Genomic DNA, 135891 nt, shown 5'->3' on the forward strand with positions numbered 1-135891 from the left:
GTAGAGTACAGCAGTAACCGATAGACTCACGGACAGGAAAGATTTTTCCCTACTATTTCAAACTCTTGGACCATGTCAGTAAAAGTGAATACCCCTTTTACCTCCGAGAGGCAGAGAAAGATGTATCAAAAACACTGAAAATTGAAACAAAAAGCTTAAACTACCCAGAATCCCTGTCACTTAACTATAAGCACACAGTACATTTTGCCTTTTTTCCTTTCGAATGTTTTCATGTGTACGTGCGTGCTTACACACGTACTTCCCAAAATGAGACGGAAGGCTGCTGACAGGTCTCAGCCCGTGATGCACTTGACGTCCAGCCCAATGACCCAAGTTGGCTCTCTGGAATGTACGTGGTAGAAAAACGACTCCCAACAACTGCCCTCTCATGTCCACATCTGTACGGTGACAAAGCTGTGTGCCCGTGTACATAAACACAAAAAATGAATAAAATGTAAACAAATTTCAAAAATTAGTACAAGGCATTTTTGTGACATATAATGTATGTGAGGTGTGTGTGTGCGTGTGGTATGTGGTGTATGTGTGGTATGTGATGTGTGCATGCATGAAGTATGCATATGTATTGCTTGTGGTTTGTGTGTGTTTGTAGTACTTGGTGTTGGTATCAGGAATTGTCTTTAGCAGTGACACCGTTTGGTCGCTGTTGCCATGGCAATGGCCATACATTCCCAGAAGACCTTTTGGCTCAGTTCGCACCTCCACCTGGGAACCTTTACATCACATTCCAAATAAAAGGCAGACTCCTTCCGCCCTGGCTCTCTTTTCTCTTCTTTCTCTCGCCCCTTCCCCTTGACTGGTTCCCCCATTAAAATCTCACCATGAGGAACCGTGTTGGTGTTGGTTTGGTGTGCTCTTTTTCCACTGGTGTGGCCGATATCTGATATTATTAACAACTGATATCTGATATTAATAATGACACTGGGGACCAAATCCAGAGCCTCAAACATACTACTGAGCTACAAAGTAGCTCTTCTTCAGATATAACTTACTTGAACAATTCTCCATTCATGGTTTTGTTTGTTTTCTTGTTTGTTTCAATTTCTGATTATAAGAAAGTCTTCTGGGCTGGAGAGATGGCTCAGGGGTTAAGAGCACTGACTGGTCTTCCAGACCAGAGGTCCTGAGTTCAGTTCCCAGCAACCACATGATGGCTCGCAACCATCTGTAATGGGATCTGCTGCCCCCTACTGGTGACAACAGTGTACTCACATACATGAAATAAATAAATCTTAAAAAAAAAAAAAAGTTTTCTGGCCAAGTGGTGGCGACACAGGCATTTAATCCCAGCACTGGGAGGCAGAGGCAGGCAGAACTCTGAATTCGAGGTCAGCCTGGTCTACTGGGTGAGTTCCAGGACAGCCAGAGCTACACAAAGGAACCCTGTCACAAACAAACAAACAAACAAACAAACAACTAACCAACCAACCAGCCAACCAAACAAAACAAAATGAAAAAGCAAAAAAGAGAAAGTTGGGCTGGAGAGATGGCTCAGGGGTTAAGAGCACTGGCTGCTTTTCCAGAGGTCCTGAGTTCAATTCTCAGCACCCACATGGTGGCTCACAACCATCTGTAATGGAATTCGATGACCTCTTCTGGTGTGTCTGAAGACTTGATTCTGTATAGAAGAATAACATGTAATGAACGACATGGTTGCCAAAAGATTTATGGGTTTGGTGGCATTGTCTGTGTTCTATTTTCCTTTGCTTAGTTTCTCTTGCTATTTTAAGCCTAAGATTATAATCTATTCCGCCATTACGTAGTAGATAACGGGGTATGCAGATGTAGCCCATTTGGGAGAGAACCCTTCCTTTGCTCGAGGCCCTGGTTTGATCCTCCATGCTCACATGATGCAGCAGCAAGGCTAACTCATAGGTTCCCACATTTGAAAGCTGAGAATTTACCCACACATCGGTGTGAATCATAATTAACCTAAAATGTCACACCCATTAAAGGTAAGGGACTATCCCCAACTGTCATTTCCTGTTAAGTAAGGAAATTCCAGTCAAGGAAACAAAACCTTCGGTGGACTCTTTAGGGGAAGTGTACCATTTTACGGTGCCCAAGAAGAGAGCTGTTTCCTGGAATGGCAGCACTTATTTAAAACCGAATCAACAGTCAGGTGTGGTGGCACTTGCTTGGAATCCCAGTTTTTGGAGGTTGAGGTTCGAGGATCATGAGTTTCAGGTTAGCCAGGGCTACACAATGAGAGGCTATCTTAAAACAAAACAAAACCCACCAGAAAAACAACAAAAACAAGAACTATCACCCTCTTGTGGCCTTTTGCCACATTACTTCAAAGCTTCTGTAAATTGAAGCCTGAAGCCAGCCTCCTCCCAGTGACGCCTGTGAGAGAGGAAATATACGGGCCAGCCAAGCAGGCACACCAGTTCCCACCCTCTGCTGAGACGGCATCTCCGTGTTTGCGCAGGATTCTAAAATAACCAGTTAAATAAGGAAATACACCAGACAGATTTAATCTGGGTAGTGCCACTATAAGGAGAATGCTTCAGTTTTGTCTTTGGGCCAAGTCTATTTTATTTATTTATTTATTTAACTTATTTTTCTCGAGACAGGGTTTCCGTGTGTAGCCCTGGCTGTTCTGGAGCTCTGTAGACCAGGCTGGCGTTTTAACTCCCAGATCTGCCTGCCTTACCTAGCCTGAGTGAGAGAACTGTCCCAGGAGCCGGACAGGAGCTGGACAGGAGCATGCTTTGGCTACATGAAACTGCCTTTTAAAAAAAATCATGCTCGCCAGGTCGTGGTGGTACATGCCTGTAATTCCAGCATTCGGTGATATGTTTTGTAATGCGGCTGCATGACGGGGCGTTGCATTAGCAGGCTGAGGCTAAGGCATATCCCCTGAGTTAGCAGTCATATGACAGGTCTAGTATAAAATGAAGTTTATTCGGCACAAGGAAAGGGGCTGTGAGGAAGGGAGTAGAGGCAGAGTAAGAAGGGACAAAGAAGGACAGAAAGAGAGAGGAAAGATAGAAGGGAAGAGGCTGGCCAAGAACACTTGGGGAGAGGAGAGGGGGAGGGGGAAGGGGGAGGAGGAGGTGGGGACAGGGGAGAAGGAAGGGGAGAGGCCAAACAGTCCTTTATAGCAAGCCCAAGCTCTTACCTGGCTGTTGCTAGGTAACTGTTGGGCGGAGCCTAGAGGAAATGCTAATTAACATTCCAGACGGATAGATCTCTCTCTGAGTTTAAGGCAAGCCTGGTCTACAGAGCGAGTTCCAAGACACAGAACTCTGTCTCCCTTCAATCCCCGAGAAGCACATACATTTCCCTGATTTTGACTTTCTCCTTTATGTTTAAGAAGTTGAGAAGTGTTCTCCCATTTTTGTCTCTATACCATTTTAGGGGCGGGAGTGAGATAGGGTTTCTCTGTGTAGCTCCGACTTTCCTGGAGCTTGTTCTGTAGACCAGGCTAGCCTTGAACTCAGAGATTTGCCTGCCTCTGCCTCCTGAGTGCTGAGATTAAAGGCGTACTCCACCAGAGTTTAAGACCAGCCCACAGTCAGCGGGGTGTACACACACACACACACACACACACACACACACACACACACACAGCGCTACCTTCTCTTAACCACTGAGCTATCTCTTTAGTCCCCTCGTCCTCCCCTTGCCCTAACAAGATTTCAATAGGCACTTTAAAGCTGTTCTTTCATCTCCTTTCACCATCTCTATTGTCCTCTGGTCTCTGCTTCTGGGTACTGGGTTTCCTTGGTTTCCTTACAGCTGTCACTCTCCTCCCGCCCGGCCCCGCCTCCTCCGCGGGTTCCTCTCTTCTAAGTCCCCTCCCCTTGCTAGTGCCGCAGCTGACCTCATCCTGCCTGCTGGCTGAGGTCTTTCCAGGACATAGCTCCCTGGTAACCCTCAACAGGCAGGAAGTAACTAAACCCAGCCTCCTCCCAAGCCCCTTTGCGGTGGAGGGGAAAGCTCCCAACCAACAAAAGGTCCACCTTAATTTCTCTCCTAAGAAATGCTTTCTGATTTAGTAACGTTCTTCTGTTTGATGTGGTTTGGTTTTTTTTCTTCTCTTTTCTCCACATAAATACACGTTTTCATAGGAAGTGTACCCAAACACTTTCCACATTCATCTTTCCTTGTCCAAACTCTCTCATTTATATTGGGAATTTACCAGGGCTTTGAAGTTGACAATCGAATCTCCTAAAAGCCCATGGCAATGGGAAGAAATGAAGCTTAAGAACAGAATAGTTGTCAGAATTTTGGGAAGAAAGCTTAAACTTAATTTTAGGAAGTGTATTTTCTGTCTGTTTCTAAATACCCAGAAAATTCTTTCATATGGAAACTAGCTTCACGTCCAAATAAGTTTTATAGTGCCAAGTATGTACAGACACACACACACACACACACACACACACAGAGGGCGGGGGCAACTAGTGTGATTTTCAGTTTATACTACATTATGCATTGCCGCTACAATTATAAAAACAATTGTCAGAATCCTCCACGCCAAATGTCAGTTTACTTTTTATTGTTGTGACAAAACATTGACTAGAAGCAATTTGGGAAGGAACGAGCTTATTTCACCTTACAGTGTACATTCCATCTTGAAGGGAAATCTGGGCAGAAACTCAAGGCAAGGGCTGAAGCAGAGCCGTGGAGGCAGGCGTGCTGCTCCCAGGCTTGGTATATGACCCAGAACCACCTGCCCAGCAGTGGCGCCACCCATAATGCACTGGGCCCTCCCACAGCAATCATTAACGGAGAAAATTCCCTACAGCTTACCTAAGGGCCAGTCTGATGGATGCATGTTCCTGCTTGAGGGCGTCTCTTTCCAGATGACTCTAGCTTATGTCAAGTTGACAAACGAAACCCTAACCAGCACGCCAAATAGTAGGAAAGCCACAACACAGTCTGTACTACTAGATAAAAAGAAAATATGTCCTTACTCATTCTAATATAATCCCATTGTACAAAAATCTAAAAAAGAGAACAAAAAAAAAAAAATCTTTGCACCCAGAGCTAATTAAGCACCATTGGCATTTGGTAACGTTTTAGAATTTCTAAATTTGACTTTAATTTTAGAGGATACTTTATACAAAACCCAGGGGGTATTTTTTTTAAAAAGGCAGTAGTGGAGCAGGAGAAATGGCCCAGCAGTTATGAGCTGGTACTACACTGAAGATTTGAGGTTGGGTCCTAGCATCCATTTTAAGTGGTTCATAACTCCAGTTCCAGAGGATCTGATGCCCTCTCCTGGTTTCTGCGGGTGGTACATGTAGAGACACAAGGCACGGGTAGAGGGGGTGTGTGTGTGTGTGTGTGTGTGTGTGTGTGTGTGTGTGTGTGTACAGATAAAAATAATTAATCTTTTTAAAAAGTTAATGATGGCATTTCTCCCCTGCCTACTGTACCATTCTTGGGTTTCTTTCTCAGGAGGCAACCACCATTTCCAGCTTCTACTGATCGGCTTTTCTGCAGACAATTGGTCAATTTCGTGCTATACACAGAGGTTTGGATTCTGTTTCCTTTTTTGCTCTTTTGAGACAGGGTCTCAAATATGCCATCCTGGCTGTCTTGGAACTTGATCTGTAGACCAGCCTGTCCTTGAACTCACAGAGATCCACCTGCCTCTGCTTGCACAAGTGCCACTGTGGCCAGTTCACAGAATTTTAATGGTAGTTTTGCATGTATGTACGGTATTTAAATTTTTCTTCCTTAACCATATGTCTTAGACGAATTTCTTTTAATTTGTAATTTTTTGTTTTGTTTTTCGAAACTGTCTCTCTGTGTAGCCCCAGCTGTCCTGAAACTCACTCCCTAGACCAAGATGGCCTTGAACTCAGAGATCAGCCTGCTCTGCCTCCCAAGTGCTTGGATTAAAGGTACCCACCTGACTTATTTCTTACCATCCACTCTTGAGAAGCCCAGCATACCTCACGCACAACTGTTCTCTCTGTCCCTCACTCCTTCCCTTTCCCTTCTTTCTCCTTTCCTCTTGCTTTATTTAATTTACATTAAAGATTCCCTTGGGATATTTAGTTACTAATTATGGATATGTATTTGTTATAAGAGTCAAATACCAAACCAGGCCAGGTGACTCTAATCCAGTTTTTACACTTAAAGAGGTAGGAGGATCTCAGAGGTTCTGCAGGCCAGCTTCAGCCACAAAGAGAGTTGAAGCCAGTTTGGGCTACATGACATCCTGTCTATAAAATAAAATAAAATAAAATAAAATGGTTAAATGTTAAATGCTTACAGTCCAAGCACTCAGAGGAGCCTGGGCCTGAGACCAGCCTTGTTTGTGACAACAGGACAAGCCCTACACCCAACTCAAAGACTGCTGACGAATTTTATGTGATTATTTACATTATGGCCGAGCAGATCATATTGGCTATGTCATCAAGAGCCACTTAACCTCTCTATCTCCTCCCGCTTTTCACACATCAAAACAGTAATACAGTAGAATATATCTTCTTGCAATGGTTCTCATGGTTCTCCACCTCCCTAATGCTCCCGCCCTTTAATACAGTTCCTCATGTGTGTGGCCACCTCCCAACGCCAACATAAAATTATTCTTTTTTTAAAGATTTATTTATTTATTTTATGTACAGCATTCTGCCTGCATATAGTGACCGCAGGCCAGAAGAGGGCACCAGATCTCATTACAGATGGTTGTGAGCCACCATGTGGTTGCTGGGAATTGAACTCAGGACCTCTGGAAGAGCAGTCAGTGCTCTTAACCACTGAGCCATCTCTCCAGCCCATAAAATTATTCTTGTTGCTACTTCACAACTGTTTTTGTTTGTTTTTGCTACTATAGTGAATCACGATAGAAATATTTCTGGAGAGAAAGATTTGTCAAGGAAGTCACAACCCACACGTTGAGAACCATGCCCATTTCTCTTATAGATCTACAATCTCTTACCTAAAATTCTAAAGCAAACAAACAAAAATGGTTGGAAGCAAAGGTTTGGAGAGATGGCTCTGTGGTTATGAACACTGGCTGGGTTGCACTGGTTGTTCTTCCAGAGAACCCAGGTTTGATTCATAGCACTCACCTGGCAGCTCACAGCCATCTTCAACCCCAGGCCCAGGGGATGTGATTGATGCCACTTTCTGATGTCTTCGGGTACCAGGTGTGCACGTGGTGCACATATGCATCTATCTATCTATCTATCTATCTATCTATCTATCTATCTATCTGCAAAGTAAAACACCCAAGCACATTTTAAAAAATAAAAATAAATGTATTTTAATAGTGATTTAAAGAAGAGATCAGAAGTTGGCAAATACTGTCAGACACTAACCTAAAAGTACTTAACGCTTCATCCTTTTTTTTTTTAAATTTCTTTATTATGTATATGAACACACTGTAGCTATATCTTTAGACACCAGAAGAGGGCAGTGGATCCCATTACAGATGGTTGTGAGCCACCATGTGGTTGCTGGGATTTGAACTCAGGACCTCTGGAAGAGCAGTCAGTGCTCTTAACCGCTGAGCCATCTCTCCAGTTCTTCATCTTTCTTCTTAATCCACCTCTTTTCGTATCCCGAACTGGCCTCAAATTCTGTTGTCTTCCTGCCTCAGCCTCCCGTGTTGGGATTATTAGTCCTAAATCTTTTATTTTTCCAGTGCAGATTGAATTTGAACCTCACTACTAATAGGCAAGCTCTGTACTGAGCTACTGCCCATGTGCCTAGAGGCCAAAGGCCCATTTCCAGTGTATTCCTGGACTGCTCTTCACCCCGCCCACCCCACCATGCAGAACCTTTTTTTTTTTTTTTTTTTTTTTTTTTGAGAGACAAGTCTCTATGTATAGCCCTGGCTGTCCTGGAACTCGCTCTGTAGACCAGGCTGGTCTCGCCACCACCATCCAGCATCTGTATTTTAAGAGAGGGTCCTTTATTAAACCTGATAGCTGGGATTACGGATGTTGGAAGCCATGTCTGGGTTTAAGTAGGTGCTGGGTTTTCTGAAACCAGGTCTTTAGTCTTGAAGGGCAGGTCATTTACCGAACTATCTCATGAGGTCTTTTTTTTTTAAAGGGTGTGGTTCTCAAGGATTCCAACGCTGTTATGCAGTCGAGGATGAATTTCTGACCCTTTGCCTCTAGAGTGCTGGATTACAGGCGTGCTTCAGGCTAGAGCTCTCAATGACTTAAGTTTTATTCTTTTGTCACAGGGTCTACGTGTGTAGTCATAGCTGTCTGTCTGTCCGGAGCTTGCTATGTAAACGAAGCTGGCCTGGTACTCAAAGAGATCTGCCTATCCAGTGCAGAGCGACCACACCCGCCCTCAACTATTTTTAAGAAACCTGGCCGCAGCTGACAAGTCGTAAACAAGTCTGCTGGACATCCCATGCTTCATAATGCAGGCGAGCAGGCTAACGGGCTAGGTGGTGAGCACAGACACTCTAGGGGCGGAGCCCGCCAACTGCAGTCCAAAACTAGGTCACAGAGGCAAAGTAGGTCTTTGTGCGGCTCTTTACGACACGTCGTGCGTGGACTGCTCCGGCCGTAAAGCAGGCTCGAGTCGACCAGGCCAAGGCCGCGGACCCAGCTGCCATGGCGGACATGGAGGACCTCTTCGGGAGCGAAGCTGAGAGCGAGGCCGAGCGCAAAGGTGCGGAGGGCGGGGAGCTCCGCGGATGGGTGCATGGGGCGGCGGGTTGCTTTCCGGCCGGAGGCGCGGTTCCGGGCAACGTGATTGCCCCCACGCTCTTGCCCAGCGCCCCCTGCATGCCCGGCGGTGCCAGCCTCTCCCGAGACACTGGCGCGGAGTCTGTGCCTGGACGGTTAGGGACCGGCCTGGGCTCGTAGGGGGGCAGAATGAGAACGAGTGGCCTGTGCACCTCCGTGCACACCTGGCCGATTGATGGGGTGGCTGTTCAACTACCCATCGGGCGTGATAACGCCCCTTGTGAAAGAGCGACTCAACGGGGAGACTGCAGATGCTCCTGGAAGGTCTGGGAGGGATCAGGTTGGAGCTATACCGAAGGTCTACGCACACTGGAAATGGGGTGCCCTTGGAGAGCCTATGCAGAAAGCTGGTTTCCTTGTCTGTGATGTAAGAATGGGGAAGCTTCTGGGGGTGTTTGGAGAGGAGAGGATTTGGTGATGAATGAATGAATTCTGGTTCATGGGGGCACTTCTGGCACAGGTCTACGAATATCTGAATTTGAGATATGAATAGAAGAAGAATGAGGGAAGATCCGAGATGAACTTCAGAATTCTTGCAGCCCTCCGGGCCCAAATCAACCTGTACACATGTCATTTCCTTGCCCCCTCCCCCCCATTTGTCGCCAACTCCAGTTAGTATGTAATTACTCCAGTGTGACGGGAGCACTAGGTAAAAGTACAGAGAACTGAACTCCCCTGTGATGGTTCTACTCAGGTTAAGCCTGGAATATGACCGTATGCTAATTCCTGCCCTGCTAGTGTTTTTGTTAGTGTGTTTTTCTCTTAGTTTAGTCACCGTGTCTTCGAGGCACAGTTCTGTGTAAACCTTCCCATGTTTCCCATGAAGCTTTTCATTCATTGAGTAAACAAGGACTCCTATTACTTCCTAGCTACCTCTCTAGGTGTTGGGACGCGATCAGGAGAAGACAAGTTCCCCTCTCCCAGCTTACATTAATGCTTAGCGCTTTTCCGATACACAGTTGAAAAGCATTGTTTAGTGAGGTGTATCTGCGGTGCTTTCTCATAGCAACCCGTAGCCTAGGGAAGTGGAGTTTACAGATTGCAATTCGAAGATCACCCCCCACCCCCATCTTTTCTTCCTTTTTAAAACTTCTTTTAAGGTCATGGCAGTTTCCTTCCATTTTACCATTGAGTTAGTGGGCGCTCTAAGATTTACTTCCAGGTCTGGTGTGCTGTCCTTGACAATTGCTCTTGGTCTTGAAGTTGCTATGGATGTAACAGAGTAGAACTTGGTAGGCCTGCCTGCTTGTCTGCCTGCCTGCCTGCCTCCCTCCTTCCTTCCCTTCCTTTTCCTCTCTTTCTTCTACAGATCTGCTGTATGTTGCCTTTGTCGACTTTATACTCCTGATCCCCCTACCTCGGTGAGTGCTGGTATTATGCATGTGTACCTCCGCTTTCAGTTAGTAGTTACTTCATATTTTTTATTTCTGCTATACGTTGATCTTGTGACTTGGTGCTATCCTGATGCTCATATATTCACTGTAATAGTTTTTGTGGCTCCCATGGGGTTTTCTACATGTGAAACCATGCCAGGGTGATTAGAGATAGTTGTCCCGTTTCTTTCTCTTACCTGTTTATTTACCTTCCTCCTGCTAGTGCTCTCTTTATGAGGTTTGAATGGGGCTTGCAAAAGTAGATATTGTTCTTGACCTCAGAAGAAATGTGTCTAGGTTTCTATTGTTACTTAAGGTTTATAATCTTTGTCTCTGTGAGATCAATAATGGCGTGCCCACTTGCATTCCTGACTTTAGTAATTCGAGTCTTGCTTTTTTTTTTTTTTTTTTCTTGGACAGTCTGCCTGAAGGTTTAATTTTGTTAGTTTTAAAGGAATGAGCTGTTAGCCAGGCATGATGTGCATCTCTATGATCCTAACACTCAAAGACAAGAGGCAGGAGGATTGGCACAAGTCACAGGCAATCCAATGAGACTATAAGAACTTATTTGCTGAAGAAAAAAAAAACTACTGTTTTTATTGATTATCTACTGTTTTTTCATTTTCTGTTCCTTTGCTGCTTTCCCCCTCCAGGCCCTCCCCCTCCCAGACAGGGTTTCTTTATGTAGCCCCGGCTGTCCCAGAACTTGCTTTGTAGAACAGGCTGGCCTCGAACTTAGAGATCTGCCTGCCTCTGCCTCCTCAGTCCTGGGGTCAAAGGTGTGTGCCACCACTGCCTGGCTTGGGCTTTCTTTTTCTGATCTCTTAAGATGTTAAGGTAGGTGTTTGACTGAGATGTTTCCTTTTGAGTGACACTGCTTTCCTTTTGTCCCCTAAGAATTGGTGTAATGTCTTCACTTTCATTCATTCATTCTAAAATGTTTTCTATGACTCCTAAAGCCCTTTAAATTATTAAAATTCTTTGAAGCATAGTTGCAAGATATAAAACTCTGAGGCTGAATCATGGCTTAGGGTTCATGCTCTTGACTAACACTGCCAGGTCCTGTTGTCAGCACTTCAAAAAAGAAAAGAAGTAAGCGTCCTTGTTGGACAGTCTCTCCCTCTCCACATTAGGATGCCTGGTTTGCTTTTGTGGTTTCTGTCATCCCTGTAAGGGTCCCTTGTATGAGATAATTCTCTTTTTTTGTTTGCTTGTTTTCAAGATTCATATCAAACAACTTGATATGTTTAAGTGTGGATTCCTTAAGTTTTTTCAATGTGGCATTTATTAATTGAACTTCTTGGATGTGTAGATTGATTAAATTTGCGTCATTATTTCTTTAGCTATTGCTTTCTTCTGTTGGCATATTTGTTTTATTATTTGATTGGGTTCTTATACCTCTAACTCCCTTCCAACCCTTTTCTCACTCTGATCCTTTCCAATCCCCCCCGCCCCCAACACTAGGTAGGAGAGAAAGAAGGTTAGAGGGGAAAGGGGGTACAAACCTATATAGGCTACTTCCTGCTGATTGGGGTCATCGTGTTTCTTGGGGCTGGGGCTGGTCCAATCTCTGTCCTCAGGATATCTGCAACTTCTTTTTGTCTCTTTGCTCCCTTTGCTCATGATTACTTGACAAGACACAACAGCAACCAGGAGCAGCAGTGTTGGGGCTGCTGTCTTGAGGCTCTGTGTTTATACTTTCTCCAGAGTCCCCAGAATTAAATTATCTGCAGCTGGCAAAAATCACACCCCTCCTAGAGCAGTAGACAATTGTAGTTAATGGCTGCAGGCAAACTGAAGCAGCCCCATAGCACACACCTGGGATTTAAACAAAAGCACACTCATATAACTGGGTTTGTAAACAAACTAAAGCTCACTACATTCTTCTCGAACTCCACAATGCATGTTCCGATGGGACCTTGTACAGTTTTTTTTTTCTATACTTACGCTTCTAGGCTCTGTTTGTTTTCTCTTCCTGCCGCATTTCTGGTACAGGAACCACTACCTGCTGGTCAAGAAAGTGATCAAAATGAAAGGCCATTCAGGACAGAACTGTTGGAGATGACAGTGAGGAGGAGGGGCCCCTCATCACAGGGGCAGCGATGTCACTCTAAACCAAGTAGTGTTCTCCGTACCAGAACGTAGGGCTGCTTACTGGTTTATTTCATGTGTGAGAACTAGGCAGGGGAGGCGGGGACTGGGTGAGATAAAACATGAAGAGTTCCACATTTATTTATTTATTTATTTAGGCTTTTTGAAACAGGGTCTCACACTGGGATGGCCTGGGACTTAACTGTGTAGCACCGGGTGGCCTCAAATTTGAGTTGATCTTTTTACTTCAGCCTCCTGGGTTGCTGAGATTCTAGGTGTGGGCTACTGTGCCTGCTTACTGTGAATCTGCTAACCAAACCCTCTCCTGGTTCTTGAAACTTCTTTATTTCTGGAACAGTGAGAAAGTTGGCTTCAACAGTTTTGCTAGTTCCTGTTTGTCTTTTACCAAATTGAGATGGACTTCTACAGTTCCTTACTCTGCTGATGTTTCCTTGTGTTTACACGATCCTACAGATTCCGATTCTGGGTCTGACTCAGACTCTGACCAGGACAACGGTGCTTCTGGTAGCAATGCCTCTGGCAGCGAAAGTGATCAAGATGAAAGGGGCGATTCCGGGCAGCCCAGTAACAAGGAACTGTTTGGAGATGACAGTGAGGAGGAGGGGGCCCCTCATCACAGTGGCAGCGACAATCACTCTGAACAGTCAGACAATAGGTCAGAGGCTTCCGAGGAGCGATCTGACCACGAGGATAATGAGCCCTCTGACGTGGACCAGCACAGTGGCTCTGAAGCCCACAACGATGATGATGACGATGATGACGACGAGGACGATGATGATGAGGGCCACAGGTCAGATGAAGGGAGCCATCACTCAGAGGCAGAAGGTTCTGAAAAAGCACAGTCAGATGATGAGAAATGGGACGGAGAGGATAAAAGTGACCAATCAGACGATGACGAAAAGCTGCAGAACTCTGATGATGAGGAGCGGGAACAGGGGTCCGACGATGAAAAGCTGCAGAACTCTGCCGATGAAGAGGAGAAAATGCAGAACACAGATGACGAGGACCGGGCCCAGCTTTCTGATGATGACAGACAACAGCTGTCTGAGGAGGAAAAGGGGAACTCTGATGATGAGCGTCCAGCAGCTTCTGATAACGATGAGGAGAAGCAGAATTCAGACGATGAGGACCGGCCACAGGTGTCTGATGAGGAGAAAATGCAAAACTCGGACGATGAAAGGCCACAGGTCTCAGATGAAGATCGAAGGCACTCAGACGATGAGGAGGAGCAGGACCAGAAGTCGGGTAAGACACTCACGGGAGCCACTGTGGCTCAGTACAGGTGTCTGGGTGCAGCCATGGTTCCTTCTTGTTTCTTTTTAAAGACTTTTTTCATCTTGCTTTATGCAGATGGGTGTTTTCCCTGTATGCATGTCTGTGCACCATGTGCATGGAGGCCAGAAGGGGGTGTTAGGTCCCCTGAAACAGGAGTTGCAACCAGTTGTGAGCCACATTCTCATTGCTGGGAATTGAACCTGGGTCCTCTGGAAGAGCAGCCAGTGCGTTTAACCACTGAGCCACCTCTCTAGTCCCTTTTATTCCCATCTTTATTGTCCTGTTTTTCATTTTTGTTTTCTATTCCTTCATATTCACCTCTACCTTTGTTTGGGTGCAGTTTAATTTGTGTTGGCATGTTTATAGATTTCTGCAGCTACCACTATACAGGTCAGGTGGTATGAGACCTATTTTACAGCCACGCCCCTGGCTCAACCTCATCCCATACTGATCTGTTCCGTCACTATTGCTCTTGCCTCCTTGTACCTCTGCCTCATTAGGTCTAGGGTGACAGGCTGTGACTTTGCCAGGTTAGATTTTCTTCTTTGACTTAGCATAATGTGTGGTACACTGATCCAAACTGTTACATTTATCGTTGTTCCTTTCTACTCACTGCTGCACTAAACCAGGTAGCATAAATGGTGCGGTTTCCTCATAAAGCTTGCATGTGACTATGTACACCTCCTGACTCTGTTCTTTAGAATCTGCAAGAGGCAGTGACAGTGAGGATGAAGTTTTACGAATGAAGCGCAAGAACGCGATTCCATCTGACTCGGAAGTGGACAGCGACACCGAGGTGCCCAAAGGTAGCCTTTGACTTTGTATGCCGGCCTGCTTCCTAGCTCTCCGCGCTTTTAACTGTAGTGCCCTGCCGGACCTGAGACTGCATGACTCACAGAAGACTGTGTGTACTGTCAGTGTGCAGCTTGAGCTGTTAGGAACCTGCTTCTTTGTTGCAGTTTGAGGGAATTTATCGACGGGGCTGAGCCTCTGCACGGTTTGAAAGTGTTCTTCAGCCTGAATAAGGATAACCCTGGACTGACTGCCTTTGTTCTCCACAGTGTGATAGACACTGTTAGATAGATGAGTGCTCTTTGACTGCGGAGTACCTGAAGAAGTCATTCATACAAGCATGGCATTCTGTAAAGGTGGAGGTGCACAGGTCATCTCTGAGATGTATTTGCAAACAGCGGGTGGCCCTGCAGGGAAGATGTTAGTATGAAGGTTACAGCAGATGAGATCACGATAGATATTTGGCCATGTGCGGCAGTTACTCTAAAGCGTAGATAAATTATCTTAAGGAATGCTATAGCTAAGGCAGGTGTTTAGAGGGTTAACTTTTAATGTATGTGAGTACACTGTCACTCTCTTCAGACACACCAGAAGAGGGCATCAGATCCCATTACAGATGGTTGTGAGCCACCATGTGGTGGCTGGGAATTGAATTCAGGACCTCTGGAAGATCAGTCAGTGCTCTTGACCACTGAGCCATCTCTCCAGCCCCAGATTTCTTACTAAACTCATTTTCTGAGGTGCAAAATGGGGTGATACTGACTGTCTTAGACAGTGGTGAGAATTAGTAGGTTGTGTCCATTGATGTTTCCCGAGGCTCTGCTGTACACCGCTCTCGTTCTAAGCCATCTTGTAGGACTTGCCGTCTGGTGGCGAGGGCATGCAGACTATGAGACAAGTAAAGCACGTGGACATACAATTGCAGGATGGTGACATGAGCTAAGAGCTAAGAGGGGACTATGAGGAGGGCATTGGCAGGAAATCATATAATGAACCTCCAGTACTCTGGTCACCTCTGCCTTGCTGTCCAGCGGCTGTGTCCTTTGCCACATCTCTGACTCAGTCTCATAGTTTTATCCTGGACCACGTGATTACTGGTAATTCTGGCTTGTGTTACCTCAGTTTTAGACAGATGGCTCTCTAACCACTTTCTGTCTCCCTGTTTCCTTGCTGCGGGGCCTCACCTGGCTTCGGGGCTTGCATACGTTATTGTTTTGATGGGTGCCTCAGTGATGCTCTGCCTGTGAGAATGGGACCTGGCTAGCTAGATCGGTAGCTAATTCTGATGTAGCATGTGTTAGCTCAAGTTTGAGGATCTAGCCTGGGAGAAACAACTGGCTTTGGACAATAGGGAAAATGGAAGAAGGACGCAGAGATGGAGGGGAAAGAAGAGCTTTGCGGGCAGTGTGCCAGCTCTTCACACACGTGCCACAGTGGCCGCCTTTCATACATGTGCCACACTGACGTTCTCTCGCCACATACATGAACAGTTCCTGTCTTTTTTTTTTTTGGAGCTGGGGACCGAACCCAGGGCCTTGCGGTTGCTAGGCAAGCGCTCTACCACTGAGCTAAATCCCCAACCCGAACAGTTCCTGTCTTAACACAGAAGGGCCACAGTGCCTTTCTCTCTGCATACACATGCCACAGTACCTGACTGTTCACACATGTGCCAGGGTCCATCTGTCCACACATGTGCCAGTGTCCATCTGTCCACACATGTGCCACAGTACCCTTTTCTCCTCTAATATGCTTGAAACTTGGGTTTATGACATTTCCTGGAGCTGGCCCAGAAATCTCAGGGATGTTAAAATGAAGACCCGATGTTAACACTCTCTATTTTTCCCTCTGCACTGAAGATAATAATGGAACCATGGACCTGTTCGGAGGTGCAGATGACATATCTTCAGGGAGTGACGGAGAGGACAAGCCCCCTACTCCAGGACAGCCTGTGGTAAGTGAAAGTAGCATGAGCTGGCCCATATTCAAGTGAGACAGTTTTGGAGGGGAAGGATCTCTGTCTTAGAAAAGGAAGCTGTTAGTTAAATTATAATATGAAGCCATAAGGAATAGATGACTTTCTTGATTCTGTAGGAAGCGTTTGGTTCCAAGGAGAAGTGAGTGCTGCTACCATGAAGTGTGGTACCTGCCTCACAGGGTGAGACCATGAGCACCCAGGATTTGAGAACCCTTCACCTAATCTTTTTCTTATTCATGCAAGTAAATGTGTGCTGTGTTAATAATTTTTCCTTCATTCCTTTTTATTTTTTTATATTCATTTTATTTTTACTGTCTACTGTCTTCAGACACACCAGAAGAGGGCATCGGATCCCATTATAGATGGTTGTGATCCACCATGTGATTTCTGAGAACTGAACTCAGGATCTCTGGAAGAGCAGACAGTGCTCTTACCGCTGAGCCATCTCTCCAGCCCCTTTTTATTTTTTAAGTTTAGTTTTGGAAGCAGGGCTGGCCTCAGACTCACCATGTAGATAACCTTCTCTGATGCCATTAGAGTGGCTGCATAAGTGCTGGCTGATTGAACACTTATCAGGGACTCTGGGAGATAACTGATCACACAGCTCTGTACAGAGGTGGCTAGGCTCTGCTCGCTTCTCTTGAGATAGATGAGTAGTGCTGAGCCCTGGGATAGTATCTAAATATGGTTCTTGCTGGACTTGTAATCCCAGTACTGGGAAAGCGGAAGCAGGAGGGTTTCTGTGAATTTGAGGCCAGCATGGGCTAGGTTGAATTCTAGATCACTCTGGACAACGGTGTGTGATCCTGTTTCAAATGAAACAAACAAACAAAAAACAAACAAAAAACAAAAACAAAGACAAAAAACCAAACAATGTTTCTTGCTCCCTTGAGTAGTAAAACATGGAGCTTGAACTGGACCGTCACCCAGTCCCCACGGCTCTAACCTTCCGTTTTCTTGGGCTAGGATGAAAATGGCTTGCCTCAAGATCAGCAGGAGGAGGAGCCGATACCCGAGACCAGAATAGAAGTGGAGATTCCCAAAGTGAACACAGACTTGGGCAATGACTTATATTTTGTTAAACTGCCCAACTTCCTCAGCGTAGAGCCCAGGTAAGGACATTAAGATGTCTTCTGGGTGTTGCTAGAAATATGTGGGTATTAGCTGGGCATGATGGTGCACGCCTTTGATCCCAGTACTTGGGAGACAGAGAGGCATGCAGATCTGAGTTTGAGGCCAGCCTGGTCTACATAGTGAGTTCCAGGACAGCCAAGGCTGCAACACAGAGAAACCCTAGCTCAAAAACCAAACCAAAACACAAAGTAAAGAAAAAAAAAGAAATATAGGTGTACATGAATATGTTTTGCTTATATTCATTGAGTCGACTAACAGAGAAATGGAAACTTCATTCATATGTCTGAAAAAGTAAACCAAGCATCCCACAACAGAGCAAGCATCAGGGAGCCCTCCTGACTGGGGCTGTTGTTAGGAGTTTGATATTCTCTTAGGAATGAGACACTACATCTCCAAGACACTGAGTGGCTCCTACAGCCCAGCAGCGCTGCAGTGGGAAGCTGTGAAACCTGCTGGCCGGCCACTGTCGTAGCTGTTGCCACACTGTAGTTAAGCCCTGTTGATGGAGGTCCTAAGGTAGCACTCAAACACCTGGGTCATCGACACACTTCCCCCACAGGAAAACGATGTGGGAAGCTCCAGCATTTATGCTCTTTCTTTGGAAGACTTATATAATATGAAAAATTGAGAACTTTTTTTCTTTTAGACATTGTCTCATTATATAAACCCACTGGACTGGAACTCAGTGTGTGGACCAGACTGACCTGAAACTCACAGGTCTGCCTGCCCCTCCCTTCCGGGTACTGGCATCACAAGGATGTGCCACCGTACCCAGCTGCTCGGAACGGTTAGCCTTGTCTGTACTTTATTTCAAGTCATATATAGTAGCATCAGAATTGTAAATTTTAGTATATATTAAGAATACTTCTTTCAAGTTGAACTTAAAAATATACTTAATATATAACTTATAGTAACTATTGTGGCAGTAGCCTTTATGAAATATTAATTAATAGCTTATTTTAAAAATACTTTGTAGGCCTTTTGATCCTCAGTATTATGAAGATGAATTTGAAGATGAGGAGATGCTGGATGAAGAAGGGAGAACCAGGCTAAAACTGAAGGTGCTGTGTAGACTGTGCTTTTCTTTTTATAGAGTCAATCTGGTAGACACCAAGTCTCCAAGACTTGAGCTTTGAGGATGTGTTTCTTGTTTCATCAACCACGTGAGCCATCCGTCCTCTCAGAATCCTTTTGCTGCTGGGGCCTGAACTCCGAGCCTCTGCATGTGCCCTTCATGAAGGTGCATCTTTGGTCCCTCACATGCCGGCTGGGGATTGAACCCACGTCCCTGCCTTGCAGTCTACACTTCCGGTTTGTTTTTTTTGAACTTAAGGCAGAGACTTACTATGATCTTAAACACATGATCTTCCCTCCTGCACCTTCTGAATGCTGGGATTAGCAGGCATGAGCTCCATGCCTGACTAAGGGTTGAGCTTCTTCAATTTCCGTAGTACTGTGTTCTCCACATCCGACAGCTTCATAAGTGCCCAGGAACGTTGGTAAGATGGTTCCTGTCTAAGAGCACAGGTGTCTAGAGCTGTTCTGTGACTACTGTGGGAATGCGGAGCACGTGAGAAGGGGGCAAAAAGTGCCAGTAATTTGTTCAAGAGCCTCCAGCGTGTAGATTGAGATGCTGGATGTTTGTGCTGTCTGCATAGCTGGCCCATCCATCAATATCATTTGCTTATATGTGTGTATTGGTTTAGAGTTAGCACTATTAATTTTTCATAGCAATTTAGATGCCTCTGACATATTTTCTGCTTTTCATTCTTTCCATCATTTATATAAATTAATGTGATAGTTCTTTGCTCCTCTTAATGTACCCATTTTGGCATTTTCTGTTTTCTGCGATGGCGCAGCAGTGAATAGCAGTATAGCCAGCGTATGGTCCAGTGTAGAATCACAGTTCAGGCATCGCTGCTTTGCTCCAAAGCCTCAAGTGCTTCCAAGTACAAAGTGTCAGGGTTTAATAGAGCTCTCATGCTGACTCTCGGGCTACAGTTGAAGGTATCCCTAGATGCTTTGTTTTTTTGAGTGATGGTTGAGACAAGGTGAACAGTCTTAGAGTTAATTGGTGACATTGTTAGTTCGTTGATGAACCAGTCAGGCTGTGTGACTCGGTGAGGTTTTCTGTTTTTAGAATTATTTCCATGTGCTTCATTTCTGTAGAATGACACAGTGTGTTCTCAATAGCATCTTTCAAAATGTCTTAGTTGATAATACCTGTACTAGTTTGAATGAGAATGGTTGTCAAAGGCTCATCCAGCTAAATATTTGGTCCTTAGTTGGTGGAACTGTTTGGAAAGGATTAGGAGGTGTGGTCTTGTGGGAGGAGCTCTGTCGCCGGGAGTGGACTTTGAGGTTTCAAAAACCCATACCACTCCCAATAAGCTTTCTGTGCCTTGTGCTTGTTGTTCAGAATGTGAGCGCTCAGCTATTGCTCCAGTGCCATTACTGCCTGCCTGTTGCCAGGTTCCCTGCCATGATGGGCATGGACACTTAACTCTGACTCTGTGAGCCCCAAGTAAATCCTTTCATACTTTGTGTTGGTCATGGTGTTTTATCACAGTGATATAGAAGTAACTAAGACAGTACCTATATATGTGTTTGTACATTTATATGTGGCTAACTGCCTTAGGGTTTCTATGCTATAATAAAACACCGTGCCCAAAAGCAAGTTGAGGAGGAGGAGGTTTATTTCATATTACAGCTCATCACTGAGAGGGAATCAGAGCAGGAACCGGGAAGTGGGAGCTGAAGCAGGAGGCAGAGAGGAGCACTGCTTACAGGCTTTCTCCTCCTGGCTGGTTCAGCAGCTGCTTACACAGCCGAGGACCACCTGCCCCAGGGATGGTACGGGGCCCTTCCACATCGATCATTAATCAAGATAATATACCACAGACGTTACCACAGACCAGTCTTAGGAGGCATTTTCTCAATTAAGATTCCCTCTTCCCAGACTTGTCTCTGAGTCAAGTCAACAAAACCAACCATCACTCTAACGTATTGTACATAAGAGGGGAAACAGAACTAGTGACACATTTTTTCACTTTAATTCCTTTTTATTTATTTATTTAATTAATATTTTTGTCACAAGGTGTGCTTTATCTTCATCAGTCGTACAAGTAATTTTCTATAATATCCCAGGGCAAACCAGTGAAATTTGGCAGTTTGATTAGTGAGGGAGCCCCTCCTCAGAGACCCTAGGGCCTGTGGCTTCAGTGAAGAGTGCCAAGGTTCGCGGTACAACTTGTAGCTGGGGTCCATCTTGCAGGTGTTTCCTCTTCCACATCAGCAGGAGTCTCAGAGATGATGGGGTGGGGAAATCCTCCAGTCTAGGCTTTTAGGAAATTTCACTCCTTTTTTCCAGTTCAGTGGTCTCTTTGGTTGGCAGCCTGTTCTCCTGTGTCAGTTTTTGTTGTTTGTTTGTTTGTTTTTTAGCTTATTGGACTTATTGAAGCTGGCAGTTTCCCCCATGTCTGGTTAGTCTGACGTTTTCTTACAACCCTGATGGGTGAACCAAGGTGATAGTGGGTGGTCTTGGGGCTTAGGAGTGATCCCATACTCTCCACAGTGGCCTCTCAATGTGGCATTCCAGGTCCAGGGTGTTCCCACAGACCCAATTCCTTAAAATTTTTAAAAATTATGTATATTTATGTGTTCATGTGGTGTGTGTTCACAATGCACTCTATGGATGGGGAGGTCAGAGGACAACTTTTAGGAGTTGGTGCCTTCCGGTGAGGCTTTGAGATTGAACTTGGTTGGTTAGGCTTAGTGGCGTGGCGGGCACCTTTACCTGGTAAGCCATCTCACTAGCTCCATTTTAATTCTTATTAAAATTCCAAGCCCACATGAACACAGGAGGGATGCTACAATGAATTCTTGTATGCCTGTCAGCTTGGCTGTCCTTGTTTCCGTATTCCTCAGCCGACCTTCCATAGACAGTTATGGCATTATCTTAGAAGTGCTATCCCCCTGATGTTATCCAGTCTTAGCTGACTCAGCAGTCACTTCAGTGAGCAATCGGTCCATGGGAAAACTGGACGTGAACCACTGAGCGTCGAGAGCGGCTGTACCAAAAGCCTGTGGAGCTGAGGCAGGTGGTAGAGGAGGAGGGAATGCATGGACCAGAGTGTTTGCTTCTCTTCCTTGCCATCTTCATCTTCATTCCAGCCCTGCCCTTTTAGCCCAGGCTAGACTCCAACCCACAGTCCTCCTTCCTCAGTGTCCCATGCACTGGAAGCACAGGCCTGCACCACCACACCTGGGGTGCTCTCATTCTTTTAATCCTTGTAGTGATCGACTTTACATTCCCCTTTCTTATTTTAGTGTTTCCAGGATGTAGTGTGAGAAAAACCATGCATTTAATGTGCTGTGTTCTCCTGGAAGGCCCATCAAGATGGTATTTTCCCATCCTGCAGGTGATGAGTTCCTGCAAGTGCAGGCAGAGGGTATTAGTCTCACTTTCAATGGTCTTTAGGTCTATGAGACCGCTTACTCTCCATATGTCTGCAAATGCCTCCTCAGAGCTCCGGCTTTGCCTCTTGTGCCTCAGAGCTTTTCTCGTGTTTGTGATTTCCCAGGTATGTGCAGGCTTTGTGTGTGTTCTAATGCTCTGGCTGTGAGCTACGGTCATAATTCTCACAGCATTTCAACACTGTCTCCTCCTGTCGTTAATTACCCCAAGAGGCTCTCAGTGTTGTCCGTTCCCGTCACCACGTGCACTTATTCTCCGGCTGCGTCTCTCCAGGGGAAGCCCACGGGCCTGCTTTCTAAGGCTCTGTGTTTTAAAACAGGTAGAAAATACTATAAGATGGAGGATACGCAGAGATGAGGAAGGAAACGAAATTAAAGAAAGCAATGCCCGCATCGTCAAGTGGTCGGATGGAAGGTGAGTGCGGAGTGACCTGACGGGGACGGCAGGAGGTTCCGGGCTCTGGCCTTCCTCAGGGGCCGGCTCACTGGAGAATCCCCATCAGTTACTCCCTGTGACTGCACAGAAAACCTGAGCGAAATGGTCCGTGGAGGTTGCTGGTGTCGGGGTCCAGGAGTCACTCCACAGGCCCCAGGAACAGCAGTCTCAGTCAGATTATGAAAGCTAAAACTGCAAAAACACAGTGCGCTCACACACAGGTGCTGGAAGGGCTGCCTGGTGGTCGGCCCTGACTCAGCCATTTTAGACATAGCAGTTCACATTGACCTTTAAGTTGACGAGTCCTACATGAAGCTCATAGTTGGAGACTTTCCTAAGATTAACAAACTTCATAACACACAGAACATAACAGGGTGTGTGGTCAGCAGGACCCTGCTCTGTGTCAGGTCATTTTTCTGCATCAGTGACTGGCAGGCGTGTTATAGCAACAGTATGAGATAGCTGGTGGGCATGGAGCAAAATGGCTACAGCTATGGGGGGCAGGTGGGAGACAATAAACTAACAACATGTAAGTTTAGAATCTGAAACCCTCCTCTCAGCCCCATGAACACTACTTGAGATATGAGGAAAAGTATCCTTCACTGGGCACATAGTGGGGCTGGGCCTGAGTCACAGCAAGTATGACTTCTGTCAGGCCATTTTCCCCCAGCATGGTGATTTTCTTCATTCTGTATAAAGAGGGAAACGGATTGATTCATGTTTTCAGTAATTAAAGCTACACAGTGAGAGCCTTCGACTTAATATGTGAGGTCTTCTTTCTCTTCAGCATGTCCCTGCACTTAGGGAATGAGGTGTTTGACGTCTACAAAGCCCCACTGCAGGGCGACCACAACCACCTTTTCATCAGACAAGGTACTGGGCTGCAGGGGCAGGCCGTCTTTAAAACGAAGCTCACCTTCAGGTAAGCGCTCTTAGGAATGTCCCTTGGTTTTTGAAGCCCCGCCCCCACCCCACCCCCCCAGTGGAGCTCTGTAGCTCAGCCCAGAGGTTAGTTCTCAGTCCTGGAGGCTCAGAGGCTTTACTCAAGGACAGCTGAGGCTGCTTTCTCGGAGGCCGTGACGTAAAACAGAAAGTTGGTATTTTAGTTCCCTGCCAGGAATCCTAAAGTGCTTGTCTGTGCTGGTCTAATGTATCCTTTTGTTTTCAGTAAAGTTGACTTGGAGACAAACTGTTAATTAGTGCCTGTGTGCGCTAGCGTCAGAGGAAAGGCGTTGAGTAGGGGGTTGTGAATACTGGGGCCATCCCATCGCCCAGTGCTGTTGCAGCAGGCCTCTGTGGGACCGTGTCCCCCAGGTGACTGGAGCACCCTGGCACGAGTAGTCGTCCTTTCCTGGGGATAAGCAGACCCCTTCCTGCTCTGTAGAGAGCACAGACGTACAGAGCTGCAGTGCTTAGACTGTTTCTGCTCATGACCTTGGACAACTTTCATTTTGTGAGACTGTCTCAGTGGGTAGCCGTGACAGGAGAGGGGCAGGGTGAGGTGCAGGGCACACGGTGTGCGCGGACACTGCTTGAGCCTGGCTGTTTGCTGCCTTGGGGTTTGTCTGTATCACAGTCTTCATCCCACCCCCACCTTTCTCTTTTCACAGTTTCTCTGTGTAGCCTTGGCTGTCCTGGAACTCACTTCGTAGACCAGGCTGGCTTTGAACTCAGACATTTGCGAGGCTCTGCCTCCCAGGTGCTGGGATCGATGGGGTGTGCCACCCCTGCCCGGCTGCCCCAGCTTTTTCTTTTTTACTTTTCCTAGCATTGAGCTGGAGCAGTGCTTTTCAACCTTCCCAGTTCTTCATGGTATGGTGACCCCAACCATAAAATTATTCATAACTAATTTTGCTACTGTAATGTAAATGTCTGCTATGCAGGATATCTGATGTGTGACCCTGTACAAGGGTCATGCAACTTCTGTGAAAGTGTCATTGGACCCCTAAAGAGGCCACAACTCACAGGTTGAGAGCCACTGAGTTAGAGGAAGGAAAGTCTCATCCTCCAAGTAGAATATTCAGTTCAGAGGTCTAGCCTCTAAACTATTCTTTGGTGAGGAAGCGGCTGCTGGCTTTGTGTTTTGTGATGGGTATGACTGGTTCACAAGTATCCATGAGAAACAATGGAAAGTTTCTGTTCATTTCCCACAGGCCACACTCTACAGACAGTGCCACACACAGGAAGATGACTCTGTCACTTGCAGATAGATGTTCAAAGACACAGAAGATTAGAATCTTACCAATGGCAGGTCGTGACCCTGAGTGCCAGCGCACAGAGATGATTAAGGTACGTTGCCTAGGCTTTATCCTGGAACAGTTTTGTGTATTAAGAACAGACTGCCCAGACTGCCTGCTTGTCTGTTCGTCAACTCTTGTTGGCCTTCCCTTCCCTCCTCCAATGGCGTGAGCCAGGTTAATGTCCTAAGCTCTTACCAGGTAGAAAGATGTGTGCATGCTGGGTTGTCCCCCAGCAGGGCTTGAAACTTCCACAAAACTGGGCCCTGAGATAGCTGAGTTTTCACATATCAATACCACTAAATCACCTACACTAGCTTATCACGTCAGAACTCAGTGGGCAGGCTAAGGAGAGGACACAGCAGGCCTAGAGCAGAGTCCCACAGAATCCCTGTGTGAGTTTTGTTTTGAGATGCTGAGATTAAACCTCTGTCCTCGGTCATTCTTGGATTGTGAGTTCTAGGCCAGCCTGGTGTCTGCTTAGACCTTGTCAAAAAAGCAAGGTATGAAGTGTATTCCATGTAAGCCTAACAACCCAAGTTTAATCTCCAGCATCTGCATGGTGGAAGGATAAAGCCAGTGCCCATAACTGTTCTATCAAAATAAATAATTAATCTAAAAAAAGGTCTCATGACTAAGAACGTCCAAGAGCAAGGGAGCAGCAGCTGATGAAGGGCCTTCTTCCTGTATTCCATCATGGGGTTGAAACCATCCATGGCAGTGCAGAATGAAAGACAGCAGGCTCACTTCCGTAATGGTCAATCTACCACAGCCTATCAGTCCATTAATTTACCGGTTAACCCATGAATTAGCTAACCTGGGATTCAGCTTCCAAGACATGAAATTGGGGTCACTTTCAAGCCATGGCAGATGGCTTATTTGCTTTCTTACAGAAAGAAGAAGAACGCCTGAGGGCCTCCATCAGGAGGGAGTCGCAGCAGCGCCGGATGAGAGAGAAGCAGCACCAGCGGGGGCTGAGCGCCAGCTACCTGGAGCCTGATCGCTACGATGAGGAGGAGGAAGGCGAGGAGTCTGTCAGCCTGGCTGCCATTAAAAACCGCTACAAAGGAGGCATCCGCGGTGAGTGGGGTGTAAAGCCTTGTCATGTGTGTTCACCTGAGCATGCACTGACCCTGGACATTGCATTAAAGAGTCGGTGTTACTGAGCGTCTCCTGCTAAGTCTCAGTGAGGACATCATTGTGTGGCTGTCTGAGGCCATCCTAGAAGGGCAGGACTCCCCCTTCTGTGACTCCCTCCGCTGTTTTGTCTTCGGAGTCCTTCATTGCATGGCCCGTTGTACCCTGGCGTTGTAGGCATGGGCATGTATCAGGCCCCATACAAATTTACCCCTGGACCTTCTGGTTTCCAGTTTGAAAGGTTAACAGTTTTTGTTTTGAGGAAGGGTCTCATTCTAGTCCAGCTGCCCTCAAACTTTCAGCAATCCTCCTGCCTCAGCTCCTCAGGTGCTGTTGAAGTTTATGCCTAGAATACAACAACTAAGTTGACTTTACTCAGCTAAGTTGATGGTTCTAAAGAAACCAGCTACTGAGAACACATGGTGCCTCCTTCTGCCCGCCAGTTTTGCAGGGTTGTCCTTGTAGGGTTTATTTCACAGTGCTTGGCATTTATCAATGCCTGAACTTCTCTGCCTCAGCTTCCTGAATGTGACAGGCATGCATCACTGTGCCCAGCTAGTTCTGCCACCTTACTTTTGTTGTTGTTAAAGATTTATTTATTTATTTATTTTGTATGACAGTACACTGTCACTGTCCACACACACATGTGGTTGCTGGGAATTGAACTCAGGACCTCTGGAAGAGCAGTCAGTGCTCTTAACTGCTGAGCCATCTCTCCACCCCATTCTGCCACATTTTGGTTTTTTTTTTGTTTTTTTTTCCGGAGCTGGGGACCGAACCCAGGGCCTTGCGCTTGCCAGGCAAGCGCTCTACCACTGAGCTAAATCCCCAACCCATTCTGCCACATTTTAACAGTGACTTAGGAAAGGCTCCATACGGAAAGGCTCTGTGAACTTCTTGTATGTGATCTGGACTAAGTCAGCTGACTAATGGTGCCTGGAACACGGGGTGGAGTGTGAAGGAGTGCGCTCAGTGCACGATGCCGGTGCATGGTACGTGAACGTTCCTAAGCTGTTTTTCTCCCCTCGTCAGCTTTAAGCAAGTGACTTCTCATTTCCGAATGTCGTTTGCCTTGTCTGTGATGTGAGAAGTGAGGTCTGCTGACGCTTTGTGTCATGTATGGCACTAGATATGAACTCGGGGCCTAATGTTTGGTCCCAGCTGAGGGATAAACTTTACCAATACCCAGGTTTCCCTTTACCTGACTATTTTCTTGCAGGGCTATATTTGTCCTGCTGACCCAGTATACCTTATCTACCTATTTTGAGAACCTGGTACCGTGGCCTTCTTTATGTTGCCAGTGCTAATTTATCACAATCTTAACTGTAACAACTCACATGCAAAAGTATTAGAGACACATTCAAGGATTAGGGCATTTAACATCCAGTTCATCAGAGACTTAAACCCAGTAGACAAGGTCAGTGGTTCCCAGCACAGTACAGTACTCACCTAGCTGGGAAGGCATTTTCTTTGGAAAGAACAGGCCTGGCTCATTTAAACATATTTAAAACAAAAAAAGTTAAACTGAACTGAGGAGGCTCAGTACTTGCCACGCAAGCACGGACTGGGGCTCAGACCCCCGAAGCTGTGTAAATGCTGGGCGTGTGATCTGGGTATCCCTGCAATTGAGCTTCGGAAGGCAGAGAGGAAATCTCCAGAGCGCGCTGGCTGGCAAGAGTAGCTGTACTGATAAGCTCTGAGGCTGACAGGAAGACCCTGCCTTGCTGAATAAGGCGGAAGAGCGGCTGAGGCCGATTCCTGTCATCAACCCCACCCTCCACATGCCTGTGCACACACATGCATAGCATGTACACAGCACAGAATGGGACAAATAAAAATTATTTTGTTCATCTATGGAAAACGTACAGAGAGAAGTGATGGTATTTATTGGAGGGAGAATCCAAGAATGAATAGATTCTTTAAAAATGACTCTGTGTAATCTTTTTGTTTTCAGAGGAACGGGCCAGAATCTACTCCTCAGACAGCGATGAGGGCTCGGAAGAAGACAAAGCTCAAAGGTTACTCAAAGCAAAGAAGCTCAACAGTGACGAGGTAAGCCACACATTCGAGACGTCCCCTGTACTCAGAGCTTGGTTCCTGTGGTGATGAGGAGATCAGGACAGACACAAATGACTTCCTCAGAAAAGTCCTAGTCCAAGCTGCATGGGGCGAGACCAGGCTCGGAGCCTACAGTTGTCTAAGTGCCCACTCCATTCATGAGGTTCTGCCTTTGTCCTGATTACTGTTGTGTGACAGAACTTTCCCTGGGGAGACACAACTCTACTCACCCCAGATAGGGAACTCATGACAGACCAATGTCCGAACACCACCAAAGCCCAATTTGGTGAACCAGTGAGTTCTAGTGGGCTTACTTACAGGATGAGATATGACTCAAAGACAGCTGCATCACCAAGACCCACCCCAGCATGAGTGACAGCCCACAAATGCTGGGAACTGGGGGAGCACACTGCTCAGACTGTAGGCAGCTCAACAGGTTGGAGTGTCCCTTCCAGGGTCCTCCATTGGTCTAAACTTCCAACAGCTCAGCGGGTTTTTGCTTCTTCCAGGCAGCTGGTGTGGTCTTAAGAGGCTTCTCAGCTTGTCACAGTCTTCTTGGCAGCTCTGCTCATCTCAGAGTCTTTGTAGCTCAGCTTCATGTCATCTGAGAGGGACCCAGCTTTTATTGTTTACTTTTCAGGAACGGGGATAGTGAGTCTGGCAGTTTCAGGGACTTCCTGAAGTTGAGTTGTTTACCTTCCTGCTTAAGAAGCTTCCTATAGGATAGAATATTTCAATCCTAGGAAGAGACGGTTAATACAACACTCACCTTCCAAATCCCTAATCACAGAGGCTGGTAGTTCAACCTGTGAGTCTTGAGACCCAGACAAACCAGGGCATTTTTCTGGCTGTATCTGTTTCTTCAGTTTTTCTATTTTCTGATCTAGTGATTGATTTGGATTGGTTTACTGAGTTGATAGTCATGAGAACGTCTTTTAGACTTATTTTTATTTATGTCTGTGTGTGTGAGTCTCTCTCTTGGTATGTGGGGGCGCACAGGGGCTAGAAGAGTACATCTGACCCCTGGAGCTGGAGTTACACATGACATGGGTGTTAGGGACCGAATTTAGGTCCTTTGCTACAACAGCAAGTGCTGTACCCTCCAAGGCTTCTCTCCAGCCCCTCCACAGGAGTTGTTGATGCCTAGATTGATTTCTCTGAAGATGATTTTCTTGATTTGGTTTTGTTTGGGGTTTGGTTTTTGGACTCGAGTAGTTCAGGCAGACCTTGGATTTGCTCTGATCCTCCTTCTGACGCTGAGACTTGGGACACAGGCTTCCACAGCCAGGCCTGGCTTATTGGTATGTCTCTGTGAGGTGCCCTGGGCCTCAGCTGTCTGGGACCTCCTGAAGCTGCGTTCCCAGAATGAGGCCTTTCTAGATAACTGGGGCAATGAAAGTGCTTGATTTGCTGCAAAGCCTGACCACCCAGTTTGATCTGTGTATGCCACATAGTGGAAGGAGAGGGCTGACCAGAACTTGTTCTCTGACCTGCACGTGCACACTGTAGTACAGTGTACCCTTCCCCAATATGCTACACAAATAATCTTTTTACATTTGTAGACCACTGACTCAGAGAACCAATGCTAGGCTTGTACCCCATCTGTTTTTACATGAAAGGCTTTGGGTCCTCCTTGTCTGCTGTCCTGCCCACCTGGAGTGATCACCGTTCAGTGTCTGTGAGGAGGACCCTGCTTCATGCCCTGCTCTGCTCTGCTCTGCTCTGCTCTTGTGCTCTCGCTTATTTTGTGGCCTCTGGTGTGCTTTTGCTTTGTTTTACCCATCATCGTTTGCTGTTTTCAGCAAGGCTTTTCTGAGTACTGGTCTGCCATATTGTAGGGAGTAGATGTTTTCCTGTTTTGCTTTCGAGCTAATTTACTCATTTGGGGATTTTATGAACTCTTTCCTCATGTGAAGCAAAAGTATGTTCTTGGGCTTTTGTTGAGTACCATATGTAATCTCTATGATGTTCTTGGGAGTAGCTTGCCACAGACAGAATTTCTTACCGTTATTCTGCAACATATTTGTTGTGAGTTAAATGAAGTAACATCTCAATAGTGTGTTTACAGTGTGATGAACAGTTGGCAAACGGGGGCTCTCCTCTAAGCAGATGCTTAATCCTTGGCAAGCAGAACTGTGAGAATTGAGCAGTGCCGTGGAACTGTTTATGCCTAGGAAGAGACGTGCCTGACAGCTTCCCCAGTGGCTGGCCGGGCTGGGAAAGTGCAGACCTGTGACTTAAACGCACCTCTGTGTGACCTTCGAGCTCTCTTACTGCAGCCCCTCCCCCCAACACACACACACTTAGAATCTCTGTGCTCGTCTACCTTTCCTGGCAAGTGCTTTACCTCTGCCTCCAAGCCTCTGCCTCTTCCTATCGAGGCAGCTCGTGGAGGGTAACCAGTGCAGTGAATACAGAGGAATCTTCCTGCTCTGTTTTGCATAACAAATCCCCCTCCAAGGGGCATGTTCTGGTGTCAGGATGCCCACATCAGGAACTACCATGGTTCACAGCTCCCAAGAGGCTACACATACTGAGTTCCAGGGCAGCTGTACTATGAGTGAGAGCCTGTCTCAAAAGACAAACTTGGGGAAAAAGAGCTATCATCAGCTACATCATTGAATTTGAGGGCTGCCCATGTTCCAGTTCCCATTTGCCTGCTATGGCTCAAGGCAGCTGTCTTCCCTGAGTTGCCCTTTTCCTGGGAGAGGTACTGTACTGTAGCCAGTACTGTAGGATGTGGGGACATGGTGATGTCTAGACTGACAAGGAACGCTGCCTTTCTTTCCCCAGCCTAAATGGAGAGCAGTGTAAAAGAGCGTGTGATATCCATTGCCTTCCCTTTGGCTTGTAAAACCTGTAGAAGGCCTCTCTCTTCCTTCAGAGACAGTGAAATGGGGAGAGCGGGACTGCCTTGTTCACTGCTCCTGGGAAAAGGGAACACTGAGTTGACCGAATCAGATGGAGACTGGAAAGCAGAGGTGGGAAGGGTTAGCCAGAGGGCCTGGCTCCCCTCTCCCCTCTCCTGCCTCTCCTTTCTGGAACCACTTAGCTGCTCTGCCTTAGGTCACAGCTGCCTGTGTCGGTAGGAACCGGTGTGCATGACTGCATTATCAAGCTTTAGCTGAGTCTTGTTTTTATTGTTTCAGTGTGTACAGCCCAGGGGCATGTTTCAGCCGTGTTCAGTAAGGCAGCATTCCGCCTGCTTGGGGTCCTCAGAAGAGCTCCATTGTAGCTCTGGGCTCCTGTGCTGTGAGTGCTTGTAGCTTCTAGGGAATCAGTTGCTCTTGGCTGACTTTCCACAGCTGCTCAGCCCCGACAGTGAGCTGGACCTGTTTAGACTTCCTTGGGAGAGCCCTGACCATAGGGCTGATGCTGTACCTTGTCTAAGAGCTTTTGGAACAACAACGTTGTACAGTTTTAGACATGCCATGTCACTTCTGTCAGCCATGAAAGTCTAATGTCTACCATTAAAGAATTTTAGCTGGACACCGAACACACTGTTTATGTGTAGCCATGTAATGTGTTTGCAAGATTCTTCAGTGGGAAGAAACGTCAGTGTTGCCCTTCTTGATGGGGGCCCTAGAGAAGGATTTAGGTCTGCTCTAGGCTGGGGAGTGGGAAAGGAGGTGACATGAGCCATCATGTCGGTATTGTTACTGGGTTTGCTTTACTGCCCCCACCTGGCGGTCTGTGTCCTTGTGAGGCCTCATCACATTGTTGAGCCCTCTGTGGCACTCCAGGTTATAGGAATACCTGTGGGATAGACAGGCAAGAAGCAAGTGCAGGGTGTTGCCTGCCCTCAGAGGTTCAGCCGGGGAGATCAGGAAGAGTGTGCATGCTGCATTGCATCTCGAAGCCTTCTCTGACTGTGTCCACGGAAGTTGTTCTTGTGGTGCTAGGGACCCAGTCCAGGGTCTTGCTCATCCTGCAAGCAGCCGGCCTCTGGTCTATGCAGTCCAGCTTCTTATTTAGCTCAGGCGGGGGTGTAGTTTGTGACAATTCTGAAGTGTCAGCCAATGTCAGAGTTGTTGAAGGGGCGTTGATGTCAATGTGAAGCTGATTCCTTAGAAAACCTGCATGATGTTGCTACTAGAGGACCGTGCAAATGAACTTAATAGACTTTAATAAGTTTAAGAGGATTTAATAGATTCTCTGCATGTGTTTCTAGGCCTTTGATGTCTTTAAATGTTTTCTCAAAAACCTTTATGATGTTTTTAATGTATCCAAACAAAAATTATTTTAAAAATTGATACTTACTACAAGAAAGAATTTTAGATAGGGGAAAAGAAGTTGAATGCTGAGAGAAGGAAGATACTGTTGATTAAATACCTGATCATGGGGGAAATGTTCCATCAGGACAAGTGAATCTTCATTTAAGAAACTGTGTGTGTGTGCACGCATGAGTGTGTGTGTGTGTGCAAGTGTGTGCGTGCGCGCTCACTCGCACATGCACAAATCATACCCTATACTACCATGCCCTGTACCTCCATGCCCTCCACCTCCATGCCCTGCTTCTTTTTGTTGTTTTTATAGAAATATGGAAACTTCACAACTTGCTTGTTATCCGCGCACAGGGGCCATGCTAATCTCTGTAGCATTTTAATTTTTAGTCCATGTGCTGCCGCTGCTGCTGCTGCTGCTGAAGCAAGCGACTGCAAGATTTTTTTCTTTTCTTTTTTTTTTTTTATTATTATTATTAACTTGAATATTTCTTATATACATTTCGAGTGTTATTCCCTTTCCCGGTTTCCGGGCAAACATCCCCCTCCCGACTGCAAGATTTTTAAAGTCACCTTAGTGATGAGTAAAGCTGTTTTGTTAAACTTCCCTAGTTCTGACTTCCAGACTGTAAGTGTTTTTATCTGTTCAGGAAGGTGAATCTTCTGGGAAGAGGAAAGCAGAAGACGATGACAAGGCCAATAAAAAGCATAAGAAGTATGTGATCAGCGATGAAGAGGAGGAGGAGGATGATTGAAGCACAGACTGTGAATGCATTTATGTATTTATTGTACAGCTTGTCTATAAATATGATGTAAACATGAGTTATTTTGATTGAGATTAATTGATCTGTGTTTGTGAAATTTTAATTGTAATAAAACATTTAAGGCAAGTCCCTATGCCTAAGAAAACTGCTTTCCCCAGAAAAAACATTTAAAAAGCAAGCTAACTTTGTAAGCATTTTAGAGAGCCCAGGTTTGGTGATTTCCTGCTCTTTGCCATCTGTTCTCTCCTTCCACACAAAGATTCGTTTCCTAGGTCTGTCCTGAGGGTCGCAAGGTGGTTGGCTTCAAACAGTAAAACCTGGGCTGGAGGGATGGCTCAGCAGCTGAGCGTTGACAAACACGGTAGAGAAGACTCTCCTCAGACTTTCGGGTTGTCCGTAGGACTGAAGTGGGGGTGTACTGGTTAGTTTTGTGTGTCAACTTGACACAAGCTGAAGTTATCTCAGAAAAGGATCCTCAGTTGTAGAAATGCCTTCGTGAGACCCAGCTGTAGGGCATTTTCTCAACTGATGATCAAGGCGGGAGGACCCAGCCCATTGTGGGTGGGTACCTGGGCTGGTGGTCTTGGGTTCTACTAGAGAGCAAGCTGAGTAAGCCAGGGGAAGCAAGCCAGTAACATCCCTCCATGGCCTCTGCATCAGCTCCTGCTTCCTGCCCCACTTGAATTTCAGACCTGACTTCCTTTGGTGATGAAAGCAACGTGGAAGTGTAAGCTGAATAAGCCCTTTCCTCCCCAACTTGCTTCTTGGTCATGATGTTTGTGCAGGGATAGAAACCCTCCCTAAGACAGGGTGAATGCAGGACCATACTCCTTCCCACCCTTTGCACTCTGTTGGCAAGAACAAGAATCACTACCCACAGGACCAAGTTAAATCCAGCACAACCTCATTTTAACTGATTATTTTTGCAGAAATCTATCCCAAGTAAGGTCACACACTCAGATTCTGTGTGGGCACGAATTCATGTGTGGGGTTACAATTCAGCCTGCTCGAGTAATTACAGTAATCCATATATACTTACTTAAAAAAGGTTCTGTTTTTAAAGATTTATTTATGTATATGAGTGTTCCAGCTTCATGTACACCTGTGTGCCAGAAGAGGGCATCGGGTCCCATTACAGATGGTTGTGAGCCACCATGTGGTTGCTGGGAATTGAGCTTAGGACCTCTGGAGGAGCCATGACTGGCTCTTAACAACTGAGCCATCTCTCCAGCCCATATATATATACATGTAAAATGAACAAAACATAAAAGTTATACATTTTTTACTTGTGTGTGTTTGTGTATATGTGCCATGTGTGGGGCAACTGAGGAGGCCAGTAGAGGGCATCAGATCCCCTAGAGCAGGAGTTGCAGGTGATTGCGAGCTGCCTGGTGTGGGTGCTGGGAACTGAAACGTGGGTCCTTTGCAGGAACAGCATGCAGGCTTAACCACAGGGGCATCTCTTCAGCCCTTACTTTTGATCTTTAAAAAATAACACTTTATAAGAGCTGAGGTCTAGCTTCAAGGTTAGAGTACATTGTAACTTTTTTTTTTTAAAAGAAAAATCCTGAATCGCCATCCCACCCCTTTTCTAACTTAGGATTTGAGTCCCTGTGTGTTTTGTGGCTGAGTAGGCACTCCTATACCTGACTTCTGAGCCCTTCCATCCTTCCCAAGGCAGTGTGTGTTTATTCCCTGACTAGTAGACACGTGTGTGTCAGCTGTCAGCCTGTCTCTAAGCCCATGGACTTTTGTGATGCTGTGGTCATCTTTGCCAGCCAGCCTGTTGGGGGCGCTATAGGGAGACTGAAAGGCTGGATAGCAGAGAGGGGTTAACTCCTTCCTGTTTGCCCCTGGGCCCTTCAGGGGGCTTCCTCTTAGAGTTCCTGTGAGGGGTCCACCGGCAGTTCAGGTCAGGAGAGGCAGGCAGTTCCTTCTGACAGCAGCTGAGTCCAGTTGGAAGCCTGACAGCCAGAGCCCAGCCCAGTGTACCCCGGAGTCACCAGGCCAGTGGACAGCTGCCTTCCTCAGGTATGAGGGGCCTTTGGAGTTCCTTTTTGAGACAGTGTCACTCTGTAGTCCTCACAGACTGAAGTTACCCAGAGGTTCTCCTGCTTCAGCCTCCTGAGCTGTGGGATTACAGACATGGGCTACCATCCGGCTCCTCAGGGCCACTTTCTCAATGTATTTTACATTTATTTTGTTGGGGTGAGGAAGGTATTTTGTCTTATTTATTTAATTTTTTATTTGTTTGTTTTTCGAGACAGGGTTTCTTTGTGTAGCCTTGGCTGTCCTAGAACTTACTGTGTAGACCAGACCAGCTTTAAATTCACAGAGAGCCTGCTTCCAGGCTGTTAGTTTTATTTTTTGAGACAGGGTCTTACTCTGTAGCCTAGGATGGCTTCTAACTCACAGTAATCCTCCTGTCTCTGTCTCCCAAATGCTGGGATTACAGGTGTGAGCCACCATACCTGGCTAAATATTTAAGTTCTAACAATTCTACCTTTTCCCTGCATTTTCTCAGATCTGGATTTGAAAGTTATTCTCTGTATTTAACTGTCTTTCTAATTAAAATTCTATTTTTTTTAAATTTTCTTTTCTTCCCAAATTTAAAATTCTATTTTTTATAGTAACCTAGTAAACAACTTTAAGCCTAATTGTAATTTTAAATGTATTAAATTTTATTTGCTTTTAAATTTTATTTATTTATTTAGGCAGTGTTTTGCTATATAGTCCAGGCTGTTCTTGAACTAAAGGTGTTTTTTTGTTTTGTTTTTTGTATTAGTCTCCTAATTGCTAGGATTACTGCTACCACCCATGCTCTTTCTTTCTTTTTTCCTTTCTTTTCAATTTTTAAATTTTTTTTAAAAAAAGATTTATTTATTTTATGAACGTAAGTACACTGTCACTCTCTTCAGACACCAGAAGAGGGCATCAGATTCTATTACAGATTTTTGTGAGCCACCTTGTGGTTGCTGGGAATTGAACTCAGGACCTCTGGAAGAGCCGTCAGTGCTCTTAACCACTGGTAGAGCAGTCAGTGCTCTTAACCGCTGAACCTTCTCTCCTCTCCTCTCCTCCTCTCCTCTCCTCTCCTCCTCTCCTCTCCTCTCCTCTCCCCTCCCTCCCCTCCCTCCCTCCTCCCTCCCTCCCCTCCGTCCCTCCCTCCCTCCCCTCCCCTCCCTCTACAGTCCTCAGTATGTAGCCTACATTTAGGTATGCTACCATGTCTGGCTTGCTGAAACATTTTAAGAAAGAAAATAATTTAGAAACAGTTTATAATGTTTTTACATTTTTTTTCTGTAAGAATTAAATTTTAGAAAATTACTTTAAAACGTTTATCATGATTCTGTCATGTTAAATGGTTAGGACTTATATTAAGTATACCCAGCTATCAAAACCCAATGGAGCTTCCAGATCTCAGGGGTTTCATTTGTTCTTTTCTTGTTTTTTAAGATAGTTTCTGACTGTAGCCCTGACAGTTTTGGAACACCCTCATAGACCACACTGGTGTCAAGTTCAGAGATCTGCCCACCTCTGCCTTCCAGTTCTGGGATTAAGGCGTGAGTTACCATGCCCAGTTTCTGGGTTTTTCTTTTGTTTTTGTTTTTTGTTTTGTTTTGTTTTTTGTTGTTGTTGTTTTTTAAGGCTTTTTAACTACCAATTTGGTTTCCTTAATAGAGATAGGACTGTTTTGATTATTTCTTCTTTAGTAAATTTTGGTGTAACTGGATTATTTGCCTGAGATGTTGAATTTGTCCTGTCCCCCTGTTATTGTGGTATATAGCTCTCTTTTACTCAAGGTATTTGTCATTTGTGTCTTCTTGGTCTTTCAGTAGGGCCACTAAGATGGCTCAGTGGCTGAGGACGCTTGGCGCCATTGTCTGATGACCTCAGTGTGATTCCGGAAACCACACAGTAGGAGAGAAGTGACTCCTGCAAGTTGTCCCCTGGCCGCCACCATATATACACACAGATAAATGCTAAAGAACTCGTATTTAAGATCTAGGCTATGTTCCCAGGCTAGAATTTGGTTTTGCTTTATTGGCAAGCTGTTAGACTGTTTACTGTTTCAGGCTGCTGGTTGTCATGCGACAGGTAATTAGTGTAAGTATAAAGTAGTTTTGTTCAGTCGTGGGCCACAGCATTGCTTTCCAGAGTTGTTGAGGGCCTATAGAAGAACTGCTGGAACGGCAGGACCTTCGAGAACATCATTATCTGGTCTGTGATTATAATGGCAACTCCAGCATCTCCCTCACTAGACAAGTTAATAAGCTGGGCATTGTGGTACATCCTGAGTGTGGAGAACTCCAGTGTCCATGCTAAGTATCCTGAGGCTGTACGAGGCCACTGGGGATCCTGGAGAATAAAGGGAATGGGGAAGGACACGGGGAACGACGGAAGGAGGTGCTTCTTGGGTGACTGTTCAGTGTCTGCTACATGACCAAATATCCCAGTGCACAACAGCTTACAACAACATAGGAATTTTTCACTCAGATCTTTGGGGTCAGGACTTGGAAATGGCTTAGCTATGAGCCTCTGGTTCAGGTACTCACAGGGCTGTGCTCTCGAAGGCCTGTCTGCAGCTGAAGGATCAGTTTCTTTTTTTTTTTTTTTTTTTTCGGAGCTGGGGGCCGAACCCAGGGCCTTGCCCTTCCTTGGTAAGCGCTCTACCACTGAGCTAAATCCCTAGCCCCGAAGGATCAGTTTCTAAGCTAACGTACACAAGTACACAACCGTCTTTCACCACATGGGTGGGAGTCCCGGCAGGCAGAGTGTGTGTTTTCACATCAAAGCAGTTGCTTCCCTCCCAGTGAAAACTAGCAAGGCAGCATTAGTCATAGTGAGGTGATGGTTTGCTGATCCCACAGACGAGCTATGACCTGACAGACAGGACACGAGAGAGCATCACAGCCAGTGGACTTGCTAGAACCATATTTTTGTTTTGTTTTGTTTTTGAGGCAGGGTCTCATGTAGCCCAGGCTAGCCCTAACTCCCTTTCTACTTCCAAATGTTGGGATCACCATCATGTATGGTGTGCACCACCATGCCCAGCTCTCTGGGAACCCTCCTCAAAATGGTTATCCTAGTGATGTCGCTTCCTTCCTTCTCTGAAGACACTCTAGTGAACTTGCTTAAGGCCAGGCTTGAGGGGCCAGCTTGAGATGGCTTTGGTACAGATTTGGTTTGTGAATATTGGGAATGTGTTGGGGAACTACATAAAGAATGTCGGCTAGGGGACAGGATGGGGGACACTTGGTCTTGCAGAAGACTCAAGCTCGGTTCCCAGCCCCCGTGAGAGGCAGCTCACAACCGCCTGTACGTGAGTCCACCTCCAGGGTATCTTACTCATCCCATCTGACCTCTGCCTTAGTGGGCGCCTACACACGGTACACCTATCACCGTCCCCCAGGTACCTCCTTAAAAATTAAAGATAACTTTAGTTAGACCAATTAATAATGTCTATTCCTTCAACACTGAATATGATAGTGGGAACATGGATCTGTTTGGAGAGATAGATGACGTTTCCTCAGAGAGCGACGAGGACCAGCGAGCACCTGCTCCAAGACGGCCTGTCGTGAGTACAGCCACCAATCACGACAGACCGCAGGATTGAAAGCTAAGACAAAAGATTCTGAGGGGATGTGTTCAGAGAGGGTAATGCAGTGACATTCGTAGCTGAACTAGGCATTTGGGGAAATAATTGGAAGGCACAGAAGGAGCCATTAGGACAAGACCAGTGCCAACCCTCAGGGCTAGGACTATGGGACTGTTAACCATGAACACTTTCGATTTACAAGGTATTTCCTAGCCACACTTGTGCTGTGCCCTGTCACTGTTCTTTCCTGATTTTAGTAGTTACTTAGTAACGATGGGCTGAATTCTTTACACTCCTTAATGTCTTACGTAAAATAGAAAAATAGATACGCCAACAAAATATATTCAGGTTAATACATCTTATTCCCCCATGGGATTTATTGTGGCTCTTTTTTCTTTATGGGTGTGGTTGGAGTGATGTCTTAAGGAGAGACTTGGAGAAAGGAGTGGCTGTCCCTAAAGTGTGTGTGACAAAACTTCCTTTCAGACAGGTGTCTGCCCAACGCAGAGCACAGCTGGAACCATTGTCCTGTCTCTTCACGCTCTCCCATTCTGATCCCTCCCAAACGCAGGGCACAGCTGGAACCTGTGGAGTGCCTCAGACCCAGCAGGTGGAACGCCGCGTCTCTGAAACCAGAGTGAGAATAGCAGTTCCCAGCATCAAGTCCGACTTGGGAAATGAGTTGTATTTTGTTAAACTACCCAGATTTCTCAGGATAGAACCAAAGTAAGAGAACTGAACACCAGGTTCAAGAGATTGAACAAAAGAGCTGTGTGAAGTGTGATGTATGTGTCACGAGTTGGCCAATCAGGAGATGACTGAGAGCAAGAGACGCTAAGTTACTGCAGAGAATTACAAGGCTAGTCGTCTCCTTAGCCTTGGGGGCTCTGCTGTAAAGGAACAGGTGTCACGTGGCAATGTCACCTGTGTAAAGCTGAAAATATGGAACAAGAGAGATGCCCGAGAAGTCACAGGTATTCAGTAAAAATGACAGGGACTCTCGATGGGATGACTTCGAAAACAAAATAGTGTTGGCTTTTCCTGCTCCCTAAGCCTCACAAGGCGGAAATTTTAATTCCTGAATTAAACAGAGGTCTCGGGTTTTAATTTGTTGTTAATTTTTATTTATTTATTCTCTAAAAATATAAAAATGTCATGTCTAGATATTGCTTAATTAAGCTACTTTTTTGGTGGGTGGGGGTGAGGGGACAGTGTCTCTCACTGTGTAGCCCTGGATGGCCTGGAACTCCACAGACTGAGCTGGCCTTGAGCTCACCGAGCTCTGCCTGCTCCTCAAAGGCAGGCACCACTGTGCCCGGCCTAAGGGACACTTTTAAAGCCTTTCATTGGGCTCACAGCCCTTCAAACAGCACTGTAGGAGTCAGAGTCTTGGTTTTTCAGGACATGAATAGAGTAGGTTATCACCTATGTTTTATAGGATATATTTATAATTATAAGATGTGCTTCTTCAACAAGTTTGAATTACAAATCATGTTTGGATCTCATTTCCAGAAGTTTTTTGTTTTTTTTTTTCTTAACATTTATTTTATGTTTGTGGGTGCATTGCTTACGTGTGCGTGCCTGGTACCCACAGAGGCCAGAGAGAGCATGAGACAGTTATGAGCTGTCATATGAGTGCTAGGAATGGAACCCAGGTCCTCCGGAAGAGCAGCCATGCTCTTAGCTGCTGAGCCATCTCTCCAGCCTCCCCAGAAGTTTGTTTTAAAAAGAAATGTCAAGGAAGTAGTCATCGGCATACTTCCTGAAGGGTTACTCACGAAGTTACTTTTCAGCTGTGATATAATGTTACAGTGTTCTAGAGACGTTCGGTTTATAGTCAATCACTAATTACAAGTAATATGGCAAACATTTTTAGACCATTTGATCCTCAGCATTATGAAGATGAGTTTGACGATGAGAAAGAGCTCTACGAGGAAGACAAAACGAGGTTAAAACTAAAGGTACTGTGTCGCCTTCTGTTTGCCTTTCTTCTGTCCCCTCCTCTCAGCCTCCAAGGAGCTGTGGCCACAGGCACCGCACTACCATGCTGGCTGAGTTCTTCCTCACACTGGTTCTTAGACATGTTTGATTCATGAGTGGGAGTGCATTGACCGCATGTATGTATGTGTGCCACGTTCATGCCTGGTACCTGCAGAGTTTGGAAGAGGGCATCAGGTCCCCTGGAGCTGGAATTTGTGGATGGGTGTGAGTCACCCTGTGGATGCTGGGAACCAAACCTGGGTCCTCTGAAAGAGCAGCCAGTGCTCTTAACCATGAGTCATCCCTCCATCCCCCTGACTCTTCCTTTAGACAGTAAACACAGGGATGATAATGAGCCCAGCGCTTAAGAACACTCCTAACGTTTCTTGCATACTCAACAGATTCCGCTAGAACATGGCGGTAAACGGCCTTTCCCGGTATTTTCCAGGGAGTAAGCACACACCTTTTCTCCCTCCTTTAGAAGCGACACTTTTCTAATGTTTTCCAGTTTTTATTTTTTGTTTGAGTTTCTCTCTGTTCTGTAGACCAGGCTGTCCTTGAACTGAGAGATCTGCCTGCCTCTGCCTCCGAGTTGCTGGGATTAAAGTGTGCACCACCAGCCCGGTCTCAGTTTTAAGTTTTAACTTAAACCTATATTATAATCTAGGTATCAGAAATAAAAGTGAAAACTGTTGGCACCTACTAGCATCCCTCAGGATAGATAGTGGGAGGTGTGGCCCTGCCTCCATACTTCCTCCCAGGTATGTCCCAGCCACCTCCCACCACAGGACTGTCTCTCCACGGAGACTGCACAGCAGCAGACCTTGCCATTAGGGCATCTCTTGAGAAAGTTGGGATGACGAGGACGACCATTGTTCACGCAGGGATGGTAACACTTGGCAAGGGCCATTTTTAGTGGTCTTTTGTGACTTGCGGTTCTCTACTTCATGCGATAAATTTGGACTCAAACAGAACCAAGTGTAGGTCTCAGATTTTAATTTGCTGGTAATTGTTTTATTGTTCTTCAAGATGATGATGATGATTGTGTGTTTGTGTGTCAGACCGTGTGTGTGTGTGTGTGCAAAGTTAAGAAGAAGGTATCAGCTTCCTGAGCTGTCTAACATGGGTGTTGGGAACTGAACCTGGGACTTCTGAAAAAGCATTTGTTGCTCTTAACTACTAAGCCATCTCTCTAGCTCCTAGTTATTTAGTCTTTGAAAAAAACAAACAAACCTTAAACTGACATGTCTAGGGCTCTTCCCATTAGACTAAGAAACCCTTTTTTCTTTAAAACATTACATTTATTTGCGTGTGCAAGAACGTGCACGTGTATGTGCACATGGATCAGAAGACAATGCAAAAGACCTCTCCTCCCCTCACATGGATCCTGGGTATTCAGGGTAGTCAGGCTTGGCAGCAGGAGCCATTATCCAGTGGGTCACCTCGCTGGCCCTGAGACACCCCTCCCCACCTTTGTTTTGGAAAAAGGAGGAATTTCATTTATTGATATTTATTCTCTTCTACATTATGACATCCACACTACAGTTTCCCTTCCTTCCACTCTTCCTAATCCTCTCCCCAAGATCCACTCTTCCCTCCAGGGATACCAACTGAGCATGGCGTAACAGATTACAATAAGACCGGACACAACCGCTCACATCAAGGCCAGACAAGGCAACCCAGTAGGAGGAAAAGGATCCCAGGCACGGAGGAGTCAGCAACACCGCTACTCCCACTGTTAGGAGTCCCACAAGAGAACCAAGCTATACAGCCATAATGTACGTGCGGAGGACCTAGCTCAGACCCACACAGGGTTCCTGATTGTCAGTTCAGTTTCTGTGAGCTCCTATGAGTACCTCTTAGTTCATTCTATGGGCACACACACACACACACACACACACACACACACACACACACACACACATGCTGGGAATAGAACTGGGAACCTCATATACACTAGGCAAGTGCTCGACCACTTTGCTATATCCTCAATTGGTGTTGATTTTGGCTACTTATCTCGTGTGGACCAACCTCTGCTTTCCTGTGGAGCTCCTAGCTGTGGTTACAGGCAGCATCCTGCCTAGCCTCCTCCATTGCTCAGGCCTCAGGAAGTGTGCAGAGTGCCTGGTTAGCTCGACCAGCACGTCCAGACGCCTGTAGTAAACTGGTGGCAAAGCTGCCGGGTCAGCCACTTTCTTATCACCCACCAATTCTTGGCATATGATTATGCATTATTTGGGAAACAAAGAACATACAACTAGGTAAACTGGTTGTCTAATACTTTTCTGTTTTGAACCAGGTGGAAAATACTATACGCTGGAGGATGTGCCGGGATCAAGAAGGTTCTAAAACTAAAGAAAGCAATACTCGGATAGTCAAGTGGTCAGATGGAAGGCGAGTGTTAGAACGCCTGAGGGAGGCCCAGAAGCATTGAAGTTTTCTGTGCAGGACTTGAGAATTGGGAAAATCTGGGCTGCTGCCTTTGCCTAGGAAACCTGAGTGAGATAAGCCGTTAGGGCCATACAGCAGGCTAGTGGGAGAGCTTGGATCTGGCTCGATTCCATCAGCTAAAGGCTAGCCTTTGATCAATCAAGGCAACGTGAAATAACCTGGTTTTGGCAGTGCTGGGGATCAAACCCAGAGCTTCATGCTTGCGAGGCCAGCGTTCTACAGACTGAGCTATAGCCCGAGCCCCTAAACTGAGATGTTTGAGAATCCATTTCAGCTTACTAATTCAAAGATAGAGATGGGGAGATATTTATAAGATGATTCTGTTGTAAACTGAAAAGTAGATTTTACCACTTTTTACTCTGAAGGACATATTAGGTTACTTTTCTATTGCTCTGATAAGAATACCATGTCTGCAACTTATAGAAGGGGTCTATTTGGACTTAAAGTTCCAGAGGGATGTGGAGTCCATCACAGAAATTGTGGCAACAGGCAGTGGGCATAGTGGCCCTCACCTCTCTCCAGCCACGCGGGAAGCAGAGTGTACACTAACTGGCAGTGGCTTCGAAACCTCAGAACCCACACCAATGACGTTACTTCCTGTAGCAAGGCCACACCTCCTAAGCCTTCCCAAACAGCAACAGTTGGGGTCCAAGTACTCGAACCTCTGAGCATTTATGGCAACATTCTCATTTAAACCACCACAGAGAGAACAGATTTCAGTTTTGATTTGTTTTTGAGGCAGGGTCTCGGGGCTGGGGATTTAGCTCAGCGGTAGAGCGCTTACCTAGGAAGCGCAAGGCCCTGGGTTCGGTCCCCAGCTCCGAAAAAAAAAAAAAAAAAGAAGGCAGGGTCTCGTGTGGTAGAGCACACCTTTGGTCCTAGCACTGGGGAGGAAGAGGCAGGCTGGCTTACACACTGATTTCCAGGCTACCCAAGGCTACATAGACAAACAAAAGACAGGGGTGCATAGCCCGTCCTGGCCGGGAACTCACTTTACAGCTGACTCTGAGTCCTTGCTCCACCTCCCAGGTGCTAGGATTGCAGGCAAACATTCCCATGCCCAGTTTGGAAGTAGGCTTTGACAGCGCCTGTGTTTGTCCTCCTACGACGTCTACGAGGACAGGATCCCGTGCTACTCACTGAGCATCCTAACACCTGAATTGTTACCTCTTTCCAGCATGTCCCTGCATTTAGGCAAGGAAGTGTTCGATATCTACAAAGCCCCCCTGCAGGACAATCTAAACCAACTGTTTATACGGGAAGATACTGGGCTCCGAGGACAGGCCATCTTTAAATCCAAACTTACCTTTAGGTAACTTTGTTGTTGTTTTTCTAGACAGTTGTGTAGCCCTGGCTGTCCTGCAACTCTGTAGACCAGGCTGCCTCGAACTCAGAGATTCGCCTGCCTCTGCTTCCCGGTGCTCGCTGGCTGATGCGAGCACATCGCCACCCGGCCCTCAGCCATCAGCAGGCACGTCTGGGTCCAGGATGATGGGCTTTTAAAGTTAACTGCAGGTTTCTCAGGGAAATAGCTCACGCTATGGAAACTTACAAGGAACTGGTGCATGGCCTGTCGCTGGCCAGTGCTCCTGGGAAAGGCTTGTCATTGGAGCTTGCTGTCTGCTGGGTCCTTACTCTGTAGTGAAACTGACCCAAGAAAGCTAAACTATCAACAGTGTAGTGCTGGGGTGGCAACAGGTGTGCCCGCTCGAGGCATGGGCCCAGCTCTGCTGGCTGCAGTGGGCGGTGCTTTGGTCCCTTCTGCACACACCTTCCCCTTTAGGACACAGCCGTCACTAAGATCCAGTTTTCCAGGGCTGGAGAGATGGCTCAGCTGTTAAAGGCTAGGCTCACAACCAAAAATATAAGATCCAGTTTTCCTTAAGAGGCTCAGCACTTTCCATGATGGTGGGCACGTGCTTCCTTTGAAGATGCTTTAGTATTTCAAAGTCAGATTGTGGGCACAATCAAACAACTTTGTAAATAAAAATCTACTATATACATTATGTAGTCCTGGGGACCTCAATCTCACTAATTTGCAGTTCCGCTAGATATATAATGCACGTGTCACAGGGGTGAAGCCCAGCCTTCCCATTTACGGATGTTTCTAGAAGCATCCTGAAACATGTCCGGTTCTGATTTTGCTTTTTACCACTGGGGTAGTGTTTCTTTCTTCAGGTCCTTTCTTCACTTTGGAACCCGGTTAAGAGCTGTCCTCCCATACTCAAGAGGTGCTTACTGTTTGTAAGAGGCTTGCCTTGTAACCCAGGCTGGCTTTGAACCTAGCACCCATCTTCTCCTCAAGCTCACAGTCCTCCTGCCTTTGCCCGAGCTGTTTCCCTGCTGAGACGGACTCACGACTTGGCCTGAGCTGTTGAGGCCCCTCCTGCCACCATGGTTCGAGTTGGTTTTGAAACAGAGTCATGCACCCGGCTGCCTACATTTTAAAACCATCCTCCTACTCCTGTTGAGTGGAGGGAACACTCAGTTCCCGCTCGAGCCTGCTCCACCCTGTGGAACGGAGGTTTCATGCCCCTTGTCTGTGACTGTAGTTGGGGGTATTCTTTGTAAAAGCACTCCATCTGGCCACCCGCCTCTCTGCCTTCAGCCTGGGTCAGTCCACCCCACTTTCCCTGAGCAGTGAACAGACGGACCAGAGCTGTAATCCTGCCTGTTTCCTCTGCCTAGCGTGCGGTCATCATTACCCACTATCCATGGGCGTGTTTGGGGTTTCTCATCAACGTGAGACAGATATTTCTGTTCATTTCCCGCAGACCTCACTGTACAGACGGTGCCACGTATAAAAAGATGACCCTTTCATTTGGGACCAGAAGTTCAAAGACACAGATTAGAATCCTCCCGATGGCTGGTCGAGATCCTGAATGGCCATGCCCAGATTTGATCAAGGTATAGTGCCTCAGCCTTAAGTTGGAACAATTTGTACATTTAGGGCTGATTTCCTGAAGTGTAAAAGACTATTACTCCCTCCTCCGTGTGTGTGTGTGTGTGTGTGTGTGTGTGTGTGTGTGTGAGAGAGAGAGAGAGAGAGAGAGAGAGAGAGAGAGAGAGAGAGAGATGTGTAGACGTGTGTATCCATAATGAGTGCAGAGGACAATTTTCGGGAGTTTGTTATTTCCTTCATTGTGGGCTCTGGGGGTTGAATTCAGGTGGTCAGACTAATGCAGCAAGTTTTGACCCATGGAGACGTCTTGATGGCCCATTATTATGTCTGTTATCATTATTGTTATTATTGTTGCTATTTTAATTGTTGCAATTACTGGGGAGCCAGCTCGCTCTACTGCCTATAGTTTCACTCACCACTAGCAATGACTGCAGTGGGATTACAGATAACTTCACTCTCATCTCCAGGTGACTCCACAGAAAACCTCCCAACGTTAGAAAACTGCCTTAGAAAAAAGTAGAGCCAAGTTCAGTAGCAGAATGCTTTCCCTCGAATGCAGACAGCCTTGGATTTGATTCCTGGTGCTACAAGAAGTAAAAGGAAATAAAATAGGAAGGAAACAAAGAGAGGACTATAGAACCCTCGGCCCTGTTACGCTGGCTCGGCTCTTTTAGCTCCTGAGTGTGGCAGGCTGGGCAGGTCTAAGAAGATGGCCACCTCCTCAGCCTGCTGTGGACGCTGGGATGTAGTATTTGCATTGAAGGCTACACCAGGAATGTCTGGGAGGCCTGGGAGCTTGGTCCAGCCTCAGCAGTCAGGCGTCTGCTACTTAGGGATGAAGCACAGGCAGCTTTTACTGCCCCAGACGGTCACATCAGAAGGGGTTTCTCAGGCTGCCACTTCTGAGCTGTGTGACATCATCAGATGTACACAGCTCCCAGGTGTACACACACACACACACACACACACACACACACACACACACACACTTATCAGGGTGGTTCCAGCCTTCTTCCCCGATCCCACTTGTATGTGTCGCCTTTACCCCACCAAACCATCCGCTGTGTGGGCTTATAGCAACTCTGGTAGAAGACATGCTGTCAAATAAAAAAATAAGAAAATAAAGAATAAAGGGGGTTGAATGGGCACAGAGTGGCTGGCTCCATTTTCCTTTCCTCTCCTTCCCCTCTTCTGTTAGAAAGACTTTCACCACATTGCATGCACCGTTCTTGGTCTTGGACTCCTGGTTAAAGTCATCCTCCTGCCTCAGTCTGCACTACAGGTGCATGCTACCACATCCTGCTGAAAGTAGTTCTTTTTTTTTTTTTTTAAGTTGAAAATGTGCCTTTTAAAAAAATTATTTATTTATGTATATGAGTACACTGTAGACACACCAGAAGAGGGTGTTACAGATGGTTGTGAGCCACCATGTGGAATTGAACTCTGGAAGAACAGCTGCTGAGCCATCTCTCCAACCTTTTTTTTTTTTTTTTAGATACAGAAGAAAGAACTGAGGGTATCTACTCCCCGAAAAGTCCGTCCGCAGAGGAAGAACCAGAGGCAGAAGAACCAGCAGCGTACAGATCCAGTTTCCACCATCCAGAAGCCTAAGCATGATGTCGAGGAGGAGGAGGTGGTGGGAGAGGGAGAAGACGGGCGAAGCCAGGCCTCCAGCCTGGTTGCCACTAAGAGCCGTCAGCAGGGTGCAGCCTGCAGTAAGTCAGCACAGCTGCCTCACCTCATTGTAGGCAGGGCCTAGTTTCTCTCCGGAGCGGTCTTCATCTTGCTAGTATTATTTCCTTACCGCAGTAGAACGCACACCCTCTTTTCCGTTTTTGCTTTGGCCGTTTTTGCTTTGGCTAGGGCCACTCACCATAGAAAAGGTTGAGAACAAGACCTCTCTAGAAAACATAAAACCTGTTCAACATGTGGTATGTACTGCGGAGGGAAATGTATGTATTAGCACAATTAAGAACTCAGTATTTAAACCTTATCATTTTTAAAGCTGTTATGAACAACCGGACATGGTGACACTGTAGAGGCTGAGGCAGGAGGATTTTGAGTTTGAGGCCAGCCTGGGCTGCTACTTAACAAGTTCTAGGCAAGCCAGGGTGAACTGTCTCAAAAACAAAATAAAGCAGAATCATAAAACCAAATAAAAACCCACAAATGAAACCCACACAGCAATGTGTGTCTCAGGCTCCTGGACACTTAATAGCTCAGCCGGAGAATGTCTCGAGCTGTCTTCAGTTCACCTGAAAGACTTAAATAAAAAAGGAGAGGATTGGAGAGATGGCTCAGCGGTTAAGAGCACTGGCTGCTCTCCCAGAGGTCCTGAGTTCAATTCCCAACAACCACATGGTGGCTCACACCCATCTGTAATGAGATCTGATGCCCTCTTCTGGTGCGTCTGAAGACAGTGTACTTATATACATAAAATAAGTGAATAAATGTTAAAAAAAAAAAAAAAAAAAGAGAGACCCCTTCCCCCAAACAGAATGCTAATCCCTTACTTCTTAAGGAAAAGCACAGTGGGGAGTGACAGTATTCAGCAAAAGTAAGAAGCAGGGATAAGTCTTCATCTGTGAAGGCTGTTCCGGAAAAGCCAGCACGGAGAGTCTGGTGGAACATGCTGGGAGGAGTGAGGCAGGTTGACGAGGACTGCAGGAGGCGGCAGTGCACTGGGCTCACACCAGCAGAGACTTGGTCAAGGGAGGCAGCAAGAGTCCTTGCAACCTGGGTGAGATGGCAGGAGCTCAGGGGAGGAGACACCAACTGTAGGGAGCCAATCCTGATGGCGTTATCACATCCAGACTGACGGCACCACAACCATTCTAATGGTTGCTTGCGGTCCTCTGTAGTGTGCTGGGAAATCGTAGGGAAGGCAGACAAGGGTTACTCAGGGGCAATCACGGGAGTTGCAACTCAAGGCGGCTGCAGCGGGTAAAGGTGGGTCCCTTCAAAGGTCAACCCCATTCCTGAACTCCCTTTGTTTTCAGAGAAACAAGCCCTGTCTTCTTCAGATTGCAATCATGAGGGACTGGAAGAACATGAAGCCAGAGGGTTACTCAAAGCAAAGAGACTCGGGAGTGACCGAGGTAGGTGAGCCATGTTTAGTCAGTTCTAGGGTGACCTTGTGTCTTGAGCCAGCTCACAGATCAGGAGCACAGTTCATGGACACAGTGTCAGCCTGGCAGGGGTGGCTCCTGGGAGGCCACACAGACCCTGAAGAATGAACAGAAGCTTTTCGAAGGTGGTCAGGGTGAGGTTTTCCAGCTACACAGGGAGTACAGGCAGGACCCAGGGCCCAAGCCATCAAGGTCTGTCTGGAGAATGGCAGGCACGCAGTGTGGGTAGCCAGGTGCCTGACGCTGGGACAGAACAGCAAGCGAAGGCCGCTTCAGTCGGTGCTGTTTCCCACTCATTCCTGGCTTCTCTTTCTCTTGTAAGATCACAGAGCAAAGACATCTTAAGTCATAATTATGCGAGCATTCCTATGTTACCGCTCCTGAGAAGTCATTGTTTCCCAGCATTTAACATGCCTTATGCTCCAGAGTAGGGATAAGCCTTGCAGTTGCATTCGTGTCTAAATAGTGTTCACTTGTCAATTCATTTTATGTGTATACATATGTAAAAAAATTTAAAATGTACATAAGTATTCTGAAAATTCAGTCTCTTAGGATTTTTTTTTTAAATATTTGAGCGGTTTCCTTGCATGTATACCACATGCACGAAGTGCCTGGGGAGTCCAGAAGACAATGATGGAGCCCTCTACCCCCAGTGAGTGACAAGTGGTTTTGAGCTACCATGGGAACCAAACCTGAGTTCTCTCCAGTAACAGCCATCTCTCTAGCCTCTAAAAATCAGATCCTGAACACTGAAGTTTAGAAGCGTGGAAAGAAAATACCATGTGCTTCAAGTAATGGGTAGAAATGCCACTGAATGAAGTGTCCCTCCTACCGAGACAGCCACCCAGGGCAGCCGGGTCCCAGGGGTCTGTCTTCCCGGAGGAATTGTGAACTGAATCCAGGTCTCTGTGGCAGATTTCTCCTGTCAGTTCAGAACTAGTTTGGATAAAGCTGAGAGAAATGCCTTAGACTGAATTCTATAATGCACCCTTCGTATTTCTTCAGGAGACAAGCCCTTCAGGAGAGAACAAGGAAGAAAGAGGAAGACTGAGGAGTAACTGCGCACTGGTGTCTAGCATAGCCAAGCCGTTAGATTTCCCTCTGTGCTGGGACGGACTCTAGGGCTTTGTGTGTGCTGAGCATGCGTCCTACGACTTAGGTACATCCCTCGCCCGCCAGATCTACCAAAGACAGAACAGTTGTTCTGACCTAAATGAACCAATGAGACGGGCCATGCAGAAACCCCTAAATTCCATTCTCCTTTCATGCATATATATTATGTATTTTTTGTTTTGTTTTGAAATGAGCTGTCACCAGGTAGCCCTGACTGGCCTGGAATTCACAAGATGTACCTGCCTCTGCCTCCACAAGACTGGGATTAACTGTGTGTGGCACCACACCTCCCCCCTTTAAACTTTTATAGCACTATTCTGTAGCTGTCCAATAAAACTAGTTAATATTAGCTCCAGAAAGCATTCAGGCTCATCTAGAATACCCAGAAGTCCTTAGCTTCGGTTTCAGTCAGGGCTCCTATATATGGTGCTGATCTGAAGCCTCTGATAGACCCATTACTCTCTAGGCATGAACTCTACAGATCATGCAAGAAAGCTTAACATTTGAAGGGCAAAACCGTTTGGCAATCTTGCACAGACTTCATCCCTGGGCTCAGCAGTTTCAACTGCCTTAGGGAACACATGGTCCTCAGGGGCCAACACATGGTGGCACTGTTCAGGCCCAGTGCATAGCACTCTAGGCCTCTCATACTTGGGAGAGCTGCAGCTTGCGCTGCATGAACGTCCATGACTCACCATCCTCAGGAGAATAAACACAGCCATTTTTATTCATGAAACAGTGATGTCAGCCAAGCATGGCTGACTTACAGCTCACACCCGATTGCAGCATTTGAAAGACTGAAGCATTTTGAGTCTGAGCCCAGCCTGGGACCTTCAGTAATGTACTTCAAGTAGATTACTGCTATACTTGAACCAAAAATAATTTCATATGGTTTAATTTATACTCATTCTTGTCTGTCCATAAAACTAAACTGACATATACAAAGGGCACATTTTGCAGTAAGGCAAAGGTCATTGGGCATCAGTCACCCCCACCCTACCCTCGGAGTCAGTGAAACATATCACAGACAGGCACAACTGTGCACTGATACAAAGATGGCTGACTACAGACCATTCTGCATGGTTCCACATGGTGGCGCAGGCTACAGATTGGGTGGCTCCAACAGACTTAATGCCTTACATTCCTAGCACCAAGGCTTAGTCCTAGTGAGGGCTTGTAGACAGCCTGCTACCTTCTTGCTGGTCCTAAAGAGCCCTTGGGACCTTGCATACCCCTACTTGCCTTCCAAGGGCCCATCTCCAAATCCCACCACTACTCCAAGTTAGGGCTTCAGCAGAGGAGTTTGGGGAGGATAAAAATAGAGTCCATAAGGCGGGAAAGAGTAGCTCAGGAGAATGAAAAAGCTTTATCTTTTACTAATAAATCAGCTTAGCAAACAAAGCAGGGTTTCCCAGTGGCATGTTCATACACAGGGTATACTCTGTTCCCATTCCTTCTCCTCCCCATAGTTGTTCCTGACGGAGGCTGTAAGGAGTGAGTGTCAGATTCTAAAACTAAAGGGATTTTTTAAAGTCTGAATATAGGATATTTGATAAACTTTAATACATTTACTTGTTTCTGTATGGAATGTTTAAATGCCTCTAGTCTTCAAAAGAAACTTTATTGGGTTATAAACTGGGTGGATTATACTTGTTATTTAAATGTCAGAAAATTAATTGCTTTTCTACTTATAAAACAATTAGTGTTCTGATATGTATTAGGAGAACTTTAATGCCTGACTTCAAAGGATGGAGAACTATACACTGCCGTAAAGGTCTCTTCAGGTGTCAAACCAAGACAAATGTAATTCAGCCACAGGACTGAGACAAATAAAGCAGGCATGTGGAATCACAAGGGCTTTGTGTGTGTGCACATTGTCTCGTTCTGCCTTCCAAAGGCTCATCTTTAAATCCCACCACTCCTGCATACCCGGCCTTCAGCATGAGGATCTGGGGAGGACACAAAGGTTGAGTCCTAACAGATAGGAAAGAGCTCAGAGGAGTCAATAAGCTTGCTCTTCTAAAAGAGACCTACGGTTTTAGGTTAGCACACAAGGCAATGGGGGTCTTGGACTGGGACGCTACTGCCTCAGGCTGCATGCTGGGATTCCACCCCAGCCAGGGCACTGCTTTGTAATTAGCAATTCCTAAGCACACGTAGAAACTGCTAAACAAAAGGTGTATTGCTCAGCTGGGCCCCATCTGCTCAGGATGCAGAACTTCCTGAGCTCCCGAGCTGGAGCCCAGCCTAAGCAACATAGTGAGAACCTGTCCTAAAAACTAACCTCACCTTGTTTCTGAGGCAGAGATGAAATAAACTCCTAAAAATTGCTACATATACCAACTGAGAAACACACAGAGGGAGCTTGCTTGTAACCGTACTTTTGGGGCTAACTTACTGGGTTATTATCTACTGCCCTTCTCCACCTCAATCCCTTCCAGCCCCATAACACTAGGTAGGAGGAAAAGGTTAGAGGGGAAAGGGGATGTAGATTCTTTAGACTATTTCCTGCTGACTAAAGGTGTCAAGTATCTTTGGGTATGTTCAACCTTGTCTTCAGAATATCTCCAACCAGCAAAACCCACAATCCAGGAGGAGCAAAAGTGGGGAGGGTGAAAGGGTGACAGCCAGAGGAAGGAAGGAAGGAATGAAGGGAGGAAGGAAGGAAGGAAGGAAGAGGAGGAGGAGGAGGAGGAGCAGCAGCAGCAGCAGCAGCAGCGGAACTCCCCAGAATACCAAGCGTTAAAGTATCGTCAACTGGCAGAATCATGCTTCTGCCAGAGCACAAGACAAATCACAGTCACCTGCTGTGGACAATCTGAAGCCGCCCCATATATCCCACACCTGCGTTAAAAACAAAAACATTCACATAATTGGGCTTTTTAAAAAATGAATATTCCCACTACATTTCTCTTTTTCCCAGCCTGGATTTCTTTTGAAGACTTATTTATTTATTATATATGAGTACACTGTCGCTGTCTTCAGATACACCAGAGAGGGCATCAGATCCTATAACAGATGGTTGTAAGTCACCATGTGGTTGCTGAAATTTGAACTCAGGACCTCTGGAAGAGCAGTCCGTGCTCTTAACACTAAGCCATCTCTCCAGCCCTCAGTGAGAAATTATAAATAGACATTACCAATGAACCAAATGCTTTTTGGATTAGTTTTTTTTTTTCCCCTATAACCTGGTGATTCTCGGCTGTTCTAGTCTGAAAAGGCTTGTGTGGGGCCTTGAGGTAGCAGGTGCCGCATTTTGTTTCGCAGCAGCAAGTATTTACCTCGTATGTCCCTTGGACCTGTGCTCACTGGTCCAATGGTACTTCTTTCTATGACACCTGCATACCCTGGGAAGCTCAGGTGTTCTTTCAGATAATACATTGCTGCTGGAAAGGGCTTGTTTGGTTCTCTGGTGGAAAATACTATTAACACACTGGGCATTTAGTGATCTGAAGCTTTTAGTGGCTTGGTCACAATTTCTTTTTTAATGACTAAATTTACTGAAACTGAAGCACTGGGCATTTTGATATCAAAGACCTTGTGCAACTACAGGGGAAGCTAATGGTGGTAATCTCATAACCCCAGGCTACCCTTCTGGAGGCACAGGTGGTTCCAGGTAGACCCTTTCCCTGAAAACCAGCTGTTTTAGCTTTTCCTCCTTCTCCTTGAGGCTGCATACCCAGCTCCCTTCCTGGTCCAGGGGCTGTGGCACTCAGTGCCAGGCTGAGATCTGCCTCCCAGCCCCATTTGCCTCCCTCTTTCATCCTGTGGGAAGCTCCGACTATCAGCCACCACTGGGTCTGAGTCCTTTTGGTCCCCCTTTCCCAGCACTACTTGCTTTCTAAGCCCTTCCACCTCTACCCATAACCTCCCCAGTTACACAGCCAGTTCTGCAACCTTCCAAAAAGAGAATGATGACCCTTCTAGTTTCCCCATTTCATCCATTTTTTGTTTTCCCTGATTTCTTCAGTTCCACTTGCAATTTTTCAAACTGTTCAGTCATTCTCCTAATCTTTTTTTGAGATAGAATATAGGAAGAAGAAGAAATAGAGAATCCCTTCTGGGAGCAAAGTGGGAGAGAATCCTCAAGCAGGGGAGAACCCTGTGGCAGCAGCTGCGATAAACTTGTTAACAGCCTGAAATAGAATGTCTATTCCTTCACACCCTGCTGTCTCCTCTACTGCATTAGAAACAAAGTTTCTTGTTCTGCTTAACTCATCTGGGTGCCACTTCTATTTTTTTTTTAAAAGATTTATTTATTTAATGTATTTGAGTACACTGTAGCTGTCTTCAGACACAACAGAAGAGGGCATCAGATTCCATTACAGATGGTTGTGAGCCACCATGTGGTTGCTGGGAATTGAACTCAGGACCTCTGGAAGAGTAAGTAGTTAATGTTCTTAACCACTGAGCCATCTCTCCAGCCCCTGGGTACCACTTGTAGGCATATTTTTTGGCTACTTTACTTTTTTTTTTACCTATAACCCTCCACTCCAATCCTTTCCAACCCCCCAACACTAGGTAGGCAAGAAAGGTTAGAGAGGAAATGGGGTGTAGATCTCTTTAGACCACTTCCTGCTACTTAGGGGCATCTAGTTCCTAGGGGCAATGTTTATTTTTGTCAGGACATCCAATTTCTTCCCATTTTTTGCTAATGACCACCTGACAAACTGCAGCAGCAGCTTCCTCTCGTTGGGCTCTGGTATTTTTATACCCTCTCAAGAGTTCCCAGAATTCTAAATGTAAATATCTTCAGCTGGCCGAATCATGCTCGCTAGAGCACAGAGACAGCTCACAGTCAGCTACTGTGGACAATCTGAAGCAGCCGTATATCCCACACCTGGGATTAAAAGAAAACTATATTCACATAACATAACTGGGTTTTTAAAGGAACCCAAAACTCTCACTACACTTGCTGCTGCTTGCTCTGCCGCATGGCACACCCACAGCAAGGGCTCCATTTGCAAACCAGATCCCAATCTGCTGGTACCCAGGTCTTAGCTCTCCAGCCTTTAGAACCTGAAATTTCACATTACATCAAGAACAGTATTTACTGGGCACAAGAGAAGGAAAACGATGAGATCTCACAGTTGTGCTCACAGAAACCTGTCTAGTTTTCAGACTGCCTCCAAGGCACGACCTTGAATGCTACATCCTCAGGAGTACAGGGCTGCAGTGTCCTCAGGTGACAAAAGGTGAAGGACAAAATGTGAACCTGTCAGGCCTGTGCTGGTTTGGATATATGCTTGGCCCAGGGATTGGCACTATTAGTTAGTGTGGCCTTGGAGGAAGTGTGTCACTGTGGGGTGGGCTGCTTTGAGACCCTCCTCCTAGCTGCTCAGTCAGTCTTTGGAACAAAATGTAGAATTCTCAGCTCCTCTAGCACCGTGCCTGCCTGAATGCTGCCGTGCTCCTACCTTGATGATACTAGACTGAACCTCTGAACCTGTAAGCCAGCCCAAATTAAATGTTGTCCTTATAAGAGTTGCCTTGGTCACGGTGTCTGTTCACAGCAATGAAACCCTAAGACGGGCCCTTTTGTTGCTGGATGACTGGGGAGGAAACAAGGGTGTCAACAGCAATACATGAGAGGTCCTATGGTGCCACGCCTGAAGCAAGACATCAAAAAATACACAGTAACACACGGTCCTGTTCTCAGTCACTTCTAACACTGGAGAAGAGACTGTTTTGAGAGCTTCTGAGTACAGTTTTTCCCTTACAAATCCAATCTAGAGAAACAAGGCTCTTGGCACATGGAGGAGCAGCTCTGCCTCATCAGGATCACATGGACCAGTTGCAGAGGCTGTTGGGTTTTATTGGAAAGCTTCTGTTGACCAATGCTGAGGGAGCAAGAGGTCAAAGTGTAATGAGGACGGGAGGTAAGACTCACACAATGGGCTTGGTTTTACTTTGGTGTAGGGGAGTTGTGTTCTCTGAGGTGGACACAGCTGTTGGATGATGTGGTTTGAATAGGAATGACCCGCCTAAACTCACAGATTTGAATGCTTGGCCACCAGGGAGTGGAACTACTAGGTGTGGCCTTGAGGGGGGAAGTGTGGCACTGGAAGTGGGCTCAGAAGCTCCAGCCAGACCCAGTGTCACTCTCTGCCTGCTGCATGCCGATTCAGACGAGGAACTCGCAGCTCCTGCAATACGGGTATGCTGGGTGCCACCATGCTTCCCGCAATGTCGGTAATGGGCTGAACCCCCAAATCTGTAAGCCAGCCAGAGTTAAATGTTTTCCTTGATGAGAGTTGCTGTGGTGATGGTGTCTCTTCACAGCAACAGAAACCCTCACTAATACTGCAGGAAGTTAAACCCAAACATGGATCTCACTTGTAGAGCATAAAAAAAGATACAGCGAGTGTCCTGAGCAGACCCAGAAAGAGAACAAAATGCACACCACCGTCTGCATCGCCTGGAGGGCAAGGGTCTTAGTGACACAGATGGAAAGACTAAGAGCGGACACTAGAGCATTCAGGCTGGAAACCTCCACAGGAAGCCAGACTGACTGACTAGTGTTGGCACTCGGGCATTCTGAGATGTGCAGGGTGGTCTGGTCTGCACAACCAGCTGCCTTGACCCTGCATGGACTCAACTGTTTTCCTAATAACCAAAGTTGAGACATCGGAGTCATTAGGAGTTATCGTCATTTTGTTTATTCAGTTGAGAACATATTCTAGCTAGCTACTGGAATAAAACAAGATAGCAAGAAAACTCCTTGCCCCTGTGAAAATGGTACTGGGCTCTCTGGATTATGGGTTGTAAATACACAAACTGAGGTTTAAAAAGATGCATGCACACCATGTGCGTGCACATACACATACAAATAATACTTTAAAAAAGTACTGATAATTTGTTTTAGAACTTGTCTGAATATATAAACTGTAATAGCAGGAAGATTTTTATAGGATTTGCTCTTTGTCAAAACACCGACAATGTAGAAAAAGGACTAGTCTTTCTGGGTGAGGGGTCACCCCGAGGGTGCAAACTTGTATCTGGGTGAGGGGTCACCCTGAGGGTGTGAACTTGTATCTGGGTGAGAGGTCACCCCGAGGGTGTGAACTCGTATCGGTTACGATCTACTTTCACCTGGCCTTCAAAGTGGGGTCCCAGGTCCAGTTCTATTAAGGAAATGTTATAAATGTTCATTATAAAATCTACAGTGTTCAGTTTTTGTTATTTGTCTCTGTGTGTGTGTATGTGTGTGTGTGTGTGTGTGTGTGTGTGTGTGTACCTGCTTCTCTGCTGTGCACCATGTGTGCAGGTGTCCACAGAGGCCAGAAGAGGGCATTATATCTGGAACTGGAGTTACCAGAGGAAGGGAGCTGCCTGCTGTGGGTGCTGGGAACCGAACCTGGGACCTGTGCAAGAGCAGCCGGTGCTCTGCTGTTTGTTTTTTTCAAGACAGGGTTTCTCTGTGTAGCTCTGGCTGTTCTAGAACTTGCTCCATAGACCAGTCTAGCCTCGAACTCAAGAGACCTGCCTGCTCCTGCCTCCTGAGTGCTGGGTGCAGCCAGTTCTCTTAATGATGGAGACATTTCCCAGCCCCATGCTTGATTTTTATAGGGAGGCACTCACGGAACCAATGATAATGCAGTAATGACACAACTGAAGTGACCTGTGGAGCTGATGGAGAAGACAGCTCTGCTCACATTCAGGTCCCAGATGCTGCACCCATACCTGGCAGCAACAGCAGTTGTCTCTCAGATGCCCACAGGTTCCTTTCTCTTGGGTACCACATCTTCAGGTGATGCTGTTCTAAGCGAAGCTGTCCGGAAGGAGGACAGCCAGACACTGTGAGGCTCTAGGCTGGCAGTGGCTGTACCTCCAGGTGAGCCAGCACTCATCTGCTGGGAGGTGACAGTGGCTCCTGACTTTATACAGAAAAAGTAAGCTAGCCCTGGGAACCATGAGGCTTTATGAAGCTTAATATAACTTTCTATTTTAGTGGCAATAAAGGTTAAAGATAATGTGGCATACAACTAATATTTTATTAAGACATTTTTCTTTTATAATTTTATTATATCTCCTTTATAAAGAAAACACACTAAGGGATTATCAGTTGTAAAACAATTGTTAAAGTTCTATTTACATGTAACTGTTCAGGAGGGTAACCCTTGGAAAGGACACAGCCAATTTCATTGGTGAAAACATGCAACTTAAGGATATGAAAACCCTTTTTGAAATGATCAACTGCTAATATGTTTAACATTAAATGTTTATTTGGTCTTTGAAATGACAGGCACCCTAAGAAAATGCATTTTACGCATTCTTTAAACTTATAGTAGATTTTAGTATAAGTGTATAGCACCAAAATCTATTTTTAAGGCATTAATATTAGCTGCTAATGGTGAATTGAATGTATACAATTTCATGTAGACCCACTAAAAAGTGTAATTTGAGACAAATATGTATATACAGTCTTATAAAATGGGCAGTTTAAGGCTTTTTAAGCGGGCAATTTAAAAATGTGAAGACTATTCTCTTAGATAATCATTTAACTTGACATAATAAAACTGAGGGTTTAGAAAATCTCTGGTTTAAATTGAAAACTGTTGCAAAGTCCTAATTTATTACCATGTCATAAAAATCTCCGTGGAATTTAAAAATACTGTTGCTAAAAAGAGGTGCCAGACTTAAAGACCAAGGTGAACACTGCTCTCCCTTATGGCTCTTGAAAGACCTCTACTCAGTCAGATGAGTACACCTAAGCTGCGCATGAAGTATTTTCTTCAGTTGTATAATGTATCAGGCCAGCACGCTGGTATAAGCAAACGCCGCTCATGCTTCACCGGCCTTCTTCCTCTCTGCTGTCTGTGGCTGTGCCTCTGCTACTTCTGTAGGAGCTGCGTGGGCAGAGCATAGATACAAACCCAAATCCTCTAGCAGGGCCTCAGTGGCAGCCTCACCCACCCCACTCTCGTCACTGTAGCACTCGGGTGATAAAGATAACCTATGCTGTAGAAATTATTTTTTATTATATGGACTTTAAAAGTATAAGATGAAAGGAAACATCTACTAAGCTGGGTGTCTGAAGAATAGCCGCCTGTGATTGGCTGAACACTGTGGAGCGGGGATCAAGGCAATGCTGTACTGCAGCTGTGCTTCTTACAGTAGCGCTTCTCACCAGACAAGTGTGCTCTTCTCTTTTCCTGACACAGGTCCTCAGTAGCCCAGGCTAACCCGGAGGTTCCTATGTAGTTCAGGCGGGCTTTGAACATTTGGCACTATTCCTTTCGTAGCTTCCCGAGTGCTAAGATTCTAGGGGCCAGCCACCATAGCTAGCTCCCGACCGACACTGCTCCTCAGTGTAACGGCCATTTTGCGAGCTTCTCAGGCTTGAACTCTCCTACATCTAACAGCACCTTTCTTTCTTTTTTCTCTCTCTTTTACTCTAAATAACTGAGTGTTGGCCAAGAGCCTTTTTATGGGGAAAATAACCTCTATTCTGATGCCTTTTTAACCATTAGCATTTACAAAAATGTAATGCCCACAGCAAGGAGAAATACTTATAACTATATTTTTGACAAGGTATGTGGTGGGGGAGAACTAAGGACTATTGGAAAAAAACAAACACACACAACCAGCCCCGTGTAGCTGAGACCCGCCACACAGATGGCTGTTCTGTCTTCTGGAGGCCTGCTTTGGCTTATGCAGGTAGATACAGTGGATTCTGAGCCATCTTTTAACATTCCGACATTTTATTTCCCTAATAAGGAATAAGCAAACGTTTGCCTAATTCATGGATTTTAAAAAGGAAACCACTATGTGCCTGACCATAAATGTGTAAGGAACAACATTAGTCTTGAGTTAGCAACATCCCTTTTGATTTAAAAGATTGGTCCCCAAGATGTTCATTCAAATTATTCTTACATACACGACTTCTGAAACTTTCTACAACTGCATTTTTACCTAAAAATCATTACAAACCGTTCAATTAAACTGGTTTCAGTAGAAATGATACAAATACAAAACACTACCTATTACTGATTTTACAAATCAAATATAATACTGTAAGCTAGGAAAATAATGCATATAGTTAAAAAAGATTTCCAGTCTTTTCCCTTCCACCCAGGACATGTTTACATCTGCTGCCACCGCATGAGCCTCTGTGATCCGCAGTCTTCTAGCGGTTACCCCTCGCTGGGCACGCTACTGCTGGTCTCCCTCAATCCGCCTCTTGCGCACTGTGGGGGAAAAGTCTGTTACTAATCCATGGTTTATTATAAGATGTTAACATGCTTGGAACAAGTTTCTGTATAAAACAGTTAAAATCTCAATGAACTGAGTGCTTCTCACTCATACGATCGCTAATAGAACGCTTGGTCACCTGCCATTGTCATTTACTTGAGAGTCAAGAGGCTTCAAACGAGAGCTATATATACACCTTACAATCCTGTGCTTACACAACAGCCGGCTAGAACCAGAGTGTTCAGCACTCAGCTTTCAAGTCATTTGCTTATAGGAAAAAACCACACACCTAAGTTTACAGAAGTAATCAATTAGTTCAATAATATTTGCAATGACACCAGCAAGCTGTGCTTAAGAAGTTATATTAGGGGCTGAAGAGATGGCTCGATGTTCTCTCAGAGGACGTGGGTTCGATTCCCAACACCCACATGGCAGTTCACAACTGTCTGTAACTCTAGTTCCAGAGGATCTGACATGTTTCTGGGCTATGCAGGCACTAGGCACACACATGGTGCAAAAACATAAACACAGGCAAAACAACAAATCACGAAATAAAATTTAAAGCTTTTTTTTTTTCTTTTTTTTTTTTTTTTAAATTTAAAGCTTTATTAAAACTATTTGCATGTTCCCTGGTTAGATATATTTCCTTACATTGAAGGAATCTATAAAAATACTTCCAACATTTTTAAATGTAATAACTGACTTGCAATTGCTTTCCAAATTTCCCTTCTCTTTATAAAGTTTCCTTCTGGGCACTAAATGCTGGCTGCTCAAAGTGGCTAGCCAGCTGTGCTCACGTCTGGTGACGCTCAGCCCCTTCACGGACTGGTGACATTAAGCCACTGCTGAGCTCACTAGTGGCAGGAAAGGTCCTGAGCTGCAGGAACATGCTATCTGTGACTGTCAGTCACCAAGGGCAATTACCAAGCACTCCATTTCAGTGCTCCACTACACCTGAGCACTATTCAAGAGGCCGGAACGCCAAGTGGCAGGGTCAGCGGGCACACAACCACAGCTCTGTCACTCTGTGTGTGTGCAGTGGTAATCAGCCTCTCTGGGTCTTTCTCAACTTTCCTCTGTAGCAGGAGAACAATGGTATCTAAAGCTCACGGCCACAGTTACAGGTATAACCTGCTTCACGGAGCAGTGCTGAGAACAAAAGTGCTTAGTACCGAGAGCTCACCTTCAGCCACCACCTCGGATGACACGCTGGCTCTCAGGCACCGGTGAGCCATCTTTTTAGTGAGAAAAGCCAATTTGGCTACCACAGAGGATGTGCACTCTTGTGCTATTGGTTTTGGAACTTTGTACTCAGATTTTCTGATTCAAGAGGATTGACTATTGATTCCCCACTTCTCTTTCGGATATAAGTCACAAGTCACTGCCTCCTTCTTTAGCTAAAACTGGCTGTGGGAGGAGCTGGTCACGACAGCAAGTTCCTGAAGCTGAGGAGCCTGCCTGCCACTAGTGAGCTCCTGAGTGGTTTGATGTCACCAGTCTGTGAAAGGGCTGAGAGTCATCAGGGATCTTGTTTGCTCTGTACCCAGCTAGAGTAATGGCGGCTCCCATGCTATTCCGACTACTGACTGCTGGGACCAGACATTCGCTGCTGTGCACAAGAACTGTCCAGTCACCGGCTGGGTGGAGTCAGAGACTGAAGGCCAAGGACACGTCTCCGTGAGCCGTACTCACCTCCTCAAGCCTCTCTGACTAACCTGTGGGAAAAGCTAACGTTTCCAGAGTCTACTGAAAAGTTAAGGGAGAAAACAGCCAAGGAGGCCTGAAACAAAAACACAAATACACCCCAAAAAGGAAACACCAGGCAATTCTTAGGGGAGGGCAGACCATTTCAGATGTTAAAATGCATGCTATAAAAAATGTTAGAAGGTGTTACAGACAGGATCTACAAGAAAAAACAGCAAACAAAAACCCTCAGGAAGCTATTATGCAGTTCGCTAGCCCACAGGTAACAAGCTTGAGTCAAAGTTGAAGTGCATATTGAATGTGTCCCATACAACCTCTTCTGTTAGAGCTGTGACACGTCTTAGCTGGAGAGATGGCGAGTAGGCAGAAGTTTTTCAATGGATAGCTAAGAGCAAGAAAACAACGAGAAGATATTATAACAGTGAGAACAGAGACCTGATGTAGTCCCATTTGAGAGCTGAAGAAGTTACTTGCCCAGGAGACTGTCAGTTTTGAGTCTTGTCAGGCTGCTGGGATCTATGTGTTAGAAAGCATGGTCCCCAGGCTCTGTATCTATAGACAGAGTCCACAGTGCACTAAAGACAACGAATATGGAGCAGATCTGAGGCAGCTGTTATATGCACAGGGCACAGGGCACAGGGCAAAGGGCAAAGGGCAAAGGGCAGAGAGCAGAGGGCAGAGCACCACTTTTGATTATTCTTTGTTACTTGGTATCCTTCTTATCTACCTTGTCCAATTTATTACCATAAATAAATTTTGTTTTAAAAAAATTCTTTTTTTTTTCTTCTTCCGGAGCTGAGGACCGAATCCAGGGCCTTGCGCTTGCCAGGCAGGCGCTCTACCACTGAGCTAAATCCCCAACCCATAAATAAAATTTTTTATCTTTCATGGTAGCCAATTGTTAGTAAGTCTTAACTAACCTCACTTTCAGTCTCCAACAAAAGTTATGTTTTCTTTTAAAGAGTTGTGTTAATCATAGCTTACATTAGCTCTCAAATGCCTCCAACATAAAACATTGAAAAAACAAGTTCTTTGTCATGGGTTTTTAACTCCAGCTCAGGTTCCCCACCCACCTACTTCATGTTGACCTACTTCATGTTCACACATGTACACAATGCATTCTGATTATCCTCACCCCGCCCTTCTTGTCTCTCTCCTCCAAACTCGCGCATGGCGAGTGTATTACAGACCTGCTGCTTTCACATTCAAGCCACTGCACATGCACCCTTAGGAATGTCCTTATTTTCACCTTACATGTGGGGCTCGTGTCTGTAATTCTAGCTTGCATCAGAATGGAATGCCAGTGGACTCTAGAGAATTCCCAGCAGAAAGTGTGGGCTTCTCAATTCTGCTTTGTGACGGATACACCTTCTTCCACATGGCCTTCCTGTCCTCACAGTGCCCTGCTATGGACAGCCACCTCTGCTTAATGTTCCAGAGGCAGCCCAGGAAGTCATCTATTTCTGTTCTCATCCAGAAGATCTCGAAGGCTCTAACAGATGTGCCTAGAAAAGGACTGGGTGACAACTGTGGCATCTGCCGCAGTTGGTTGGCATATATAACCTGGTGTCCTTATCTACCAGGTTCAGTTTCTTTCCATGAATAAAATTCTTGATCCTTCACAGTAGTCAGTTGTTAGTAAGTCTTACTCACTAACAGCTGAGACCTTGCAAAGAGTGACTTCCCTGCTACGATGTTTATGGGTTGCAATTATGTTCCTGTGGGTGTCATCTACCTGTGATAGAGATAACTAGGGGTGATATATATTGGTTGTGTTTGGGGATTTAAGGTAGTTTTAGAGGAGAGGTAAATGGAAGATCCATTTATTATTTTCAGATGATATAGTTAACAGAAAACTGTAACTGAATAAAAATAAAATTCTCCTGCCTTATTCACATCCTCCCTCCCTCCCTTTCTTCTCCCCCACCCCCTTCTTCTTTTCGATTTTTGCTAGAGGTTAAATCTAAAACCTTGAACATGCTAGGCAAGCGCTCTATCCCTGAGGTATATCCATTTTTACTAAATACCTCCTATGAGCTAGATATGATTTTGAACATGGCTCTTGACAGCAACATGGTCCCTATGCCCCGAATGAACTGGTTTAGCTAGCATGCTGGCCCATGCTGGCCCATGCTGGCCCATGCTGGCCCATGCTGGTGATATCCACACTCTGCAGGTGGAGGCAGGGCGAGCACCAGGAGTCTGAGGCAAGCCTGAGCTATAATAGCACGACACCGCTCAAAACCAAAATTTATCTGGAGACAGACACTTTAAATGAACTACAACTAACTTATAAAATAAAAGGCAATTTTAAAAGCATGACAAATGTGGTAAGTAGAAATATATATGGCACACGTGTTTAAGATATGGATTAATGTCAGAACACAGAAACCCAAATACCTCCTAATACCCAGAGAAATAAGCTATTTCAGTGAGGAACTGCCCACAACAGAATTAGAATCCCTGTTGAGGGTCAATATGTCCAAGTCCCACCCTTTTCTAAATCTGAATCTCTAAGGGAAGGAAAGTCTCAGCTATTTACAAAGTTCAGCCCAGATGTAAGAAACACTGCTCTGAACAGCAAAGTCAACTTTGCAGGAGTGAACCAACACCGAGACAGGCTGGATGACTGAAAGCTACATCTAGAATCAACAGCACAGCAAAGGGATGTTTTCTCTTTTGAAAACAAGTGGCTACACTGTCTATGGGCAACTGTCACAGAGAGGAAATTAAACAATACTGCTCACTGCTCATGGAATGTGGACGAAAGGAACAAGCTACAGCAATGTCAGTGCAAACACAGCTGAAGCTTAGAGGAACCACACTGCTTGGAAACACTGCCCTGTTGGGGGCTTATTCTTCCTCCTGGAATGAGTCCTATAAACATTTTAGTGGTAAATAGCATAACTTCAAAGGAGAGTCACTTTCTGGAAACGCAGAGAAACAAAATCATGAACACCTTATTTATACCTCATCCCGGGCTGCAGGATTCATTTCAGTCAGTGAGCACAAGACTCGGTGGTAAAAGGGATTGAGCAGGCGGGTGCAGCAGGAAGGCCCAGCCCCACATCAGGGAGGCGGGGAGTCAAACTGTACTTGCTCTGTACTTCATAATCTAAAGCTAAATTTCTCTTGGGTCTGCTTGACAACGGGCCACGTGCTTTCTGGTGGGGATGAACTTTGTTTCAAAGCACAAGGACTGAGAGCCAAGGATGGAAAGCCCCACTTGAGCTATCACATGTTTGTCACAGAAGTTGGTTAACACATGAAGACCACTACAACCTGGCTTGGCTCTGACTCCCGGTATAAAGGACCCAGCAGTATTGGACACTGAAGACAGGCACCCTTTCTATGTTAAAATGTATGTCTAAAAACAGCTTGGTGTTGTATTTGGAACTATGACTCAGTACTGCACACATCTTACCTAAGTCATTGTTTTTTGTTATAGCATTGGCTGCCCTGGTTCGGGGTCCCTGCTGCGTGAACTGGTATCCAAGTTTAAGGATATTTGTGTTTTCCTCGAGCATCTTGGCCATTTCTAATTCTACAGAGGTGCCCAACTGCTGTCTCTGGAAGAATAAAAAATAAAGAATAATATTAATAAACCAGATCAAAACATGTTTTAGGTAATTAAGATTCTCAGTCCCATACTGATTGTTAATCTCGAGTTTTCCCAACTTCCACAACATATACAAAACCCACATTTTAAAAGTTCAGTAGACACCAAAAACGCATATAGAAATGAAAACGTATGGCTCCCATGAGAGCACCTCACATCCTCAAGGATGGGTAGACTGAAGAAGATAGAAAGGGCTGAGGAAACAGCCCAGCAGGCAGTGCTGCTGAATACCTACGAAGCTCTGGCTTCAATCCTAGCACCTCATAGACCAGGTGTGGTGGTGCACACCTGTGAGCCCAGCACTGGGGGCCGACAGCAGAAATTTAAGGTCATCCTCTCATACAGAGAAGGTGGAGGCTACCCTGGGCTACATAAGACTCTGTCTCAACCTTGGTGCCAACGAACTAACCAAAGGAGAAGAGGGATAAGCATCAGGCATGATAGTGTGCACTTAGAGTTCCAGGTCCTGGGTAGGCTGAGGTGGGAGGAATGCTTGATCCTAGATCAAGAACAGTCTGGGCAATACAACCTGGCCCTTCATTTGTTTTGTTTGTTTAAGTAGTTACCAAGTATGTAGAAAAGTGGACCCTTGGTAATTGCTTGAAATACAGAATTATACTCTCCAGCAATTCTACTTGTAGGTATAAGGTCTAAGAAATAAACATGTATGTTCATAAAAAATTTATATGTGAAGATTCATGAGAACATTATTTTTCTTAGTTTTTTTGATTTTTAAAAAATTTCATGCATATGAGTTTATATGTCTTACTGATACGTATGTATGTATGTGTATGTATGTATGTGCACCATGTTTATGTCTGATGTCCATGAAGGTCAGAAAAAAAAATTAGAGCTACCATTTAGCTACTAGAGCAACAGGGCTCTTAACTGCTGAGCCATCTCTCCAGCTCCATGGCATTATTTTAATGGTCCCCAAATAGAAACTACATGTATATACTGGAGTTTTGACATGTACTACAACATGGATAAGCATCTAGGACTTTATCACAAACATACTGAGTTACCTCTCAGGTTTAGATATAACCACCAAATCTTTTCTCTCGGAATCATTTGCCAAATATCGTTTCAAACAACTGAAGTTACCATATATGTATGTATGTATGTATGTATGTATGTATGTATGTATGTATGTATGTATGTATGTGTGCATGGGCACGTGGTTGCAGGTGCATCGCCAGTATGCATGTGTGGTGGCCAGGGGCTGACACTGACGACTGTTCTCTGCCATTCCCCACCTTATTTCTCACTGAAGTTGAAGTTCGTTGTTTTGGCTGGGCTGGCAGGCCAGTGAGCCTGTGGGATCCACCTGTCTCTGCTTCTCCAGAGATGGGGTTAAACATACACCGTGTGGCATCCTGCTTTTCTGTGGGTGCTGGATCCAAACTCAGGCCCACATGATTATGCATCAAGAACGTCACCACTGAGCCATCTCCCTGTCCCAAAGCTATTTTTCAAATAAAAAATTAAAAGTTGCTCTATATTGAAATATTCCTAGCATGTATATTTCCCCCTTTTAAAAAGTCTGCCTGGGAGACTGGTGAGAGGGCTCAGCAGCTAAGAACACTTGCTGCTCTCCCCGAGGACCCAGGTCCAGGTCCAGCCCCCACATCAGGTGGCTCAGAACCATGTTTTACTCCAGCTCCAGGAACCCAGCGCTTCTAGTCTCCAGATGCAGTGGGGCTACAGTTTCCCCCGAACTGCTACAGTAGAACACAAACCTGATTGTCAATCTTGAGCTCTGACAGGGTCTCATTATCTTTCAAAGCATCAATCAGTGCTAAAACCCCAGTGCCTGTGATGAAGTTGGACTCCATATTTAAGCTCTTCAAAGTTTTGTTCACTTTCAGCATATCTGCAAAAGCCTAGAAATTAAAATATTTGGAGATTAAAATTTGATAGCACCATTTTTTCACTGCATGTTCCATACGTAAATCATGAATTTAACCTTCTCAAGTTTCTCTTTACACTGGTCCAGTTTTATACATCACTGCTCAGGTCTCTCGTGTATTTTCTTATCCCATGTACAGTACCGCCCACAATCCTTACATTATTGGGTCACATGTAACTTCCTGGTGCTGACATTCTAAGAGGTGGCTCAGTGAGAGGCAACTGCAATAGCCCAGGAAAGAGAAGTCTGCTTGGACCAGGCCAGGAGTAATGAAAATGTGAGGACTGGTTGAGACCGAAAGTATCCTCCTCTTTCTGCCTTTCCCCCCTTTGTGGTCATGGCTGGCCTGGCACTAGGAGATCAGTCTGCCTCTGCTTCCCACGTGCTGGGATTAAAGGCATGCACCAGCACCGTGGTTAAAGACAGGGTGTCACATATCCTAAGCTAGCCCTGTGAGTCCCAGGCTGGGATGGCCTTGAACTTCTGGTCCTTTTTGGCTCTACTTCCTGAATTCTAGGTATTATAAGTATATGTTGGGATCATAGGTATGCGCCACAACGTTCAGTTTGTGTGGTGCTGGGGATAAGTCCAGGGCTTCATCTACTAACTGAGCTACATCTCTAGCCTTCTCTATGCCCTTTTAAGAAAGGTTTTGCAGTGCTGCCCCCAGCTGGCCTGGAACAGAGACAGCTTGCTTCTACTTCCAGACTGCTGAAATTAAAGGTATACACCAATGCACCCAGATGCAGGCAATTAAACAATACACAATGATTGTATCTATGTGTGTGTTTGCGATGTGTGTGGATGCACGTGTATTATGGTGCACACGTGGAGGTCAGGGGAAAACGCTGGAGTTGGTTCTCTTTCTCCCTTTATGTGAGTTCTGAGGACTGAACTAAAGTTGTCAGGCCAGCGGATTCATCTCACCATCCTCTGTGTGTGTGTGTGTGTGTGTGTGTGTGTGTGTGTGTGTGTGTGCGTGTGTGTCTGTCTGTCTGTCTGTCTGTCTGTGTTTATTTTTTTTTTTTTTTTTTGGCTAAGATCTCACCATGTGGCCCAGACTGGCCTGGCACTTGCTATATAGAGCAGGCTGGAGATAAACTTATGGCAGTCCTCTTACTTCTGTCTCCTTGAAAGCAAGGATTACCTGTGTGAGCCAGCATGCCTATCCTAGACTCTAAAAATCTTTGGAGACAGGACTGAATAAATGCTCTGAGGTTGTAAGAAAGGGAAGTTTAGGGTGACTGTTTGCCTGTCTACCAAGGAAAGTAGACTGACACTGCCATGTAGGAGAAGGTGAGGAAAGGAAGTGTGGGGCAGGTCTGGAGGTCAGTCGTGTCTGTTAGACATCCTGGCACAGCTACTTAGTAGGCAGAGTTAAGAGTTAAGAACAGGGATAAGGGGCTGGAGAGATGGCTCAGTGGTTAAGAGTGCCGACTGCTCTTCCAGAGGTCCTGAGTTCAATTCCCAGCAACCAGGTGGCTCACAACCATTTGTAATGAGATCTAATGCCCTCTTCTGGTGTGTCTGAAGACAGCTACAGTGTACATATAATAAATGAATAAATCTTTAAAAAAATAGTTTACAAAAAACAAAACAAACAAACAAACAAAAAAACAGGGATAAAAGGGGACAAGAGTGCCAGAGTCGTCAGCAGGCACTGAAATCAGCTTGCCCGGCAGTAGCGAAGGTGAAAAGCAGAACGCCCTGGATCACTCCAACACTCAGTGCCTGGGGAGATGAGGAAGGATCTGGGTGGGAACTTGGGAACTAGTGAAGTTGGAGGACTGATAAATTGATATATATAATATATACATATTATATTACTATTATATAATATATAGTTATATGTGTATGTTATATGTATATAGTTATAATATATAAATATATAAATTAGGGCCAATAATATGGCTCAGTGGGTGGGGCACTGGTTGTGAACCCTGACAACCCAAATTCCATCTCTGGGACCCACATGGTGGAAGGAGAGAACTAACTTTTACAAGTTGTCCTCTGGTCTCCCCATACACACCATAATACATCTACACACACGCGCACGCACACGCGCGTGCACACCCCCCAAATAAGTAATTGGATAGATGACTGTGACAGGAAGTCACGGTTTAAGTGGGTGCAGTGGTTTAGAGCTATAATCACAATACTCAGAAGTAGAGGCAGGAGAAGGAGGGAGTTCAAGACCATCTCCCATCACACAGAGTCTCGGACTCTGAGAGATGCTGTCTCACAAAACAGATTGGTTTACTCTCACTGTAGCACACAGGCTGTAGGCATCAATGACTGACATCAATCACGGCATACTCACAGCAGCCACGGGGTCATTGCTCCTGGTGGCTGCAAGACTGAAATGCTTCACATGTGTGTTGGTTTCCAAAGTCTTCGCAAAATCTTTTAGAGTTGGAATTGGGATATTCTTGAAAGACAAGAAATGTGAAACACCATCACATTTTGGTTTATGAGAAGTTGAATCCATCAGTCAAATACATTTATACTTACTGTTTGCTTTAAAATATATTCAGGAAGCATACAAACAAATAGTCTGGTCTACACAGAGTTCTAGGCTAGTCAGGACTACATAAAGAGACCCTGCCTCAAAACAAACAAACCAGCAGTAATAATAATTTGGAAGAAAAAAAAAAACCCCAAAAAACCAGTAAGAAAGCCAACGTCTAAGCATTTATCAAGAGAAAGAAAAACATATTTTTCAAAGACGTCACACGTGCAGCTACTTTACACATAACCATTCTAAACGGGAAGCAATCCATGTTGACTAAGTAACTCATGAGTAAAAGCTATGCAAGAATGACTCCGCAGTGGAAAAGGACCAGCTAGTGAAACCTACCCAAAGTGGGCGAGTCTCAAATGCACTCTGCCAAAGGCCAAACTCAAAAGGCAGCAAACCTGATCCCATTTAGCAGGCTGGAGGCAGCAGAGCGAGTTAGCTGTCAGGGTGGAGAGAGGAACAGAGGGGGCTGAAGAGTGTCTAATGGGACAGTGGCCTTTACATTCGTTGTACAACTCAGGATACCTTCAGAAATTTGATTAAAACAAAAATCGAAAGACTAAAGTTCTTAGAAGTAGGCAGTATTTTGCTGGGCAGTGGTGGCTCATGCTTTCAAATCCCAGCACTCAGGAGACAGAGGCAGGTGGATCTCTGAGCTGAGGACAGCCTGGTCTACAGAGTGAGTTCTAGGACAGCCAGGGCTACACAGAAGGACCCTGTCTTAAACAAACAAACGAACCCACAAAAAAGTGGGTAGTATTTTAAAAATTAATTTACTATGTGTAGGACTTACATTTTTATGATAAATTCTTTTAATACTTTCTGTAACACTGAATTTCTAAACTTTGAGGGAATCTATGTTCAAATACCATTAGTATGGTTTACCTTAAAGCAAGGAGTTAACACTATATACCAGAACCACAATGTCATTGCCCTGGGTTCCACTGACTCATGGCAAACACTGTGTTGATGCTGATACATATGTATAGTGCATGTTTTAACATACTTACTTTTATATTATTCAAATTAACTTCAATAAGACGGGCATCGTTTTCCCTAATTCTCTTTAAACTCTCTTCAACGTTGGTTGGATTTGGTGGCTCATCAAACACTGGAAGAATCTTTTCCCCTTTAACCACATCTGCAGGAACAGACGGAAAGAGCAAGGGCTGACTGAGACAGCTGAGACAGAGGAGAAACATCAGCTCGGTCGGTCGTCTCTCCCCACACCGCAGAACTGCTGAAAGACCCTTGATATGTTGTAGTTACTTATGTCACTAAATGAATGTTATTGAGTACAGAAAAGCTGCGGGGAGGGAGGCTGCCAAGGTTAGCAGTGTTAATGAAACAGCTGAAGGCAGGTAGTAATACCTGATGTTTTCTTCTTTCTCACAAACGGATATTTCTGAAAATAAAAAGCTAAAAACCAAGGGAAAGTACAGAACACTATAAAAGGGATAAGCATACAAATGTTTGAATGAAATAAGCCTGCAAACCCTCACTGCGACTTCATGTGACACCAAGGCTCACTGTCACTCTAAAACTGCAGCTCCTTCAGAGGACATTAACAAGAACAATACCTCTTTCATTGGAGTGTTACGGGAGAATAATTGACACCTGACAGACTGTATAGGGAAGTCCATAGTAAATTAAAAACAAAAAAGAAAGAAACCAACCCTAGGAATGGTGTTATTATTAAAAAATTAAGTTGAATGCTGGGGAGATGGGTCAGCAGTTAAAAGCACTAGCTCTTCTTGCAGAAGACCTGGGTTTGATTCCCAGCACCCACGCAGTGGCTCACAACCATCTCCAGCCCTAGGGAATCCAACATTCTCTTCTGGCCACCATGGGTGCACTGACATACATACAGACAGAACAGCCATAAAAACCCATAAAATGTAAACAATATTAATTAAAGTTCTTAGAAATTAAATTGTAATAAATACTTAAATTTTACTAAAAAGACAATTGATGTATAATGCGTATACATTTGTATGTAAATTTTAAATGGGCCAGAATTATGAAACAAGATAACTGGTTAACAGCTGAGGGGGGTGGTAGGCTACATAAGGCTTGTGAATAAAGACATTTACTTCTTTTTTAAAAAATTATTTGTGAGTGCATAAATGTGCACATGTGTGCCTGTGTAGATTGCATGCATGCAGGAGCCTATTGGGGCCAGAAAAGGGCACCAGATCCCTTGAAACTTGAGTTACAGGTGGTTGTGAATACCATGTAGGTGCTGGGAACTAAATGCTGGTCCTCTTAACTGCTGAGCCATCTCTCCAGCTCTGAGACATGTACTCTGCAGTGTGTATACTTATGACATACTTAAATATGCTACAATATATTTACCTTGAGAATTTAAAAACGTCCTACATTTAAAAAAAGAAACCCTGTTAGAATTTCCATGGGTTCCTTAAAAACTAGCAAAGCAAAAATGAAATGTCAACAAATCTAGGTCTGGCTGCTCTGGGGCTGCTCAGTGGAGGAAAGGTCACGTCGTATGCTCAAGGTCCTCGGTTAGATCCTCACTGCAAAACAACTGTAAAAACCAAGGCAAATTAAACACCCTACTCTTGTCTAGTGTTTCTACTGTTTGCCATTAGCATTTATGTGGCAAAGGTAGTTCCCATTACATCTGACAGGACTCAGGACCCAGAGCTGAGGTTCAAGATCAGCTAAGCCTACACAGTGAGACCTTGTTTCAAAAAAATAAAAAATATTTATCTTATTTATATGAGTACACTGAAGCTGTCTTCAGACACACCAGAAGAAACATCAACTCCCATTACAGATGGTTGTGAGCCACCATGTGGTTGCTGGGAACTGAACTCAGGTCCTGTGGGAGAGCAGTCAGTGCTCTTAACCACTGAGCCATCTCTCCAGCCCTTAAATTTGATTTTAAAACCATCTATTTCACTTTATGTGTGTGTGTGTGCCACAGGTGTGGGGCCCTTGGAGGCCTGGAATGGGCACTGGATCCTGGGAACTGGAGTTGCAGGTGACTGAGCTACAAAAGCAGAAACTGAACTTCCGCCTTCCAGAAGAATAGGAAGCCAGCTAGCTAGCTTTCTCTCTCCTTCCTTCCTTCCTTCTTTTCTTTCTTTTTTTTTCAGACAGGGTTTGTTTGTGTAGCACCGCCCTGGAGTTCACTCTGTAGGCCAGGCTGGTCTCAGACTCAGAGATCCAGCCGCCTCTGCCTCCTGAGTGTCAGGATTGAAGTCGTGCATCGCTACCACCACCTGGCTCAGGAAGCACTCGTAATTTTGGGATTACAAACATGACTCACACATGTAAACACATTTTATATTTTTAATGGCTTTCTGTGATAGCAATATCAAACTTAAATTTTAAGCTTAACACGCATATATAATATTTGAATATTATACAGGAGGAAGTAAAATATTTGACGGAGGATTAGAATTCACAGGCATTTTAGTTACTCACTCGGAAAATGTTCTTGGTCGTCACCGTTACTACTTCCCAGCACGTCACAGAACTGTGTGTCTGCAATCAGGCTGTGCATCCCAAGAATTGCTGCAGAGACAGAAGACAGTGAGCTTTCCACTTCTACGTGCTCTAAGCCTTTTCATCTTTACTTTTTTTTTTTAATGTCTCAGGCAGGCCTCTACCTCCTAGGCTGAAGCCTTCCATGTAGCTGTGACTATAGGTGTGAGCCTAGCACCCAGTTTGCAAACAAAAATTTTGAATATTTTAACATTCTCCAGACATTTTCCTACTAAACTAAAAATGGACTTGACATCCCCAAACAGGAGGGAGAGGTGGGGTATGTTTCAAGTCACCAACACCTCTCATTTATTTCCACCAATCCCCTTCTTATTTCCTCGTGTCTTTGAAGTTAGAGTACAGCATGAGGCAGGCTGACCTTAAAGGAAAACCTGTGCTTGGCTCCATCTGGTGGCCAGGAGAGGAAAGTGAAAAGATGCACTTGCCGTCTGCTGTCTGGGTTTGTAGGACACAGCACCTTACAGACAGTTGAAGGCTGGGCATGGTAGCCCATGGACTACAGTAAGTGTTAAGTTCTTTCACTAAGGATCAAGCAGCAGCATTCTCAGAAGCATTCAAATTCTTTGATGTGCTCTCTGAGGAAGCTTCCATTTACAAAGCCCCCGGTGCTCTGCTCCACACAGAATACACCACCTGCTGGAGTTGTGACAACACATGCCTTTGCCACGTTCCACGGTCCTTCCTAAGAGCCTTCACTCTACTTTCCAACACGCCAGTTCTTAGTTACCAGGTGTGACGGTCTTCCCACATGCCATGTTTTCTACCCAGGAAAGTGTGTATTTGTACAGTAAATGGGAAGAGTGTTTTAGATAGGAAACTGGCCATGGGGACACAGGAGTCTGCCATGTTCCTTATCATTCAGTGAAGCTGGGGAAGTGCCTACAGCTCCTGATATTACTCTCCATAAAGTGGGGCAGAAGGTAACCCTGAAGGCTGTTCCCAGTGCTCAGACTGGGCAGGCACACAGCTGACGGAACAGCTTCAGTTGTTGTTAGGAAGACTAAACTACAGCAACATAGGAATATCATCAAATAAATCTTATCGCTATAAAATGTCACCATAGAGAGTATGTAGAGGACCCCAACCATCAGATTTATTGTACAAAGCAGGCATTTGTCAGACAGGCCCTGCACTGCTTGCCCTATGCCACGGTCATTCGAAGCCCCCCACCGCCATCTCGGGAGGTACCTGCAAGGTCACACAGTTCTGTGTCTGAAGCACTTGTCAAGGCCTCTTCTAACTCTGGATCAAGGGATATCGTTTCTTCTGTAAAGGTCTGCACTGGCTTCTGCTTGGGGATAAAAATTTTCCCTGAAAAACAGAAGCATTTGTTATTCATCACTACAGCCACTGACTCACTGCCACCTTTGTCCCCTGACACACACCAGCTGAGGCACCAGCAGCTGAAAAAGACGAGCAGGCTAGCAGGTCAGCAGCACCTGTGGCAATACACCGGGCTTCACACACTAAAAAAGCAAAATAACCGAAGATCTTCCCATCTGTGAAACAAAAATGCCTACTTTTGTTTCTGTTCTGAGAGAGAATTTCACTGTGGCTCAGGCTGGCCTTCAACTTTTATGTGACCTGGACTGGTCTTGAACTCACAATCCTTTCACTTCAGCCTCTTGAGTGCACAATGCCCGGTTGTTTTGTGGAGCAATCATGAGCTTTTTTACAAATTTTGACTCAATATTTAAATGAAGCTGGCTGAGTAACCATGGAAGCACTTGAGAAACCAAGGGAGGAGGACTGGGTACTTGAAGCAGAATGGCAGTGAGTTCTAAACCAAAGACACACGTACACACACATGTACACACATACACAAACACACACACACACACACACACACACACACACACACACACCCTAGAAAATTTATAAAAATTAAAAAGGCATCCAATTTCTTATTGTTAAGCTACAAATTGTTACGGTCACTTGAGGGCCAGCAGATATAATCCCAGAAACTTAAGTTCTAATTGCAGGGAGATTTCTCTATGTCCCAAGTGGTGTCCTAAAACTTGACAACTGTTCCTCTGAAGCAAGGACATTAGCTAGCTGTGAAGTAGGTAGATGCAGGTAGATTAGAAGTTCAAGGGTTGGGGATTTAGCTCAGTGGTAGAGCGCTTGCCTAGCAAGTGCAAGCCCCTGGGTTCGGTTCCCAGCTCCAAAAAAAAAAAAAAGAAGTTCAAGGTTATCCTGAGCTTATGAGAGCCTGTCTCAAAGAAAAAAATGGAAACTAAGTTATTTCACGTCTCTGCTAAAAGCTCCCCATCTCTTTATATATGCTGCTGTGTACTTTCCATTAGATTCTTTGGTTATTTTTAATAATTAAAGATTTATTATTATTTTTGATTCTTTTCTTTGTTTGAGACAAAGTCTCTCTTTGTACCCCTGGCTATTGTGGAATTCACCATGTAGACTAGGCTGGCCTTTAACGCACAGAGATCCACTTGCCTCTGCCTCTTGAGTGCTGAACCATTTTGAGAACATATCAGGAGCTTCCTTCCTGTCAAGGTCTGAGAGTTGGACCCTGGGATTTGGAGGATCTGCTTACTTTCCTGTGACCTCCGCCCCTGACATACAGCCCTGACTAAAACTCTCTAGGTTACAGGGTAGCTGTTTCCCACCTCCCACACCCTGCACTTTGTACCCTGGAGGATAATGTGACCCTTGCTTAACTCATCTGCTTTCCGTTCAATGGCAGGAGGATGGCCTGGGAAAAGTCATAGCTCTGCTGCCTTCCCCAGTCTCCCAGCTGACAGGCAAGCCTGGGGACTTTTCCTCTCCACTTCCTCTGTACTAGGAGTACCATTCCCAGCACTAAAGACAGACTGTCAGTCTCTACTGCTGCACTGTATCCAATACTACAGCTGTGGTTATCTGATTAAAAGTTCAGCTATATTTCTAGTGCTCAGCAGAAACATCTAGTTTGATGTCTGTGCTAACCAGACTGACAATACGAGTCAGTTATGATTCATTCTGTTGTTTTGGTTGTCATGGCTCTGCTTACCTCAAAGTTCCTGGGCAGCAGTCCTGTCTCCCAGTTGGTAATCCAGTCACTATTAGTAACTGGATCATGAGGGCTGTGACCTAATCCCAAGGGGGATCCATGATGGCCATGATGGCCCTGGGATGTGGGTTGGGGGTGAGTAAGGAAACTAGTTACAAGCAAGTTACTAGAGAGGTCTGGGGAGACACCCCATTTCTGGCCCCTTCTTGGCTGCCGTGTGGCAAGCATCTCTGCTCCACAGATGCTCTCACCATGGAGTTCTACTTCACTGTAGGCCCCAAGGTAAAGGAGCTGCTGACTATGTACTGACACTTCCAGGGCAGCGAGCAAATATAAACATTTTAAGGACAGTCTCACTGTGTAGCCCTGGGTGGCTTTGATCTCAGATCCTCCTATGTCCCAAGTACAGGAGACTAAAGGCATGTGCTACCATACCAGCCCTCAATTTTCCCTTTAAAAGGATCAAAGTTGTTTTTCTCAGGTCTTTTGTTAAAATGGCAGAAAAATTAACACAGTGAGAATAACAGTTTTTGTAACTGCCTAAATTTGAATTCAAAACCAGGGGTTTTCTGATTCTGACACTGGGTCAATCCAAATTGACTTTGTATTAATGAGGGCATGTTAACCACAGAGCGCCAGTTGAAATTATTGCTTTAAGTCTTAGCTCTAGCTGTGACATACATACCACAGAGCGTCTAGTGGGGACAGAGCTTGAAGTCTTACCTATAGTAATTAGTCAAGGATTCCTTATTACCGACCATATAATTGTCTTACAAGATCTTATGCAATCCACCACTCCCCTTGGTCTTTCCAAGAAAGGGTTTCTTTGTGTAGCCCTGGTTGTCTTGGAACTTGATTAATAAACCTCTCCCTGCATCTACTTTGGGAGGGCTGGGATTAAAGGTGTACACCACCATCTTACTTATTAGAAAACTCTTAGCTCTAACAATATAGTTGCAGGATACAAAAATCAATATAAAAAACCAGTAGAACACGTGTACACACACACACACACACACACACACACACACACACACACACACACACACACACACCCCGAACAATGAACTCTCAAGAGAAAGAAAGTAGAAAAAAATATCCCATTTATATTGCACTCCTTCCTCTGCTAAAAAGAACTCTACAAAGAAAACTTAAAACACTGGAAAAGAAAATCAATGAAGATATTGGATTGGCAGAATTAATTGTTAAAATGACTTTAGTAGCAAAATGAATCACAGATTTAATACAATGCCCATCAAAATCTGGGTGCTATTTCACAGATCGAGGGCACCAAGAACTCATGGAGTTGCAGGTGGCCACATCGATCCTAAGGAGCAAGAACAAAACTGGAGGAGTCACAGACCTCAAGCCGTCCATGCTACAGGAGCTACAGGGACAGAGGCAGCCTGGTAATGAAAAGGAGAAATGGGACAGAACAGAGGAGTGGAATACATCGACAAAGCTGTGGGCGTCTCATCTCTGACGAGGGTGGCCGAAAGCATGCAGTAGAAGGATAGTCCAGTCAACAAAGTGCTGCAAAACTGGGTGTCACCTGCGGCAGAACACAGCTAGATCCGTTATCTTTCATGCCACGTAAAAACCAATTAGAAATGGAATACCTTAATTTAAAACCTCAAACGGCTAGAGAAAAAAGAAGAAATACTCTTCAAAACACTGGGGGTATGAAAGAGTGTTCTGAACAGACCCTCGATAGCACAGGAGCCAATCTCAAATATCAACAGAGAGGGGGAGTTGCATGAAACCTAAAGCTTTCTACATAGCATTTAAAACTGCCAATCAACAAACGGGCTAGTGAAATGAACAAGCACTTCTCAGAAGAAAAAATATAAATGGAGGGTTTAACAACCTTAGTCATCAGGGAAGTGCACATTAAGACTCCTCTGTGTGCCTCCTTCCTTTGAGATTTTCAAGGGCAGAATCTATGATCTGGTCATCTCTGGATTCTCACCATCCAACTTGCTGAATAACAACTTGGTGAGCAACCTTTTAGTCCAAATGGCCTCCCTTTATACAGCATAATTCAAACATGCTGGTCCAAAGATGAGCTAACTAACTAGAAAGAACTCTATGTATATATGGGTGTTTGCCGGGCCATAGGTCTATGTGCCATGTATGCATGCCTGGTGCCCAGAGGCCAGAAAAGGCCATCAGATCCTCTGAAACTGCTGCTCGTAACTACTGAATCATTGTTCCAGCCTCGAAATAAGTTTCCAGACTCTTTAAGCTAGTGCTTCTTCCAATTGGTGGCTTAAAAACTTAACTTTTCCTAGTAGAAGACCTTCCTCCTACAACAACAAAAGCCAGCCTTTATACCGTAGTATGAAAACTGATCTCAAAATTTGAGGGTTCTGGTGATTACATTTTGTTTTTTAGTATTTATTAGTTAAAAAGTATATTTTTTACTAATAGAATACATGTATCTTTTACTATTTATCTTTATGTGTGTGCATGTTAGTGTTATTTACAAGTGTATGCTTGGGGCCCACAGATGCCAGAAGAAGGTGTTGGATGCCTGGGACTGGATGTACAGTTGTGAGCCATTGTGTGTGTTCTGGGAATGAAACCTGTGTCCCAGTAGCAACAGCTCCCTGAGCCACGTCTCAAGCCCTTTAGGTAATTTTTCACTATTAGGTAAATTTTCACTATTGGTTGATAGCTAAAGAGAAATCCAAGTAATTGTGTTCTAAATCCTCACCGGGGCTGCTATTACAAAGGAAATGGTACACAGGAGGACTGGGATGCACAGGCTCTGGTCGGTCAGAGTATGTGTGGTACAGCAGGCAGGGCTCCAGTGTCACCACGCTTGCCTGCTGGGCCCAAGCTTGCCTGCGTGCCCTGCTGTTCAGAACTGGTCCTAAGTAGTGAATGCAGAGTAGACTTGGCAACAAGTTTTGAGAAATTCTAATATTTGAGTTGTATCCCGGAGACTCTGGTTTAGTAGCTGGTCTGATGTGTATCTGCATTCCAACGGACAGCAGGCAAGGTTGAGAACCACTGGATTATGGCATTCACTGACTAAACAAAACCATATGAGCTAATTGCCACACAAAACAAAACCATGTACCAAATGCCTTGATTTTGCCATTCTATACTGTGCATATATATAAAAAAGTTTGCTGCATATTGTAAATATAGTTTTTTATTTTTGTCAATTAAAAATAAAAATAAAGAGAGAAAGAGAGAAAGAGAAAGAGAAAGAAAGAAAAAGAAAGAAAGAAAGAAAGGAAGAAAGGAAGAAAGGAAGAAAGGAAGAAAGAAAGAAAGAAAGAAAGAAAGAAAGAAAGAAAGAAAGAAAGAAAGGTAGAAAGAAAGAAAGAAAGAAAGAAAAGCTGATGTGGCCTTATGTGGGAGGCAGTGGCAAAAGTTCCAGGTCATCCTCAGGTCTAACATGTACTAAGTCTGAGGCCAGCCTGGGCTTAAAGAATGAAACTAGAAAAGAAAAGAAAAAATAAAACCAACCAAATACCAACAGTTGTCCATGTCTTAGAGGGGTTGAAGGAATCTAAAGCATTGTAAAAATCTAAGGTGTTTATTTTTATAATCCTCACCCACATTTCTTGAGGTACTATTCATATCTGATTTCCCCCACCCACAAACTTCTACTAATGCTTAAAAGTACAAAATAAACCTTAATAGAAAAAAAAAAGCCAAAAAATTTTCTGAAGACCTATGGAAATTCTAACACAAATTTTTATCTTTAATTTTTTGGAATCAAACTCATTTTATTAATTCTTTGATAAATAGAAAGATGTAGTTACACATTTTTAAAGACACTAAATATAACAACAATCTTTGGAGGGATAATGATTTTTGATGAATTCACATTTCCTTTCAAGTTTTAAATATAACTTAATGTCTTATTCCTAAATAAATTCAGCTTAAAAATGAGCTGTTGTAAACTTATTAAAAATATATCAAACGTTATTTTTAAATAGCTCGACATGGACTTGGTATCTGTCTTGGCATTCTCTTTATGATAATCTCTCCACATGTAGAAATGTGTTAATAATAAAAAGTAACTAATCCTGTTCTGATGAGAGACGGAAAGGGAGTGGATCCAGATGGGAGGGGAGGTGGAAGGAACTGGGAGGCGTGGAAGGAGGGGAACTGTAATCAGGGTATATTACATGAGAAAAGAGTCTATTTTTAATAGAGGGATGGGGTGGGGATTTAGCGCAGCAGGCGCCAGCTTGTCTAACCTGTATGAAGTCAGGGGTTGGACTGTCTGTACCAGAAGGAAAAAAAGAGTAAGAAATAAAAAAGACAATTCCTATTCAACAATAAAAAAGGAATTACTTCATATTTTCTTTGGGGGTACCTTAACACTAGTAAATAATTGAGATTAATTTTATAACCTCAAAGGTATAAATTAGGTAGGATCTAAATTTATTATATGAATACAGAATGTGTAGGATCTTCCCAAATTTATTTTTTGACTTGAGTCCTTTTCAAAATCCCAAATGTTCACTTTACAGGAAGTGACAAGCTAATCTGAAAATTCATATGAGATCTAAGCAAGCCATGATACCTTGAAAAGGACCAATAGCAGAGAACTCACGGTTGACCATTTGAAGATTTAATGCAAACCTACTATAATTAAGCCAGTATTGCTGGGGAGAAAACAAGCTATTTAGATCAATGGAGTAGAATCTATAAGTAAACTCTTATACTTTTGACAACTGATTCATTTGCAAGAACACAAAACAATTCAACTGAGACAGTCACACGCATAATTCCATGAAGTTAGATCTCCCCTTCCCATCGCAAGCATTAATCCAAAACAAATCAGAAAACTGAATGTAATGGCTCATTAATCACCTGCAATCCCAGCACTTGGAAGACCAAGGCAAGAGGATCCCTGGGAGTTTGGGGCCAGCCTGGGCTATAGCATATAATTGTCTTAAAAAAGCAAAAAACCAAAAGCAACAACAACCGTTTGTATATAATATTCACTGTAGCATATTTATAACTAAAATTCAGAAACAACTCAAATATTGAAGAACAAAATACAATAGAATATGATTTCATTATTAGCAGGAGTGAAGGGAGGGCTGGGAATGTGGGTCTGCTGTAGAGTGCACAGGCTCACTGAGAGAGGGCAGTCATCAGCTTATATCGTATCAGCCCACTGATGTGAAGTGTCCAGAGCCAGAGAGTAAATCAGTGATTGCCTGTGGCTGTGGAATAGAACCGGGATGTGGTAGATCGATTACAAACAGGGTTTCTATGGGGCATGCTGAAACTGTTCTAAACTAGATTGTGGGGTTGTAATTCTGTGGATATAGACAACACTACTGAATCGTAATGGAGAGATTTTATGGCACAGGAATTTCCTTTTACACAATCTTTATTAGCAAAAGGTGGTTTTTAAAGATTATTTTATACACCGTAGAGATGTGTGTGCGTGTGCATGATGCACTTACAGCCATGTGTATTTGAACACAGCTGCTTCAGAGGCCAGGGGAGGGCATCACATGCTGTGGGGCTGGAGGAACAGGGCCGCTGAGCTGTATGTGCTGAGCCACCGTTCCAGCCCCAAATAAAGTTTGTGGGTGTTTGTTTGTTTGTCTGTTTGTTTGAACTAAGGGGATTGGGTAGCGAGATGGCTTACTGGAGACGTAAGCGAGATCTTACTGGAGGACCTGCACGACGTGACAAACCCATCACTCTTGGGTTGTTCTCTCAACCAAGCATGCCACGCGCTGCTCATGTGTGCACATAATGAATGAATAAGCATTCAAAACCAGCAAACACATTTTAACAACCTAAGATGTGTATTTTTTCTTGAGCGTTTGTATGTAGCATTCTAAAATACAAAAGTAGCAAAAAAGATGACCTCACTGGGCCAGCTTAGTGGCCAGCACCTGCCAAGCCTTGGGCTGCTTCTGCTTCTTGGTCAAAATCAGATGTTTTCTGAAAAATACACAGTAGAAAACTGCTAAAAAAGTTTCTTAAAACTGAAAGTGCCCTTCCAAATATGTGTATTAAATGATATGTCTTAATAATATTTTAAATCTTAGTAACTATGAGACACTGACTAATTTAATGCCTTTCCTTTATACTGGTTATTTTTGGCTTGTGCCCTAAATGCCACAGGGGAACTGAAATGCTTCATCAGGCAGATATCAGGCAGATAGAGGGTGGATGTATAATTTTTTATCCCAAGCCATTCATTAACAAGTGTATTAGTATCTCCTGTATTATCATCATCTTAATTCTCGCATGCTTTTTAAAAGTCATGATTATTTCTCTACTGAAATTTTGACCTTGGATAAAATATAAAATATATATATATATATATATATATATATATATATATATATATATAGCTTTTATTTGTTTGTTTGTTTTTTAGACAGTTTCTCTGGGTTGCCTTGCCTGTCCTGGAACTTGTATATATACAAGGCAGGCCTTGAACTATAAAATCTATTTACCTCTGCCTCCCGAGTGCTAGAATTAAAGGCATTCACTATCATATCAGGCTATAAACTTTATATAATGAAGGAACTGATTTATAGTAAATAGAACAAATGTACATTTTTATTATCAATTATTTTATTTTTGAGACATAGTCTCACTGTGTTGCCCTGGCTGTCCTAGACACAAAGATTCAGATTAAGGTATGTGCCACCACACAGGATACTACATTAGTGTTCAATGTCCCCAACTCTGGCCTTCTAGGGCACCTGCACTCACTCATGTGCACACTGATACACAGATACACATAATTTAAGTTAAAAAAATGTAAATCCTGGACATAACTTTCCTTTTTTTAAACCTTTAAGATTTTAGCTTTATCTGTATGTGTATTTTGCCTGCGTGTATGTGTCACATGTTTGTGGTACCTGTGGAAGCTCAGGAGGGCATCAGATTTGCTGGGACTAGAGTTATAGGTAGTTGTGGATTACCATCTGTACTGGGAATCAACTCCTGGGAGAGGAGCCACGCTCTTAACCAGTGAGCCCATCTCTCCAGCTCCTCACATAACTTTCAATAGGTGCATTTTTTTTTTTATAAAAAACAAAAACAATTCAAAGCATCTATTATCAATAGACAATACTATGTATGACTGACTTTAATTTCCTTATTCAACAAAGTCCAGGACTGGAATTTTAAAATGGATTTAAAAAAAAAAAAAAAAAAAAAAGACTATGCCAGGAAAAGAGATCTCTGGGGAAGTAGGAAATGGTACAGTCCTAAGAAGTGACAATGGGCCTTTAAGCCCTTGTTGTAGAACTTCAGACACCACCAAACCCTACATACTGCCACTGTAAAGACATCTGACTACAGGCTTTTTCACTAACTCAGGAGTCAAAATGTTCTCCAGAGAAGTCCTACTCTTTGGAATAATGGAGAACCCGAGTGTTCTGGAGAGCTGAGGCAAGTGCAAGCGAGGTGAAGGGTATTTAAGAAGCCATTCATTTAAGACAGCTGGTTAATTCACCTTTAGGAAACAAGGTATAACGGATGGGCTTCTTGGGAAGGCGGCCAAGAATATTATATTCTCAGAGCTGGGAAACAAACAGAAACAATCAAGTGCAGGGCTGTGCCCCAGGGGAGCAGCAGGGAGAACAGGAGGGCCCCGAGGGACAAGGGGAAGCAGTCCAGATAGAGGGAAGCTGGCAGGAGCCAATGGAGAAGGAGTCATAAGCGGACAACAGAAAGGCAGTAGGAGATATTAACGGCTGGGCACGTAATTTCTCCAAGTGGCAGCTCCATCCATATGTAAGCATTGTGCCTTTTTAACGGAGACAGACTACTGACGATCTGCTCAGTATGCCGGGAAATTACTGCCGCCCTCAGCACTGAGCATGGTCATCACTGTTAGGAACAGCTAGATAAACACTCTCCTTTGCCCTCATCTTTGTGCCCTGCTGCCTACTTTGCAATTCTAGTTTACTTACTTGTGCATGTATGTGGTGTAAGTCAGGGTCTCGTGTAGCCCAGGCTAGCCTCGTACCGATTCTCTTGCTTCCACCTCCTCAGTACTGGGAGCAGAGTATCCACCACACCACACCCAGTTTGTGCAGTGCTGGGGATTGAACCCAGGGTTTCTTACATGAGGCAAGCATTTTTTCCAACTCAGCTACATCCCCATTATTATTTTGCACACGTTTAAAGAGGCAAAAGCCCATCTCTTTTCACATTTTAATGTGATACATACAGGTGAAAGAAACATATACATACAATTTTAACCTTTAAACATTTAGAATTATAAAGAAGTTATTTGGATTAATCTCTGCCAAAATTATTTCATATCATGACAGTACTCCTAAAGGACTTGTCAGTCAGACGAATTGAACAGATGTATGCTGTGGGTCTGCCTATAAAAAAATACGCTTAGAGGGTTGGGTTGTAGCTCAGTGGTAGAATGTTTTGTTTGTCATACACAAGGTTCTGGGTTTAACTCCAACACTGAAAAGGAAATGCACTTGAACCAGCCTCAGTGAGGCGCGGAGGCTCATCCCTATAACCCAGCACACTGGGACGCTGAGGCAGGAGGACTGCACAGGAGGTCAGGTCAGCCTAAGCTAATTCCAGGCCAGTCTGGACTACCAAGAAACAAAACAAATCCTAAAAACCCAAACAAATAACAACAAAAACCCACGTCCATAGCTCTTCCCTATCAGGTAAGTTGTCTAAGAAGGAAAAGGAAAGAGAAAACCCATTCCTCACACTATTCCCTGACTTCCCCATGCACATACAGACAGGAAGTAAATGAGTGAATGCAGTAATAAGAAAAAAGCAAAGTGGGGCTGGAGAGATGGTTACAGTGGTTAGAAACACGTGCTGCTCTTCCAAAGGACCCAAGTCCCAGCAGCTCAGGGCTGCAACTACATGACCCCTCTTCTGGCCTCACAGGAACCCTTACACAGGGGTGCACAAAACGCACACACTTTAAAAAAGAAACCCTCCAATTAAAAAAAAAACCACAAAAACAAAACAAAACAAACAACAATGGCTTTCTTTGCATCAGGAGACCTACCTAATGTACATAATTGTATTCTATATGCTTATATATTTGGTTCTAGTTTTATGTACTCTGATTTTCTTCTAAAAGTTTTTTTTAATTCTATGTGTGGGGATGTGTGTTGTGTGCAAGTGAGAGCAGGTTCCCTTAGAGGCCAGAAGAGGGTGCTGGAGCCTTTGAAGCTGGAGCTTCAGACAGTTGTGAGCTGCACAATACGGGAACTGGGAACTGAATTCAGGTCCTCCTCCGGAACAGCAGCAAGTGGTCCTAACCACTGAACCATCTCTCCAGCCTTCATTGGACTATAGTGTACTGACTTCTATAGTATGCCCTGCATATAAGCTAAGCCATCTTGGTAAATCTTCTAGCTCGCTGTACTTTAAAGTAAAAGTCTCTACTTGTCCTCAGTTCCCCATTTCTGCTTTTTCAGGTAGCTCATGCCCCACTTCTAAGTTATTTGTGTTAGCCACTACTTCGTGAGCTGTGTCTTTCATTAGTGAACTTTTTCACTCTACAAAGTGAAGTTCAATCTAAGCCAAGTCTTCACTTCATGTGGTGTTTGTTCTTGTTTATTGATTAAGGAAGATAAAACAGGGTGCTCAAATGTAAGAGAACAAATGAATTAGATACTACAATATCAAAGAGCTAAGAGACTAGAAAAACTTCCTCAAACTCATGATAGGAAACATGAGCAAACAAAAACTATGTATATTAAGGACACCTAAAAAGCATACATTATTAATGGAATTTCACTTTAAAGACTTTTAAGAGTTGGGAAAGAGCACGGCTTTGCTCTCACTTGTACTCTGTAATAAACTAGAGTGTTTTACATTTGCTTCAACAACTTGTAGCGAAGAAGGTTGTACAAAGCCTCTGTGTAATCAAACTGCACTAATGAATGGTTAAAAAAGAACTCTGGGAGTTGGGGATTTAGCTCAGGGGTAGAGCGCTTGCCTAGGAAGCGCAAGGCCCTGGGTTCGGTCACCAGCTCCGAAAAAAAGAACCAAAAAAAAAAAGAACTCTGGATAAGTTGATAAAAATATGTGACATGTCTAAACTACCCAGTAAACTTTTAGGTTGCCAGCAGAGTATCTTTGAAGGGGGTTGATTATCTACATCCAAAACCAATTTTCCCCATGGGTATCGAATATCAAAAGACCCCAAAGCTGCTGAATGACAACACGAAGTCCTGGACTTACCTTTCTTCTCTCCAGTGTAGGGTACATAGTCTTCCCGGTCTTTATATTCCAAGGCTTCCTTCTCTAAGTAAGAAAGGAGCCGTTCTCTATCAAAGGGTCCTGTGGCGGACTTTGATGTCTGGTTCTTCTGCCGGAACCCTGCAGGCAGAAGGGCATTCTGCCAAAGAGAATGAGTCAGCCATTATGACCACCAAACCACCAAGAATGACAACACCATATGCATCTATAGATTTCCCATGCAAGAAAGATCAAGAAACTAGCATGATACTTACATTAAATACCTCCTTGCAGGATTGTAGGAGAGTCATGTGAGATATGTGGGTTTTTGTTTTTTTTTTTTTAATTTAAACATTGATGTACTTATTTTGGGTGTGGGATAGTACAAGTGCCATGACATGTACATAGAGATCAGAGGACAACTTTTAGGAGTTGATTCCTTCTGTACATTGACATATAGGTTGTCAAACTTACTGATAACTGCCTTTACTACTGAGCCATCTTACTGGCCTACAGATGAGACAGGGTTTCTCTGTAGCCCTGGCTGTCCTGGAACTCTCTAGGTAGATCAAAGTGGCCTTGAACTCAGAGATTCACCTGCTTCTCCCTCCCAAGTGATGGGATTAAAGGGGTATGTTATTGCTACTGGCAAGTCTCCATATTTTTTTTTAAGTAGGTAGAGTTCACTTATATTATAATTAAAAATAGACACCTCGTATTTTCTTCAGATAGTATCCCACTAGCAGCCAACAGCCACTGGCATTTTTTTTAAACAGGCTCTTGACATACTACCTTGGCTGACGTGGCACTCACAATGTGGACCACACTGGCTATAAACTTGTGTGATCCTTCCGAGTACTGCAATTATTGGAATGAGCCATTTGGCTTGGCCTCACCCTTTAATTTTTAAGTATTCATGGGTCATTATTTTTCCAGGTATAGTTTTTAAATTTACGTTGATATTTATATTAGAGTTGATCTTTGTTTTTCTCCAAAGATTATTAAGGAAAAAGTTTACCTAGCTTGGCTTATATTCTAGCATTCAGGAAGCTGAAGCAGGGGAATAGTAAGTTTAATGTTCAAACAATAGCAACAACAATTTTCTTAATGCTTACTAACTCATCTGTAAAAATGCATATAAACTAATTCTGTCATAGAAGAATTGCAAACTACATGTTATCCCTTTGTAATGGCTTCTGTACAATCAGAGCCCTTATCAAAATAAAAGCAAGCACAGTCCGACCTCAAGACTATTTACTTAATTTAAATATAGTACCAAACTGCTCACTGAGCATATGTGCATGTGTACACATGAGCATCAGTGTTGCTAAGAACAAGTACTGTGGTTGTTACGCACGCCCCATGGCACCTGAGATACAGAAGAGCTCAGGTTGCTGGTGTTCACACTGCACAGCCTTGCACTTAGTGTAGAGCACATGCCTGAGTGGAGGTAAGAGAGGAAGCCCTGAGGGAGTGAAGTCTGAGGGAATGTATGTATTGACACAGGCAGGGCCACGTCAAAGACCCCACAGTCTTAGACCATGGAGAAAATGGTAAAGCCTTCTCCTTGGGGGTAAAGCTCAGAAGGAAATGGTGAGCCCTTCCCTTCTGGTCCATGTCTGGAGTTTGGCACTGTCTACAAAATGTCCAGCACAGTTTTCTCACAGCCTGAAGACTGTTCTACCGAGTCAAGGTGCTGGTAAACATTCTGTCATGGTCTTGACAGGCCCTCACAAAAGTTACTGGCCCAAGTTAAAAACCCCAGGCTAGACAGTCTCTTACATGGTTTCTAGATCTTAAACCATTTGATTTAAATTGGTCTCACTGACTCCTGCCAAATACATTGCTGACAACTCTGTTATCTTGAGTAGTCCCTCAGGCTTAGGTATAAGAAGTTTTTCTTGTAATAATAATTATGGCCAAAGGACTTTACCTGTGTATAGACATATCACTTAGCAACAAGAACAATTTCATACAGCACATTTTTAGCATGCTTGAATTTAATTCTCAGTACCGCTCCTTTCCCTAAAAGCTCACAACACTTCATTCTTAAAGGACACAGAAAACCAATGTGTTTTCAAGAAAGGTGGTCAAGCTTTGCAAATAACCACCGCCTTGAAGTTTTCCCTGCTATCGGCTTCTCCTTGAGTCACATTTCAAAGACTGAATGGTTCCGCATTAGCCTTGTGCAGCCTATGACACAAGTAACAATCACTTGACAAATTAAGACAAGTATACATCTACACTGTCCTCGACTTAACAATGGGTCACTCTAAGATAGCATAAAAGCACACCATACAATCATTTTGGTTTTTATTTTCAGTATAGCACATAAGTTCACTTATGTGAGGTAGTAAATACTTTTATTTTTTTTACAAACTAGGCTTTACATTAGGTGATGTACAAATGCAGACTTATTTAAGTGTTCTAGGAACATTTAAGGTAGGCTAGGCAAAGCTATGATGCTAATAGTCTAGATATATTAAATGCATTTTCAATGTGTAATATTTGTAACTTAGGATGGGTTTATCACGGACAAAAGACTATTGTTAAGAAATATCCATATTCAGCATTGAACTACCTGAGGACCCAGCTATACCTCTCTCTTGGGCATATACCAAAAGATGCCCCAACACATAAAAAAGACACATGCTCCAGTATGTTCATAGCAGCCTTATTTATAATAGCCAGAAGCTGGAAAGAACCCAGATGCCCTTCAACAGAGGAATGGATTCAGAAAATGTGGTACATCTACACAATGGAATATTACTCAGCTATCAAAAACAATGACTTTATGAAATTCGTAGGCAAATGGTTGGAACTGGAAAATATCATCCTGAGTGAGGTAACCCAATCACAGAAAAACACACATGGTATGCACTCGTTGATAAGTGGATATTAGCCCAGATGCTCAAATTACCCTAAATGTACAGAACACATGAAACTCCAGAAGGATGACCAAAATGTGAATGCTTCACTCCTTCTTTAAAAGGGGAACAAGAATACCCTTGGCAGGGAATAGGGAGGCAAAGTTTAGAACAGAGGCTGCAGGAACGCCCATTCAGAGCCTGCCCCACATGTGGCCCATACATACACAGCCACCAAACTAGAGAAAATGGATGAAGCAAAGAAGTGCAGGCTGACAGGAACCGGATGTAGATCTTTCCTGAGAGACACTGCCAGAATATGGCAAATACATAGGTGAATGCCATCATTAAACCACTGAACTGAGAACGGGACCCCCTTTGAAGGAATCAGAGAAAGGTCTGGAAGAGCTTGAAGGGGCTTGAGACCCCATATGAACAACAATGCCAAGCAACAAGAGCTTCCAGGGACTAAGCCACTACCCAAAGACTATACATGGACTGACCCTGGACTCTGACCTCATAGGTAGCAATGAATAGCCTAGTAAGGGCACCAGTGGAAAGGGAAGCCCTTGGTCCTGCCAAGACTGAACCCCCAGTGAACAGGATTATTGGGGGGAGGGTGGTAATGGGGGGAGCATGGGGAGGGAAACACCCATACAGAAGGGGAGGGGGAGGGGTTGGGGGATGTCGGCCTGGAAACTGGGAAAGGGAATAACAATTGAAATGTAAATAAGAAATACCCAAGTTAATAAAGATGGAGGGGAAAAAAAGATACATTTAAATAAAAGAGAAGTGTAAAAAGAGCTCAAGATCAATCCCAGAAGAGATAAATAGTGAAAAATCTCTTCACCATTTTTAACAAATTTCAATGCTGGTCCTTTTAATTCTGCTTAATCCTAGGTAGTGGTTAATATTCCTTTGTACTTATCTCATAGGTGATAAATGGGGTTGGAGTGTAATTTATCAAATCGTTCAGCTGGCACGCAGATCGAAAATCACACAATGCTTCAATCTTCAGTTCCCACATCCAAGCCCTGTGCCTCAGCCTCACCACTTCTGTCCAGGCTTCTGCCTCCCCTCCCCCACCTTCCTTGGCTCACAGTCTCCTGGCCACTGTTGCAGTCAACTCGTTCAGAGAGCCTCCTCAGGGACTCGTGTCTTCCTGATATCTACCCTTCTTCCTCATGACCCGATCTGCCCCTGTATTGGTGGCATCTGAATGCAAGACTTGTGCTTAATCATTTCCGAATTATAGCCCTAGCAGTTTACAGATATTTAATAAATTCTTTTTTTATCAATATATGAATTTACTATACAATTATCTGGTCAACATCCAAAGATACTATGTTCAGAAACCAAACTTTTTCTATCTCTTCAAGAAGAACGGTCAGCCTTCCTTGCTAACAAGGTCTCCAACGTATGGATGGATGGATGGACGGCACCTTTTTGGCTCCATGTTCCCTCTATGGTGGGCTCTTCTGCAGTGTCTAGCCTCCTCTGAGCTGTCTGCTCCCCTCCCCCTCACAGTGCAGCGCACACCTCTTTGTCCCCTGTCGTCTTCGGCCAATTTTGCGATCTACCTTCAGCACATAGTCGGCCGCCGACTCTGAGAACCTCTGATGTGGCCTAGTAATGTTTCTGTTTTCCTGAAATTCCCCTCTGGTTGTTCCCTAAAACTCCTCATTGTTAGCCTCCATCCAGAGCAAACATATTTGCCACCCTTGTTCTTGTTCAGTCTACCCCTTACCAACTCACTCAGCTGGCCTTCTCCCTTCCAGACATGAGCACCCTCTCACGTGTAGACCTGCCAGCCACGTGGCACTGTTTAGCTCCACACTCAGTAGACTCCGCCCTTCCTTCCACCAAATGCCAGTCTTACTCTGCTCAATCCCAATCCATCCCTTCCACATTTCTAGCCCCCACCCACCTTCATCATCACCCTTTCCCTCCATCTGCACCATTAGCTGAGATCATGGCCTTACACGGCAGCGTATAGAATTTTAGATGGCAGAGGTGGGATCTTGCAGGCTGTTGTCAAGGGAACAGATCTGAAGAGAGGGCCCTGCAGAGATAGTTAGGTGCTCTTTAATTCAAACATAAGCTTCAGGAAAAGAGAAAAAATAGACTGTGTGGAGGTTGGGGGGAGCTCATAGCTCCCAGGGCTCACGGCTTTGCGCTTTTTTATAAAAGTAAAAAGGGAGCTACTAAAAGTTTTTGAGACAATCTCCAGTAGCAAATTTTTGCAGAATTTTGCAGCATCTTTCCCTTAAGAGGCTGGAGACATGAACACTTGGCCCAAGGCAACCGATTTCCTTTTTGTTTGAAATACTAGACTTGAAAGAAAGATGTCAAATAAAACTGAAAAAAAAAGAAAGAAAAAAGAAAAAAGAAATATCCATGTTCAGATCTGCCCCTTAGATCTGTTCTACCAATGCTAATAACTTAGATCAGTTGGTCAACCTTTCTTAAGTACCATTATAATTAGGTTTAGGCCACTAAGAACATTCTAGAGGCACGTATACTGGTGCCAGCCTGGTAGTCTGAAGAGAAACAGATTAGCATAAATTAAAGGGCTAATTAGCTACTACTAATTTCAATTACACAAAGGGAAGTTTGTAGTGGAGAAGAAAATTGGTGTAGATGTTTAACGATAGTTTAAAATGTCTGTGTCATAAGATGTGGCGGTAGATAGAGAGACCTGGAAAAGAAGCAAAATGCCAGTTCATTTGGATGGAAAGTGGGTGAAGGGGCTGGGAAAGCAGCTACTGACTTAAACAGTCAGAAGGGCTACTGCAGTTCTCCTCTTTGTCAGCACCAACCTCGGGGTCAAGATCATCCAGGACAGTTTCAAGCTGTTTCAGCTCCGACTCCGACAGCTTGCCTAGGAGCTCATCCTCATCCAGGTCCTTATACTCTCCCAAGTCTTTCCGGAACGGCAGTGCCATGGCTCACAGCGTCGGCAGTCGCTGGCTCCTTCCACCACTTCTTATAGCTACGGAGAGAAGAAAGAGAGCCTTTTACAGATAACTCTTATGTACTGCGTCTGTCACTGGGGAAAGGGAAGGGCTCGTTCCTGTGTCCCTCATTCCTGATGGCATCATCTGCTGCTCCCCTACAGACCATCGAGCCATCACTGTCTCTGCAGGAAAATAATCAGGATGGAGAAGGGAGTGAAGATGGAAACCATTAAAACAATTACTTGGTAGAATGTACAATTCCTGATGACTGAATTTTAGTGGCAAAATGAATTTTTTTTTGCCAAAATAAACTTCTGGGACATCAATTTATCCTAATGGAGAACATTTGCTTTATTACAAACTATTTAGGAGAACAGTACAACATGATGGCAACATAGGAAAAATAGCAATATATGTCTCACAGGAAGGAACAGTAGTCGCTTGCCTCTGAGAAAGTTTTTAAAAAATATTTTTCAAAAGGATTATTTTAGAAGCTGAAGAAATGGCTCAGCAGTTGAGAATACTTCCTGCAGAGAGGTTTGGGTCGGTTCCCAGCATTCACATGGAGTGGTTCACAACTGTAACTCATTCCAGAGAACCTGATACTCTCTTCTGGCTTCCAAGGGCACTAGCACACATGTGATACACACATATACATGCAAACACTCACAGGTGCACGTAAAATAAAAACAAGAGAATCTTCTAAAGACATTTTCAAAGGAAAATATTATTTTTCTATTACTAGGTTGTTTGTTTATTTAAACTTCCTTCCTTCCTTCCTTCCTTCCTTCCTTCCTTCCTTCCTTCCCTTTCTTTTTTTTTTTTTTTTTTTTTTTTGACATGGTCTCTCAATATAGCCCAGGCTAACTTACCAGGAACTCACTCCAAAGATCAAGCTAGCCTTGCATTCAAGGTGAACCTTCTGCCTTGACCCCATGAGTGCTAGAAACACAGGTGCATGCTACCACACCCAGCTGAAGATGTTTTAAAGAACAACAAAAAGCCATTCTGAAAACACAGTAAAACACACTGGGATGTGCCACCCAGGAGTTGGCAGGATGGTCAAGAAGGCCCACCTACAGGGAAGGCTCTTCATTTGGTCAGTGTGGCTCTACCTAACAACGGAATCAGGGGCAGCAGCTACACATACAGCATACAGAGGACTACCCTGGAGGAAAGGACACCGGGAACATGCTGCAACAAAAATGGGGAGCAGGCAGTCAGGTACTCCACCACATACAATGTTCCCATGGGCTGAGACGGTGCCAGCACTAGTGGCTGACCTCAGCCTTGGTTGGCTGTGAAATGAACAGTTCGCCAGGGCTGATCTGTAGCCTTTGCTACCTTTTCTTCTAAGAGTTCCCAGCTTAATATTTTAGCTGGTTTATCTTCACTCATTATAGACCTTTTGTCTCATTATAGAAAGTAAGATTTAACTCAAGAGCCTGACAGCCACTGATTTTAGTGGCAACCACCCTAGGTCTGATTATAAGCAAATGGGCAGTAGTCATTTCTGTAGTTGTTTCACTGCAGACATTTTGTGTCAGGCCTGGGCTATGCTTGTTTAATGCAATTCCTCTGGGCTAGCAGTTACTCCTGACTCTTTTTTCCCTTCACATAGCACAAGCTGGAGATCTTCTTATGCTGAGATTATAGGTGTGTGCTATTGTGCCTAGATTGCTTTTTGTTGTTATTATTGTTTGGTTTTAGCAAAACCATTGTTAAGCAATTCCCACTCTGTACTTCCAACTTTAAGACCACAACTTGTTTGGATCTATCTATCTATCTATCTATCTATCTATCTATCTATCTATCTATCTATCTATCTATCTATTGTCTATCTATCGTCTACCCAGGGCCTGTGAATGCTACATAAGCACCCTACTACTGAGTGGCAGAGATGCCTTCCAAAAGTTCTCTGGGTTGAGTGTATCAGATGTAGCCACACTTGTCAAGATCCAGAGTCCAGGGTCTTACCCCACTTTCCTGATTGACAAATCAAGTATAGCCATGGCCTGGTAAGAACTTATAACTTTCATTTCTGATAAGTTCCCAGAACTTTCAAATCTATTAACCATAAAACATGATGTCGAAGGAGGTGATGGATAATTTTGAGAGGAAAACTATTTAAAACAAGATTCCTTTCATAAAATATTCCCTTCATAAAAATACCAGTAGTGTGATTATTTGAGACAGGTAAGGATAACAGATTGCTAAGCACTTATAAATATGTATCAAGGATAACTTTTCTAGCTGGGTCTCGGCACAGGTTTGTAACTTCAGTCATTGAGGAGACTTACAAAGGGGAAACAAGTTCAAGGCCTACCTGGTGGGTTATAGGATCCATTCAAAGCAAGCTAGACAATTTAGTGAGACTGTCTCAAAAGTTTAAAACTATAAAAGGAGGGCTGTGATGTGCTTCAGTGGCATTGCATTTGCTGTATGTGAGATCCTAGGTTCAATTCCCAGGATTTTACACACACACACACACACACACACACACACACACACACACACACACACAGAGAGAGAGAGAGAGAGAGAGAGAGAGAGAGAGAGAGAGAGAGAGAGAGTGGGAGGGAGGCAGAGGCAGAGAGACAGGGAAAGAGACAGAGAGATAACAAAAAGTTGATATTAAAAATATGATATATAGTAAAGACAATGTCTTAACCAGTAATTCTCTAAAAATGTACATATAAAAAGATAATTTATATTCTCTTAATTCTCTAAAGTATCCCAATATGATGCAGAAATTCAAAATGACCCTATTAAAATATTCTCATGCACAGTGATAAATGAGATCTTATTGGCAAATGGGAATGCTGCAATACAGGCCACCCTGGTTTTACAGATTTGGGATACAACACATATAAACCGTTTACTCCAGTACACTGTTTTTTCTTGTCCTAAAGTAGTATCTAGCTAAGGTGTGCCGGGGTACTTTAGGAATGAAATGAACACTCACAAACACACTACGCACAGCACCCCAGCACAGCAGTCACCTCTGCAGCTTCCCTCCCCCCAGGCCCAATTACCAAGGAGTCCCCTGCTCCCTGGAGTCCGCCGGGAGTTGTGCTCTCCCTCTTTATTACACCGCATGTTCACACACGAGTCCTCTGAGGATGGACCTCCGTGCTTCACTGGCCATGGCTTTGAGTTGCTGCTCAGTTATACTCGTTACACTCATTTCAAGTTCATGTCAGCAACTACTCCATCCTGTGAACAGTTGAGCTCCTAGCAGTTTTCCCCTCTGCTTCTTTGCTATGATAAATAATCCACCTACTTCCTGGTATAGACATATAGTTCCTCTGTGGCTCAAACCTAGGAATGGAATTGCTGGGGGAAGGCAATTCCAAACTCTGTTGAAGTGACTGGACCAATTTATATTTACTTTTTTAAAGATTTATTTATTATAAAAAATATATATGTATATGTATACACACACACACACACACACACACACACATACACACACACACACACACACATACTGTAGCTGTCTTCAGACACACCAGGAAGAGGGCATCAGATTCCATTACAGATGGTTGTGAGCCATCATATGGCTGCTGGGAATTGAACTCAGGACCTCTGGAAGAGCAGTCAGCGCTCTTAACCACTGAGCCATCTCTCTAGCTCCCAATTTATATTTCTAAAAGATTCCATACATGACAATTCCTGAGCTCTTGTATGTTTTAGTATATTGGAGTTTTAATTTTCTGGCATTCTGGCATATGTAAAATGGTATTTCACCATGGCTTTAATGTGCACGGTGATAGATTATGACAAGGTTATGCACTGTTTTACCAATCCTTTTCTTTGGATAACATATTGCTCATGTTTACAAGCACATTGTCGTGTGTGTGTGTGTGTGTGTGTGTGTGTGTGTGTGTGTGTGTGTGTGTGATACATGCTTGTTATTGTGGATGTATACCACAATGTGTGTGCAGGTATGCATGCACATGCATGTCAAGGTCAAAGGTTGATGTGTGGTGTGTTTCCTTGATCTCTCCATCTTTTGATTTTTTTGAGACAGTCCCAAAACAAAACAATACCTGAACTCTACTGAAGTTCAATGATTCGGCTACACTGTCTGGCCAATGAGCCTCAGGGATTCATCTGTCCCCCCCACTCCCAAGCAGTGGGCACAGGAGGCAATTTGCAGGCACTCACCACCATGCTGAGATCTTTTATGTTCTAGGATCTGAACTCAGATCTTCACACTGATAGGTCAGGCTCTGTACCTTCTCAGCTACTGCCCTACTCCAGTGGTCTTTTAAGAGGAATCTTTAATTTATTCTAAGTAGTAATTTTTGTTATCAAGTTTAATTTAACAGCTCTTTAATTTTCTGATCAATTTTCCCTCCTCCATCTTCTCCCAGATCCTCTCCACCCATCTAACTCCACATCTTCTTTCTCTCTTTAGAAAACAAATGAGCAAATAAAAAAGCAAACCAACTAGAATAATAATAATAGTAAGAGAAAAAACACAAGAAACACACATACAAATAAAACCCTATAAAAACATAAAATTAGGGATTATATCATACAAGCAGTAGAACAGTAAGATAAAGAACATCCCCCACCCCCCAAAACCAGCATAAGACAAAAAATCCCAAACCAAACCAAACAAACTACAAAAACATCATTAATTTTTCATTGGCCATCTACTTGTGTGGCATGGGGCCTGCCCTCAACTGTGGTTTGTGTACCCAGTGAGACACCACTGCAGAAAACTGGTTTTTCCTTTGCAACTGGTTGTCAGTTGGAGATAGCTGCTTCTGGGTAGGAAGCAGGGGCAGGATCTCATATCTGCATCTCCCTCTCATCTTCGGTCTGTCTGTCTGGAGCCTGTGCAGGCCCCACGCGTGCTGCCACAGTCTGAGTTCGTATGTGAGTCAGCTTTGTTGTGTCTGGAAGACACCGTTTCCTGGGTGTCGTCCACCCCTTCTGGCTGTTACAACCTTCCCGCCTCCTCTTCCCTGAGCTCCTGGAGCCCTGGGGGAGGGATTTAATGAGGACATTTAGGACTGAGTGTTCCAGAATCTCTTGCCCTCCGCATACTGTCCAGTTGTGGATCTCTGTTAGTCCTCGTGTACTATGGCAGGAAGGGACGTCATCTATAGGATGACGGCTGAGCGAGACACTGATCCACGGTGTGTTGGCTAGTTTTATGTCAACTTGACAAAGGCTAGAGTCATCTGAAAGGAGGGGATCTCTACTGAGGAAGCACCTTCGTTAGATCCAGCTATCAGGCATTTTCCTACTTAGTGATTAAGGACCCAGCTCACCGTGGGTAGTGCCGTCCCTGGACTGGCAGTCCTAGGTTCTGTAAGAGCAAGCCGAGCAAGCCAATAAGCAGCCTCTCAGCAGCCTCTCCACCAGCTCCTGACTCTAGGTTTCTGCCCTGCTTGAGTTCCTGTTCTGACTTCATTCAGTGATGAAGTGGTAATGGAAGTGGAAGCCGAGTAGCTCCTCCCCTCTCCAGCGGCTTTTGGTCATGGTGTGTCATCACAGCAATAGTATCCCTAACTGACGTGGAAGTATGGCAGGATGTCGTTAGGAGTCACTTTAGTGCTGTGCTCCTTTAGCAGAACAACAGTGTTCCCCTCGGGCCCACGGCCTATTTACTCTCAGTTCTTAGCCACTTAAGCCGTGTCAGGCATGGGTTCCATCCACTTCACGAAGTGGCCTTAAATCCATCGGACAGCGATGGTCGCTCTCACAGCGTTTGTGCTGCAAATGCACCAGTGCGTCATGCAGGACCTTACTGGTGCAGATCACGGGGTCTGTAGCTGTGTTCCATTAAGTCTTACTACTTTTGTATATCATAGGGGAACATGTTTCTGTGGCTTTCACTTCAGCTTGTTTTTCTTTTTCAAAACAATAGAGAAGTCATTTCCTTGTGATTCAGATTCTGGAATTTTTGCCAAGATGAAAGAACTTCCAGTTAATACAGTCAATTTTTCTAGAAACTTCAATTGTGCTTCAACAAAGTATTAACAACTAGTATTCAGGATACCTAACCTCACTCAAAACTCACATCTGCACTTTCTCTTATCCTGTGTTCCCACTCTTAGAGTCCCCATTTCCCCTCAGCCTTTACGGAGGAGCATCTGTATATGAACAGTGTCCCAGGACAGCAGTCCAGAGCTGCTCTGGGAGTGGCTTTCTTATGCTTCTGTTCTGAGGATGGCAATGCTATCTGTCGCCTGTCCTCTGAGGATAATTTATTAGAAGAGAACAAATTCTGAATGTCAAGGAGGTCAAACCAATACAGTGGACACATGCAGCAGCACGGACTAAAGGACATATTTAATGCAATAAGCCACACACAGAAAGTCAAACATTAGGTTCTCACATATAAGAAGAAGTTAAAAAGTTAATTCCGGAGTTGGGGATTTAGCTCAGTGGTAGAGCGCTTGCCTAGCAAGCACAAGGCCTTGGGTTCGGTCCCCAGCTCTGAAAAAAAAAGAAAAAAGAAAAAAAAAAGTTAATTCCACAGACATTGAGTAGATGTTTCTACAGGCTAAGAAGTTGTGCATGGAGGATGGCTAATGGGCACTAAACCACAACTAGGCAAGAATATGTCCTTGGGCTTTACAGAAGGGACTTGAATTTGGCTGTTTTTGTAAATGTAAATTGGAATAGTTACATTATTCATGGATTTATTGTCTATCCCTGGTTCATGTGGCACTGTGGGTGAGATGAATAATTACAGTGGTCTGCAGAGCCTAAAACATTAACTATTGGCCTTCACAGAATAAAAGCTGCCAACTCTTCACAGAAAAGTGCGAATTCCTCAGCACAAACTGGTTTAACCAGCTTTCCAGCACCATCTCCAGCTGCTCCCTATCACAATACCCTGGCTCTAAAAAGATACAAACTCTAGATCCCCATACCCCTGCTTACCATGCTGTCTCCAGATGAAGTACATTCTTTAACCACATCTATTTCTTCCTCAACTGAAGCCCTATACTTCTTCAAGGCCTTACTGAACATCATATATCCCGAAAACTGCATGAGGCCCCATCCTTACACAGTCACAATCTAATTTACTTGCAGCTGTCCCCACATAGTCTATGTAAGTCTGAGGATACAAGAAAGGGTTTGAGGAAACGGGAAGGTGTTTTGAGGTTGGTAAACATAAGCTATGAAGGTTGGAAGTCGTGAGAACCTTGAATGCTAGTGAAAGTGAGTTAAGGAACAAGGGAGGGAGGAAAATGCTTCAGAGCTCTTCTCTTCCATGTGCTACCCTTGTGGTGAGACTTCAAAGTTCAGGGCTTTAACATGAAACAGAGGTAATACTAACACTTCTAAAATGTATCTCTTTTTTTAAACACTAGCATCCACTTCTCATAGTCAAACTGACTCCAGATAAGTACTGCCAACCAACAGCCTGTTTTCCTCCCCGCCTGTCTATTCCTGAGGTGGGATCTATTCCCCTTCCCTGGTTCTGGGACTCTGCTCCCCTCCTCCAACTACTAAGACCTAAAAGAAGTTTCAAATGTACACCTAAGAAAAAGTTCCCTCCCTAAACTCCTTTACTTTATCTTCTGCACGCACGCACGCACCCTGGCAAATTCAGGTGTTTCCTAGAACCTGCATCTAGGACAGCTCCAAAAGCAGCTAGCCCAGATGGTCCCACAACCTGGACTACAAGTAAAATAGCCTGCTCTTCCCAGACTTGACCAACATGCCAGCTTTTTGCTACTACCCTCCTCTCCTAGTAACAGCACCCCAATAGCAGCAGGACGTAGTCACAGATGGTTACATTGTCCCTTATTTTGTTATAAAAAAAAAAAAAAGGCTAAGATGTTGGGATTCATTCAGACTGAAGACTAGAGTCTTAGGTGCATATTTAACAGATGAAAGAGGACCTTTTCTTATGTTAAAGGTCTCCTTTAGCATGGCCTCCAGGTTCTCCCAGCATCCCTCAGTTCCTACCTGTTACAGGACATGGCAGGCATACCCCACCCACTGCCCTGAACTTTCCAGCCCAGGGACTGGGCTTCCCCTCCCCCAGAGGCCCTTTCCATTAACATGCAGACATTTCTGTCTCTTTTGCTCTCTTCTCTCTGCATTTGTGCTTTCTCTCTTTCTCTCCCTCATCCCTTATATGTCCCTCCCCATGATGACTTCCACTGATGTAGTCTAGGCCAGTGCACTCTAGAGCTGCTTCCCAATAAACCTGCCTTTATAATCTGGCTTGAATTGGCTCATTTCACTGGCAGAGAATAACTTATCAGTCTACTCTTGCTTCCAGGGATAACCTTAAATATAGTTAACCTTATATATAGTTAATTGTGCCCCTTATAACCAGATCCCATTAATAAACAGTTCTGTTGTTGTTGCTAGTGGTGTGTTTTTCTTTTTTTTTTTCTTTCTTTCTTTCTTTTTTTTTTTTTTGTGGTGTGTTTTTCTTTAAAATAGAGTATTATATAGTCCAAATTGGCCTTGATCTCAAAGATCCTCCTGCCTCAACCTCTAATGCTGGCCAATCAACAGCAATTCAGGTTTAGTAAAAATCCTCGGTGAACATTAGGATACATTTGGTGAACATTAGGATACATTTTCTCCCCTTGAAGAGAGTTTCTAAGTTACATAAGTTGGGCTTGATAGCTGGCACCAAGCCTGAGGACCGGAGTCTGACCCCTAGCACCCACTGGTGAAGGGAAACAATGTCTCCTTGACCTCTATCACGGCACATGTATCCCTTCCACAAACAAACATTGTTACCAACTCTGTCCACTTTTCTCCACGCTTCTGTTTATAGAGGAAGGTCTTGACCCAGAGTATGCTATAAAAGCAACTGCGGAGTTCCGTGATTCAGAGATAAAGTCTGGATGTACAAGCTGTTACTCCTCATTCCATCATCTTTCCTAGAGGATAGGCCTGAGTTTCCAGGCTCTTCTATCTGTTCTCTTTGCACACCCATGATCTCGCTGTTCTCTGGTTAAACTTCTGTGCAGATTCACATCTCTGCCTACAACAGGACTAGGCAAACTGTAGACAGTGACCTTCCTTCTTTCCTATGCTCATCTACCTCTGATGAATTTCATACAATGACCACTCTTTAATTTTATCCAATCTGGACTTTTCTTCTGAACTCCATACCTGAAAAATAACCACCCATGTGAAAATCTTTAGCTGAGTGGCTGAGAGTAATCCTAAGTAGAGCTGTATAAGAACTTGCCAGGTGGTGCTGGCAGACACCTTTAATCCCAGCACTCAGGAGGCTAAGGCAGGTGAGTTTGAGGCCAGCCTGGTCTACAGAACGAGTTCCAGAACAACCAGAAGGATATGTGATAGCACATCTAGTTTTACATGAGCTCTTAGGGAGTCTAACTCGGTGCTTTACCATGGACTCATCTTCTCCGTCCAACTCAAGAATTTGACCAATTATAAATGTGTATATTTGTGGTGTGTAATGTGATATTTAAGTCTTTACTAAGATAATAGTAGAATCACACACAGTACAAAGAAATATCACATTGTGTCTGTTTTGCAAAACCACAGATTACAAGGAAGACATTGATCTTGATCCATCCCATTGGTCTTTCTCCATCTGCCCAGTTTTACATACAGTCCTATGTATGTGTTATAGTCTTTTTTTTTTTTTTTTAAATATAAGCACAAATTCATGCATCTACCACCACTGTCAAGATGAAGTTTAATCCACAGGACTCCTCATGTTGCCTCTCTGTAGCCACACCCACTGACCTCTCTCATACCTAGCAACTGTTCTGACCTTGTTTCTAAAATTGTGTCATAGTCCAGCAAGTTTTCCCCTGCCACATCCCAAGTTGAGTTGTTAAAACTGAGACCTTTAGATACCAGAAGCATAAGGGGAAAGAACAAAATCTGAAGTTACTAGGCAGCCCGGCAAACCTGTTAGGGCCAGAACAAAGAGCTTTAATTAGACGGAGGTTACAGAGGGCAAGGGCAACCTTATAGCAGAAAGCGGCCAGACCACTTCAGCCACTATTTACAAGAGAATACTTTACCGGGTTACTCACACCACTTCAAAAGCAATCTGTCAAATGTGAACCCTAGAGACTTTGGGGCTCCCATGTGAGTAAGATACTTCCTGCCATGGTTCATTGCTGCAAATTGCTCCCACTTCCAGTGCCCCTCCTGTCATCTTGTGGAGTCATGGCAACAGATGAGAAGAGGCAAGGTGAGAGAAGCCATCCTGAGAAGCAAAGACCAAAACAGGCACCCCTTTAGCATGCTCAGTGTCTTGGTCCCAGTGTTTGATTTCTTTTTACCTCTGGTTAACTTAAAAAGCCTTCTACCAGTTATCCTACAAACAAACCGAATAGTGCTCAGACCTAAACAAATGGCTAACTACTCCAAGTGTATAATGGGGGCATTAATCTGAGTCTTGTTTTGTTTTCTCCTCTCCCAAAGGAGTAGTACAGCTATGACTCGCTTTTCCTTCTGCAATAATTAATGTTCTTATTCTACCAAGTTAATAAGAATCAAAGTACTTACAAAAATTCTAAAACTAGGCTAGGTCTAAAAGAGCGAACTGAATGTCAAGTAGTGAACAAAAGTAGTGTCTTTCTCAGCTCTGTCCCTTATGACTTTCTTGGACTTAAATGTCTGTTGGTTTGTTTATTGCTTTATTTTGGGATTGAGCATTGTTAAACACCCTAATTTTCAATCCATCCTCAGACCAATGCATACATTTATTAAAGGCCTACCCCATTTCATGTGCTATGGGAGGGGCTAGACTATCAGGATATGGACAGGAAAAGGCCTATGGGATCAAGAGGGAAGGTCTTAGAGAAAATTATACAGAACACATTTTCTCTCTGCACTTTAGAAATGTTCCTCAAACTGACTTTAAAAGCTCACAAGGATCCCTGATAAGGCACAGAAAAGACACAGGCTGTGATACTCAACAGTTCCTTAGGGTTGAGTCTGTTGAATTCTCAACTGTGGTGACCAGCAGAGTGTGAGCAAGTAGCAAAAGCGAACTCAATTCTGCCCTGGGCAGGAGGCAGGGCCTCCCTTGTCCACTTCCTCTCACACCCACAGGTAAGCAGAACCCCACCTTCTAGCAACGCTGTACCAACAATAATGCCTGATCTGGTAAGGAGTGGATCACTGCTCAGATGAAAGCCAAGTGTCCCTAAATGAGAAGACTGAACTGAGAAAAACCATTCTCGACATAACTGCAATCAGCAAGCTTGCTGGCTAATAGCTAATAAGGCGTCTGGGTATTCTGAATGAAGGCTGTCCCCAAATTTTAGATAATTGAATCAGATAAGGTTTTTTGGTAAAGAATGGGAGAAAATGCTTTTAGAGACTGCTAGAACTACTGTAAACCACCAAAATAAGCCCACAAGACATGGACATAAAAATAAAAATCTCCTTGGGATATTTTTAGATGAAGATTTCACAAATAAAGCTGGGTCTGGTGGTGCATACCAGTAATCTTAGCACTTTCAGGTCAGCTTGGGCTGTATAAGACACTGTCTTAAGCCAAAATAAAAACCAAGAAGTTTCCCAATCAGTGGCTGTAAAACAAATGCGACGAACACACATTGTCTTTTCGGGAAGCAGAGAAAAACACCTCACTATAGCTCTGGCTAAGCCCGAGCTTGCAGCGATCCTCCTGCCTGTTCCCCCAGTTCTCAGATCGCAGGCATGGACCATAGCACCCACTGGAGGCTTTGGTTTCTTTGCTTTATGAAAGAAGATCTTACACAGCCTGATCCTCCTGCCTCCACCTCCTAAATTCTAGGATTATAGGTATGCATATTGTTACTTATACTGTTTACAAAATAATGGATGAACTTGGCCAGAACTTAAACCACACACACACACACACACACACACACACACACACACACACACACACGGAAGCTTTTTTTTCCATTTGAAAATGTTTTATATGGGAGCTAGAGAGACAGCACAGCAGTTAAGAGTTCTTGTTTCCAGTTCAGATAATTCTGTTGAATTCCCAGAACCTAAATGGTAGCTCACAACTGTCTGTAACTGCAGTTCCAGAGACCCCCTACCCTCTTTTCTGGCCTCCTTATACATACGATAAATACAATGTTAACCAATATGTTTGTGCACCACATGTGTGCCTAGTAACTGCAGAGTCTTGAGATTAGAGTTACAGACAGTTGTGAGCTGCCATGTGGGTGCTGGAAATCTTATTCGAGTCCTTTGGGAGAGCTGCCATATTCTTAACCCTTGAGCCATCTCTCCAGCCCTAAAATAAAGTTCTTAAAATTTCCCCTACTTGATTCTATTAGTTTTCATTCTTCTGGACCAGATTTAAAATTTTTCTTTCTAATAAAATTCTATTCTTCCCCCTTGAGCTGTGGTGAATCTCACTAGATCATAATCAGATAAAATGGTATATTTATAAAACATAATGGAAAAACTTTCAATTTAAAAATATTTTAAGGGGTTGGGGATTTAGCTCAGTGGTAGAGCGCTTGCCTAGCAAGCGCAAGGCCCTGGGTTCGGTCCCCAGCTCCGAAAAAAAAGAAAAGAAAAAAAAAAAAAGAAAAAATTCATTAAAAAAAATTCATTAAAAATATTTTAAGAAGTTTAAAAATTAAGCTAAGCACATTCCTCAAAGCCCCTTTCTGTGCCTCTATTTTCTGACTACTTGATGAGTATCTTGTAGCTCTTACCTGAGATCTGTAAGTATGGCAAATTTAAGTGCCTAGTTGAGTTTAAATATCACAAAAGGAGGGGGGGAAACCCTCCAGAGAAATCCAGAATCCTTTGGAAGAAAAAACCTAATGGGCTGGTTTGACTCTTAGCACCCTCCAGGCCACTCTCAATTGCCTGTTACTCAAGCTCCAGAGGGATCCCATACCTCTGGCCTCTGTGGGCACAGACAGACATATATTCATTCATTCTCATTCATATTCATATTCATATTCTCTCTCTCTCTCTCTCTCTCTCTCTCTCTCTCTCTCTCTCTCTCCAAATTACACTCTAAAAGCAAAAGAAACATAAAGAAGAAAATTAAAAAGAAAATAAAAAGAAAAGAGAACAGGGGCCCCCTAGCCCCTACCCTTGTACTAGGGTCAGCAGACCTATAAATGAAACACTCTCTGGCTTTGAACAAGTCAGTCTCCTCTCAGCGTCCTGCACCACTGAATAGCCAAGGCGACACTAGTCTGGCAATCCCTGCATGTCCATGGCAAACACTGCAAATCAAGCACCTTATTACCAGAGCCCAGGTTCTGCCTTAGCCTGCAGCACAGCCACTATGAAAGGGCTCCCCAAGGTCTATGATCCGGTCACTTTCTGGGACTTCGGGGGCTCTTGTCTTTCTAGATGTAACAGGCATGATCTTACAGAAACATCATTTTACTCAACCTTTAAAAAAGAAAAACATAATACTGACTTGCCCTGTCACTGCCAAGATGAACAATGTACAAACAGAGAGGAAAACTGTAAAAGCTGAGTCATGCTTGGTAGATACAAAAATTTCAGAAAAGTGACTCGAAAAACCAGATCAACTAAGAGAAAGAAAGAAAAAGAAAGTAAAATACCGAAGTCAAACATGGGCCAATGCTGTGAAATACTAGAGGAAGAAAAGTTAATGTGGCATGATCACACTGGCAAAGGCTTCCAACGTACCAAGCCCTGTGATTCCTTATCTTCCCACTGACTGTCATAAATTACACGTCTCTACAGAAACGTAAATGGTCAGCACACCGTTAAGTCGGGAATGAATGCAAAAGTTTCCACCATAAGTGTACAATGGTGACTAGTGTTATAATAAAATGCTCCGTGAACACACCGACTTCCTGCTTACTGTGTACACTCAGCTGTGAGGAGTGAGCCACCGACTGCCACCGCCCTCCGCCACAGTCTCTCACTAAGATAAAGTCAAGTTTCAGGCTGTGCTTTTGTTACTGCCCAGCCTGCGGCTCCCGGCAGTGTGCTCGATAAACCTGTTTGTGACATAATCAATAAACCTGTTTTCTTCTTGCTTTGGTAAGAATCCACATCTATTGTGGTCAATCTACCACATTTTCTCTTACTTAAAAAAAAGCTGGGAGTGGTGGTGCACACACCTACAATCTCAATGCTGGAAGCAGAGGCAGGAGAATGGTTACAAGTCTGAAGGAGAGCCAGGTCTAAAGTTTCAAGGAGCCCGAACTATACAGTGAGACCCTGTCTCATGAAAGGACGGGAGTGGGGAGGAGGAAAACTGGAATTTAAGGAAAGGGCCTCTGAAAAACAGATCTCATCAAAGCTTAAGTTTAATTATTCTAGGGAGATTAGCAGCCCTCCATTACTTATTGACATCTGTCCCTTAAGTTAGACATATTTTATTAGGTATAAGAAACTTTTCTTCTAGGGTTTTTTTGTTTTGTTTTGTTTTTTGAGACAGGTTCTCAAGTAGCTCAGGCTGGCCAGAACTTCCTATATAAACAAGGATGGACTTGAACTTCTGATCCTCCTGCACTTACCTCGCAAGTGCTGGGATTAAAGGCATGAGCCACCATATTCAACAGAAAGACACTCTAATGGTTACCAAGAGATCCTCATGGTCCTTTGAACTCTAAATATAGAGCTTTTAAAATAATAAATGAGTTCAGAATAACTCTAGAAAGTTCTGTAAGAACCAGAGAGAAACAGGAAAGCTGAAATAACAGGCGTGAGTATTCAAACATTCACTACAGACCAAGTGACACCCTTTCAGTTTTCTATCATGTCCATTCATTCACTCATTCATATTGAAGGACAGCCCAACCGTCTGCTGCATTTTGATTCTGCACACGAAGAAACAAATGGCTCTGATTTCCGAATTTACTGACTTCCTATTACGCACTGAGGTGATGGGGAAAAGTGCTTTGACATAGAGCAAGGCAAGAACCGTGAACTGCCCAACAGGCCTGGTAAGAGACTCCCATGCTTAGTATTAGTGAGGCAGAGGCTTCCCTCCTCACAACCACAAAAAGAAGAACTGAGAACAAGAAAAATATTTCTAGACCAGAAAATACTTCACAGTCTATAAAAGCAATAGCCAACCCTTACTCAAATGTGCGTGATCATAATCTCTCAAGTTTCCCAGTTTTTGACTGAAGGCCGTGAGAGTCTCAAACTGGGACTGAGGCCAGTTTGGGGATATTTTTTTTCTCAAGATCTTTTCCCTAAGGAAATATTACGAGAAACAACCTTCCAAGCGCCACATCTCTAAAAATTAATTGAAAAACAAACAACAGCATCACACACACAACATCCTTATCTCCAGCCTTTGCTCCTTCCTCGGCAAGGTTCCAGGACCTGACGCAATCCTGGATCTCGTGAGGAGGAAGGAGGCAGGCCCTCGCAAAGCGCCTTTCCCAGGCAGCCGGCTCTGCTCTGGTGCAGCTCAGTCACTGAAGCACTTGTTAGGCCTGTACTTAGGAATGCTCTTGTTTGTTGGGTGATTTAATGAACTAAGATCACTAGGCAGGGGTCTCACAGACTTCTCACCTTGCTGCTTTACTTGTTTCCTGGAGGGTTAGTGTGCACACATCTGCAACAAGCTCTCACCCATCTGCAGATTTCTCCATCCTAGCCAAACTCCTCACAATTTAAGTCCAGCTCAAACCTGTTCTTTCTGAAGCCTTTTCTATCTCCTTCAACCACCTGGTCTTTCCCCTCCTCAAAGGTCAACACTCAGCAGAACTATTTAGCCCCATGACATGCCATTCATGTGTCGTATTTCCTACACACCTTAGACACACAGCATACTTGTGGTTTTTAAGGGTCAGCAATGGTTATTATTCTAATTAATTTCAAAAGTCTGAGTATACAGAAGCTTTGTTATCACAAATTAATTTTCAGATTAAGGGGAAGCTTTCTTTCTCCTCCCTCCCTCCCTCCTTCCTTCCTTCCTTCTTGAGTGTGTACACATGTCCACACAGCACTTTTGTGGAAGTCAAAGGACAGCTTTCGGCAGTTAGCTCTCTCCTTCCACAGGGTGGTTATCAGGGATTGAACTCAGATTACCAGTCTTGTAGCAAAGGCCTTTACCCTCTGGGCTGTCACAGCCGGCACAGAGGCACTCATTATAGGTTATACAAGGTACAAGACCAGAATTTGCATACTATACTTTGATGCCGTATAGTATTTAAAAAAAAAAAAGTAATTCGTAATAGTGGCTAGCTGGAGTAAGTGTCGTCCAGTAAGATGTGGTATTTACAAGTCTGTACTGGAAGTTTCATGATAAAAAACACATAAAATCTCTGGCACAAAGTGTACACTTCTTATGATATTAGAATTGAAGAGTTCATCTTAAGTGATTAAAAAACTTACTATAGGGCTGGAGAGATGGCTCAGTGGTTAAGAGCACTGACTGCTCTTCCAAAGGTCCTGAGTTCAATTCCCAGCAACCACATGGTGGCTCACAACCATCTGTAATGGGATCCGATGCCCTCTTCTGGTGTGGCTGTAGACAGTGACAGTGTACTCACACATAAAATAAATAAATCTTTAAAAAAAACCACCTCACTATAAACAGCATGCTGGTGCACACCTTTAATTCCAGCACTTGGGAGACAGAGCAGGCAGATCTGAGTTCGAGACCAACATGGTGTATAGAATAAGTGTCAGGACAGCCAGGGCCACACAGAGAAACCCTGTCTTGAAAACAAAACAACAACAATGAAAACCCTCACCATGATATAGCCTTGAAAATACATAAGGAGGGGTGGGTAGAGACAGGCTGATCAACAGGCATTAAGTTACAATTACACAAGGTGAAGAAGTTGTGGCAAAATGGTGTAATCACAGATAAAAATGTGTAATACATTTTAAAACACACAAAGAAGAGATTTTGACAGCACTCACCATTAGGAAATGATAAATGTTTGAGGAGATGAATTTAACCTGATTTGGACAGTAACACACGTAAGTATATATAACTACCATAATATTACTATGATATACATAACTTTTATGTTTGTATACATTGGTTCATATACACTTAGAAAACATAGTCACATACAACACAAAGTAAAGCCACATAAAATGACTAACATAACGAGAACCATACAGTTGATGGAGGAGGTTTCTGGGAAGGAGAAGTGGGAGGGAACAGAGGTGGAAAGAAAAACAAATCAACATGAAGGCCTGGGGACAGCTGACGAAAGCAGAGCTGAGGAAAGAAAGAAGGGAAGTCTCAGAAACTGTGGCTATTGGCCAAGAAGGGAGTACAGGGGCTGCCTTGGCACAGACGCTTTAAAAGTAGGGTAAAGGACATTTTCCTTTCATAGAGAACTCAAGAGACACACAGAAGTAAAAGGCTACTTGGAAAAGAAGCAGGGTTTCAGAGAGCTAAGCAAGGGCTGGAAACAGAAGTTTAAGATACATCTGAAACTGACTATCACAACTGTAATTATTATTATTTTTAAGTGACAGAATCAAAACTGCCTGTGTTTCAATTATATCATACAGAAATATATCAAAATTTGTATTTGTTATCAGTGTGTATGTGTGTGCATGATGTCTGTGAATACAGGTACCTCTGTAGCATTACATGCACATGGAGATGAGATGATGACATTGGGAGATGGTTAGCAGACTTACAGAGCAAGCACTTTTACCTGTCAAGCCATCTCATCGGCCTGAAGGTTCACTTCTTTACTCAGATTGATAAGGGACCACATGCCATACTTCACAACAATGAAGAAAAAAAAGAGGAATAAATTTCACTTGCATATATTTTATATGCAACCTTTTTTTAACATTGACACAAGAGTAATAGTATATAATATAAAATATAAAACATAGCAATACATTATTTAATAACCCTGTATCACATTAATATTTATATAATTATAGTAATAACAATTAATATCCTGTTATTTGTTAAAACCAATCTGAGTCTCAGAGAGAAAAAAAGAGCCTACCCAAGGGTATATACTTCTTGGTGAATGTAAGATTTAAACAAGTTCCTATTTTCCCACAATCTCATACTACTTCTATAGAATATTCAATTTCTATCATAGTTACTAATAGTCACTAATTTCAACAATTTCCATCATGTCACTAATATTTCACATTAGCAGAAGCTAATTAATCAAAGTGACTCAGAGCAAGCCACAGCTGGGTATAAAAGAGAAGTAAAACCAAAGTAAAACAAAACATGCAAAGCAATTTAATATGTTTACAAAAACCTTTAAACCCCAGAAAGTAGTAATTGCATACTATAGTAAAAATATTATGCAAAAGCCAACAGTACACCAAGAGGCTGGAGAGGTGGTTCAGTGGTTAGAGTACTTGCTATTTTTGCAGATGACCTGACCTTGATTCTCAGCACCCAGGCTGGACAGCTCTTAACCTCCTATCAGCTCCAGGTGATTCAAGGCCTCTGGCCTCCAAGGGCACTGTACTCATGTGCATACAACAAAATAAAAATAAATATCCTTTTACTGTTCTTTCAACCCAAGCAGGGCAGAGCAATCTAATTTGGATAGCTGAGAGACAAAACTCCAACTTGAAAGATCATGTATCAGCAAATCTGGAGGTAACTCCCTAAGTCAGGAAGAGTCACACTTAAACAGAGCAAAATGTGCAAAGCCATTTAATATATTTACAAAAGCCTTTAAACCTCAGAAAGAGTGCTGGCTGCTCCTGCAGAGAACCTGGGTTTGGTTCCCAGACACACGCAGCACCTCACACCACCTGTCACTCCATCCTCAGGGGACCCACTGCTCTCTCCTGGCCTCCACACACAGCAGGCACATACATGGTGCACATACACTGATGCAGGGAAACACTCGTACACGTGAATTCAAAATAAATCCTACAAGAAAATAAGCCAAAGCTGAAAGACCCAGGCTACAGCTCAGGTAGAGCTTATCTAGCATGGCCAAGGCCCGGAGTTTGATCCTCAGCACAAAAATAAAAAATAAATGAATAAGTAAAAACCATGTTATGGCGGTCTATGTCTCTAATCCCAGTCCTCAGGACTGCCACTGACTTTGAGGCCAGCCTGGGCTACAAGGATAGACTCTGCATCTCAGAGCCAAAGAACAAACAAACTGAAGCTTTAGGGGAACCATATGTCATGAAAAAGCAGAAAATGCCAGTCTTTAGGGGAAAAGGCTGTGTTAAGAAGGTGAGGCCAGGGCTGGAGAGATGGCTCAGTAGTTAAGAGCACTGACTGCTCTTTCAAAGGTCCTGAGTTCAAATCCCAGCAACCACATGGTGACTCACAACCATCTGAGATCTGATGCCCTCTTCTGTTGTGTCTGAAGACAGCTACAGTGTACTTAAACATAATAAATGTAAAAAAAAAAAAAAAGGTGAGGCCAGACATAAGCCTTAGAGTCAAGATTTAAGACAACTCCAAAAAACTTAATAGTCAAGATAAATTATGTTATAATTTTCATTTTTAAAAAAGCAATAAGTAATACTGTAGAGTGGAGAAGCACAGAAAAGAGCCAAAGAGACCCCAAGCAAGACACAGATCCAGGAAGCTGGCATGGGGTGAGCATATTTCTAAGAGGCCGTTCTGAATCCCAGCTGGAGTTCATTCTGGGAGCTCAGTGGTTTTGTAATAATAATCCACGACAACCCCGGCCCCTGCACACAGCAAGCAAGCCTGGTTTGTGTTCTCTGAGAACTAAGAGCCTGATGGATACCATCTATTTGGGAAAATGAAACACAACATAAAGCTACTTTAAGAATCAAGGCAATACATAATTAGCAGTTCAAACCCATGGGCCTAACAATTATCACTGCCAAAGTTCCAAGATAACTGTGGGTGGTCAGAAACAGGCAGATTCAGCCAGAAGAGGGAGAAAAGCATAGTGTAAGCAAAAGATCAAAGCTTAGGCTAAAAGGCAGCAGGGACTGGAGCCAGGGGAAGGAGAGAAAGAAAAGAGTGAAGAGAAAAAGGACTGATCGAAAAATGAGTCCCTGGGACCTGCAAGGTAGTTCAGGGGGTACAGACATCTGCTGCCTGTTACCCGAGTTTGATCCCAGGAAGGAGAAAACAGACACCTGAGGATTAAGTCATCCTCTGACCTCCACATATGCCGAGGGACATACACAAACAAATAAATGTAAAAAAGGAATTTTAAGAACATCCAGGGCTACATAGGGAGACACTGTTTCAGAACAGGACACTAAGGGATTGGGAGAGATGCCCAGTAGTTAGGAGTGTATACTGCTTAGACAGAGGACCTGAGTTCAGCTCCCAGTTTTCATGGTCAGTCACTCACAGTCACCTGTAACTCCAGTGCCAAGGCACGTGACAGTATCTTCTGGACTCTGATAGGGATTTACAATCAACAGTACTCACATTCAGGCACACAGACGATTTCACAGACGATCTCTCTCTCTCTCTCTCTCTCTCTCTCTCTCTATATATATATATATATATATATATATATATATATATATATATATATATATATATATATATATATATATATCTCTTTCTCTAATAGTGACAATGACAACAACGATGACAATCAGTCCAGTCTCCATTCTTTTCTACTTCCCATCATTAGATCACATTACTACAACCTAAAATATCCTCCCTCCCCCCAGCACCCCGAGTGTTCAAATATTTTTATATTCTTCAGAGACCGGTAGAAACAACATTTCCTTGAAGGCAGTTCCCTAGTGTCCTAATCAGAAGACAGGAGCCAAACCTAAGGTTTAGACTTGGGGGTGGGGGATTGTGCAAATGAGTTAGGTTTCCTCTGCAGCCAGGGGAAGGAGGAGGATGAATGTAGTAACAAGAACAAGCTACACCCAGGGGTTCACCCCGGAGTGTCTGCTGGAGGTAAAACCATACGGCTGTGCCTCAGTCCTGTCCCCTCATGTTTTGTGGTTTATGGCAATGCTGTATACTTTAGGACAAACTGCAGGAAAAAAAAAAAGAGGGGTGGGGGTCATTAACTCTGAAACTTTCAAGTTGTATGAAACCATGCCATCTTTACCCAAGGCGAGGGCTGACCGAGTGGTACACACATGTAATTGACGTGATACATATATACTTGAAGGGCAATCTCTCTTTTGCCGCTATGCACACTAAAGGAATATTCCTCAACAATTCCTCATTAGTTATATCAAAACACCCAGAAAACCAAAATATCTTGCTTTGTAATTTTACATATGGGAATCTAGAGTGTGTAATAATTATTAGTAATAGAATCCTTCTCAATAAGGGACTTATTATTTGGTAAGTTAAGGACTAAAACTATTTTACTTACAAGTCTCTACTCTTATTAAATGATATGAACTTTTCAAACATATACTAATGGTACAAAAAACCCAAAAGCTCTAAAAATGTCTCTCTCTCTGAGGCAGAGTGCCTTTTTGTAGTCCCCACCAGCCCTGAGTTTGTGATCTTCCTGCCTCAGACTGCCTGGTGCCTGCATCAGAGGCAGGCTCCACGACTCCAGCATACTCTTAATACATTTAACATGCAGCCAGATGCGATGGGCCATGCCTACATCTCAACAGGAGAGAGAATCAGGAGGATGCTGTGAATCCAAGGCCACCATGGTTGTGCAGTGAGTTCCAGGCCAGCCAGAAACACATAAAATTTTAAAAGTTGCCTTGCCATGATATTCTTAGCATCTTATCCACTCTGCTCTCACTCCTCCTACTTCATCTTCCGTCCATTTTTTTCACAGGCATTCAGCAAAGGGTTATCTCTATCAATCAGTAACCTTGTTTTGTAAGTTCATTTTTGTGTGTTTGTGTACCTTCCCTAGGGAGTGGGTGTAGGTACTTGAGAATAAATACTCTAGGGAGTATATATTTTTACAGGTCAAAAAAGGTCACTCCTATCAAGGAAACTTAATAGTTTTGTAGCAATTTTCTCGGGATTCTAAGGGTTGAGCTGAGGATGCAGAACAGTTGGTAAGCGCCTGTCTAGCACACACAAAACCCTGGGTTTGATTGGCAGTATATGTCATGCTTATAATCCTAACACTTGGGAGAGGAAGGCAAGAGAATCAAAAATCCAAGGTCACCTTCAGCTACGTCGGCTACAAAGAAGATGGCTTAGTGAGGTCAGGGCAGGTGCTACCAAGCCTGATGACCCAAGTTCAATTCCTGGGACCTACAAAGTAAAGGACACAACAGATTCTTACGGGCTCTCCCCTGACCTCCACACATGTACCATGATGGCACAAGGCCACCCACAATGCACACCATAGACACATACAAAATAAATAAATGTAATTTAAAAAGGAAAAACTGAACTAAGGTTCAGCCTGAACTACATGGTGACTTCTCTCTAACAACAACAAACAGTACACAGGATCACTTGTTCTGTGACTCAGTTTATATCAGGTCTCCAGAGACCCAGTGACTGCTCATGAGGAAATGTTCTAAAATAGATGGCTCAACTCTTTAGAGTATATTAAAATCCATTGATTTTACAACCATTAACACTGTTTTGTTGTATTTGCTTTGAGACATAGTCTCATTTAGCCCAGGCTGGCCTTGAATTACTAATTGCTTGATTATAATGCTGGGATTATTGTTTCGTTTCCTTTCTTCTTTTCTTTCTTTCTCTCTCTCTCTCTTTCTTTCTTTCTTTCTTTCTTTCTTTCTTTCTTTCCTTCCTTCCTTCCTTCCTTCCTTCCTTCCTTTCTTTTGTCCCCTTGGACTTATTTTTCAGTGGGTAAACTGTATGGTATACAAATAATAAAGCTGTTTGTTTTGAGATAGGATCTCTCTATAGTCCAAGCTTGCCTCCCTTGAACTCAAGATCCTCTTGCCTAAGTATCCCAAGTGCAGAGATAACCACTGTGCCTGGTTTCATAGAATTACTGTATAATAATGAGAGTAATAGGAAGATACAAATGAACGGACAGTGACCCTAGCCAGGCACAGTGGTTCATGACTGTAATCCCAGCACTTGGGAAGCAGAAGCAGGAGGATGGCTGTTAAAGACCAGCCTGGGCTATACAAGAATTCCAAGACAGCCTGGGCTGATGAGTAACAGCCCATCTCAAAACAACAAAAAAAAGCAAACAAACCAAAAGGCAAACCTATCCTATACCTAATGCTAAAATATTCGAGATGGATCGTAGATAGAATAACACGAAAACTCCATAAGAAGACAGCTTCTATAAGAAAGCAGCGTATCTTGTTGGGTGTGGTGGTCTATGGTTATAATGCCAGCATCTGGGAGGGAAAGGCAAGAAGAGGTTAGTTATTCATGAAGGCCAGCTTAGGGTACGTGAGACCCTGTAAAGAAACAGAGTATCTTCACGGCCTTAAGGATAGGTCAGATTTTCTAGATGTGAGAAACACGAATCATAAAAAAAGCAGCATTTCACTTCAAGATATAGGTTCCTGTGGGACCAACAATATAGCTCAGCAGGTAAAGGCACTTGCTACCAAGCTTGATAACTTGAGTTAAATTCTCTGGCTGGACAGAACCAATTCTCACAGAGTGTCCTGTGACCTCCCACAAGCACCATCATAATACCTGTGTATCCACTCACTCACTCACTCACTCACTCACTCACTCACTCACTCACTCAATCAATCAATGTAAATTTCTATCAATCAATCAATCAATCAATCAATCAATGTAAATTTCTATTTTCAAGATACAGGGCAATGACTTTGAGTCAAAAGCAATTTTAGAGTACTATAATGCACACACTTTGAACTATTACCACTTTGGATTATTAAGACCTCTATTCCTCCATTGCTACTAAGCATCGAAACAAAACAAACTGACAGGTCTGTGGAGATGGCTCAGCTGGCACTCGCCATGCAAGCATGGGGAGCCGAGTTCTGATACCCCCAGTACCCAAACAGAAATCAGGTGGTGTGTGCTTGTAATTGCTGGCTTGGGGAAGAGGAGACAGGAGGATCCTGGGGCGCAAACTTCAGTAAGAAAGTTGTCTTAGAAAAATACGGTAGAATCTGCCATGGTAGTACATATCCCTAATCCCAGTACTCAGGAGGCAAAAGCAGGAGGATCTCTGTGAGTTTTCAGGCCAGCCTGGTCTACATAGTGAGTTCTAGGACAGCCTGGGCTGTGGAGAGAGACCCTGTCTTCAAAAAAGTCCCAGCTTCCACACAAATGTATCCCTATGCGTGAGCATGCATGCATACATGCATACATACATACATACATACATACATACATACATACATACATACATACATACCCACTAATGGATTCAGGCAGATACAAGAACGTGTGCTCAGATTTAAATTTCTTTTATAATTAGCAAGCAGAATTTGACTACAATTTTAATATCTAACAAGTTACTAGACCATCACAAATTAAATAATATTTCTGTTTTCTATACTGTTTTCCTTTCAATATAATTTCACACTTATGATTTTTAAATGATCTGAAAAGGGCAAGTGTAATCAAACGTCAACAGGTAGGTCAATGAGCAGCAGTGACACACACTTCAGCTACAATTATAGCCTCACGATGATGCCCTCCTGGACTCTCCTAATCAAGAAAACCGAGTGGGGTGTGGTGGTTCACGTTTCTAACTCCAGCACTCGGGCGGCTGAGTGGAGAAGGCTGCTTGCTGTGAGTGTACAAATGACCTGTGCACAGTGGGTTCCAGGTCAGACTGAGCTACAGAGTAAGCCTGTCACAAACCAAAGATTCCTCTGGAGTGTTGGCGCATGCCCGTAATCCTCGCACTCTGGGAGTAAAGGCAGGAGGTTCATAATTCAAACCTCAACAATAGCAGCAAAGTGCAGACACAGAACACTATTAAAAGCCATTCCCCCTTATCTCCATCTTATCTTCCTCTATCTCTTCCCCTCCCTCTGTTGATCTCTAACCCAGGTATGTGTTTATACCTGCAAACACAACCTACTGATCACAGTGCTCAGAGCTAGCCTGATTTCCCTGTATTCAACTCATCTTAAGTTCCAAGCAAATGTATGAAATTACACTGTGCCCTGTGTTGATAGAGCACACATACTCCAACACGACAGAAAGGGAAGGCTGGGAGAACAGATGACTAGTTTGTGGAAGAGCTGACTTTATTTGTTCCCTCCTCAATACACACGACTACCACGTGTTTGCATTTCCTCCAAAGTGCTCTGAAGCAGGACACAGGCATAGTGTGAAAGTAAGCTTCCAGACTGGAATCCTACCTCACAACACGTCAGGAACCCGTGTCTAGGACAGGGTGAAATATATACTTGCTAAATTAGTTAATTACTGAAAACATCACACCACTGAAGATGCAAGAAAAGAGGGAAGAAAGCTGAGTGTACAGAAACAGAAGGAAGGAGAAGCTGGCCCAGGGGCACCCATCTGTAATCCCAGCACTCAGGATGTACGGGCAGGAAGATGGGCACTTCAAGGCTAGCTTTGGTGACACTGTAAATTGGAGGCCTGCCTAGGCTATGTGAGACCCTGCCTTAAACAATTTTTTTTAATTGAAAATTAGACCAGTCCTGCATTCATATCTGAGATCCCAATTATCAGCTCCTGTCTTAAAAGAACCATAAAAACCACCTTAAAATGTCTTTTAAAATTATCTTTCCATCTTGGTTTTCAAAGTGTGATTTCTACTGACTTTAAAATATGCAAATTCTAAACCCCACTTTGAAATGAACAGGTATGGTGATTTATGTTAAGTGTGAAAAGTGTTGCCCTACGAGGTGTAGGCATTTAGGTTCTTTCTGTTGTACTGAACCTGTTGTTTAAATAAGCCAGTTGCTGGGAGTTGAAAAATTATCTTTTTGCTTTTGTGGATCGAACCTAGATCCTAACACATACTAGGCAAGCCCTTAATTATTAAGCTATATCTCCAGCCTGAAAAAAAATTATTACACTGGAAACCAAGAATTGTGACGGGATCTGACCTATAACTAATATCTAAATGTGGCCTAATGGCTTACCACAAAGATGAAAAATGATTCATCTATAGGGTTATAATATCCTCAGGAAGACACCTTTGGCCGTCCTTGTCTAGCACAGGGGTTGGAATGATAGACATATAGCCAGGGCTTCCCAAATGGATTAATTGTTAATAAAAATAGGAGGGGTTAGGGATATGGTTTGGCGGATATGATCCAGGAGGACATGACATCAGCTTCCAGGTTTCTGCATGCATGTTTGAGTGTGAACATGCAAGAGCATGCATAGACCCAAACACACCACGAACTCGAATGCGCGTGCCACAGAAGGCTAAGATAATCATGGATTACCTGGCTATCATCAATCTCATTCTAAGATCTATACAGGGCAAGGACGTTCTAAGATTGGAATACAATGCACATGCAGAGCCAGAGATGGGAGTCAGTGTTCTTACCTTCTGGGTCTTCTCTCCAGGCCCTACTGTCAGCTCTTAATATATTATAGAGATAGCCAGACGCCATAGCCCCATCTGTAATTCCAGTACTGGGAAGCTGAGGCAGCAAAAGAATGGGCTTAAAGGCCAGCCTGGGCTACACACAGTGAGACTGGCTCAAAATATTAAAAAGAGATATATGTGTGTGTAAAATGTGTGAACTAGGACTAGGAAGAGAACGAAGGAAAAGCTATTCTTCTGAAATAATGAGAGGTCAATTGATTAATCAATTTAATACGCAAAAAAAAAACAACAAAAAACAAACAAAAAACCCAAAACCAAACCAAAACAAACAGACAAACAAACAAAAAAACAAAAACCAAAAACCAAACCTATTCTGAAAAATTTTCAGAAAAAGAAACATGAACTGCACTAGAATGTTTCAGAAGACTGCAAATCTCCACAGGCTCATTTCCTGTTTAAATATGACCTCCTGGGATAAGTTTTACTGCTCTGCGTGTGTGTGTGTGTGTGTGTGTGTGTGTGTGTGTGTGTGTGTGTGTGTGTGTTTAAGAGAAGCAGAGGTCAAGTTGGGAATGTGATTCTTAGACAAGAGCGAATGAAGGGGGGTGGGTAGAGGGGGATAAAAAGGGTACAGGGGTGGGGTGAGGGTGCAGGATTCGAAAGGGGAAAGGGAATTCTTAATTAAACACGAACGAGAAGATGAGAAAACAGAAAAGAGAGGGGAAAGAGCCGAGAAAGAAAAGGAAAGTAAAAATTGGGGCTGTTTCCCATTTCTGTTTGTAATCAGAATGCAGGCTTGCGGAGGAAACCCATCCAACTTCTGTAAAGGGAAGATACAACGACCCAGTCACGTCCTCAAAACAAACCCGCATCAGCTTCACAGCCGGTCCCAGCTGTGCTGCACGGGAGCCAAAAATTTATTCTAAGGCAGAGCAGAGCAGACAGACCAACATGGCCAATACAAGACACCAGATTTCAATCACAAAAAGGGTGTGTCCCAACTTTTGTGGGTTTCCTCCCAACCAACAACACCCAAGCAGTGAGAAGATGGCTGGGGTAGAGGGGCGGCGGGGCAAGGCGCTTCCCAGCCACGCCGTTTTCGAAGCATCGACCGGTCCCAAACCCGACGGCCAGTCCCAAATCCTACGTAGACAGTCCCGAACTCCAGGAGGCCGGTCCCGAACACTAAGTGGCAGACCCCAAACCCCAGCCGGCCGGTTCCGAACCCCATCTGGTCTGTTCTGAACCCCAGTCGACCGGTCCCGAACACTAGGTGGCGGGCCCCGAACCCCAGTCGGCCGGTCTCGAACCCCAGCTGGCCAGCCGCAAGTGACTCACCCGCAGCCCAGAGCCTGCGTGTCTGGCCGCGGGCGACACCCGGCACACCCCGCGGTCCCGGAACGGCCGGGCACCCTCCGCTCTCTAGCGAGGCCCTCGGGCAAGGGGCGGGAAGCACAGCCGCTCCCTTCTCAGTCGCCCAGGCCAGAGCGACCCGCTGCCGCGTCCGCCGACGGACTTCCTGGAAAGCACCGTGCTGAACTCACCTGTCTGGCCGCCGACCCACTGCACAGTCCGCCGGGTTTGAATCGCTCCTCTCTGCGCCCACACTCCGCGGTGCCTCAAGTTCAGGGAGTTGCCGAATGCTCCCGCCAGCTGCCCCTAAACTCGACCGCGCTGTCTCTATTGCTGGTTCCTCCTCACTGTCCCCTCCCATGCGCGTGCGTACTCTTGGGGCAGAATGCATGCTGGGAGTTGTAGTTCGAGGGAGAAGGGCGCGGCTCCATACATATGGACCTGGTCCTTTACAATGGGAAGGGTGTTATAACAGGCTACAGATAACAAGACTAGGCCGAGAAAAATGCTTTCTGCTCCTGTATATTCCTGCCCGCGACCCTCTGGAAGGTAGAAAGCCTTTCTAGAGGCTTTTGTTTTGGTAATAGGTCTCCTTTTTGCATGGTGGGCCTTTTGTAAAAAGACACATAATATACACAGAGCAAGGTTTTTCTTATTCCCTTGGTAATTAATGAGAAAGCATGATATCAGCCTTTCAAACTTTCCAGGGAAGACAGATAAAAGCTAAGGGACTGGGACTGTAATTCAGTTGGTAGGGTGCTTACTCAAACACATACAAAGCCCAAGATTTAATTCCAAACAATGTATAAATTGGATGTGGTGTTACATGCTTGTAATCCCAGATCCCAGTACTTGAAACAGAGGGAGGTGTATCAGAAGTTTATCAGCCACTTGCATACTTAGTTCAAGGCCAGTCTGGACTACGCGAGGGTTTTTTTCCAATTTATGGCAGAAAATGTCATAAATCGCACCAGGGTGCGGTGCTTCTAACATAAACAGGGGAGTAAAGGTGAGAAGCAGAGATAGATTTCATTAATGCCCACACCTAGGTAAGGATCAGATAAAGGAGTCAATAAGCCCATGTGAGCTTCAGTTTAAGCAGAAGAACTGGGGCAGGAAGCATTCTTGTATGTATAATTGAGTAATCTTGGTCACGATGTGTCCTGACTGGTCATTCTTTCAGTCTGGTTCTGCAAGTTGGTCCAAAGAGTCCCTTTTGCCTGAAAGGGCACTGTCATTCTCAGAAGATTAACTGCTCATGCTCCAAAATGCAACCTCCCCACCCTGGATGGGATGCTCTCATCTGGAAGGTAACTAGCAAGTTTCACGGAATGCGAGGTTTCCCCAGGAGTCTTTGGGAGTAATTGTAAAAGCTGACTATAAGATGTCTCTGTTACTTTATTTTTATGCCTTTATCTTGGAGGGGCAATGAGATAAGTCCTTGAATGGTGAGTATGCCTGCACGCAGGGGTAACTAGGCAACCCCAAACAGGAAGGCAGACACAAAATGAAAGCAGAGACTCTAGGTGTTACCCTGCTGTTAGTTAGTTATCTTATGGGTCCAAGCAGGTCGGTGCTTTTTAACAGATGCAGTTTCTAACTGCTTGGAAGAGAGCACGTGCCCCATCCTTCCATCCTAACTTCATGTTCTACAACAGGCAGGGGGACTGGGCTAATTCGAGTAAGAGTAAACAGCAGGAACAACTACTCAAAGAAAGGAAAGGAGGAGATGGAGTTAGAGAGGGGAAGGTGGCCTCGGAAGACTGTTTAATGATGTCCTGTGTGATGTCATCATCAGCATGGGCATCAATGTGAGCATGAGTGTGGGCATCAGAGTGAGCAGCAGCATGGACACACGGGATGGGCATCAGGATGGGAATCAGTGTGGGCATCAGCATCAGTGTGGGCATCAGCATGGGCAGGAATAGTGTTCTATCTTGATAACTTTTTAAAAAAGCAGCTTGGGGGGTTGGGGATTTAGCTCAGTGGTAGAGCGCTTGCCTAGGAAGCGCAAGGCCCTGGGTTCGGTCCCCAGCTCCGAAAAAAGGAACCAAAAAAAAAATAATAATAATAAAAATAAAAAAGCAGCTTGGAAGAGGACTGGAGAGGATGCTTGAGGTACATTCCAGCTACACCCAGAATAGGGAGTCACCCAATGGTTAGTTTCTCCTGGCATCTATTTCTGGCATCTATTTCTTCCTCTCAGGGCGGGAGTACCCCTGGTTAAGTAAACACTCTGGAATTTTGTGCAACTGACACTCACTGAATATCAGTAATGATCTGGAAAATCTCTCTCTCTCTCTCTCTCTCTCTCTCTCTCTCTCTCTCTCTCTCTCTCTCCATATGTTTATTCATTTGAGACGAGGTCTTGCTACATAGTCTGGCTGCCCTGACACTCCTTATTAGACCAGGCTGGCCACAAAGAAATCTCTCTCAGCCTCCCCCCACCTACCTGGCTAAGGGAAATCTCTTCTAAATTAAAATATCCAGGAGCTTGTTTCTGAAAGAATTTTCTTGCAGTGCTCAAATTCAATTAATATTTATTGATTATCCAATACATACCAAGCATTGGCCATATGTAATATCTCATGGAACTTTGAACCCTATAAAGAGAGAATTAATATCCTCGGGTTTTAAACGTGGTAATAAAAGATGAAGAATTGAGAAAGTTAATTTGCGTAAAGTCAAATGGCCAGTTACTAATTATAGATCTGGAAATGAAGCACATACTCAAATTCTAGCCTATGTTCTAACTGCCGGTTAGACTGACATATCTCCTAGATCTCATCAAATCCTTTAAAATACTATAATCTGTGGCCAGGCTTAAAGAGCATGAAAAAACTGCTCCAAGAAATTCCAGAAGAGACAGCATTTTGAATGGATAGATAATTTGGATTCTTTGACAGTTCATGTGTATGATATTTAAAAATAAAACAAAACAAAAACTGATTTACTGTTGATGTTTATGTATGTGTGCTTACACGTGTTTATGTGCACCATATGTACAGGTGCCTGAAGAGGATTGTGGATTCCCTAGAACTGGAGTTATAGGCACTTGGGAGCTGCCAAATATGGGTGCTGGGAACTGGACCCATGCCCTGCAAGAATAGTACATGTTCTTAACTACTGAGCCATTTTTTTTTTTTTTTTTTTTTTTTTTTTTTCGGAGCTGGGGACCGAACCCAGGGCCTTGCTACCACTGAGCTAAATCCCCAACCACTGAGCCATTTTCTTAACTTCAGCCCATTTTGTATGTCATTTTTAAAAAAGATTTATCTTATTTATTTTATATATGAATACACTGTAGCTGTCTTCAGACACACCAGAAGAGATCCCCATTACAGATGGTTGTGAGCCACCATGTGGTTGCTGGGATTTGAACTCAGGACCTCTGGAAGAGCAGTCAGTGCTCTCAACCGCTGAGCCATCTCTCCAGCTCTTGTATGTCATTTTTTGAGAGAAGGTCTTACGTAGCTCAGAGTAGCCTCAAATGCATTACATAGCTGAGGCTGGCCTTGAACTCCTGATCTCACTTCTCAGATCCCAGAATTGCTGTCAAACACCACACATCTTGCTCCTTTGACAGTTCTTTCTGTATTCACTCTAACTAAAAGCTTGGTTATTCTGTTCTGAAAAAAAGAAGCTGGGTTCTTCTCTCCTTCCATCATTCTGGGGATTTAACTCAGGTCATCAGGCTTTGGGCTCTCTGGCCAGCCAGCCTAGCCGACTCAGTGAGCTCCAGGGCAGGCATCAGTAGGCATGAAGGGCTGGAGAAGTGGTTTAGTGGTTAAGAGCAGAGGACCCAATGCCCTCTTCTGGCCTCCACAGGCACTTGCACATATATGCTGTACATACACATTCAGGCACATGTAATACATGTAAATAAATCTTTTCTTCCTTTCCTCTTTCATTCTTTTTATTTTTAAAGATGACATTTGGTGAGCAGTGGGGGAGAACACCTCCAGCACTCAGGAGTCAGAGGCAGGAGGATCCCTTGAGTTCAAGACCAGCCTGCTCTAAAGAGTGAGTTCTAGGACAGCCAGGGTTACACAGTTTGAAACAGAGCCTGTTTCAAACCCTCCCTGCACCCCCACAGATACCTCCAAAAAAAAAAAAAAAAAAAAAAAAGAAAAGAAAGAAATGGTATCTGAGGGGTATTCAACATTGTTCCTTGGCACACACACACATGCACACGCTCACGAGCACACACACACACACACACACACACACAGGGCAGAGTGAAAGTGATTGATAAGAGGATACTACAATCCTACTTCTGCATTGGAAGCCCTCATTAGTGTTATCTTTCTGCCTCCGGCCAGAGCACCTCATAAAGCCTGTGCCGTACTGAGTCATCACAAGCAAATGATACCAGCTGCAGTTTGCTCATTGTGAAAAGGTCCCTACAGGAGACTGCTTCCCTCACACTCGAGCAGTTTTGAAGGACACAATTTGCAAGACAGCTACAGAAATTTGAACTGTACACCAAAAAACTAGAAGAAAGGATTTCATTCTGGGGCCTTGGAGTCAGTTAAAGTATAGAGATGTAGAAATCAGGGGGAAGATCAGCACCGTGGCTGGTATGCACATGTTTATGGAAAGGTTTCCAGAAAACTCTTTGGCCTGAAATGCCCCTTTCCGTTACCCCACGTCTACTTGCTAAGTGACTCCTCATGTTTTTCCACATGACTCAAATGCCATTTGTTACTCTTGTCCCTCCAATATTCAGCAGCTGAAGTTGACTTCCCCTGCACCCCTGCTCTATCATGGCTCTTCTAGAGGTGCAACTGATACAGATTTCTGCAAATGCCAGAGGACCAAGAACCAAAACCATTCTCCATCTGGCAGTTACAAGCCATTATTATATTGGATAATACAGTTTTCTGAAACTTGCTTGGGCTTGATAAACTCGGGTTTCTAAAGTATATAGGACCCCCTTCCTACTTTCATATGTGTGGACTTGTGTGCTTCCCTTCCATCATCTACTGCCTAAACCAACTTATTTAATCACCTATTCATCTGGTCCCCACTGAGGCTTGGGCATAAGGAATACTTGCTAGAGACTACAGGTCTTCATGTTTCTTTTTTTTATTAGCATACAAAATAATGAGTTTCTAGGATGGTTGCCGAAGAAGGAAGACAGGGTATGGGCTACCATTTCTTCTAGTCCTAGAAAAAGACCGAACTATTGACTCCAGAAAAGAGGTGACATTTCCTTAACAAAGTCCAAACACCAGAGATCTGCAAGTCAAGGGATCAACTAAGGGTGGAGTGCCAAATCCAAAAGCTGGTATCTAGGAAACAGCAAATATAGACAAATTTAGCCACAGATTCAAAGGGACAAGGTTTCATGTGGCCCAGACTGGTCTCGAACTCACTATGTAGCTAATATCGTCCTTGTCCCTTCTGAATGTCAGGCTAACTTGTACACACCATCACACAGGGTTTTATGTGGTACTGGGATGGAACCCAAGGCTTCCTCTGATTTACCAACCAAACTACATCCCTGGTTCCTGAAAAGGAGAGTTCTTTAGGCAAAACAATAAAGCAATGTATTTCTTCATGGAGGTGTGCGACAGCAAGGAAAGAAACCAGATCCAGGCCCTCTGTGTCTCAGACTGTCACCAGTCTAAACAATGAAATTTAGGGATCACCGAGCTGAGCCAGAACTCAGCAAGTTTAGTTTCCCTGCTATTCCAGGTCAAATCTTTATTCAGAAATTTGGTTTAGTGTTAGTTGGCCGAGGGTATACACAGCTGCATATAATTCTCTGTATTCCTGCTCTCAATTCTAACAAACTTCCACTGTGTAACCACAAGTGAACCTTTTGGTTTCAATGTTTCCATTTCTCCTTTGGGAGCAGTGGGTGTACTTTGTCTTCTTTGTATTAGGAAGTCATTATTCTTTTTTTGTTTCAAATGTTCTCCCGGAAAGTAAGAACATAGTGTCAGACATTTATTTTGAAGAGATACTGTCTTAGAGTAGCCAGGAACCAGGCGTTTACATTTAAAGTTAAGTTTATTGACATCCCCCCTCCCCACCTCTTTTTACATTTTAATTTACAGCTAACATTCCAGACACAAGTGAACACATGACATCTTTGAAAGCAGAAAGATATTGGTTAATTAAAACAGTTTATATTTAGCTTAACATTAGTTCTGGGTGGCTAATCCCAAAGGGCCCAAAATTACACCCTTTTGGCCCAATAGGGTTCCTTATTATGAGGATAAAATTAGTTTACACTCTATACATTTTTTTTGTCTCGCACTTTTCAAGATGTTCAACTTCACATTTAAAAGGCAAGTTAGTCTTTAGGTCCCTAGTGAATTAACCAATCATCTAGCTTTGATCAAAAATATCAAACGAAAAATAAAGCCTTGTGGCTTTTCAGTATCTGCTCAAGTAAACAAATGTTATCAACAAAGTTTACAAGTTTACAAGAATATTATGTCCCTTAGTCTCTTCAACAGGATATAGGTAACAATACACATGAGGTCACACTTGACAGGCATAGAACTCGTAAGCCATTAGGACTGGTGGCATGCAAGAATTTTACATTTTTATGTGCAATGAAAAAAATGCTGCTTGTTTTCTGAAAAACATGAAGCAAGATTAAGATAAAGGCTTACTTAAAATATAAATATGCTTCTTCATGTATATAGTTTTGGTCTTAAAAAGAAAGTAGCAGGGATACAAATTATTTTATTTATATATTTATTTTAAAAAGTAAGACAAAGTTTTGTGTATCCCAAGCTGGTCTTCAATTTGCTATGCCTCGGAGGATGACCTTGAACATCTGACACTGCTCCTGCACCTCCCAAGTGCAGGGATCACAGGTGGACACTGCCGTGCCTGGCTTAGAATAATTTAAATAAAGATTGTCATGGCTAGCATTTGGTACCAAAGTAAAATTACTCAGGAAGTGTACTTTGTATCCATCTCCTTTCTCTGCTTGGCCAATTTCTGCCTATCCACATCTAGATGGTGTCCATAGAAGTTTAAATCCTGGGCCAGTTTCTTGCAACACACAATGCATGTTTGATTGTCTCCTGGCATGCAATCAATGTGTGTGGAAATGCAAATACACAGACACAAAATACAAGCCAACAAAAACCTATCCTGGTCACTTTCTTCTTTTGTATTTCTTCCCCTTCTTTCTCTCTGATTCTAAGGAGAAAGATATTAGATATGTTAAGAATATCCTTTCTGTTTTTGAAGGAAGTATTCAAAGACTTTTAAGGTTTTTATTATGACTATGATTATGATTATTATTTTGTAGTGCTGAGAACTGAACCCACGTGTCAGGAAACGCTCTACCATTGAGCTACCTTCCTAGCCCTGAAGTAGCATTTCTGATGAGACTGCTCCACCACAGTAACTCTGATGTCATCAGATGCTGCTGAGAAGGACCAAGCAGCTGTCTGCAGGATGTTACTGGAGAGAGCAGGAGCTGGGGCAGATACATTACCCATCCATGTTCAGAATCACAGGCTTGTAGTGTTTGGGATCTAGGAGGGACTTTAGAGAATGTACTGTTTTGTAGATGAAACGAACATAAGATAGATGGCCCAAGGTCGGAGAGCTGGCATCTACACTGGTATAATTAAGTGTGTGTGTGTGTGTGTGTGTGTGTGTGTGTGTGTGTGTGTGTTTGTGTGTGTCTGTATGTCTATATAGCTCTTTCGCATGGTTGTAAACAGAGTATAATTCTGTAGTGCTGGAGGACAATGCAGAGCAAGCAACACGGAGTAAGCATCTACTATGTACAAGGCCCCTTATTAGATGGCAAGGAGACAAGGACTGATGGGACCCCATCCCTGTGAGGCCAGGCTCCAATGCTTTTCTTGGCCAAAATAAAGAACTGACAAGGGCTGAGTTGCTGGTGATAGGTAGCTGCAGCCCCAGAGAGCTTTCTCCCCTCCAGTGCCAGCGCTAGTACACACCCAGTACACAGATGCTAGGCATGAACACTCTTGGAGTCCCTAGGAGACGCTCTCCAAGGTTGCTGGAGATGCCTTTATTGCTTAGCCTCCACCTCTTTTAGTGATGACAGGAAGGCGGTAGCACTCTTGCCTGAATTCTTAGTAACTGTTTGAGTTCTCTTCTTGGGTCCAGTCTCTACAAGGATTGTGACCACTTCCTAAGGAGCTTTTAAGTTTTTGGGACAGGGTCTCATGTAGTCCAGGCTGGTCTCAAATTCACTATGTGGCCAGGGATGAATTCGAGCAGTTGATCCTCCTGCCTCCAACTTTTGAGTGCTGGGATTACAGGCTAGTGCCACCATGCCCAGTTTATCTATCCAGTGGTGGCGATCAAATCCAGGACTTTGTGCATACTGGGCAAGCACATCATTGCCTTACTAAGTTTCTCTCCAACACTTTATAAAGTGGGTCAAATTGACTCAGGAAAAATGACCTATCACTTGTATCATGAAATATAACACCCACCGCCCCATCAACCATCTCTCATTTCTATGTGTAAATTATAATAATTCTAGTCCCCTACACAGTACCCATACTTCTTGCCCTACTCCAAAAGATGAACGATTGGTCAGAACAAAACAGACTAAGAGGCAGAGGGGAACATTAGTGACTGACTAAAGCCATGTACTTCTGTGCCGTGCTTTCTACTTTCTATGTTGTCTTCGTCCAATTATCTGATTATTTCTCATTACGACTCTGTGAGGTAGTTAGTGAAGATATTGTTCCCATTTAACAGCTGGGGAGCTTCAGGCTTGAGAGAGCAAGTGGCTTCCCCAAAGTCCCCCAGCTAAGAAAGCGTGGAGTCAAGTGTTTAGGTCACCTGATTCCATTTCTGGTGCTTGTCCCCCATATAGTCTATAATTGTCAGGCAATTAAGTGAATTGCCCATGATCATACACCTGCTAAGTGTTGGTAATGGAATTGGGATTTAGCCTGCAAATCTGTTGGTATGGTACCCATCCACCATACCAACCAGCTGAGCCAACATGCTCCGAACAACTGCCACAAGACACAGCCAATCAAGCCTAATTAGCTAGTTCCTCTTTTCTGTCCTTGACTTCGTGTTCTCCCCTTCACCTTTTCCAAGTCAACAGCGTGTCCTAGCTAGGCCTCACTTCTGATTCTATTCTCTGTCCTATTTCTAGGACAGAACCCAGGATACAGACTTAAAATTTGCAACCCATCACTCAGGTATCCAGTGACGGTTCAGTCATTGCTGTCAGATTGAAGGGCAGGCAGTTAAGAGGAGTGAGCGGCACTGGGCTCTGCCATTAAACTAATGTAAATATATAAGTCCCCAACCCTTTTCCTTTGAAAGGATCTCGAGCCACTGTGTTAAGTACAGTCAGACCTAGAACTGGGGAGCAAGGAAAGAATGAACACCGAGGTTCTGGGCACTTTTCTCTGGCCAGTTAGTTCCAAAAGACGGCTCAATAATTTACCCAGTGGGACCACCCTGATGTTTACAATGTTTTCATACTTTTCCTTTAAGTGCCTTTCAGTCTTTTAAGTGAGAACGGAGGAGCAGGGTGTGGGAACTGAGAAGCCACGACTCTCCAGTAACCACCTTCCAAAAAGACACCCTGTCATCCCAACCCTAAAACAGGCGTAAACTTCTCAGTTCAGAATTAGGTTTCTTGCCTCCTTCAAAGTATCGAGGAGAGAGCAGAATACTTGTCAGGCATGAAAAAGGAAGTCTGTTCAAACACTTTTACCCACTCTCCAGGACTGTCTGAGCATGAGAGCCTGCTGACGCTTTCACACCAAATCCATACTTGTGAGAAATGTGGCAGTTATTCAGAAAGCAGTGGCTTCCATAATGCTGGTGCCCACCAGGGGCCACACCTCTGGATGGAAGAGAGGCAGCTGTTTATGGTCTGGTACGCCAGTCTAACTTTAAGAAGGCTGGCTCCGAGAGTACAGGCACTGTGATAATTTTTGAGCTTCAACATGGGAATGAGCTTCTACTGAAAGATGAGCTGTGTGCAGAAAGATGGGTGAGCAGCCCCTGCCCCTCCAGGCACGTGATTCTCTAACCTGGGCCCCCAACAACCCTGAGAGGAGCAAGGGAGGCATGGTCCCGTCCATCCATGGTCCACATGCAGCCAAATACCTCACAACAGTATTTGGTGATCTCTGTGTACAAAATGTCTATATACAGTGTGTCCTACAGAGGTGGAAGAAGGGCGCTGATGGATGTTAAGTATGGAATGAGTCACACGTTAGGCATATAGGAATATCTCTTGGGGAATAATCCAGTGACTTCTCCAAGAGTCATCCTCCACACAACTGTGAAATGTGGTGGTGGGTGACAGAAACTGCAGATTCTGGGGTCATTTCCCATGAACCCCAGTCTGCGGCAGCTCTAAAGGGGAAGGGGAGTGGAGCTGGGGAGAGAGCCTCCCCTTCAATCAGTTGTCCAGATGTAGCCAAATACCTAGTTAGATATCTGACAACACACACACACACACACACACACACACACACACACACACACACACAGAGAGAGAGAGAGAGAGAGAGAGAGAGAGAGAGAGAGAGAGAGAGAGAGAACGCAATCAAGGGATTTGATCATGCTGATAAGGACGAAGAAGCTTCTGCTGCCCACATGAGGCAGCCAGAGAGATGCACGTACACTGTACTGCTAGGCTACTTAGCATTTCTAGACTTGACGAATTATCTCCTAAAAGCCATCCACTTGCAGGCGACATGACGACATCAGCAACAGGAGCCTTCGCGTCAAGTTCAGGTGAGTGACTTGTCACTTACGGGCCTGTGCAACTATAAAGGGGAGCAGGCTTAGGCAAACACGAGCTCCCTCCAAGCAGCTAGTCAGGCCTTAGCAAACAGCTCAACACACTAGCTAGTGGAATAGATACTTATAAAAATCATTTACACATATGACGTCTCATCAGGATGAAACTAACGGCCCACTCTGGGCAGGTGGGAGGTGAAGTCCTCATCTAATTAAATGATTTGATGGATTTCCCCAAGATGTACACTTTATCTTCTAGTCGTTACCTTCAAAATGTAAATGCTGATGGAGATGACACTTTACATGCTACTTAAAAACCCATGGTAAAACAGCTGACTAGTAATAATCTTACAAATTCATAAGCTAAAAGCAGCATGATTTTAAAAATGATGTTCTACAATCTTAATCGTATTAATAACGCCTTGTAAAAAGGAATAGCTAAAATCTAAATCTGATTTTTTTTTCTTGCTTTTTTGCCAGGGTGTGCCAACAACTGCAGTCCCACTCTCCACAATACGGGGCTGTAGACGGTAATTTGCAGGGTCAGGGTTTCTTAGGAATGAAGGCAAGAGAGGGAATGAAAAAGGGGAAAGGAAGCTTGTTAAGGGATTGTGCTCTTAAAGAAGTCTATGGCTGAGAGAGAGGAAGGGCAGTTAGCATCCTTCCTTTGGCAACAGAGTAACCAAAAATTCTGATTAAAATACAACCTACACATTTCACCCAGGTAGAACTGATGACTGCTTATCAGCCAACAATCTAGAGGGAAGAAAGGAGCCGGTTTCTTACTCATTGCTAATTCCCAAGGACTCTTCTCACCATGGCCAAAAGGTTAATGCTGACAGAGCGGGGAAAACCTGTGCCACATAGCACAACACGGTGGTATTTATCCCTCATAGGTGAAACATACGTAAATAATATCAAGAACATAGTTCTGCCTTTACTATAGTCGATTTAACTGTAAGTACATGTCACTTAACATGTTTTGGTTGAGGGAGTGTGCACTGGGGTCTCAGGGAGAGGGCTGGGTTCACACTTCCTATGTAGCCAACACTGATCTTGCTTTCACTCCAAGTGCTAGGATCACTGGGGTGTCCTACCACACTTTAATTTTTAATAGGGCTATTTTGAGCAATAATTCAAAGAATTCTTGAAAACCAAACAACCAGCAAACCTATACAAACGGGCTCCAATACCACACCCAAGTGGGTGAGAAGGAAGGAAAAATCAGATTAAGGAATAAGACAAAACAAATATGCTTTCAGATTGACAGGAAGATAAAGTATTAAGCTAAAGAACTTGGGGGATGACTCAAAAAATGTCAGAATACCATACTTATTATGTCCTGAGGAGCATAAAAATGAGCCAAGAAAATGAGATGTGTCAGGGAATTTTTGCTTTGGCTGTGGTGGGTATTTATAGCACAGTAAGTGTCCAGTTTCTCCCTCCAAGTGTCCAGTTTTTTTGTTTTTTTTTTTTAAGGTTCCTGACTCCAAGTGCTTTCCAGTCTGTTAGTTTCCCATTAAATTGTTTTACTGCTACCAAGCACCTCAGGAACCCCCAGTAACTAAAATATACAGGATCGGGACCAGCTGTCCCAACTGTTAGGGACAGCAACTTCTTTTGTTCTATCAACAGCATAAGAGGTAATCACCATTATATAGGACTTAGAGCAGTGGTTCTCAACCTTCTTACTGCTTTTAATACAGTTCCTCATGTTGGGGTGACTCCCACCCAACCAGCAAAGTATCTCATTGCTACTTCATGACTGTAATTTTACTACTGTTTTGAATCGTAATGTAAATATTTGTGTTTTCTGATGCTCTTAAGTGACCCCTATGAAAGGGTTATTCAACCCTCAAAGGGATTGTGACCCACAGGTTGAGAACCACTGACTTAGAGACATAGAGAGAAGGGGAACAGGAGGGGTACTGTGTAATGAAAAGAGAGGAAAGGGAAGGACAGGAGATGCTAGGACAGTTATCTTCATTGTCAACTTGATGGGATTTGGAATCACTTGGGGTGCTACCGGAGAAATTTAACCAAGGAGAGAGGACTCACCCTGAGTGTCGGGAGCACCATCCCATAGGCTGAAACTCCAGACTAAATAAAAAGGAGGAAAAGGAGGAAGTGGGCTGAGCCTCAACATTCCTCTCTCTCTGCTTCCTGTCTGTGACTGCGATGTGACTGACCGCCTCGTGCTCCCGCTGCCATTCTTCTCTGCCACAGTAGGTGGCGCCCTAAAACCGAGAGCCAAGATGAACCCCCTTTTCCTTATGTTCCTTTTGTCAGGTATTTAGTGGCAGCAGTGAGAAGGGCAGCTAGCACAGCACCTGACAGTGTCTGACACGAGCTGATTATCTATGACAGGAGAGAGAAGCAAGTTTTTGGGGCCAAAAATTTCCATCTTTGTTACCTTAAGTTTTCATTACACTGTCCTGTTGTTATACTAAGAGATCAATCACTTCAGATCACTTTGGTCGTGTCCTCACGGGCTTTGTCTTCGAGGTGACAAATACCTGAGCAACTGACAATTCATTTTAACCTAATGTTGGCAAATGACTGGATTTACTGTGACATATGACAAAAATCAACACTTGATTTTAAGCCAAAAGGCAAAGAAGCAATTGCATGTGACAAAAAAAATCTACATAATTAACCACAATGCCCCCCAGTTTATCTGGTGATCTGGTTATGCTGAAGGTGAACCAACAATCGCTTTTAAAATTTGTCAAATTCGGGGTTGGGGATTTAGCTCTGTGGTAGAGCGCTTGCCTAGCGAGCGCAAGGCCCTGGATTCGGTCCCCAGCTCTGAAAAAAAAAAAAAAAAATTTGTCAAATTCATTTAATTCACTGTCAAATTCACTGTGTACCAGAAACTTTGATTAAGGCGCCATATCTTTTAAGTCTATTTTTAATCATGTGTATGACATGGGGGTGGTAAGTACACATATGTGTGGATGCCCTCAGAGGCTGGAGGCACCACATCCCTCAGAAGATGGAGTTACACACTATTGTTAGCTGCTTGACCCGGGTGCTGAAACTGAACTCCGGTCCTCTGGAAAAGTAGCAAGCACTTTTAACGGCTGAGTCATTTCTCTTGCCCCTAAGACGCTGTTATAGTTGTTTTACTTGGGAATGTACCATTTTGAAATTTTCTTTTAGAAAAAATTTAAAAATTTCCCATCGGGGTTGGGGATTTAGCTCAGTGGTAGAGCGCTTGCCTAGCAAGCGCAAGGCCCTGAGTTCAGTCCCCAGCTCCGAAAAAAAGAAAAAAGAAAAAGAGAAGAAAAAGAAAAAGAAAAAAAAGAAAAAAATTTCCCATCATACCTGGGAAGTCTTTCAATGGCTTTGTGAATAGTTGCCTTTTAGAGAATCATTTTAAATATAACTCGAGCTGGGGATGGAGCTGAGGAGTAGAGTGCTTGCCCAGCATGCACAGGGCCCCGGGTACAGTTCTCAGTACCACACACCTAAACAAATATATTTAACTCATGTTTAATAGTCAATAAAAGTAAGTGTGTGAGTTATTAATAAATCGTGGGGTACTAAACAGTCCCTTTGCTAGTGCTACGTTAAAGTGCTTTCTAAGGAGATCCCACTGACCATCTATCAGCTGGACACGTGCATGTAGAGACACTTTTTTTTTCTGGAATTAACGGAGAATTTGTGAAAGACTGGCAATACTAACTTCTTGTGTGGTCAGTCACACACACTTCTCATGAACTCAAGCCTAGTTTGAAGCCATGCGTGTAAACAGAGATAGGCTTCCACTGTGCAATCAGTGACAAATGCATGCTACACACTAAGTCCCTTTCCATGATTAAAAAAGGTTCACGTAAGAAAGCGAGACAACCCAATAGGAAAGTGGCTAAGATCATCTCCAGTATTGTCACTGTCTTAAGATCTGTATCACCCTACTTGTGCAAGCCACCAAGCGTGTCCAGGAGCGAGGCAGACTGCTACACACACTTCAGAACCTTGGATAAACAAGTAGCGCTAAAAAAAGAGTGACAGTTACAATTATGACGGATATGGTTAACGGAAACGAACAGCCTTAGACAGAATGGTCCCGTGGAGAAGAGGAGGATTGTGTGTATGTTTTTCTGGATGGCCGCATGGTGAGACGTCACCTCTTTTAGTGGAGGTTTACCTCCTGTCTCCTTCAACTCTCTTCTTGCGAACTAGGTAGGAGAAAGAGAAAATTGAGAAAGACAAATGGAAGAAAGGGATATTCTTTACAATCACTCTAGAGCAGCAGTTCTCAGCCTTCCCAGTGCGGCGACCCTGTAATAGAGTTCCTCCTGTTGTGCTGACCCCCAACTGTAAAACTGCTTTATTGCTACATCATAACTGTAATTTGGCTGCTGTTACGAATGGCAGTGTAAATATCTGATACCATCTGCTATGCGGGGTATGTGATATGTGACCCCTGTGGGGTTGTGATCCACAGGTTGAGAACCGCTGTTCTAGAGGACTGTATCCATCCCAGAAAGCTCTGTGCCACACGCCCGAGGGCATAAATCATCTCAAGTTCCAACATTCCGTGAACTGTGGTAATAAACGGAAATGGCAAGGGTAATCTAGCATGTGGAGGAATTCACATTTAAATAAAGTTGCCTCTGCCTGGCAACGTGAATGTGAGAACGTCTCCATGTGTCTGTGGAGTAATCAGGCAAGGAGAGTAGTGAACTGCTAACTATTTTCATGAGAACTCACACCCAGGGCATCCTCTTAGCTTCTGTGCAGTTCAGTCACCAACTGGCCTTTGTGACGTGCCCAGGGGAACACAGCCACGCCCGGCATCTCTGATCGTAGCTGGGAGACCAAGCTTCTACAAACAGAAGCTCTGATTCTCTAAAGCTCATCCTGTTTAAAAACTTTCAAGTCCTAGGTGTGATGGAGTACATCTGCAATCATAGTACTCTGGAGGCTGAGGCAGGAGAATCGAGGATTGGAGGCTAGCCTGGGCTACATAGTTGAGTTCCAGGACAGCTTAGGATATACAACATGGTTCTGTCTCAAAACAAATGAACAAAATCCTAAATATTGGTCTTAAAAAAACAAAGGGTGGTTTTGGATCACAGGCGAAATCTGAGATTGAGGTTCCTTCAAACCAACACTGGGAATCAAAGGTGCTGTCGAGATTGTCTGCTTTGGGAGCTGGAGAGATGGCTCGGTAGTA

At 44.1% G+C, this 135891-nt stretch overlaps 4 protein-coding genes across 5 annotated transcripts in view; 2 read left to right on the forward strand and 2 right to left on the reverse strand.

The window, feature by feature from the left end:
• Positions 1-8476: 8476 nt before the first annotated feature.
• Leo1 (LEO1 homolog, Paf1/RNA polymerase II complex component) lies at positions 8477-32814 on the forward strand. 2 transcript variants are annotated; one of them, XM_032909674.1, is made up of 12 exons: positions 8477-8616; positions 12632-13423; positions 14155-14259; positions 16102-16196; positions 17187-17332; positions 18331-18415; positions 22151-22245; positions 23054-23188; positions 24420-24555; positions 25397-25583; positions 27595-27692; positions 32576-32644. In XM_032909674.1, the coding sequence occupies exons 1-12, from the start codon at positions 8559-8561 to the stop codon at positions 32642-32644; spliced, it is 2001 nt and encodes a 666-aa protein (XP_032765565.1). In that variant the 5' UTR covers positions 8477-8558. The 2 variants fall into 2 exon arrangements, with proteins under 2 accessions (XP_032765565.1, XP_032765564.1); XM_032909673.1 differs by having other exon boundaries at positions 8479-8616; positions 32572-32814.
• A 4732-nt stretch (positions 32815-37546) lies between these two features.
• On the forward strand, positions 37547-51071 carry LOC116907914 (RNA polymerase-associated protein LEO1-like). The gene is made up of 10 exons (XM_032911114.1): positions 37547-38263; positions 38771-38809; positions 38856-39010; positions 40161-40245; positions 42564-42658; positions 43893-44027; positions 45490-45622; positions 47113-47332; positions 48617-48715; positions 49751-51071. Exons 1-10 carry the CDS (start codon positions 38183-38185, stop codon positions 49801-49803), a joined length of 1095 nt encoding a protein of 364 aa, XP_032767005.1. The 5' UTR covers positions 37547-38182; the 3' UTR covers positions 49804-51071.
• Positions 51072-57833: 6762 nt separating this feature from the next.
• Tmod3 (tropomodulin 3) lies at positions 57834-120331 on the reverse strand. The gene is made up of 10 exons (XM_032909290.1): positions 120164-120331; positions 92218-92390; positions 86535-86691; positions 74522-74644; positions 73253-73342; positions 70813-70943; positions 69605-69712; positions 67115-67258; positions 65181-65325; positions 57834-60048 (listed from the first exon to the last, which is right to left on the reverse strand). The coding sequence occupies exons 2-10, from the start codon at positions 92341-92343 to the stop codon at positions 60014-60016; spliced, it is 1059 nt and encodes a 352-aa protein (XP_032765181.1). The 5' UTR covers positions 92344-92390; positions 120164-120331; the 3' UTR covers positions 57834-60013.
• Positions 120332-134352: 14021 nt separating this feature from the next.
• Tmod2 (tropomodulin 2) overlaps positions 134353-135891 on the reverse strand; it is a 38196-nt gene continuing 36657 nt past the window's right edge. Inside the window, exon 10 of the mRNA XM_032909791.1 lies at positions 134353-134890. Within this exon, the coding sequence (XP_032765682.1) occupies positions 134856-134890 (35 nt within the window). The 3' untranslated portion in view covers positions 134353-134855. The remainder of the gene's footprint in view (positions 134891-135891) is intronic.

Source organism: Rattus rattus, chromosome 8, assembly GCF_011064425.1.
Source record: "Rattus rattus isolate New Zealand chromosome 8, Rrattus_CSIRO_v1, whole genome shotgun sequence".
NCBI lineage: Eukaryota > Metazoa > Chordata > Mammalia > Rodentia > Muridae > Rattus > Rattus rattus.

What these genes read in the sequence shown, in the direction of transcription:
- LOC116907914 (XM_032911114.1), top strand. Translation starts at nt 38,183, where the DNA reads ATGGATCTGTTTGGAGAGATAGATGACGTTTCCTCAGAGAGCGACGAG. An exon ending in CTGCTCCAAGACGGCCTGTC is followed by an intron (nt 38,264 to 38,770) that starts GTGAGTACAGCC and finishes ACTTCCTTTCAG; the next exon opens with ACAGGTGTCTGCCCAACGCA. An exon ending in AGAGCACAGCTGGAACCATT is followed by an intron (nt 38,810 to 38,855) that starts GTCCTGTCTCTT and finishes TCCCAAACGCAG; the next exon opens with GGCACAGCTGGAACCTGTGG.
- Tmod3 (XM_032909290.1), bottom strand. Translation starts at nt 92,343, where the DNA reads ATGGCACTGCCGTTCCGGAAAGACTTGGGAGAGTATAAGGACCTGGAT. An exon ending in TGGATGATCTTGACCCCGAG is followed by an intron (nt 86,692 to 92,217) that starts GTTGGTGCTGAC and finishes TCTCTTTGGCAG; the next exon opens with AATGCCCTTCTGCCTGCAGG. An exon ending in GCAATGACCCCGTGGCTGCT is followed by an intron (nt 67,259 to 69,604) that starts GTGAGTATGCCG and finishes TTTAATTTCTAG; the next exon opens with GCTTTTGCAGATATGCTGAA.
- Leo1 (XM_032909673.1), top strand. Translation starts at nt 8,559, where the DNA reads ATGGCGGACATGGAGGACCTCTTCGGGAGCGAAGCTGAGAGCGAGGCC. An exon ending in AGCGCACAGAGATGATTAAG is followed by an intron (nt 24,556 to 25,396) that starts GTACGTTGCCTA and finishes GCTTTCTTACAG; the next exon opens with AAAGAAGAAGAACGCCTGAG. An exon ending in AGAAGCTCAACAGTGACGAG is followed by an intron (nt 27,693 to 32,571) that starts GTAAGCCACACA and finishes TTATCTGTTCAG; the next exon opens with GAAGGTGAATCTTCTGGGAA.